The sequence below is a fragment of the Schistosoma haematobium genome, chromosome 3, assembly GCF_000699445.3.
Source record: "Schistosoma haematobium chromosome 3, whole genome shotgun sequence".
NCBI classification, from domain to species: domain Eukaryota; kingdom Metazoa; phylum Platyhelminthes; class Trematoda; order Strigeidida; family Schistosomatidae; genus Schistosoma; species Schistosoma haematobium.
In genome coordinates this window covers 20,026,856-20,171,034 of record NC_067198.1, presented here as the reverse complement: position 1 = coordinate 20,171,034, position 144,179 = coordinate 20,026,856, and the positions used below count along the sequence as shown (strand labels likewise).

At 32.7% G+C, this 144,179-nt stretch overlaps 2 protein-coding genes across 3 annotated transcripts; both read right to left on the bottom strand.

Annotated features, from left to right (window-relative positions):
• Positions 1–58,455: 58,455 nt before the first annotated feature.
• Positions 58,456–125,832, bottom strand: MS3_00010600 (uncharacterized protein; the record flags this gene model as incomplete). Of its 2 annotated transcripts, none has more annotated exons than XM_051218987.1 (16): positions 125,198–125,832; positions 124,965–125,121; positions 104,442–104,588; positions 97,055–97,145; positions 95,855–95,950; positions 93,883–94,142; positions 92,677–92,745; positions 90,563–90,677; positions 88,036–88,101; positions 86,997–87,035; positions 75,915–76,221; positions 73,961–74,042; positions 71,039–71,153; positions 69,061–69,228; positions 68,200–68,276; positions 58,456–59,409 (listed from the first exon to the last, which is right to left on the bottom strand). In XM_051218987.1, exons 1-16 carry the CDS (start codon positions 125,577–125,579, stop codon positions 59,286–59,288), a joined length of 2,295 nt encoding a protein of 764 aa, XP_051069203.1. In that variant the 5' UTR covers positions 125,580–125,832. The 2 variants fall into 2 exon arrangements, with proteins under 2 accessions (XP_051069203.1, XP_051069202.1); XM_051218986.1 differs by having other exon boundaries at positions 59,286–59,409; positions 125,270–125,832.
• A 4,120-nt stretch (positions 125,833–129,952) lies between these two features.
• On the bottom strand, positions 129,953–135,420 carry YIPF6 (Yip1 member 6). The gene is made up of 7 exons (XM_051213242.1): positions 135,324–135,420; positions 135,193–135,291; positions 135,079–135,157; positions 135,001–135,043; positions 133,034–133,162; positions 132,932–132,995; positions 129,953–131,678 (listed from the first exon to the last, which is right to left on the bottom strand). Exons 1-6 carry the CDS (start codon positions 135,348–135,350, stop codon positions 132,956–132,958), a joined length of 417 nt encoding a protein of 138 aa, XP_051069201.1. The 5' UTR covers positions 135,351–135,420; the 3' UTR covers positions 129,953–131,678; positions 132,932–132,955.
• Positions 135,421–144,179: the final 8,759 nt, after the last annotated feature.

Sequence of the window (144,179 nt, the reverse complement as noted above, 5' to 3'; positions counted from 1 at the left end):
CTTATTAAAACCCATTTCAAAGTTAGCAAATAATGTGAGGTATGTGTGACACCCGTAACACATATTTAAGTAAGTGTTTTAAGATGATACTAATAAAAACATCGTTACTGAGTAAAACAGATATTGCCGAACTCTATTAAAATGTTTTTTCACTGAATGATATTAATTATCCATAAACAACGATGATCAACACAGAAAGTCGCCGAATATCTTTGACTCTCAGCGACAGTTTTCACAAACATAGAGCAATACTGTCCTCATAGATGTATTTTAAACCCGATCTTTTATGACCGAAATAATATCACGATGGCACCATAAATTGTCCCTTATACTCAAGATCAAAGAATTTATCTGCACCTACTTTCATCATGATGTTACAAAAACGTAATCGATGGCAAAGTTAGAGAGGTATGGCAAATTTGAGTAACTACCTAACACTATATCTAGAACGGAACGATAGGAAAAGAGGTGACCCTGAGGTATTTGTGTAGGGAAGAGTTAAGATGTTAATAATCTTCCCAGTTTCATTTTTTGCTATCAAACAACCGCGGGGCACGGTCCTGTCCAACGAGTCAAGGGCACTTCTGGCATAAAAAAATAATCTTTGGTCTGCAACAAGTATGACGTAGTGTGAAAATAAGGACAATGTATTCATGACCTGGACCAAAACCAGCCTACAGGCCGTGAGTACAGGTTCTGGAAAATCTACGAATTATGACGGGAGCCCATAGTTTAGGTGCAACCAAAAAAAAGAAGACTAATCTTCCTACAGTTACTATTATTAATATTATAAATGGCTCTATTCAATATTATATTTTTGGTACAATATAGAATTCTAAACGCAAAGCATTGCAACAAGTTTCTGTTTCTTACTTCTTAATCGATCGTGACGATAAATATTGAGTAATCGCCAGTTGGATGTTAGCAGTGCAGGAATCGACATCTGAATAATGTACATTCTTTTCGCTGTATATTGCCGGCCACCATGGTTTCTCTGACTGCACTTTTTTGTAATTAGTACAGCGAAAGGTTGTAAACCTTTAATAAATGCACATGAATAGGTTGTGCGATTGATAGACATAATGATGTGTTAAACCAAACATAAGACAGATAACTTGTTGAAATATATAGATGGTAGGAACAGGTAATCCAGATATTCAAGCAACCCGCTGTTTGAAAAACGTAGTCTCCTTTCACAAATATGGGGATGATGACTGCTTCATTCCAGAATGTCAGGACATTCTATATAAACCAAAAATAATCATTTATTATCAATATTACATCACCATCTTTCATATAAATCGATCAGTAAAACACCAACGGTTATGTAGGATTAAAGTACACATCATGTATCATAACTGACATCTACTTGATCCATAAATCAACTTATACTTAAATAAAACATGGTTAAAAAATTCCACCTTTTTTATGGTAAAGTTGATTGACATCAGAAATAATATGAAGAGAATTTAACTTCCAACATTAGTTATCGTGTTCCACACAAAGAAATGGATATCTACTACTCATAACTTATTTATTCGAGACAATTAACAGTTATTGCATCAACCAATTTCTAATAGGGTACTGTAGGGAACGCGAACACAAATGGGGACAATCGAATATATTTGACACACAAAATTACAAAATTTCTTAGTAAAATCTGAGAACCATTTAGTAAATACTTCATTTGCAAAATGTTAATCAGTTGTCTCAGATTTCATTGTTCTTTCGTTTCCACACCAATCATCTTTTGTTCTCATTCTCTTTTCTTTGGTCTTCTTAACCTTCTACCTCCAGGCATTTTACTTTCGATTGATGATACATACTACTTATATCCATCGATATCAACAGCACACACCACAGTAAAATGTTTCATTTATTAACTGGATTGATTTTAACTATTCTTTCTAAACATCTTATTAGTTATCCCAATAGAAAAAATCATATTAACCTGAAAATTTTAACCCATTCAGTTGATAAGTGTTTCAGTTTCCCACCATAGTGAAATATTTTAATATTATACAAGTAAGTAATTAGGTGACTCATTTTTTGAATATGAATAAACACCTGTTCAGCATGAAAATAGGTCAGTATGTTACCTCTAATAAAATTTCATTCTGTAGAATGGAATTGAAATTTTTTTTCAAAAAAAATTACCCACTAAGAAATACATAATACAACAGGTAAATTAAATTACCTTCTTCGAATGATACTAAAATTATTGTCAGAATAAGGGGTTTGTGGAGATTGTAGTAATTTTAATAGTTGAATTCATGAGTCGACTCAAGCTGAACCACCGTTGAAAACCTGGGACCATCTGATGCGAGACCGAAGGTTTTGGGTTTGAGTCCTGCGTGCGGGATCATGGATGCGCACTGCTGAAAAGTCCTTTACTAGAACGAAACGGTCATCCAATGCTTTCAGGTTTTCAATGATGGTCTAGCTTTAATTGACTAATGAAGTCAGCCATTAAAATAAAATTATCATTTCTACTGTGGTTCTAACAAAGAAAGTAGAAACAGGGAATCAATAAAAATTAAATGATTGTCGTTATTTTGAAACTCTTTACCGATTCTTATTCTCTGTTTTTTTTTAATATTTGATCAAACTCATTCGCTTCGTCCTATTTCGGGCTCCCTATCTTAGTGGATAGTAATTTAAGTGTTCAAAGAGAAGAATAGTGAGTTCGAGCCACCGTGGTAATACAAACAATGAGGTGTATGTACATTAAAGCTGACAAGTTTGAAATAGAACACACGAGATCAGGACTTTACTGTTAGCCAAGATCCAATTATTTTAAATAATCAAACATGATTTTAAAAAACAACAACTTTTGAGAAAGACACAATATATACATAACAAATTAACGCTTTAATTGTTTCTGAACAAATGTTCTATATATGACATCGATACTTATTTATGAAAACGCATGTACAGTAAACAGTATCCCTAAACATACAAACAAACACACAAAATACATAGCGTTCAACTAACTTAGTGTATAGGTATACATAATCCAGAAAGTAGGAATGTGAAGGTTACATTTTTCATGTTTACACCTAGTCTCCTTCGTTTTCTATTGTCATGCAATTATTATACACAAACTGACATTTTCGCTCTCCCAAATCTGAACAGGCATTAACAAATCAACATTATCATTAAATATTATTCAAACTCAGGTCATTAGAGGACACGTTTTCATTGAAATCAAATACAAACTGTTGTCCTACAATAAAACGAAGTTTATGCTTTTTATTTAAAGAATATTTTTCTTTTCTAAATTTCCATCTGTAACTGGTGTCCTGATTCAATGAACTGATTTTCATTTCAACATAAATTATAAAAACACTTTTTGTGAGTATAACAATGAATGAATGAATGAAATTGAATAAGTCATTGTGTAAATTGAGTACACTAAATATCAGATAACATGAAAACTAATCCATGTTAGTTTCACTTGAGAAACTGAGTACAATATATATCCTCTTATTTTTTAAAATTAATCTTGATAGAGGATGGTATTGATTAAGTGTAGATGTTGGTAAGCAAAATGATAGAACTCACTAATTGTAGTATTTCCTTACTCCTGTTGATCATATTCCTTCCGATACTATAGAGAAATGAGAGTTTGTAAAATGAAATAAATTGAGTTGTTTGTGTTATGCTAAATGAAAATGTGAACATCTCCAACTGTTTGTAGCTGTATTCACTGATGAGCAAATTTTTTCTGTCAACATGCCAATATACTCCCAGAGCTGAATGGATTCAGTTTAAATTTGAAAGCGCCGAATTCGAGTTAGACAATATCTGTTGTGATTGGACTTTTATCGGAGCTTTCAGATACCCTGTCAGTCTTCTCCCATATGTCAATCTATATTTCACAAATGATGAAGAGTTCCGTACAATATTATGAGATGAGAATAGGGTTATTGTGGTTGATTTTAACTATCGCAATGCAAACTTTATTTTTCCTATAAATGAAGTAAGGAATTGAATGTAATTGTATTGTTAAAGTAGAGTTGTGATTATGTATTGCAGAGTAATTGTGTTGAAACAGGGTACTCTAGATGCAGTGGTTAGAGGCTATCAGAAGAGACCTATGAAAGAAGAGGACAGACCATTTATCAATTAGGAAGGAAATTAGGAAGAGTCACTGAAGGTGAAAAAGTAAGATTATTGCAGTAACAATTGAACTGCACCACATGGCAAGCCCTAACTCTGAATCCTCAAAGTTATAAGCGAATAAGCAAATAAAAGTCACATGCTTCTTGCTATTGAAGCCGAACAAGGAAAGTATGAATAGCTCTTGGCATCATCTGGAAGAAAGAGCCCGAAACTGTTTTGGTTGGAGACCCCTGATGGGTGACATCTACTCCAAGAGTGGTTGCAGTCTTAAGTGAGCAAGCAAATAATTTATGTTAATGGGATTAAATAAGGTTATGGTATGGAGTTAGTCTGAATGTACGTTTGGTCACAAGAAAATTCAATGACTGTTTTCAAACTTTAAATAAGTAGTTAGTATTAAATTAAAAAAATCTCTTTATTGTCGGTTCTTTGCATGTATTACTCATGAAATAGTGACTCGTGTCATGTTTGTTTAATTATACCTTCAAGAGATTAGTGTAGCACATATACTTCATTTAGAATATACCAAACATATTTCGCGGCAAATTTCTTTCTTAACAATACAAATCCTGTTCTGATAATCGAATATCTAGATTATGTATACTAAAGTGTAAAACTAATCCTCGGTGATTTGGTGATGTGCACTGCTGAGGAATCCTCTACTAGAACGAAACATCTGCTTAAAGCTTCCTAGTTTTCGCTAGTTATCATTCTGATCATTCCGATTATAACTTCGAATTGAGTTATAAAACCAAATATTTCTTTCTTTCTGCACTTCAAGATATAGAGCGATTTGAGAAATATCATTGACAGATTATCATAACTTCACACTGCTTAAAACCATACAGAATACGAAGAAAATATTACTTAGAATCGCAGTATCATTTATAATCAAATGTTTATCATCATATCTGAAGTAAATATGTATTTAAGCGTACTAAATATTACAAAAAGTGTATACATTTAAACTCATTAGCGTTACGACTATCCACTGATAGATATCAAAAAGTCCTATGAAATATACCATGAATATCTACTTTATGTTTAACAATGAATTTTGCAGACAAGTAGATGAAGTAGCAGTGGGATCACCCCAAGTCACGATCCTTGCTAACATTTTTCTGACCAATCTAGAAAATGGACCGTTAAAAGAGCTAGATTATTACTGTCGATACATATATGATACATTAGTCGTATGTGATGAAAATATCGACAAACAAGCGATATTGGACTGTTTCAATAACGGTCACCTAGCTATTAAATTCTCCAGTGAAGATGAGAAAGATAATAGTATAACTTTCCTTGATGCACTACTTTCTAAAAGGGTAGACAGTTCCATAAAAGGAAATATATTTAGGAAGAATACATGGACGGGTCATGATACCCATCTCCAAAGATTCATACCTCTTCAATACAAAATAAATTTGGCTAAATGTCTCAGCCACAGAACGTTCTGAAGATAGTGTAGACAGCGAAATATGTATACTAAAGAACACTTTACAAAATAACGGCTATCCAGATAATTTCTTTAGAAAATCCCTGGTAGAAGGTAATAAAGAAAAAAGAAATTCTGGCTCAGTAAAAAAACCCTACATGTGAAACTGGACTTAAAAGGGGACATAGTGGGTGACATTTTAACAAGTTCGACTCAAAAGATCTGTTGAAAGGACGTTTCACGCCGCCAACTAAACCAGTACTTACACAACAAATCAAGGATAGGCTATCGATGATGGCCTCCTTCATGCGTGTATACCAATTCAACTGCACCTGTGGAGCTAGTTACATAGGCCGTACTCAGAGGGCTTTATCCTTTCGTGTTCGTGAACATGTACCAACATGGTCTAGAAAAGGAGTTACTAAATTGATCAACAATACTATTCTTCCTCACTTGGTATATAGTGAACATCAAATCAAAATAGAGGAAGCCTTCTCTGTTTTATATCAAGTTCCAAATAGTTTACCTCAAGTAGCTAGATTACTGCTACTCTACATAGCCGATGCCATCTGGATCAACTCCAGGAAACCGAACTTATGTATCCAGAAAGAGTATATCCAGCCACTATGTTTACCTTGGCCTATGACTAGAACAGCGGATACCTAAACTGAATATTATAAACCTCTTACCTCATTCCGTTTTTTTATTACATCTGTCCTAATCTTCACATTCATCTTTCCTAATTCACATGAATTCTTTTTTATCGTAATCACCTCGATAACGACCCTCTTGTTATATAATATATTGACACAACGATATTATTATTACTATGATTGCTATTACCTCAATTAATAAGATTAGATTGTCCTACTACGCATTTTATTCACATAATTTTTTTGCATTTTCATTTGTCATAATACTGATTGTGACTTGATACTTTACTTCAAATCAATCTGACCTGTCGCAACTGATTGATCACTGGGTAGTAATCAATGTAATGTGTGTCAAGTCCTTCTTAGTGCAGATCGAATGCTATCGACCAAGCTGAAATATGGCTACTAGTCTAGGTGACTCGATACTGCGTGCACCATGTTGAGATAATGTAGTGGTTGGTAGAATTCGATCTGCACTAAGAAGGACTTGACACACATGACATTGATCACCACCCAGTGATCAATCAATTGTTATTACATCTCAGTCCTACAGGAGGTCGGTCGCGGCCGGGATAGCTCAGTAGTAACGTCTGTGAATGTGAAGCTGGGTGACACGGGATCGAATAAGTCAGGAAACACCAGTTCCCTCAAGATTACAGGTACACCCTGTTGACGAGTGCCAAGTAGCACGAAACCCGGGTCCAGGGTTTGCCGTTGACTACCTCCAACTACCATCTCATTCTGACCTTTATCAAATGACCTTCCTAACATACAAATAACACAATTTTAAAGTATATATGTCGTAACAGATGCAAACGTTCACCATTTTTAACACATAACCTTGTCAAATTCATTATTACATGCCTTATTTTTGGCCTTTGTAAAATATCATAATTATGGACTTATAACTGTAGAGCCTGATGATGAAGGTATTGAACGTAATTGATCACTCAAATATCCTTTGTTTTGAATATCCCCCTAAATGGAAAAAAATGTACTTATATCGTCTCGTGACTTAATGTAAGCCGAGTTGATAGTAAGAGTAACAAAATAACTCAGAAAGACTTTTCCAACTATAACGAGATGCGAGTTGCTGAAGCGTTCTACATTATGCTAAATCCCTTTGTCCCCAATAGGAAAGAAGACCTAAATATTCATCCAACTTGGACAATTTATCCAAACAACCACATATGACCTTATCTAATTTCCATATATATAATTTCATCCCCACTAACTAAACATTGACATTGACATTCACACATAACATGATATTGTTTGCATCAAAAATATTCTTCATTGTTTCCTTTGTACTATTTATACTTGTGTTTATTTAATTCGGCTATTTATTTACTCTGGAGATGTGGCTTACATTAAGTCATGAAACCTTGAAAATACAATTTATCTACTCATTGGGATATTACAAAAATATCTTTATTATTGACTTTCTAGTCAACGCTCAAGTTACTTGAAACTAACAAGTCAAACCTTGGCATATATACTTATATATGGACATTTATGCCACCAAAATATAATATTGAGAGAAACGATTGTTTCATTGTCATAACAGTTTTCATATTTATTGATGGCCTATATTCAGAGGTAATTACCCATACACACCGGAAATAATCGGAATGAATGAGTGACCTCATGGATAATTTTATGCACCAGTTAACCTATCTGGATCGGAAAATTTTTTTCTCTTCGGGAAAGGTTGATAGTATAGCAGCAATTACTAAGATGAGTATATCATTACTAAGGTTAAGAATCTGAATATGTATCATTAAAAAGAAAATCACATCTTAATAATATTTAACAAGGTACTGTTTAAGCTTATTAGCATATATTGTGAAGATATCATTTTTATATCACACAGTGGTATTCTTTAAGTACTATTGAGAAAACATAAAAATGTTTGATATTAAATTGGTTAGATGAAGTAAAGTTAACATGCATAAAACATCTTAATACCATAAATTTATATAATATTGAGATCATAAGAAAACTCATATAATTGAGACGTAATATTATCAAAAACTAGATGAAATAATCTCATTTCTATTAAGTAAAACATTGTAATTGTTATGGAAAAAATGTGTAAATCCGATAATCAGTATGAATATATCTTTTTGAAAGGAGGCTGTTTGTACTATGAATAATATCTCTAAGGATGTTAGTAGAACATATACATATATATGTATATATATTCGGATCTTCTAATATTCATCAGTTCCTTCAATACTACCGATATACCATATTGACCAGTATCATCTAGCACAAAATCCAGATCGAGGGATTTCTTTGATCGTTCTACCACTAATGTACAATAAGAGTTCATCAAAGTGTTCTACATTTTGATAAAATAAATAAAGTTCATGTGAGTTTCCTTCAAATATTATAATGATAACAGATCTATTGTTTATTTATTTATTATTTTGTAAAGAAAATTAGAATCTATATTATATGTTGACCTATAAAATCAGTGTACTTTATATAATAATCGATACTTCTACTTTATTCAGGTATATAATGAAATTCCTAATATAACATTCATAGATCAAGTTGTTAAGCGTTACATTTTTAAGTTAAAAGGATGGGAAGATAAATATACCAGTACAGTGTTTAAACAATTTGTAATTAGACTATAGTTGATTAAATTATTTAAAATACTATCCGATTAGTCATAATGTACCTAACTTGGATATTGAATAGGATTATTTAATCATTGTTATGATAAAACGTTATAGGATATTTTACTTTTATAATGATTTAAATTAATTTACATCCCACTTAAACTTAAATAACAAATAGGAAGAGATGGACAATGGTTAACAGTGGAATCCATAACTCGCGTTTCATTCTATTTCGAATTTGTCAGCTGAATGTACGTGCATCGCAGAATTGGGTGTTCACTCCACCATCCATCTTCCCTTATAATGCTCATGACTTAAGGCAATATATAGACAATCCGTACAGAATGTACAAATGTCAATAAGAGACTGATCGATTACAGACTTAAACATCAATGGAAAGATTCAAATTAAAAAATACAAAAAAAATGAAGTAAATGATCAATGATTATTTATTATGCTAAATTTCATTCGAATATGAAAGTTTCTGGCCCACCAAAAATTGAAGAAATCAGCATGGCCATTAGACAAATCAAGAGTGGCAAAGCAGAAGGACCAGACAACATTCTAGCAGAGGCACTGAAAGCAGACGTAGCGGCAAATGCAAGGATACTCCACATTCTCTTCAATCAGATTTGGGATGAAGAACAAGTACCAAGAGACTGGAAAGAAGGACTCCTGATCAAAATATCGAAGAAAGGCGATCTCAGTAAGTGTGATAACTACAGGGGCATCACTCTTCTCTCAATATCAGGAAAAGTCTTCAACAGGCTATCGTTAAACAGAATGAAGGACTGCGTAGACGCCCAATTTCGAGACCAACAGGCAGGATTCCGTAAGGATAGATCGTGTACAGAACAAACCGCAACTCTACGGATCATTGTGGAACGATCAATTGAATGGAATTCATCACTCTACATCAACTTCATTGACTACGAGAAAGCACTTGACAGCGTGGACAGAACAACACTATGGAAGCTTCTTTGACACTACGGCGTACCTGAGAAGATAGTCAATAACATACGGACTTCTTATGATGGATTAACATGCAAAATCGTGCATGGAGTACAGCTCACTGACTCGTTCGAATTAAAGACTGGTGTTAGGCAAAGTTGCTTACTCCCACTCTTTATCTTTCTATTGGTGATCGACTAGATTATGAAGACATCAACATCTGAAGGGAATCGCGGGATACAGTGGACATCTAGAATGCAACTGAACGATCTAAACGTCTCAGACGATCTAGCCTTTCTATCGCACACCCAACAACAAATACAGGAGAAGACGACCAGTGTAGCAGCACCCTCAGCAGCACCCTCAGCACCAGTACGTCTCAACATAAACAACGGGAAAAGTACGATTCTCCGACACAACACAGCATGCACCAATCCAACCACAATTGACGGAGAAGATTTGGAAGATGTAAAAACCTTTACATATCTGAGCAGCATCATTGATGAACATGGTGGATCTGATGCAGATGTGAGGGCGCGGATCGGTAAAGCAAGAGCAGCATATTTACAACTGAAGAACATCTGGAACTCAAAACAACAGCCAAACAACAATAAGGGCGGAATTTCCAATACAAATGACAAAATAGTTCTATTGTATGAGGGGCGGAAACTTGGAGAACTACGAAAGCCATCATACAGAAGATACAAGTGTTTATTAACAGTTCTCTATGCAAAATACTTTAGATCCGTTGGCCGGACGCTATTAGCGACAACCTACTATGGGAGAGAACAACTCAAATCTCAGTGGAGGAAGAAATCAGGAAGAATCGTTGGAAGTGAATAGGACACACATTGAGGAAAGCACCGAACTGAGTCACAAAGCAAGCCTTCACATGGAATCCTCAAGGCCGAAGGAGGAGGGGAAGAGTAAAGAACACATTGCGTCGAGTGATGGAGACAGACATGATAAGAATGAACAACAGTTGGATAGAACTGGAGAGGGAGGCCCAGAACAGAGCGAGCTGGATGTTTCTGGTCGGCGGCCTGTGCTCCATTGTGAGTAACAGGCGTAAGAAAGTAAGTAATGAAACTTTCTAATAGTTATTTATTGATTTTATTGGACTTATTCACTTTTTACATAAATCAAGATATGGACAACGTATGAACGTCTTCTGGATGTATGATGATTAGCTTTTGTACATTATTATCGAAGTATTTCATTAGAGGATCCATTCAATCATGTTTGAAACCTTCTTTTAAATGAAGCTTCAACTCTATGTTGTCCAACAGTGAAAATGAATTCATGTAACACAACAAAAAATTGATATAATAATGAAACTTCAAATAATAATAATGAAATTTCTGTAAAATATTCTCTAATATAAACAGATTACATAGATACTATAAATAATAATTCATCTGACTAGATGAAAAACAAATGATAAAGAATAGAGGATACAAAATAATAATTGAATACGTGATCAAGTTATTGAACGAAACAATGCATTGACGTCAGAATGCCCTATACTCTTTTCTCTCACCATTCATTTACTAAATTCCTTTTCGGTTATCTAAGCTAACGTATAATATCTACTAGGATTTGTGTAGAAAAATGTATTTGTCTATGTATATACATATATATGTAGTGAATGGACACGAATTAGAAAACAACAGGATGGAAAGTCTAAATATGTAAAAAATTAAACAATTTACTTGGGATAGAAGCCTGTTTGATGTCTGGTTTTAACGTCATGATTATATTACATCATAGAGATCATGAACTAATAAAAATAATAATCAATATTTTCTTAAAATGTGAAGTTGTTATAGTTCCCTGATGATAATCACTGATAAATTTTATAGCTTACTGAAAGTAGAAGCTGATGAAATCATACTTTAATAGAACAGTTTTGTAAATATCTATTGTATTTCCACTGATGTTTTACAGTGAAAAGTGTTTGAAAAGTTTTAGTAAGGAGTCGTAACCAGTGATTCCTAGCCATACAGATAGTAAGGCAGTCATCATTGATGAAATTTGATAGTTGTCACACAAAAGCCCAAACTGAATATGGTTGGAAAAGTGAAATATTCGATCCCATCTTAATGGTTCAGTAGCAACGAACTCACCTACAACCTTATATGCCTTGGTTTTAACCTCTAACGAGATTGTTGGTACATATTGTTGAAAGGTATTATATTAAAAGGAAAAGACTTTTCAATACTACTTTGTTTTTAGTGGTGATGTAGTTGAGATTAAATCGCGGCGAATAACACACATAAATGAAGTCAGTTGAACTGTCATACAAAGCAAACCATGAAATAATAAACTTTTTACACACAGTTTACTTTTTCTTTATCCTCGTTTTTGTCATTTAGCAAACAGCTTCTTGATATATTTGGATTGTGGCTAGCACCGGGGTCCAGAATAAGCACTTCGTCCTATTGATGGTTAATACGCTGGCATTAAAACCAATAACTCGTAGGTCACATATACAGCAATACGAATGATAGTATATCAAGATGATGAGTTTCAAATAAAATAAAATACATTTCCTAGATTTCACTGCTGAGCGAATTCCAAGTACACTTAAAATTTTTAACTGAAAGAGTATATCGGAATAGTTTGCTCAGGATGTTCATATCCTGATAGAGACTGATGAATCATGGATGTTAGTAACAATGAAGTCTATATTAAAGTACCTCAATAGTATGTGTTTTCCACTTAGACTTGGAGTTACATACTTAGTTTCAAACTATATCATAAGTGTACGCTTTATAAGTTTAACAACGGGATAGAATACAAGTTTCTACCAGTCCTTTAACTGAGGTCAACTCATGATCTAAACAATCTTTAAGTTAATTATTTCTGTTTATTTAATTTTATGTACAGATGTCATAATGAGGACAGAATGGTCTAGATGAATTTATGGTCATTAGTCAAAATTTGTTTAATAATTAAAATAATCTAAAATTGTACAAGAGAGTATAAAACAGGATAAAAATTACTTGGTTTGTAATCGAAAACATTACTTCAATGAAGCATAAATATCTGTTAAGATGCATTGTCACAAAACAACCACTCTAGTCCTTTAATGACATCAGTATAAAACCAAATTCACGTGACACTTGGAACGTATCCTTAAGCCATTATATTGATGACTTGATATATTTTTTTTACTGATAAAGAATGTGTTATCTACAAATGTGTTTTGCAAACGGACTTATCGTAACCTCAAGTATATAATTACAACGAATAAAACCGGGAAACGCATGAGAATGTGATATAAAAATATATCAAAGTTATTCAACCGTATAACATATCAAATTATACTTACTTACGCCTGTTACCCCTAATGAAGGAGCATAGGCCAATATTAGATTAGGAATGTTTAAAATACATTTCAGGAGTTAAACAATTCAGATTTTAATTTTTTGTTACCATAATTGTTTGATCAATATTATGTAGTCTCATATGGAACAACTTATAAACAAAATTTGACAGTTTGACGTTATTAAAACATAAATGTATGAAATTAATGGGTCATAATAGTATACAAAATATGTAAATAAATCAATCGTCATCAAACAAAAAACTACTTCCACTTATATAATAATATAAATCACATGAATATTAGTCCCTGAAAATCCATATAGAGCGAGTGAAAAATATATACTTTTCTACATTAAATTACAAATGGCATTATAAGTAAAGACAGATAGTGATTAACAGTGGAATTCAGGAGGTGCATTTCATCCTATTTGAGACTCATCAGCTGGATGTACCTGCATATCAGAGTTGATGTTCACTTCAAGACTCGAACCCAGTACCGTTCGCTTCAAACGTCATCCCTTTATCCACTTAGATACTGAGTCCTGATATCCACTTGCTTGTGCAATGGGGTGAAGTTTAAATTCATTTGGCATTGTTTATGTGAATCTTCCCATTGATGTTTAGGACTGCAATTGATCAGTCTCTCACTGACATATGTGTATACTATGCGCATTTGCTGTCTATAATAATTGTTCCATACCATGTCAAAAGTTGACTGCATCAGTCTATCAATCTATTCTACCGTATAAACATATTCACACGAAAAGTTATCTTTATACCAATACATGTGCCCACTCGTTAGGTCATGATTTTGACAGAATTTGCTTATTTTTTTAAGAATATAGCTCACTGTTCTGTATTTTGAGTAGATACTCATTCATTCTATGTCTTATACACAAGTTCAATATAATTTAAATAGTATAAACAGGAAATGATTACTGGGATCATCGTTTGTGTACTAACAAATAAATGAAATGAATTTGTTTACAGAAAGATGTCTTGCTAATTAGAATAAAAATTATAAATATTATACAAGAGTCACTAATATTCAATTGTAATATCTTCCATACCTTTTGAATGGAGGAAATATTGAGCGAGATTGTATATTAATAGACAGTTTTAATATGCAATCGATTAAGTAACCGATTTTGGAGGTATCTCTTTTTATTTAAAAAAAAGAAACTGTAGTATTTCAACAGTGATTGTTCATTATTCATTTCTGATCATTACGTTCGTGACTGACTTGAAACCAATACAAAATTATAACTTCTGTTGTGATTGTGAATTTTGTTGTTATTATACTAGGTTTGTAAAGATGATTGAGTTTCGAAGTTTACACCTCAGGTGGATACTAGTTAAACAACCATTAACAATCAGGAAGCATTATATAGATTTTTCGGTGAGACTATCATTTATGGACGACCTTTGAGCGACGCTGAAGTAACCTTAAGGATGTTCACTTACTAACTAGGACTAACTAATGGTTATATATTAATGTGAGAAAGTAGAATTATGATTTACAGTTGATGATCAGGGTTAAGAATCGAATTTATGGTTTTCATCACGAAGTGATATCAACTATAATGCCAAAACATTATTTAGCCAAATGAATGAATGAATTTCGAGCCACAATCCAAGACTCGTTATCTTGTACCTGATTAGTTTGTCAATAAATAGTGCTCTCGCTGCAAATTTATTTAAATTTACTTTAGTTTTCAAATTACAAAAGAAAACAGATGATATCTTGTTAGTTCAATACAGAATACAGTTTATCATGGTGCGAGATTAGAAGCTACAGTGACCCTTGATTTAAAAATCAATTATCCGACTTTTCAAAGAATCGTAGATGGTTAAACACATAAATAACATTCTCATTAATAATGATTATCTTGAAAACTATATTTGGGATCTTGCATTGAGTTCAGTGATTAAAGTATTTTATCAATGCTTGACTTTAGTTTAGTTTTTTTTTAAAATGAACATATCAATAATGTTGATAACATAAAATTATTAAACTTAGTGATCTAGAGGTTAAGCATTCACGAGCGAGACCGATAGGTCCTGGGTTTGAACCTCGCGAGGCGGGATCATGAATACACACTGCTAAGGCGTCCCGCAATAGGACAAAACGGCAGTTCAATGCTCCTGGGTTTTCAATGGTGGTTTAGCTTCAATTCGCTCATGGTCTCAACTGTTGGATTGTTTTTTTGTAAAACAAAAATCAATGTATTTTGTTTTGGTAATTTTATAAATAAATTCTATCAAAATTTAATTAAGAAAAAATTGATTAAAAGAAAAGGATTAGTTAATGAAGGGTTGTAGATAATTGTCAACTGTAAACATTACAGTTAATCTGTATAATTTGAAGGTTGTAATATGAATTACATTTTCTGTGTATACATGCATATATGTACGTGTGTATATTCTTTATCTATTTATACGTGTGATGTTGATAATATTTGGTACATATACATACCAATTGTTTCAGCTTAGTTTTTTAGGAAATTGGGATCCGTTTTTATTGAATTTAAACTAAAGTAGAATTTACCAATTCATAAATTCTAAACTTATTAACTCCAAATAAACTGGACCATTAAAGCATAAAACCACTTTGAAATAGCACAAATGGAGGGTTCTTGAATATACTTGAAGTTCTTCGATCAGATTGAATATAAGAATTTGGAGTGATACTTCGTAATCTTTCCTTTAAGAAATATCTTGAGAATAATTCAAAAATGGTTTTTATTTAAAACATTCATAGATGATAACTTCCAGACAAAGACAAAGAAACTAGTATTCAGCGATCCTCCAAATTATGTTGATAATAATAAATATATATTATGAAATGAATTGCAAAATACTTGCTAGTTTAAATACATGATCAGATTGCTGCATAAAGGAAAGGTGAAGTTTTTAAATTATTTTAATGGAAAATTTATCAATGTAAAGCAACAGTTGGGAAACAGTAATCTTATTAAAAGATTAACTAAAGTATTAGTTTTGAGGATGAATAATGTAGCAAAGAAGGTTATTCAAGTATAGTTGCAAAATACTTATGATCATCTACAACTAGAGAGAAGAAAATGAAAACACAAAAGATAAAAACAGCAACATAAATCACTTTGATTGGTATACCATCATAAATATGTTTGGTTGTCTTGTGATCTAATGATTTAGATAGACTTTCTTACCTAAACCGATCAACCGCTCTGTAAGCATCTTTATAATACTAAAGTAAATGATACAATAAGGATAAGGTTTGACGCTAACCAGTGATGAATTAAAGATCGAATATAAGTAGTATCAGCAGTATCAGATGACAGGTAATTCCCTAATGGACGTACAAACGATGTTAATAATTTCGTTTCATGAACAGATTATAGTAAATTATTCTAGATTATCGGAAATTTACTTGTAAAGTATCTTATTAAGAGAGTAGGTTTTTAATCAAATGTTTCAACATTTAATAAAATGTCACAAATACTACAATAGGGTAGCTCTGCATTCTAAATCAAATCATTGGATATAAAAGGTAACTTATTCAGTATCTTGAAGAAAAAAAAAACATTTAGTCTAATCAAACGCTTACATGAAGAACCAAGTATCATTTTGAACCAACTGAATTTTCAATCTCAATTAGAACTACTCTTATCAATAAAAATTTTAAAGCGTCAATCATCTTATGGTATACGATGGTTAAACACTTCAATATCAGTTCCTAGGTAAGTAGTTTCGCTTTAAAAAAAATACTATTTAAGGTTTCTTTAAACTTGGAAAAAGAGCAACTTAGTAAAAATTACATGTACAATATCTTTATTGTTATGAAACACAGCATGAATTATTTTCTAAATGACGATAATATAAAGATTTCTGAAAACTTAATATTGGTGAGAAATGAATGGTAAAATTTATATTGACAAAAAAAACATATTCAAACTGATCATTATGTTAGTTAAATAAAATAACTCATAGTGTCATTGAATAAGAAAAAGAGAATTCAGCGAAGAAAATTTCCTTTTCTAGGAAAACATTTACTTAAGCTGTACATTCGTATATATAGTTATATAGTTATATGGAAAATATATGTCTATAGAAGGATAGAAAGGCTGAATCATTACATGAATCTAATATTATTACCATTATTATTAATATGAGGACCACCCACGAGTGAACTCGAAGAAGTTCTAAGAAGCTCAGAAAGAGCCGAAGATGTTCCATCCAATCATCTTTCGGGAGAATATTCCAGAATCTCTTTACGTAGCTTCCCTATTGTACAAATGCTAATTATCCAAGGTATGAGGGTTGTAGGACTATAATGAAGATTTTGTCCTTGCTAAAAACCATAAATACATGACATTTCTGTGTCACAGTTGACACTAGTTGGAAAAGCATCCCTTTCACTTATCTTCTGTTTTCTCATTTGCGGTTTGAAGGGTTCTAGAGTTCGAGTGCTCAATTTATACGCGGTATATTAAAAATCTAAGCTCTAGATAAAACAATTATTATCATAATGTGTCGAATTTGACCTGTATTTACTGAAGAAAAGCTTTAGAAACCTCCCTTCAGCCTAATACAGATAAATATGTCCGAATAATTTCATTTATTGCTTAATCTATATCGACCGATTACTAACGTTTACCCTACAAGTTAATTTTGCTGTTGATTATATCATCTGATTATGTAATCACCGTTTTCTGTTATGACTGTTATCAACTATGGCATGACTGAACTATTAACATTCAAATATTCTCTAATCTCATCTTCTGTGTTTTTTTAACATATCTTTTAGTTTCTTCGTTCTTTTATGATTTTCTATCACATTTTAAATATCCAATAGGATATAATGAACTAGAATATGACAAACCTATATCTATCAACATTTCAGGTGGCCTGTTTGAATATCTGGACTACCTATTCTTGCCATCTGGATATTTCAAGAAGTTATCTGTTTTCTTGTTTGTTTTGACACATCATTATGCCCTATTTAGGAGCGTTTTTGAAAAGTTTACGACATTTCACTGTACATGTAACAAAAGAACTCAATCGGAGACATCGTGGTTGCTGGCAATATGCATCGAAAAGAATGTACATTATTCAAATGTTTATTTCTGAACTACTAACATCTAACAGGTGACCACTCAATATTTATCGCAAGGATCGATCAAGAAATAAGAAATAGAAACTTGTTGAAATACTTTGTGCCGGGAATTCTATATTGTACCAAAAATATAATATTGAATAAAGCCATTAATGATAATAATAATACTTTGTAGTTGTTCAACTAATAACATGATTTCATTTTATTTCTACCAATTATATTGCTTTTATTATATTTTAAAAAAATGCTTATCATTGAAATGATTCTTTTGTTTCATTTTACGAAATATGACAATTCAATCTTAATCATTATTGTTTTATGATTCACTTTCATACACATAGTTCCTTTTATCATTTTTAAAAAAAAAGCAAGAACAAAGGTTCTAGCAGAATAGCATTAATTCATTTTATTTCGTATTAAAAAGGACTTGACATACATGACATTGATCACCACCCAGTGATCAATCAATTGTTATTACATCTCAGTCCTACAGGAGGTCGGTCGCGGCCGGGATAGCTCAGTAGTAACGTCTGTGAATGTGAAGCTGGGTGACACGGGATCGAATAAGTCAGGAAACACCAGTTCCCTCAAGATTACAGGTACACCCTGTTGACGAGTGCCAAGTAGCACGAAACCCGGGTCCAGGGTTTGCCGTTGACTACCTCCAACTACCATCTCATTCTGACCTTTATCAAATGACCTTCCTAACATACAAATAACACAATTTTAAAGTATATATGTCGTAACAGATGCAAACGTTCACCATTTTTAACACATAACCTTGTCAAATTCATTATTACATGCCTTATTTTTGGCCTTTGTAAAATATCATAATTATGGACTTATAACTGTAGAGCCTGATGATGAAGGTATTGAACGTAATTGATCACTCAAATATCCTTTGTTTTGAATATCCCCCTAAATGGAAAAAAATGTACTTATATCGTCTCGTGACTTAATGTAAGCCGAGTTGATAGTAAGAGTAACAAAATAACTCAGAAAGACTTTTCCAACTATAACGAGATGCGAGTTGCTGAAGCGTTCTACATTATGCTAAATCCCTTTGTCCCCAATAGGAAAGAAGACCTAAATATTCATCCAACTTGGACAATTTATCCAAACAACCACATATGACCTTATCTAATTTCCATATATATAATTTCATCCCCACTAACTAAACATTGACATTGACATTCACACATAACATGATATTGTTTGCATCAAAAATAGTCTTCATTGTTTCCTTTCTTACAACCTGTAAAGAGCTGACGAGAACCTACGAAATAAAATGAATTCATGCTATTCTGCTAGAATCTTTGTTGTAGCTCTTTTCAATTCTCTTTCAGTTAACTTAACAACTAAAGAATAAATTTCGTTAATAACAAGGGGTTAATATATTGATGCCATGATAATAATAATAATAATAATAATAATAATGTTCATTATAAATTCAGTCACATGACTGTTTAATGAAGCATGTTTTCAATTTTAAAAACAGGTTCAAGGTTACTGTGATTTGATATGATCTGACAAACTGTTAGATCAAAACAACCAGGAGGTTATATTTTTAAAGTTCTAGTTTTATTTTGTTTAAATTAATAATAAGACTTTTAAAATAACAGAATTGATTTGATTAAAACAGTAAACACAGAAAATTGAATTTACCATCACTATTCATTAAATTGGGAAAAAACCTAAGTTAATAAATCTTTTTTGCTGTTGAATTGTAGTGATGGAGAACACGGGTGGGGACAATCGAATGTATTTAACACAAAATTACAGAGCATCTCAATAAAATCTGATAACCATATATCAAATCCTTAATTTGCAAAATGTCCACCAATTGTTTGAAAATGCTCTTGCTTTCTTGATCTTCCCCGATCTTCTGCTGCCAGACATTGAATTCCTGACTCGCGTCATATACTACTTATATCAATATAAGTAGCACGCACCACAGAATGGATTCATATGAAAGAAATTGAAGTTTTAAACAGTTAAAGAATTACACTTCATAAATATATATTTTTTCTATTATTGTTCAAATTCGATAGTGTTTAGATGACAGGATAGTTTAAATTATTAGAATTTTTTGTTTTAGTTTTAGGAAATTGAGTAGAAATAGTTTTTTATTTACGAGATGGTATGATCAAAACTAACTCCGACTGGAGCCCCTCTGGGGATACTCCCGGTCCCACGCCCGGATAAAGGAGGGGAGTTGAACATAGTGATAGCGATTCCATCCCGTAAAAAAATAACTCGCTAAAAATACGCTAACCAGAAAAAATTATTCAAACCATTTAAACTCTGCCCGGATAGTCAGAAGGACTTCATTTAGAAGAGTTATGACGCCTCATGATGAAAGCCGAGTTCCTTCGGAAGTCGCGAGGCCGATGGCCCTTCTGACAACCAGAGCAACCATTTATTTAGGTACATGGAATGCTCGTACAATGTAGGAGACTGGGAGAGTCTTCCAAATTCCTGCAGAAATGAGTAGATACAACCCGGATACAACCTGGGATACAGTGGACAGCTAAGATGCAGCCGAACGATCTAAACATCTCAGACGATCTAGCCTTTCTATCGCACACCCAACAACAAATACAGGAGAAGACGACCAGTGTAGCAGCACCCTCAGCAGCACCCTCAGCACCAGTACGTCTCAACATAAACAACGGGAAAAGTACGATTCTCCGACACAACACAGCATGCACCAATCCAACCACAATTGACGGAGAAGATTTGGAAGATGTAAAAACCTTTACATATCTGAGCAGCATCATTGATGAACATGGTGGATCTGATGCAGATGTGAGGGCGTGGATCGGTAAAGCAAGGGCAACATATTTACAACTGAAGAACATCTGGAACTCAAAACAACTGTCTGTCAACCAACACCAAGATCAAGATTTTCCATACAAATGTCAAGACAGTTCTACTGTATGGGGCAGAAACCTGGAGAACTACGAAAGCCACCATCCAGAAAATACAGGTGTTTATTAACAGTCGTCTACGCAAAATACTTCAGATTCGTTGGCCAGACACTATCAGCAACAACGTACTGTAGGAGAGAACAAACCAGATCCAAGCGGAGGAAGAAATCAGGAAGAATCGTTGGAAGTGAATAGGACACACATTGAGGAAAGCACCGAACTGAGTCACAAAGCAAGCCTTCACATGGAATCCTCAAGGCCGAAGGAGGAGGGGAAGAGTAAAGAACACATTGCGTCGAGTGATGGAGACAGACATGATAAGAATGAACAACAGTTGGATAGAACTGGAGAGCGAGGCCCAGAACAGAGTGAGTTGGATATTTCTGGTCGGCGGCCTGTGCTCCATTGTGAGTAACAGGTGTAAATAAGTAACTAATGATCAAAACTATGTAAATGTTTTCCAGAGCAAATGTTGTACTCATTTATCAAATGATTGATTCTTAGCATAATGATAGATATATGTAGCACATTGAACAGCTGATCTGACATGTAAATTTGTAGCACAATGTCATGAATTGATTAAGGTTCGACAGCAACACCATTGGAGGTCGGCTCGGTGGTCTAAAATTTAAGAGTTTTAGCATCGAACCAAAGGTCCTGGATTTGAGTTCAGCAAGTGAGGTCGTGAATGCCCACTTCTGGGGAGTTCGATGTAAGAACGAAGCGACAGTCCAGTACTCCCAGGTTTTAAATTATAGTCTAACTTGAATCAGCTCATGATTTCAATAATATTTTAACTTGTTGACAGTTATTGATCAAAAGTAGACAAAGTACTAAAAACCTGTGAATTTTATCAGTGTACTTCAGCGCTATATAAATTACCTGTTAAACATATTCTTTATATTCTGCTGTAAAATGCCTTCAATATAATTTTCATACATTATATGTTACTTGTCCTGACAACCGTTATTAGACAAGGTCCAGAGGTTTATAAATTTCAGAAAACAGTACGAAGCGATTATTATAGTTAACTATAGTACTGCACATATCACAAGACCATTAAGCACACGAAGTATATATAAATAAAATATGAAAGCAAATGTATGGGATTTTAAAAGTGAATATATATATATATATATATAAGCGAGAGAATGAGTTATCGAGAGATTTCAGTAATCTACATTAAATTTAGTAAGAGGAGCTCATGTGTAGTCTGCAAAAGAATCAACCACACAAGATCATACAAGCAAGGAAATAATACAGTAAAGATATAAGCAATCTGTAACCGACAAAAAATGGAACTATCTACTGAATAAGTTAATCGAAGAGCCTTATAAATTTATACGTATACAAACTCAAGTATATGTGACGCTGCTATGATTCAAGTCATTGTCGTTCATACGTTTACCCGCAGTATCATGAATTTTTATCTAAAAAGTAATTTACATCCAACAGTTTTAAATTCTTATCAAAATAGAAAAACATCGAAAAACTTAATCAACTAGCTGATCAGTTGTTTTGGTAGATTCTATGCAACTCTTTAGGAGACCACTTCATTTGTTCTCTCCCAATCCAATTACACTGACTATTTGACTTCATAGTTCATATCACAAACTGAATTTCGGTAAGATAAACAATGAAAACCAGGAACCACTGGAGATAAGGCATTTAACCACCAATGAAATTAAAAAGCGGTTGAGTAAAAACACAAATTGATTGAATTTAAATATGTAATTCATTAGATATCGAAACAGTGATTAGAAATATCAAGCGCTCACCTCAAGATCTGTTTGTTCTAGGTTCAATTTCTAGTGAAATCATTTTTGGGAAGCTTCATCCTAGGAAAAAAATAGCTGACTGATGCTTCTAAGTTTTAAGTGATCGTTCGATTAAGATCAGTCCACCTATGCAATCGACGCGATTTAACAGTTTCGACATATCCCCCCTATAGTAATGACTAGTCTTATAGTAATTTTAAGAAAATCCGAGAATCTAAAGGTCACTTCATTTCTTGAGAATCAGCCTTGATTTATGTACATGAAAGTTACTTTAATATTAACAATACAGTAACATTCTTACCTTTTTTGAAACTTATTCGGTAATTAGAAGTACTGATTAGCTTAAATGTCACAATAGGATTAAATGTTTCGTAATTAAGTATAAAAGCACCAAACATACATTTAGCCGATATCATTTTTGCAAACACAATGATCAATAAATATTTTCTTTATATCTTATAGATGATTAATAATTTACTAAGTAATCGGTAAAGCCTTTATGTGGATAACTTTTAATGCCAATATGATCTGATTTAATTAGGTGTTAATAAGATCCTATCTAATAATCATTGATTAAGCATAGATTACCATCTTCTACATGAACACTAGAATATTTCAGCCATTTAAAAAAAGGAAGTCTTTTTAATATGAAAATATCAAATTCCATGTTATAGATTGTTTTTTTTGTAATTTCATTAGATCAAACACATTATCTGACTAATCTCGTTAATAATGTTAGAAGAATATGCTAATGCTTTATGTGATTGCTATTTTTCATTAAAAAATTTGGTTAGTTTATACTGGCCCATTAGGTTGTTCCAAATGGTTGTTTTGATTATAAATATGTCTTCTTTCCAATTATAAACCGATAGAGAATGATAATTGAAATCCAAATGTTTACAACGACAACAAAAAGATACTCGTTTAATAATTCATAACCGCTATATTTTATAAGTTTAAAGACCAATATTTGGAAATTTAATGTACCAATAGATTTAAATGACCAAATTTCAGTTAAGACTAAGTTTTCATTCTGAATTTCAATATTATCCACGATCAGAAATCGATTCTAGATGATTTGCAATTAGTAAAATTGTTTAGACAAAACGTAAATCTTGACCAGCCTAACAGCTTTCTGACAGTTGATCAATTATTTCATATGTTAATCGATAAAGCATGATAAACTGAAAGATTGTGGTTTAGGTGAAGTTATTAGTTAAGGATGACCTTTGGACAATCCCAAAGTGACCTTGAGGACATCGACTTAGTTACTAGGGTACAAAAAGCACTGAAATTAGTGTAAAGAATTAGCATAAGAATTTAAAGTCAGACGTTAGGGTCAGGAATTTAAGCAAAAGTATTCAACACGAACTTTTCGAAGCATGATCCAAGACTTAGTGACCTTAATTTCATTGGTTCGTGCACAAATGATAGTCTCGCCGCGGTATTTATTCACACCACATCTATTTTAAATCTACCAGTTTTCAATATAGATTTGTATTCGGACAGTTTTATTATCCAACTGTCATTATGAAGTCGATATTTTCACGTTCTTCTTCTTCTTCTTCTTCTTATTATTATTATTACTAAATATTCAAATCTAAACGAACTCTTAAATTATTTAAACAAGAAAGTGTTCAGAATACGAGCACAGGTAGATACAATCATTCCCCAGTTTTTCATCAGATATTAATTCTGTCAGTTATCGAACCTCTGTAGAGCTGGGATATTAACGATAATTGATCATTGAACAGTTTATGCTGCTATGTCTATCTAGTCTTCAGTGATGATCAGATTTTATAGCTTACGTTTTAATGTGGTCATTAGTCTAAATTATTTGACACTACGTGAATTATGTTCCATTTTTAAGTGGTTGATAATAGTTTTAGGAGTCTCCTGGACCTTGATTTTTATGTGACACCGATTGAAATGTAAGTGCGACTATTCACTCTTATTTAATGTATGATTGCTTTAAATTAGTGTTCTATGTTGCCAGTCACGAAACATCTTTTTTCAGATCCAATATATATTTTTAAGTAAACATAGGTTGTAGGACGGATCTATCTTAAAATTGGTGTGCATACAAAACTACCGTTGCAATGTAATCTAGAAACTTAAGAATTACACGAACCATAAATATTGACATACAGCCAATCAGTAAACGGTAAAATATGTAAAATGTAAGTGACAGTCTGAATCATTCTCCTTGAATCGTGGCGAATGAAATATTATTAATGGTAGATGAACATTTGTAAATAAACAGTTTAAGTACTTCGACTTTGAATATGAGTTTGAATATTCTCATTGAATGTTTTATACATAGAGTTGGGTAAAGTACCGTTTTTTGAGATAACAGAGAAAGCGTTACTAAATTTACTGATTTACTTAAAAGTGGTAACATCATTATTAAATACTGACTATTAGTACAAGATAGTGAAATTGATCTACTATCTATTTTCTGTAATCCAAAGTATAAAAGGTCATATAAGAGAGGATTACACATGCTTAATCTGGTTTAACAAACAAAATAAAAAAGATATGTATACTATCTATCCTATGTGTACCTATAATATTTGCATATTAACACTATCATAAACTTTGAAAAAAAGTGGACGTAAACAACATTATAATATCGTGAAGAATGTGAATGATGAGATGGACTGAAGAAAAAACACCGATAAGAGATTAGAAATCGGTTGCCAGTGGTAACAGTCTGAAATTATAATACTATACTCTATCAAAGATTCCAGCTCCATCATTATCTAGGGCAGCAGTCAGGTCGTACCAATAAATGCTGAAGTATCTAAATAATCCTTCACCATACCATATTATATTCTAAAGAAACTGTCGTTGAAGATATCAACTTCTTCGTTTCCATATCTCTACAATTATATGCGAATGGTCAACGCTAATGGGATGTGTGTGATGAAATATATTGCACTCACTCATAAATGATTTCAAAATAGATAACAAGCCTTAATCAAAACAAACTATACTACAGTATTTGGGAGTATATTAATAGTATGCTTACAACTTTACATGGAATGGTACAGAGGTGAATTAAACTAATACTATAATATCCTGGTATCGATCATAGGTACAATGTTATCATGAAAATCAATAATATCTGAAAACAACTAGTTAAATCATTTGATAATTTTAACTTATTCAATCAATAATAAAAAACCTTAGTTCCAACCAACATTTCTGTTATGAACTATGACTGATATATAAAATTAATTTTAAACGTTTGAATCTTCAGTTCCTATTATCGAGTTTTATTGAGACCATTAGTGTGCGACAGAAAACTGTAACTGCATTCACACCATATTGTATAATCTCTAGGATCTTAACTGAGAAGTTATGATGGACAGTCAGATATCAATCCTAAACAACTTTATTTCATCCGATGACACTATTTTTATAAACTATCCTACTGTCGAAATGTCTCCACCAAAAATTAATACGGAAACAATCTGAATTTCATCAGTATTCATTTCGTTTTTTTTCTCACAATGTTTATACAATGGAAGGTTTATGTTCCTTTTTATTGTCTTCATAAGCTACATATAAAAACAAATAGAGACCTTGTGTACATGTATGAACAGAATTTGAATTGCAAATTCGAAATCCATAATAATAATGATGATAATAATAAAGCACACAACTAATCTATCACTATGCCTTTGTTTATTAGGCAATAAAAATTTGTTACGTCAATTAGAAAACCATGTGATCTACAAAATTAAAGAATGAAATTAAATAGTTAAATCATGTAAACATCAGATTACATAAGATTGCCTCAAGGTCACAAATAGTAAATGTATATAAATTGGTGAAATGGTTAGATTGAGAGAAAAGAAAAGTAACTTACCATCAAGTGTACATAGTTAGAAAGGCTAAATATTACATTGTATCATTCAAATAATATCCAGTATTATTATAAATGAAGAAGCTATTACAAATTATTTACGAAAGTAAACAACTATGTATATAAGTTAGTTACTTGAATAGTAGAAGCCTAAAGACAAAGAAATTGTTTGTTTATCACCAATAATCTTTGATAAATTTGTTGTATGATAAGTTAGTTTATAAGGCATGAACTGTTGAGAGAATTGCCGGCAGGACTATAATTTATGGATGATTAAATCAGACTTCAGATAGAACCTCATAGAATTGTGTTCGAAATTCATATATTCATATGGGTAATTAGCATTCTGGCATTCTTAGAGATGATGCTAGTTCATGATGTACACCTTAACTCCGATTCCTTAGCCTAATTTTGAATTCTAATAACTCATCCTTATTTCTTACACTAATGCATAACCTCATTTTAAAACTAATAAGCGTCTGGAGTTTCTCAGGGTTAATTTAGTGTCACTCGAAGGTCGTCCATAAATTATGGTTTTGGTGAATTGTATTATTTGCGGAATGCAGGGAAGACATGTTTTTCAAAAACGAATAAGCAGTTATTATTTGTTTTTCCTGAGTACAAACATTTATATGATGAAAAAAATTTTTTGTGGGATAGAAGTTCTATTCATCAGTATTTAAGTCATGCTGATGAATAGTTATCGCCAAGTTACTAGTTTCCATCCCACTAACCCAAACTTTCCATATCTGAGTTATTAATACATAGTTGAGAACATAATTTAATATCATCGATTAAAATCTGTAGTAAAACTATGCTATACTTAGGGACATGAGAGACAGTAAGAGTGATCTTGAGATAATCCAAGCAATTATCACCCAATCAGAATCAAGTTGACGTAAACTAAATCTGTATTACCAAGTATCAAAAAATTGCAATGGATATACAGTTTCAACATGACTGCGAAAAAGATTTAGGTTAACTATGGTTTTACTGATATGTAAATTACAGTACCTTTCGATGGTATCTATTTTATTGTACTGTCACTTCGGTTAGGCTGCTAAGGTCATATGATGTTAGAGTTAGAATGTTGGGTCTGGAGCATTTATGAGTTCAAGTATACATAAACGGATAATCACACAACTTAATCTTAGCATCCTTGCCTTAAAACCATAACCTCAAAATACTATCCCTAACATTTTATTTCCAAATCAATATATGAGGTTATGTAGATGCTCCTTAATGACATTATCGTTTAATTGGCTAAAATGACGAAATCTAATCAAGAACATACTTTCCAGTAACTGACTATCGGTAACTGAGTTTTAAATTCTCTCTACTACTTAAAATGAACTACCCCAAACTTGATTGGTTGGCTCAAGGCCGTAGGTATCGTATATTTTTACTGAGTCCGTTCGTCCTTCAAATCATATTTAAAAAATAGTTTGAAGTAGAAAGAAAAATAGGTCAGTTCTTCAAAGTTAGAAGAGATTTTAAACTAGCACTCTATTAAAATAACTTTTTCATTCCATTTTTTTCACGTCTCTCTTTTTTAGGAATTAACTCACGTATATGATGATTGATTCTTGGCAGTGACATATTTGAAAATGAAAATCCAGAAGCTTCGAATTCAACTCAAGGCAGTGATGATTAATAACAAAAATATACAGGTAGTGCTAATTTATTTTGTGTGTTTGTCCAAAAACATCGTCTGTAGCTATTCTAGGGTTGCTGCTGGTCCCAGACCGGGGTAAAGAAGGAGGGTTGGGCATCAGGTCAATATTCCCATCCGGTAGAAAACAACCATGCTAAAAGAAGCCAAACAGACTAAACAAATTAAACCGTCTAAACTCTGAACTACGAGTTGAAGGATCTTCATTCACAAAAATTATGACGCTTCATAGTGAAAGCCGATATTCTTCGGAAGTCACCATTCCCATGTTACATCTAACAACCACAGCAACAATTAATATTGGTACATGGGATGTTCGGACAATCTGGGAGACTGAGAGGATTGATTAATTAGCTACGGAAATGAGGAGATACAACTTGACGGTTCTTGAGATCAGCGAAACCCATTGTACCCAAGCACGACAGCACAGGTTAGGTACGGTAGAGATGCTGCTGTACTCTGGTCACTAGGAGGAAAATGCTTCACACAATCAAGCAGTTGCTCTGATGCTGTCCAAAGAAGCACGTAATGCACTTATACGATGGGGATCTCATGGACTCAGGATCACCAAAGCATCCTTCAAAACAAAAAAGGAGGAAATTACAATAAATGATATCCAGTGTTATGCACCTACCAATGATAGCAGTGACGACAACACCGGGTATGAGGATACCATGGGACGACATGAACTGACTTGAGGAAATGAACAAGAATTGTGAAATTTGCAAATGTATATGCATCTGACGAAATGATTATAGACGACACAATATTTCCACACAAACACATACGCAAAGCTACATTGGTCTCACCGAACCACACTACAGAGAATCAGATAGATCATATTTGCACCAAAAAAAATTTAGAAGGAAAATAGAAGACGTAAGATCCAGGAGAGGAGCTAACATAACTCCAGATCACCACCTGGTGTTTGCCAAGATAAAATTGAAAGTAAAGAAACAGTGGACAGCTGGGGAAACAGCAGTACGAGGGTTCAGTACAGCCTTCCTACGATACAGTAACACACTCAATGAATTAAATATTATTTTCAACTACCGGTAACAAGTCTTACAGGATATACTCAAAGAAGAAGCCACTCTGGTGTACAACTGGGAAGGGATCAAAGAAGAACTTAACTCAACATTTCAGGAAACAACTATATGAAAAAAACGAATAAACTAGCACGTAAATACAGTAAAACAGAGAAACCGGTCAAGGACAAAGAAGGCAAACCAATCACTGAGATTCAAGAACAGATGAACAGATTGGTGAAATACTTTGAGGAACTCTTAAATAGACTAACTCCATTGGATCCACTGAACATCGAAGCAGCATACATAGACCTTTCTATAGATATCACTCAACCAACCATTCAAGAAGTCATCATGACCGTCAGACAAATCAACAGTGGGAAAGCAGCAGGAGCTGACAATATACTGGCTGAAGCACTGAAGTCAGACACAGAAGCAACTCCAAATACGCTCTCAATCCTATTCAGGAAGGTTAAGTACCGATGGACTGGAAGGAAGGATATCTCATCAAGATACGCATTCCAATTGAGGACAGGTGTCAGCTGAGGGTGCTCTTTCTCACCCTTTCCCTTTCTTCTTGTGATTGAATGGACCTTGAGTTTTGAGAGGAAGCACAGAATACAATGGACAGCTTCGATGCAATTAGATGATTTGAACTTCACAGATGTCCTAGCCTTTCTATCCTATACACACCAACAAATGTAGGTCAAAACAACCACTGTAGTGGATGCCTCTGCATCAGTAGACCTCAACATACACAAGGAAAAAACCAACATCCTCAAATATAACACAGAGAACACCAACCCTACCATGAAAGTACAGCATTCCCACAGTTGAACAATATATACAACTGAAAACAAATTTCAACTAATATCGAAGTCACAATCTCCATCACCAACGTCAAGACACTTCTAATATACACTACTGAAACTTCGAGAACAACCACAACTATCATCAAAAATCCACAAGTATTTCTAAACAACTGTCTACACGAGATATTTGAAATGTCATGTGTTGACCGGAAACCATCCGCAACAAACTACTGTGGGAGAGAATATATTAGCTTCCAATTGAAGAGGAAATTATGAAAAGACGTTGGTGGTGGGTGGATGTGTGGATGGGATATACATTTCGGAAATCATCAAACTGCATCATGAGGCAAGTGCTTACATGGAATGTTGAAGGGAAATGGAAAAGTGGAAGGGCGAGGAACACACTGCGTCGAGAATTGAAAGCGGACATGGAAAGGAAGAATAGCGACTGGAGTGAAGTGGAAAGGATTGTCGAGGACAGAATAGGATGTAGAATGTTGATGGGACGGATTTTTCTCCTCCAGGAATTGTAACAGGAGTAAGTAAGTAGATATGTCTGTCCAAAATTCAGCCAACAGTCATAGTGAACTTTCCTACTTACTTACTTACTTACTTACACCTGTTACTCACAATGGAGCACAGGCCGCCGACCAGAAATATCCAACTCACTCTGTTCTGGGCCTCCCTCTCCAGTTCTATCCAACTGTTGTTCATTCTTATCATGTCTGTCTCCATCACTCGACGCAATGTGTTCTTTACTCTTCCCCTCCTCCTTCGGCCTTGAGGATTCCATGTGAAGGCTTGCTTTGTGACTCAGTTCGGTGCTTTCCTCAATGTGTGTCCTATTCACTTCCAACGATTCTTCCTGATTTCTTCCTCCGCTTGGATCTGGTTTGTTCTCTCCTACAGTACGTTGTTGCTGATAGTGTCTGGCCAACGAATCTGAAGTATTTTGCGTAGACGACTGTTAATAAACACCTGTATTTTCTGGATGGTGGCTTTCGTAGTTCTCCAGGTTTCTGCCCCATACAGTAGAACTGTCTTGACATTTGTATGGAAAATCTTGATCTTGGTGTTGGTTGACAGACAGTTGTTTTGAGTTCCAGATGTTCTTCAGTTGTAAATATGTTGCCCTTGCTTTACCGATCCACGCCCTCACATCTGCATCAGATCCACCATGTTCATCAATGATGCTGCTCAGATATGTAAAGGTTTTTACATCTTCCAAATCTTCTCCGTCAATTGTGGTTGGATTGGTGCATGCTGTGTTGTGTCGGAGAATCGTACTTTTCCCGTTGTTTATGTTGAGACGTACTGGTGCTGAGGGTGCTGCTGAGGGTGCTGCTACACTGGTCGTCTTCTCCTGTATTTGTTGTTGGGTGTGCGATAGAAAGGCTAGATCGTCTGAGACGTTTAGATCGTTCAGTTGCATTCTAGATGTCCACTGTATCCCGCGATTCCCTTCAGATTTTGATGTCTTCATAATCTAGTCGATCACCAATAGAAAGAGAAAGGGTGAGAGTAAGCAACCTTGCCTGACACCCGTCTTTATTTCGAACGACTTTGTCAACTGCCCTCCATGCACGATTTTGCAGGTTAATCCATCATGAGAATTCCGTATGTTATTGACTATCTTCTCAGGTACGCCGTAGTGTCAAAGAAGCTTCCATAGTGTTGTTCTGTCCACGCTGTCAAGTGCTTTCTCGTAGTCAATGAAGTTGATGTAGAGTGATGAATTCCATTCAATTGATCGTTCCACAATGATCCGTAGAGTTGCGGTTTGTTCTGTACACGATCTATCCTTACGGAATCCTGCCTGTTGGTCTCGAAATTGGGCGTCTACGCAGTCCTTCATTCTGTTTAACGATAGCCTGTTGAAGACTTTTCCTGATATTGAGAGAAGAGTGATGCCCCTGTAGTTATCACACTTACTGAGATCGCCTTTCTTCGATATTTTGATCAGGAGTCCTTCTTTCCAGTCTCTTGGTACTTGTTCTTCATCCCAAATCTGATTGAAGAGAATGTGGAGTATCCTTGCATTTGCCGCTACGTCTGCTTTCAGTGCCTCTGCTAGAATGTTGTCTGGTCCTGCTGCTTTGCCACTCTTGATTTGTCTAATGGCCATGCTGAATTCTTCAATTGTTGGTGGGCCAACGTTGATTGGGAGGTACGTGGGTGCTGCTTCGATGTTGGGTGGGTTCAGTGGGACTGGTCGATTCAAGAGTTCTTTGAAGTGTTCTACCCACCTGTTTCGTTGTTCTTCAATGTTGGTGATTACCTTGCCTTCCTTGCTTTTCACTGGTCGTTCTGGTTTGCGGCGATTTCCAGAGAGTTTCTTTGTTATGTCATGCAGTTGTCTCATGTTTCCTTCTCTTGTAGCCTTTTCCGCCGTCATTGCTAAATCTTCCACATATTTACGTTTGTCAGTTCTGATGCTCCTCTTCACTTGTTTGTTTACTTCTATGTATTCGGCTTGTGCATTGGCTTTTTCTGCTCTTGTTCGACTGGTATTGATTGCTGCCTTTATGTTCCTCCTTTCTTGAATCTTATCCAGTGTATCAACAGTGATCCATTCCTTGTGATGGTGCTTCTCGTGACCCAGGACCTCATGACATGTTGAAGTGATTGCCTGTTTGATCTCCTTCCAGTTGCTCTCCACAGTAGTTCCTTCTCCATTGAGTAGATCATGAAAGGCCTGGAACTTGTTGCTGAGGTCTATCTTGAATTTGTTGAATTTGTTAGTATCCTGAAGAAAGGCCGTATTGAACTTTTGTGATATTGTCCGCCTCATTGTCCAGTGTTTCTTGAGTTTCGATTTCATCTTGGCGACCAGCAAGTGATGATATGATGTTACATCAGCTCTTCTTTTAGTTCTCACGTCCTCCATTGTCATCCTGAACTTTCTATCTATCTATCTATCTATCTATCTATCTATCTATCTATCTATCTATCTATCTATCTATCTATCTATCTATCTATCTATCTATCTATCTATCTATCTATCTATCTATCTATCTATCTATCTATCTATTTGTTTATTTATTTATTTATTCATTTATTTATCTATATTCTGCTTAGAACTCTCAAGGTGTAACAAAACGGTTGTGTGTGTTCATTTCTTCTCATTGGCATGACAAACATTATTTCACGATACTTCATCGAAACTATTTTAGTAATTAGAAGTTATTCTGTTCTGAGCAACAAGGAAAAAATATACTTTTTTTAAGGTTACTTGTATTGTTGATTTAAATGAATCAATAATCATCACCATCTGATATTAGATAGTTTTAATTTCACGTTTTATAGTTACCCAAACCATTTTAGAATTATATCCAATATTTAACTGAATTCTATAAAACATGATGATTGTCTTCATTGTATTCAATATGACAGTTTCATTTAAACATAAATGAAATGGATAAAAAGTATGGTTTGATCAATGTAAAGTAATTGTGTATCCTTTTTAAGTTGGTCGTCAAAGAAAATAATAAAAGGTCATTTAAAGCGATTAGTCCCTTTGATAAATTTCGATAATGTAATAAGAAGTCGAAGACTATCAGAACTATATGATATATTAGTGCAATACGTCACATAGTTCTGATAATCTTCATCTTCCTATTACATTATCGAAATAAAAGGTCATTCCCACATATAAATTGTTAATATTAAGTATCGTCTGTTAAATTTCAGTCGAAGGATTAATTGAATGCATCATGGAAAATTGACTACCTATGATGTTCAATGGTTATTATTATTTTCAAATTTACATGATTCAATATAAAATTTATCTTGTTGTATTCTATTTTTTAGTTTCAATAAATAATATATTTATCAGTGTAGGGATTGTGGTGATTATTAAGCTTTTTTTTTGAGATCATGAACCGATTGATGTTAGATTGGTTTAGGTTAGACATTAACACCATTGGATGCCGGCTCAGTGGTCCAGTAGGTTAAACGTTCGCGCGCGAGACTGAAGGACCTGGGTTCGAATCCTGCGAACAGGATCGTGGATGCGTACTGCTGAGGAGTTCCACAATAGGACGAAACGGTCGTCCAGTGCTCTCAGGTTTCCAATGGTGATCCAACATCAATCGGTTCATGATCTCAATCAAAAATAATATATTTACTAGATTTATTATCATACTACTTATGAACCATTGTTTCGCATCATAACTAATAAACAAAAATGTCGTTCTATCACAAAGTAAAAGATATATTGCATAAATTGAATTCCGAAAGAAAACAACCGGAAAATAAATATGGAAAATAATTCCTATGAATGAATAAAAAATAAATGTACACATTAAACTAAATGATGTATATTATGACATTTATTGCTTGGAATAAAGGAAAGAAAATTAGAATAAAACTATTTATACAAAAAAGATTGATTAGATTGGAAAACATTTCTTTTATCATTAAAAAACAAACAAACACTATCACATGACTGTGTTGTTATTTATTTTAATGAATTGGTGTGGCAAATATCATCTGATATATATATATATATATATATATATATATATATATATATATTTGATCTGATGAATTATATAAGAAGTAATCAGAAAGGGGGTTTTTGAAGATTTTTGGTGATTTATTAGTTGAGTTTACAAGTCATTTAAAGCTAGGCTACTATGAAAACTTTAGAAGCACTGGACAGCCGTTTCGGCCTATTGTAGGACTTCTTAGTAGTGAGCATTCATGATCCCGCTCAAGGGATATGAATCTAGGACCTATCGGTCTCGCGTGAGGACGCTGAGTTGACATCCAATAGTGTTAATGTCTCACTCATGAATTAAATTATTAAAAATCTTCACAAAATCCCCTTCTGATCATAATCATCATGTGTTCACTAATGACTGACTTCAAGAGGTATTTCCTGGAGTTATAGTGAAAAACCATTAACAGTGGAGTTCAACCAGGTCTGTTGTGAGATAGTAACTCACTAAGGACAATGGTGGGCGGTGGCGCAATTTCGTGGATTGATTGAAGTTAGACATTAACACAACTGGATGTCAACTCAGTGGTATGCAGATTAAGCGTTCGCGCGAGGGACCAAAGGTCCTGGGTTCGAATCCCGCAAGCGGGATCATGGATGTGCACTGATGAGGAGTTCCACAATAGGACGAAACGGCCATTCAATCCTTACAGGTTTTCAATGGTGGTTTAGCTTAAATTGACTCATGAATTCAACTATTAAATATGTAAGAAATCTTTTCGATAGAAAATAATAGAGAAAAAACAACAATGAACGTGTATCCTAAGATTTAGGTCAGTAATAGATTTTAACGACTAAACCTTTATATTTATTCACTAGTGTATTAAACTAAAGTTATTTATCACGTTTTTTATTGTTCAAATTATGTGTCATATCCAACACTTTCAATGATTTTCATGTTCATTTATCAGGTGAGTACTTCATATTAAGATATAATTGTCATCGAAAATTTTGATTTTAACCCTAAATCCTAATATATATTAGCTGTTCTACACTGATTTATTCATGGGACATTTTCGTGAATAATTTCAGATGTTTGAATGAAAATTTCTTGTAAAAATTACACATTAATATACCTGTCAAATGAAAAAGAAAAGTGATTGAAATTACTGAATATGACGCATAAATTTTATACTGAAAACATGATGAATAACCTCATCTATTCTTCTCAATAAATAGTTGATCATTCATAAAAGCTATCCGAAAGAGACACAGTAAAGATAGTTTGTATGATATTAGAATTTTTAAAAACTTTGGAAGAATGAAATAAATGTAATATTTCATAATTTTGCCTAAATAAATCATATGTAGTCGAACGCAATCAGTAGTGAGCTATGAACACTGATCTTATTTATCAATTTGACAAATAAAAACACATACCTAGACTAACTCACTTGGTATTGTTTGGCTTGTGTCCTGCCATTGAGGTTTAAGACCACAATTGATCAGTCTGTTATTGGCATATGTGCATACTGTGCGTATACCTCGATATTGCCTGACGAGTCCCAAATAGGACGAAACGCGCGTCCTGGATTCCATTGCTAGCCACTATCCATCATTGCTTACACGTACCTAGACCAATGTTTTTATTGATCAGTGCTTAAATTAAATACCCAGTGTTTTGTAGGTAATATTACTAGTTGGATCTAATATTTTCTTCAGAAATTTCTGATAACCTTAGGATTTGAACTTTTGTCTGTAACAATAATTTTAAAATTAACAAAGCAAACCAGATGAGTGTACGAGTTATACTCACTTGAATTCCCTTAATATCTCATATGTTCAAAACTTACTATTGAATCAAGATTAAATTTTAGATCTTCTTTAGTTATTATAAAGCATACTAGTTCATTAATTTACACCACAACCTTTAGATGTATAGTGGTCAAAATACAGTAGTCTATGTTTTAAAGCCATCATTTTTGTAAAATAAATAATAGGAAGTCGTTTAGGTATTTTTATCTACGAATGGAATTTTGTCTGTCTTTATAAAGTTTAACACCAAACAAATATATTATTTGTAAACTTAATTTCATGGGTCAGACTAAGCGTAAAGTCATTCATCTTGCATATTAAACTGGTCCTTTCTCCATTTTACACTCATAAATAGTTTGTAAGAATCATACTTTAAACCCATTGATAAAGTATTCTTATTTATTACATTAATTTAAATATGTCTATGTCCATTATCTGTTGATGTACCGATTACTCCTTTCTCACTGATTACAGAAGTTTCTAAACTTTCAGGGTTCTTGATGTAACATTCAACCCTGGATAAACTATGCATCAGGCTAAACGTACCTTTATCTAGAAGGACGGATCAGTGAATGTAAGGCCGTACACTGGGCGTAATCAAAGGTTGAGGACAGCAAGCATGAATTGATCGATCCACAAGATGTCTCGAACTAAGCATTCATTTAACCATACTCTTGACTTCACCAACGCACTCTGTTTTACACATAACATTACTTTGATAAGACTTTATACGTTCTCTAATGGAAATGAGGAACCAAACTAACCTAGATATCAGATTTGAGAAAGACAAGTCAGGAATTCACTTCACTAGATTACTTAAGTTAATAAGTTACAAAACTGCTGTTCAACTCTAATAGATTAATATTCACGAACTCCATAATTTCCTGTTCCAAATAAATTTTCTTAGGACATTATCAGCAGGTTTAAAACTTCTTAACAGTGTTTGTTTTATTTTTGGTTATTTTATAGTTATAACCAACTTAAAAACTCGCCCTATTCTACTTGTTGAATTTAATCAATGGTCTGATAAGTTGAATGAAAATTCTGAATATTTTATTAATGATACTAAAAACACAGTTGTATAGTCTAGTTAGATTACTAGTAAAGATTTTGATGAACATGAAAGATAGATATTCAGAAATCAGAATAGCGAATCTGTTATTATTATTATTATCATTATTAATATACCATATTTATTATATAATTTTAAGTGTGTTCGTTTATGTCAAATCAAAATACTTCATATAATCAATCTGTAGGTATCATTACCAAGTTATGACATGATAATTTAGAATAAATTGAGCATTAGGTAGATTGCTATAAATAAATAATATATTTGTAATATCCCAATTAGTAGAAAAATTAGATTTTCTGGCGTTTCGTGACTTAGTGTAAGTCACTTTTTCAGAGAATAAGTAACAAAGTCAAAATTAATCCAAGTTTAAATAATACAACGGAACAATAAGAATATTCTTGTCACAAAACGTCAAAAAATCTATTTTTTGTACTCATTGGGATATTAAAAGTACATTATTTACTTATAACCAATCTGTTCACTTACATTCTATTGTGGTACTCCTCATCAGTGTGCATTCATGATCCTGCCTGGCGAGATCCGAACCCAGGACCTATCGATCTCGCACACGAACGCTTAACCTCTAAACCACTGAGCTGTCCAGCATCCAATTGTATTAATGTCTAACTTTCATCTATTCATGAATGGCTGTGCAACCATTCATCCATTATGTGAAGTAGATACCTGTCTCCATTCAACACGGGTTGGATTCCATCAACTTATAAATTCAACTATTAAAATTACTACTATCAGTACAAAACCCATTCTGATCATAATTTTTAAATTATCAAAAAATTGGACATAATAAATATCGATTATTTGAATTTTTGTTCAAATAGTAATAAATGGCATAGGATAAAATTCATTCGTTCAATAACATGATCCGATTACATCACATTAATATTACTAAATGTAAAAAAATATCATCAATTCAGTTCATTTCTCGTCCTATTGTGGGATTCCTCAGCAGTACGCATCCACGACCCAGTTCGTGGGATTCGAACCCAGGGCCTTCAGACTCGCGCGCGAACGCTTAACCTACTGACCACTGAGCCGGCATCCAGTGGTGATAGTGTCTAACATCAACCAATCCACGAAATTGAGCGACCATCTTCCATTGTACTGAGGTAGATACCTGTCTCTACCAGACATGGATTAACTCCACTGGTCACGGCTTCTCACTAGAACTCCGACAATTCCCTCACGAAATTAGTCACTAGTGAGCACATGTTAATTACTAGTATAGGAGTTGTGGAAATTAAGTTCTTGATTGAGACCATGAACCGACTGATGTTAGACTACCTTTGGAAACCTGGAAGCACTGGACAGCCGTTTCGTCCTATTGTGGGACTCCTCAGCAGTGCGCATCCACGATCCCGCCCGCGGAATTCAAACCCAGGGCCTTCAGTCTCGCGCGCGAACACTTAACCTACTGACCAATGAGCCGGCATCCAAAGGTGGTCTAACATAAATCGGTTCATGATCTCAATCAAGAACTTAATAATCTCCACAACCCCTTTATTAGTTCATTTTTCACGATTACCATTATTATTCATTCACTTCTAAATTAACTGACTTATAATAAGGTAACAGTTTCTATGAAACATTGTCAATGATGATAGTTGTTTTAATGGAAACTTGGAACAATATGGAATAAATTTATGTAAACTCATATTTATTAAGAATATGTAGATTATTTTATAGGATAAAATAAGATTCATTAAAAAAACTTAACTAAATATATCTATTTTTGTTATTGTTAGATAACACATTTTGATAAGCAATATGATAGCTTATTGTAATATCTCTATTAGTTGCCATCGGTTATTTCAGTCACATATTGTTTGAAGAGAGATAGTTTTATTCTCAAATTAAAAAAATGACAGAAAATGACTATTGGTGTTTTATTATATTCTAACAGAATACTCGCAAATCGTCAAACTGCATCACGAGACAAACCCTAACTTGGAATCCTGAAGGAAGGCGGAAAAGAGCAAGGCCAAAGAACACATTACGTCGGGAAATAAAAGCAGATATGGAAAAGATGAATAACAACTGGGAGGAGCTCGAAAGGATGGCCCAGGATAGGGTTGGATGGCGAATGCTGGCCTATGTTCCTTCACGAGGAGTAACGGGCGTAAGTAAGTAAGTAAGTAAGTAATAGAATACTAGCGTTCAAATCATTCATGTCTAAATTATCAGTGGAATCTTTGATGAATAATTATTCAGCCATATGTTTATTGGTATATTTGATTATTTTATACAAGTTGGTTTTGTGAAGACTTCTGATTGTTTAGTTAATAATTTTCCATCACGGAATATTTTAAACAAGAGAATAACTGGAAAGATGGATAAATGGTTTTAGATTCGTTTTTTTCTTAGTTTCAAACTTCAAAAAATGCCTAATTATAATAGCACAATGAGCCCAAGACAGTAATATTTAGGTCTCCGAGTGAGCGATGTATCATTCAGAGACACTTAGTTATGCCCGTTACAATTCCTGGAGGAGAAAAATCCGTCCCATCAACATTCTACATCCTATTCTGTCCTCGACAATCCTTTCCACTTCATTCCAGTCGCTATTCTTCCTTTCCATGTCTGCTTTCAATTCTCGACGCAGTGTGTTCCTCGCCCTTCCACTTTTCCATTTCCCTTCAACATTCCATGTAAGCACTTGCCTCATGATGCAGTTTGATGATTTCCGAAATGTATATCCCATCCACACATCCACCCACCACCAACGTCTTTTCATAATTTCTTCTTCAATTGGAAGCTAATATATTCTCTCCCACAGTAGTTTGTTGCGGATGGTTTCCGGTCAACACATGACATTTCAAATATCTCGTGTAGACAGTTGTTTAGAAATACTTGTGGATTTTTGATGATAGTTGTGGTTGTTCTCGAAGTTTCAGTAGTGTATATTAGAAGTGTCTTGACGTTGGTGATGGAGATTGTGACTTCGATATTAGTTGAAATTTGTTTTCAGTTGTATATATTGTTCAACTGTGGGAATGCTGTACTTTCATGGTAGGGTTGGTGTTCTCCGTGTTATATTTGAGGATGTCGGTTTTTTCCTTGTGTATGTTGAGGTCTACTGATGCAGAGACATCCACTACAGTGGTTGTTTTGACCTACATTTGTTGGTGTGTATAGGATAGAAAGGCTAGGACATCTGTGAAGTTCAAATCGTCTAGTTGCATCGAAGCTGTCCATTGTATTGCGTGCTTCTCCTCGGATGTCAAGGTCTTCATAAGCCTTGTCTGACGCTTGACCTCACCTGGAATGTGTCTGGCAGCTGTCCTCCATGCACGACGTTTTAGTGTGGTCCGTCGTATGAATTTCGGATGATATTGAAAATGTTCTCAGGTACACCATGGTGTCGAAGTAGTTTCCGGAGACTCATTCAGAATTACAACTTTGACCGATTTATGATGGATTACTGCTTAACGTCTCAAATGACTGACTCAACAGATAGCTCCTCCTTATTTAACTGAAAAATCATTTTAAAGCCGATCACTGACGAGTAATGAGTGGCTCGAATATTGTTTCATACAACTATTATGAGCCCTTTCTGAATTCAACCATGAAAATTGATGTTTTGCTATGTTTATGAAGATTAGAATTAAGTAAAATCAGTTTCTCTGATTCATTTTATCATTTTTTCACATTGCTACTACCGTTTGATGAATAATTGATTCTCTTACAGATTCAGAAGAGTATATTTTTCATATATTTTAAAAAATATTGCTATAATAAGCAAAAGATGGATGGTGGTTAGCAGTGGGATTCACGACATGCGTTTCGTCCTATTTTGGACTTTTCAGCTGAATGTACCTGCACCCCACAGTTGATGTTCATTCCATCATCTATCTTTGCTTATAATGCATGTGAATTAAGGTGACATCGAGGCGATACGCACAGTATGAACATATGCCAATAACAGACTGATCAATTGCAGTCCTAAATAACAAGAGGAAAACACGATTAAACAATACCAAGTGAATTTAAACTTCACCCCATTACACAAACAAGTGGATATCAGGACTCAGTAGCTAAGTGGATAACGCGTTGACGTTCGAAGCGAATGGTACTGGGTTTGAGTCCCAGAGCGAACTTCAAATCTGATATGTGGCTTCAGCTAGTTGACGAGTCCCAAATAGGACGAAACGCGCATTCTGTATTCCACTGGTAGCCACTATCCATAGTTGATTTCACTTATTAATATGATTTATGAAACTTCAACGAAAAATCATTCATCCTTGATATGGTTTTTTTAAAAAAAATACATTTATACAATAAATGTATTACTTTTATTTTTTCCAAAAAAATGTATTCACTGTTACTTTGACCCAAATATTCTCTTTGATATTTTACTAACTGACCTTATAAAGCTTTTATATATATACATTAAAATTTACATTCTTTTGTATATAATTTCTAGAAAATGTCATTTTAACCCACTTTAATTTCTGAAAAGAACGTCATTGTGACCTGATTATTTGTAAGATAAAATCATGGAAAATAATATTGGTTAACTTTGTTTTCCTAGTTATGTACTATCAATAAATGTCAGTGTGGGATATACTGGTTTTGTTTGAAACTAGTGTTCATATATGATCTGTAACTTCCATGTTAATATGCTCATGCACGTACATATATATGTTTGTATTTATCAAAGTAGATTAAAACCTGAAACTTCAACCGTTAGGTCACTTGATTGATTGGTAATACTTGATGATAGAAAATAATTTACCGTGATGAATTAATTTAACCATTCTGTCATAAATGACATATTCTAATAAGTAGCTAAATAAAATGTGTATCTAAGTTAGTTAATGTGTCCAAATTCAGAAGACATAATAAAATCATAGAACAGTTTGAACAGATGAGAGTTACTTATTACTTATTTCAAGACACTGTCATCATACCACTCTAATTAATATAGTCTAATCTTGCTTATAGAATATAAATATTACTGCGGTACTGCCAGTTGTAGTGAACGAAAAATTAAATATGATAAACCAGTTTATTGTTTTATGCTAAATCACATAATATCTTTGTAAAATATGGGAATCATACATTTAATACATCGTTTGCATATATTCCTTCAGTTGTCCTATGCATACTTAATCTTTCCTTCAATTCTGTTGTTATTCTGATTGCTCTTCGTTTTCGTTCCTCTTCTCTTTATTTCATTCTTTTGCTGGTAAGCATTCTACTTCCAATTTCTGTCATATGCTACTTATGTATATCCGCGTAAGTAGCTCACACTCCAAAAGTTACATCATTAATACCTTCATAAATAATGATATTTACCAAGTCAATAAAATATGATGACTTTTATCTTATTAGAGCATGATAAAATAAGAGATTAACTGAAGTACATAAAGTATTATTTGAGTGATATTTCGTCGATTCGCCTGACAAAGTGCGACAATTTGTATTCAGTTATAACTCCTATATCGTGAAAGTATATAATTTCAAGGTAACAATATTTATACTTCAGATAAAGTATAAAACTAACAGCCTACAATATAATGATGAATCTTTTATTTTATAACTGATAATTCTTGCTGAACTAACGCTCGATCCGATTCATTAGCCGTTTACAATAAACCTAGACTGAATCTACACGGCGACTTAAACACAAGAGAAAAGGCGAGAGTGAGAAAAGGACGGTTTATTACAAAGTTCGCCAACATACAGATAAACGAGGATATTTATAGTATTGCTGATTACCTTTGGCTTCTGGAAGCTTGCGGAACTATAAATTTAATAGCAGCGTGAGTAAATGCCTAATCATAAACGAGACTCTTCACTTCCCAGATGTTTCTGAGAAGCTTCTTTTCAACATCGATCAAATAAAATGTTTCTTAGCGTTTAATTGAACCATATGAACCTTTTTAAGGAACACTTTGGAACACCCCAACAACAATATATTAAAATCATTACCAAGTGCAACAAAGTTTAACACTGATATGAAAATGTTAACGGTTGTTTATCTAACTACCTAACACATACTTTATATTTAAACTTACTGTTAAGACATAAATGTCGGTAAGATTTGTGGAAGAAAACATCAGACTTGATCATCTTATTTTTTTGACTGATAGATACTATGAGAAGCACAACAGGTGTAAGCAATAACTTAATGATTGTTTTTTTCACATAAATCCCTTCTTGTAGAATTACGGAGATTAAGTTAAGTGTTACATCAGGCATATTACGTCTAAGTTATATAGTGGAACCACAGGTATGTGATGGGGAATTTTTCCGCTATTATATATTAGAAGTAACTGAAACGAAGTTATTATCGTTTACGGTTAGAGAAAAGATAATTAGTTTACAATAGTTATACGTAGAACGGAAAAGATAGACCTTATGTCAGGTTGAACATTGAAGTTCGATAAACAAAACGACTTTCCAGTTACAAATTCTCATACAAAAGGTATACTGAGACAACAGGTAAGAAGAATAACATTTATGATGAATCATACAAAGATGACATCTCTCCCATACATATTTTATTTAATCATCGAAAAACAGTAGAAATTTACAAATCAATATTGATAAGATTTCCCAAACTAATGTCATACCTACATGACAGATTCTTCAGATTTTTCCCAGTATAGCATTTATTTGTATCAATAGTTCTACCATTATTTCTAATCTTGTCTCATAATCCAGTATATCTCCTATATACATAGTGACTGATCAGTGAATAATAACCAATTTTATTTTTGCATAATGTGTAGCGCTGATTGGATTCTACCATTCAAGTGGTAATTCGACATCGATCTAAGTGAATCAACAACACATACACTATTTCTTTATGTTCGGTAGATAAAGGAATTCGGCAGAAGGCTTTGAGGCTATATTTTTATTCATTTGGTTTTCATAAGCAAGGTATATATGTGGTAAGGTTTAATGGATGTTTCATTCTATCTATTATCAACAACTTGTTAAAAACCATTTTCCCTAGTAAAAATGTCTGCTAACTGTTGGTCATATAGGCTAAGTAATACAATGTTTAACAACCTTATTTGCTTATGATATTTATTATGTGTATTGTAGTGTTAATAATTTGCCCAACGAGTTCTACTTTATTAGAGAAAAACAATTTTCTGCCCTGGTCTTGTTCATCAAGGTGCATGATTCAAGCATATGACACGTAAGCAAAAATCCATCAGTCACACTTAATCACTGTATTCAACTGTCCGTCGTCATTTTGTTAACCCAGTCAACAATCCCTAAATGTCCATTACAGATAATTGAACTTCTCCTACATGACAAATAGTCAAAATTTCTATTTAACCGGATTTTCTTGCGAGAAATCTAGATTCCAAACAAGCTTTGATGTAAGCACATGCGATTTATTTCATTTTAAGCCATAACTATTACATGAGAATAGACAGAAGTAAACATAATTTCTAACCACAATAAAAAAATCTGATGAAACGAATTTTATTTTCATGGAAAACGTGACGAGACCATAATTTATGGACAAACCAACAAGATCTAAGATAACAGGTCTTAGATTTTGACGCGAAATTCATTCAGCCATATGGTTAAATATCATTTTAACATTGTAACTGATGTCACTTCTTGATGGAAACCTTTATTCTAATTCATAATCCTAATTTCTAATTCTAAATCCTAATTTCAATTCCTCATATATAACTCTCTCTCGACCTTAATTTTTCCCAAGATCACTTAAGCATCACTCAAATATCGTCCGTAAATTATAATCTCATTGAAAACATTTTTCCATTAGTTATTACCCATCAAAGTAGATAATCATCTTTACATTAAATTAGTGTCTTTATATGTTGTTATGTATTAAATCAATATTTAGAAAACTTTATTCATTTTCATTGGTAACAAGTTAAGTATTTGAAAACAGAAAAAGGATGGAATTTACATAATGTTTTCTAACTGACAAATAAAAATAGAAAACACAATTTCTAATAAAGTAAACGGGTTTTATGATACTCTATAAATAAATATAAACAGTATTATTAATAAATGATTATCTTCTTGATAGTTGTTTCTATTCTGTTTCCTACAGTATAATTTTCAACTGATGACTAAAGCTATTTGAGGATAGATCTACTGAAAATAAATTTAGAGAAGTTAGCTGGAGAAATCATTTTATAAAGTAGTCACCAGTATTTTTACTGGGATTTGATCTATTCTTCGAGATTTCATAGTTACTTAACGTAAGTAAAATTAGTTATAATCAAAACGCATAGACAATATGTTTGATACACAAGTGTTTGCGTTATGTTTAATCGATTAATCATTAAGTAGTAACCAATGACATGTTTATCCAGTCTGTAATTTTGATTACATTCTATTCACTAAGTTGCAGTATAATTACTAGTCTAGGTAACTCGACATAGTGTGCACTATTTGTTAATGTCAGTCGGTAAGTTCAATTATCAGAAAACCATAGACCTACGTTTTGTGCTATTTAGTACTTAGTGCCATGATGACACTGGAGTATTGGTTTAATTTACGCAGTTAACTATGCTCTGTATCAGCTCACGAGCAAGTGACTCATCGCTCAATAATTTCAAATATTTGTTCCCCAATATGTAGGACTAATGATTGACACTACAACCTATGATATAAACAAAACTAGTGTAGATGTGGTCCAGTATGAAAGCAGGAGCAATCCAGGCTCAGTAAGTCAAACATGGTGGCCTAAACAATTTAAAGTCGTATGGAATTTAGTTTAGATTTGGAGACGTACTGAGAGATCAAGATCACCTATTTCTAATCCCAAAACAAAATAAATCTAGCTATACCAAAATATATCATTTAAAATGATATGATAAAAAATAAAACGTGAAGAAGAATGACATACACAATAGTTACTAAGATTTGATTTCATACAAATGTTTTTTGTAAAAAAGCAAGTGGTTATTAGCAGTGTGTAGAAACCTTCATGTTCATCCTTCTGTATTTTTCATATACATCAGTTAGCTAATATCTACAACCTTCAGAAAACTGACATTCACTAATGAAGTCATCTTTGAACTTCAGTGCAAAGGACGATTGTATCTTGGACACTGTTGTTAAGTGAGATTTTTTGTCTTTGTTTGGTTTATATACTAAATTATATACATAGCTTCATGTTCATTCTTACTAACTAGGTGACGGACAAAACCTTAGTTAAAAGAAAAAAAGTAGTTCACTTTAGCTAACATTATTTATCACAAATACTTCTCTAAATAATTAAATTCACTTGGTGTGATTCACTCGTATCTTCCCATTGTTATTTAAGACTGTAATTGATCAGTCACTTGCTGACATATGTGCATACTATGCGGATTGTTTCGATATTGCCCTAAGTCATAAGCTTTCTAGGTAAAGATGGACACACGTTTCGTCCTATTTGGGACTCGTCAACTAGCTGAAGCCACATATCAGATTTGATGTTCGCTCTGGGACTCAAACCCAGTACCATTCGCTTCGAACGTCAACGCGTTATCCACTTAGCTACTGAGTCCTGATATCCACTTGTTTGTGTAATGGGGTGAAGTTTAAATTCACTTGGTATTGTTTCCGTGTGTTTTCCCATTGTTATTTAGGACTGCAATTGATCATTCTTCAGCTGACAAGTTCGAAATAGGACGAAATGCGCGTCCTGGATTCCACTTTTAACTACTATGCATCTTCTCTAAATGACATATATTTATACTTTCATTCAACCAATAATATGTCTAACAGTCTATTTATCTTCAAAAACTGGTAAACACTTAATTCCTCTTAATGAAAAATGATGTAAATAATAATTGAGTTAAATAAGAAAAAAGAAAGAGGGAAATGAAGAAAATTGTAAAATCAATGTATTCGCTGATAATATGTATTGATTTGTTTATTAATAATAATGATTATTATTATTATAGAATTTCATATTAAATGTATTTCATATTAATGTATTATATATAAATAATTTATAAAGAATAGACTAGAAATGAACAAAAAGTTGAACTTATTATAAGTTTACTATCTAGATAATTTTTGTAAAAAGAAAAAATAATACAGAAAACCATTGGCTAGCAGTAGAATCCAAGACACGAGTCTCATCCTATTTGGGACTCGTCAGCTGGATGTACCTGCATCACAGAGTTGATGTTCACTCCGGTACTCAAACGCAGTACCGTTAGCGTTTGAAGCAATATAACACCAAGTGAATTTATTACAGAAAACAATTGTTTCATCATTTAAAAATAATTTTCAATAAGAATAAACATTAGTTAGTAAACTATTAAGAAACTCTAGATGTTTTAAATGAACATCAGGTATGTCCCCAAGATTCTAAACATGTAGAACAAGGCACTTGTTTTTGCTTTTGATAGTAAAAATCAGAAACTCCATAATTACTGAGATAAGTAATGTTAATAGTGATAATAATGAGTCCCAGAGTGAACATCGAATCTGAGATGCAGCTACATCCAGCTGACGAGTCCCAAATAGGACGAAATGCGTATTCTGGATTCCACTGCTAACCACTATCCATCTTTGTTAATAATGATAGTTTACACAAGTAATCATTTTATTAGTGAATGACTAAAGAAAATATACTTGCAACTTGTCGGGATAGGTTTTATTTGGACATGTCCAACTAATATAGATGTGTAGTTGTTTTAAGTAATCAAAGAAATTAACAATTGATGAAATTAATACACTGTTTGTTTAAATAGGACTTTATTAGAGAGATTTGTAGATAACAATATAGTATAGGGATGAGTCTATACTCTCCCACGACGGAGAACAGGCGTAAGTAAGTACGTAATAGGGATGAGCCAGTCACGAACAAATTTTAGGTTTTCCTGCCAAATTCAAAAGTCAGTGATGTTCACCTTACATCACATAAAACGAGCGGTAGAAGTGCATTTGTATAAAACACTGAATTCGGTAAATAATCACCAAAAATTATTTATTGTCATTATAAAGTGAAAAAGAATAGTAATAAACGTATCTTTCTGCATACAGTGTTTATGACATGTAAAACAATACCATTCTTAAATGCAAACACATCCCTAGATCCTAATCCAAAGCCTGACCACTTAACCCTGATGCTTAACCCTAACTCTAATCAGTAACAGTGTGGAAACTACTGCAAATCTATTTATGTCCTTATACATTTTCGAGAAGACAGATAAACTATGTTCATATTGACAAATCTATGCATCTTCGTTTTCTCACTTTACAGAAAGGACATCCTATAGAACATTTAAGTAGATTCAGTAGTTACGTAACATTTCCTTATCGTTTCCAATATTATTATTTATGATCTACAGAATTTTCATTTATAAAAACTGTTTCTGACTAGTTAACAATTGGTTAAATGTTGTCGTAATTGTTTCAAACTAGCCCTTATAATATACGCTTATCACTGTCTATGGTATTGTTCGAAACTGTAGACTAAAAGCATTAGGGTTCCCTAGCACTTCTAGTAACTACGGGACAAATCTACACAGCAACATAAGTACAAGAAAAAATTAGCGAATTACAAAGAAGACATTACTTCATGGTAAGGTTTGCACAAAAAGCATGCACATTTACATCAATCCACACGATCTTTGCCGCCCAGAAAGTCCTAAAAGCATAATTAATCTAGCAGTAAGAAGGTAATTATTCAATCAAAGAAGTGGCGTGTGATCTGTTGTCCTTCTTGACGTTTCGAAGGAACTTCTATTCAATATTGACTGGATAAAATGTTTTCAAGCGTTTATTAGTGCTCCTACTGACTATGTTTGAGGAGCACTACGGAACTTTCCAACACAAGATCCAAAGCTCTTCTTCTGCCTCTTGTAAAACCTTGAGTGTACTCAATTTAAGAGACTAAAACTCGGAAGAAACAGCTGTTTAGTACTACTTGGTTTTCAATAATTCTCTATGTAACATCAGTTCAAGACATTTACAAGGATTTGCGCATACATTCTTTTAAAGTAAATCGTAAAAATATGATCTTATGGAAGATATATTAAAGGCGTTTTGCAATTTTCAGGAGTAATTCTATAAAATACCATAGGTAACGATAGGACGCACTTGTCACTCGAGTCATTTCAATAAACGAGAACTATCATTAATTCAAATGACTGAAATCTGTCATTTAAATTTTCTTAAATAAATACTTTCTGGTGACTAATTTTCACTATCAAAAGACAAAAAATTGTATTCCCATATTGAATCACTTGACTTGATTAACCATATCATGTAATTTAATCGTAGGAGCTGTTTCAGTATTGAACAATGATTAACTAGTTTGGTTTGACAGCTCATTTAAAACTTTAATATCATAGGAATATAGCTTCATTTAATCCACCCTTTCATAGGCTTATACTGATTTTACCACAGTTTCATCATGGTTTGATGGTGAGAACACTGATAGGTTTAAATATTGAATGAAACCATATGAAACATAATTTGTTAGTAACCGACCAAAAAATTTGACGTTCTATTAATTATCAGTATAAGGTTAATGAGATTTTTGAGTTTTGATCAAGTTCATGAATCGATCAATGTTCGACCACAATTGAAATCCTAGAAGCATTGAACTGCCGTTTTATTCCAATATGAGACTCCCCTTTAGTGCCCATTTGCTGATTATCTCGAGTGGCAATCAAACACTGAGGAGTTTTCATGTGAACCTTCAATTTATGCTGTCCATATATTATATAAGAGTTATATTCTAGTTTACATAATCCAACAAGAAGTCGAAGCCTCTTAGAACTTCGTATTGCACTAGATCAGTACACATTCAACAATCTAATCACACATCAACTTGTTAAAAATATGTAATAAATAAATTAATAAGAAACGCATCTTCTTAATGCATCACATGATTCCGGTAGGTTTAGTCCTATCGTAGTGAACGAGAACAAATGTGAGGACAGTCGAATGTATCTGAACACAAAATTACAAAATTTCTCAGCAAAATCTGAGAACCATACAGTATATACTTCATTTGCAAAATGCCAATCGATTGTCTCAGATTTCATTGCCCTTTCGTTTCTATACCAATCATCCTTTGTTCTCGTTCTCTTTTCTTTGATCTTCTTGACCTTCTACCTCCAGGCATTTCACTTTCAAATGATGGTATATACTACTTATATCTATCGACATCAATAGCACACACCACACTATCAATTTTATGGTTGAAATTTATCAAACGAACTAACACTTTAATGAATTCATGCTTATATGATTAATTTTAAAATAAAATTTTCTGTCATTTTGTAAATCTATAAAAATAATGAATTAGTTAACGTTTATGAATGAATGATATACATTTTACTCTTATTTACATATTCACAGAACTTTGGATTTCTTCTATGCCAACTCTTATAAATTATTCCAATCCAAACAAGCCATTCATATATTATTAGATTTAATCAGTAAATGATGATGTTTTATCATTTCAATACATAAATATACTTCTTAATTTCTTTTTTTTTATTTAAGAAAATAAAATATTGTTTGTATCATCTACTTAAATTAGTATATAAACTACTTAATTAAAGTAATATCAACTTACATTAATGTGACAATAATATTGAAGTAATTTAAGTAATATCGTATTTAGAATAGGAATATTGCTATCAATTAGAAAGAAAAAGAAAAGATTATACATTAAATGAGATTACTCAATAGTTAATCATATTACGTTGTTTATTCTTTTGTAACTGATTGAATTGTATGGATTAAATTACATTGTGATTATTAGTAGAATTAATTCTATATTGTGATATATTTTGGTTTAATGTCAAACAAAGAGAAGTAATAAGTAGTCCATTTTGATTCATAGGAAATGTATTTATCATTGAAACAACTACATATCCATAGTTCCATGAAAGTTTCCAAATATTCATACTTATATAATGAACATAATTTTTTTGTAAATTTTTATGAATGTTTTCACGGTATTAATTTCAATACAAACAAAAGATAAACTATATATTTATTAAATGTGAAAATAGAATACATTTACAGTATGTTAGTATATATATAGTTTAATTATTTTCGATAAGATGTTATAAATAGAGATGGTTAAGTGAAAAAGAAACATTATTTACATTCATTTGTAAGAGTTCATTAAATCCTAATATTCATATCAAAGAATTCAGTTGATTAACATCTTTTGGAATATGTATACCTCATAAGGATTGTCTCGATATGCCGCTAAGCCTCATGTATTTTCAAAGAAACTCACACTAGTGTATAATAGTGGTATGCATGACATGTATGTCATCCTATTCGAAAATAGCCAGCTAGATATACATTCATCCCAGTGTTGATGCTCATACAGAGACATCAACCCTATACCATTCTTATCAAACGCTCAATATGTTGTTCAATTATTCATTTAATTCAGATAATCACTGGCAAATACCACAGGTTTGAGTTTTAATTCACTTATAAAGATTGTTTGAATTTCCCTATTATCCAAATATATTTTTTTTATTTGATCAATATAATTGAAATTAGTCAAGTTGTTTTCTACTAGAAAAATAATCTTGATTGTTTCTTATCAAACTTTTTTATTCACGAAATAAACATTTAAGTAGAGAATTACTGTGGATACTGAATAAACATTATTTTCAAGTGTTTCATTTATTTTTAGAAATGTTTAAAAAATAAAAATCTTAACAACAAGATAAAAGTTTTAATCAAAATCTCAAATAGAATTTTCAACATTTTTTTGATTGATAATTTAAAACATATTTTATTTGGCGGAATATTTTGAAAAATTGAGATCATGAGTCAATTGAAGCTAGACCACCATGAGACTCCCCAACAGTGCTCATCCATGATCCTGGCTTGCGAGATTCGAACACAGGATCTATCGGTTTCGCTTCTCATTAGAATTCCAGGAAATACCTCTTGAAGCCAGTCACTAGTTAGCATATGTTGTTTAGTATCAGAAGGGGTTTTGTGGATATTATAGTAATTTTTATAGTTGAGCTCATGAGTCCGTTGTGATCTAGCTTCAAATGACTCATAATCTCAACTATTAAAATTATTTTATTTATTTGAAGTTTATAATTTTTGATAAAGACTGTGAAATATTTAGTAATTTGTCTTATAACAGGTTAAGTTGAAATGCTTAAGTAATAGTTGACTACTAATTTGGCTGACAGGTTTGCTTAAACATTATTCATTTGTTTTTAATTCATATAACAGAATGAATAGCTAAACAAAAATAGGAAACCAGGAAGTATTTAATCACTTGTTTGTCAGCAATAAAAACTTACAGTCATGCTAGGGATAGAAGGAAGAACTTTAAGGTTTTACAGAGACTATCAAATTTAATACTGATGACTTGAAATCAACAAATTAAGTCGAGTGTGTGGATCATATTATTTCCATGGATCGAAGGTCCCTTGGTTATACCTATGCTTGAATTATTGGTTTGAACTCTTAAGGATTCCCAAATTAAGATGAAATAACCATCTAGTGCAGCTTGATTTCTAATACCAACCTACCTTACAAGAACACATCATTTCACATAATTCATCTACTCATATACATGCACTTTGTTGTCACAATTTTACAACTGGCTATTTCTCAGTATAAGAGCAGACCCATATTACTGAATGAAGCATGTAATTAGTTATCATTTAAGATCAATCTATTTGTATGCCTCTAACTTGATAACCATAACTTTGTCTTGTAAAAGAAACTTGTTGAAATACTTTATGCTTAGAATTCTATGTTGTACCAAATATATAACATTGAATAAAGCCATTAATAATAATAAATGATCCAATCACCTGGAAGGCATTAATGATGCACTTGACTTCAAACACGGAAACGAAATATCTGATATTATACTAATTTGATGATGATGAGTTGGAAGATGACACAAAAGTAGATCAATTAAAGACAATAGATGTTAAAAAAATGTTTACAATCTTTCATAAGAGCAACTATTTATCAGTTTGTGAAGGTTTAAGAATTAGAGGTCAATGAAAACGCGGCAACAAGACATTTAAAGAAAGAAAACAAATAATAACATCAGCTATCCAACCTTAACTATAGAAGAAAGATTCACAAATAAAACAAACAAAGCTCAGATAAGCAGCAAAAAAGCGGTTTATCGATTGAGATCATAAAATAAGAAGTTAAGTAACAAAATATGAGATTGGGGTTACAAGGTCAAATGAAGAAAAAATTGATAAATTTCTTTTCGTTTACATAGTTAAATCACTTTATTCACGTTTCAATATGTTTACCTGGTAAATTAAATATCAAGACAAAATAGAACACTAAAAACCCTATCATAATATCAGTTCATTATATGAGTTAATATTAGTCATGTGACAATCGCGATTTCGCATCGCCGGCATATAATATACATTGGAAATGATAAGTTTGAATCGTTGAATACGCTATGCTCATCAGATTTTAAAGAGCCTGGATAGTGCTGAATTCTCCTGAAAATAAGTATAATGAAAAATCAGTTTTTTTCAAGTTATATATATATATACTTAAACAAGTTTCCCTCTGTAGAATCGATTATATTACAGTTATTATCATCATTAACATCACTTTTATCAATACAAGCATCAATATGCTTTTGAAAAAAAAAGACAGATTCATAATAATATGTAAATGTATGCCTGTTTTTATCTCGAAAGAATTCTAATTTACTATTTCTGCTACACTACTAATATTGAGAACTCAGTTGTTGAACGCATGGAACTCAAAAAACTGTCAACCAATGTCAAAGTTACAATCTCCAATACGAACGTCAGGACATTTCTACTATATGGAGATGAAATTTCAAGAACTACCACAAACATCATAAAAATGTACAAGTATTTATAAACAACTGTCTACTCAAGATACTTGATGCCCTGTGTTGACTGGAAACTATCAGCAACAAACTAATGTTGGAGAGAATAAACCAGCCTCCAAATGAAGAGGAAGTTAGGAAAAGACGTCGGAAGTGGATAGAACATACATTACGGAAATCACCAAAATGCATCACGAGGCGAGCGCTAAAGTGGAATCTTGAAGGGAAACAGAAAAGAGAAAGCCCAAAGAACACACTGCGTTGGGAATTGAAAGCAGACATGAAATGTATGAATAACAACTGGAAAGTAATAGAAAGCGCTGAGAAGACATTCATGTATATCCGTACCTTCTCATAAAAGTGTAAATGAGATAGTTTTTAACTTTAAATCGATAATTATGATTAAGCGACAAAGTGCCATTCGATACAAGGCTACTACAAGTACACATATATTGCTCAAACTGCAGAATGTGGCCACATCACTAATTAAATAGATCGTGTTCTGTATCATCCATAGATTTTTACCAGATATTTGCAGTCTTAAAAAATCTGTTTGTTTACGTATCATACTCTCCTGTACTCACCTCAAAGATAATTTTTTAAAACAGTGCTGTACAATCCAATATTTTAGTAAAAAGCTAATATCATAGTTAAATGTACGGCTTGATACTGATGATGGATTTATGCACGATCTTTGTTTAGGGTTTCTAATAGATCACATCTAACTAGATATAACTCTTCCAGTTCTGAGACAAAGCTAGTAATTTTATTTTTCTTTAAAAAAGCCTTATCCCAGAATATGTTACTTTAGATTGAAACTTTAGAGCACTCATATAAGTTACTAATGTATTTTACAGTAAACGAAATTTACCAAACTTAGTTACAAAATTCAGAAGATTACATGGAGTTAAAACAGCTCGAATGTATTTTTTGTTTAGAGCTTACTGAATTAAAAAAAATGGTTTTTATCATACAACAAACCGCCATTAAAAATTGATTACAGATCAGTTTGTAAGAAATCATTTGATTGAAAGATTAAAGAAAACTCTTGAAAAATACTGCTTTGAAAAATGTTCAACTAAAAAGGACTCAGTGAAGACAATAGTGGACAGTCGAGCAATATCATGGATTGGTTGAAGTTAGACATTGACACCGTTGAACGCCGGCTCAGTAGTCTAGGCGTTCGCGCGCTAGACCGAAGGTTCTGGGCTTGAGTCCCGCTTGCAGGATCGTAGATGCACGCTGCTGACGAGTCCCACACTAGGACAAAATCACCGTCGATTGCATTCAGGTTTCGAAGGTGGTCTAACATTGATCCAACCATGATATCAATCTAAACTGAAAAGTACTATCTTAAGACAGAATGAAGAGAACTTCACCTAAGTATTGTGTTCGAAAATTATTTAAACGTAGATCTTATTTTTATACAAGGTTACAAAGAACATACTTTTCATTCTTGTTAACTTCAAATACTCTTGAGAAGGTAAACGTATTCACTTAATAAATAAACATACTTCTAACTTCTAACTAACTTTACGCGTTGAACTTCATACAGAATGACAATAACTCACTATTCTACCGGTATATGATATCGTATTTTTGTGTCAAGTGGATTCAAAATAATTAATAGATAAGAAACTTCAGTTTCCTTAGAGTATACATTCTCAAAAAAAGATTTCTGTTATGAACATTCGTAATTTCTAGTCTCCGGATTATATGATAACATGTGTTGAAACGTTTTCTTAATCCTTCCTTTCTGTGTTTAATAACAATAATAATATTATAATTACTATTATTATTAATGGCACCTATTTACTGTTTTACTTCACATGATTACATAGTTGTTTTAAGTATGTTTTCTTCCCTTGTATCTTTATAATTACCTTAACTATTTCAAGATATCATTTCCCTTAATCTGCAGATACAAATTAATTCTACATTAACCAATTAACATTAAATATAATATACTGTGAAGTTAGATCAGATATTAATGCCATGGTTAGATTACAACATAAATCCTTGTATAGTCAATACATATGAATGTATACATTGAATATTCCAATGTTCTTATACTTCATTCTGATACTGTAATTCGACTTGACTATATAAAGAGTATACATGAGATAAACCATATTTAGTTATTAAATTAAACAGACTTAATCATTTTCCCTACAAAATATTTTGTTCAGTCATCAAGAGTTTCTGGAATCATCAAAGTCTTTGAAAAATTCAAAATAATCTTTATCTAATTAAGAAAAACTACTGTTAGATTATCACAGTAATTGTTCATCTCAGTTTCTTTTTTTTAATTTCCCGAGATCATCTCTAATATCTCAAACCAATTATCACGAATTGTTCACATCAAACAGGAAAAAATGGAAACACTGTATAACTAAATGTTTCACATTCAATTGCTTGTTCGATTCATACTTTCACCATGGTTACAAAACAGACATATTCATCTAATTGGCAGTTCCATATAACATAAATACTGATTTCATATTATCACCATCATTATATTTATGTGGATAGTTGAACTTTAAAAAAACCACATTAAGTCAACTCTTTTATGATTTGTGCTTCGTTTGTCTCACTTATTTTCACTAGCAGAGTAAATGATATTTTACATTCTGTTACTCACTGTCTAGGCATTACAGACTGGAAATCCTTTTGAGTTCATTTGAAGACTCTTCTTTTTCCAGTTTTTATCATATTCCAAATCATTAATTATTGTCCATTGATTTTTTTCATTACAACTAAACCTATTTATTGTAGTCAGCATATTATAAGTTTGCTGTAATCTTTTAATCTTTTGCATTACAGTGGAGATAGATTGACAAGTGTACTCATATACTTTTCTCTACACTATGAACAGGTGAATCACAGCTTACACTTCAAATTGTATTTTGTTTATCATACCACTTTAATAATAATGACTTAGTGTTCATAAACTTTGAACCGCTCAGTTAGTCCATCAATTATTTTTTAGTATAGCTAACTATTCTTCAGTTTCAAGAATTTCGTTCTTACCGAATTGACTAATATACAATGTACGCATTAGTAACTAATTTCATGAGGTAACTCCAAATGTCTTATTGAGAACTCGTGAACAATGGAGCTCAAACGTGTTAGATATGAGGTAGCTACTCACTAAAGACAATGAAAACTAGTTGCGCAATATTGTGGGTTGGTTAAAGTTAGGGATGTAAACCACTATTTCCCGACTCGGTGATTTAAGGCTTAGACAGTACTGTAAAAAACCCTGAAGCTCCTGGACTCGATAATAAGCAGGGTTAGGAATGCATGATTTTATGATTATTTCCACCATAATTTTAGCACAATCTCACCGATGATAATTCATCACTCTATTGAACTTATTCAAATATATCCTTCCCAAAAGTTGTAGGCAAACATGTTTCTACAGTGTGAGGCTGGATCAGTAACAGATCATTTTAAAACTCATGACTACTTGACTGAATGTTATGATTAGTGTTATGCTTTAATTCATCACATCCTTTCTGATATAAAACTGAAACTGCGACAGGTAATTTTCACTGTTATGAACCATTATAATTGTGTTCTCATTGCTTATTAACCAGAGAATGGACTAAACTGATGATAGTTATATTCCAAATGCTTCATGTTAGTGGTGCTTATCTTTTACATAGATGTTAACATTATCTGAGCACTGTGTAGATTCAAGAAATTAGAATTGTCGTGATACCACATTTCTTCCAATTCATGAGGCTCATCCTGTAATATAATCAAATCTCTAACAAATATCCTGGTATTGTAATAGTTACCGTGTAACAAGAATGTAAATATCGCTACACTTATTTCAGCTACTGTTTTCACCGTATGATAATCCAAATAATATTTAGTTGTCACTGTATTGTACTAATTGCTTACAACTTAAACTCAGAAAGTGTATTTAATATGAAATATTTAGAGCAAACATTTTCTACTTCTCCCATGAATTCATAAATACATCAGAGTTATTAAGCAACTGTCGTGAATTTATCTCATTTACATTAGACTTGTAATTCCAACAATAACCATAACAATAAATAAAATAATAGATGTGTCGTTTAAATGAAAAATGAAGATAAATTCCAGATTTAATGTTGTCGGGTCACGGAAACATTAAAAAGATCAATATAATTTGTCATAATCATAACAAAATAAATATAGGAAGAAACAATGAAATTCAATTGATTGTTCTCATTTAGGATAAAAATCAATTATGTGGATATTGATATTATTACTGCCTATGTATTGTCTTTTATAAACTCAATCTATGATAACACATTTTGTGTACGTGTGTGTATTAAAAAAATACAGTTTCCAAATAGGAAATAGCAGATAATCCAAACTTGAGACCAATGTAATATCATATTGTTTATTGATGACGGGACAGAGAACACAATGATGCATGAAATAAGCATAAGAAAATGATTCACATTAGGCACATTAGTTTTAATGAGTATCCTTGTTGTTTCATTTATTTGTATAAGGGCGTATACGCGATAGATATAAGGAGAATGAGAAATTAATTTGTTAATTTACTTACATAGTTCAGCCAATCATATGAGAAGTAGACAAATAACTTTGTATCTAATAAATTCTGGTTACTCTTAGGTAATTCTAGTTATTATTATTATTATTATTATTATTATTAATTGTTATAATCATCAACACCAACCCCATTTTCTCTTTCTCATCAATGTCATTGGAATTCTGTGGGGTTTGTTCTTTTGTTATTCATTGAAATATACAACTGAATAAATATTACAATATGTGAATATTTGTGTATGTAAACGCTCATAGATTATGTACAACACATTTTTCTGTTTGTATTAGACATTTTGCCAATATTTCTTTTCAATGATGCTGACGATGATGTAGTTAATGTGACAACTGCAACTTGTTCATCTTCATTCAACTTCATCCCTCTATAACAATAACAGTAAACATTAATGATAACATATTTTGTTATTTACATTTATTGTATATGTAAACAATTGAGTTATTTTAGATAAAAACAAATAAGTTTAACAAAATAATTGTTATCATGAATAAGCAGTAAAATTCATCCTCACAATGTAAATTAGTAACTATCCAGACTGAATGACCTAGTGGATAACACGTTGAACTTTTAAAATAAAAGATACTGAATTCGAGTCCCGAAGTAAACAGTCCAGATACGACTAGCTGATGAATTCTAAATCCAATAAAAACATACATTATAGATTTCACTGTTAACCTTAATCCATTTCTCATTGAAATACTTGTGACCTAATGACAAAATCAAAACAATCTGCGCTGGTGTGTAGAAATGTTAACCAAATATATATATATATATATATATATATATATATATATATATATATATATATATACTGATCAAAATTCCCTTTTTAACATTAACAATGAATAGATTCAAACATTTATAAATAAACAATCATTATCAAATTATTAAATGATCAATTTAACATAAACTTAATTGACAAGAAACAAAGATGAAATTGGAGAAAAAAAGACAACAAAGAAACAACTGTCCATTAATATTTAGTTTACATAGAAATAGTTCGACATGATCCAGGGGTTTAAATTGATGAGGTTTTTAAAAGAAAATAATAACTTTTTTTCTTTACATCTATAAATGAAATAACAATGCAAGAATTGCTAAACTAATGAAGGTTTTGTTGGCTGAAACATTATTATACACTAGATTTAATATTATTTATTAAAAGGCTATCAAATGGATATTATCAATATGGGATACTATTCACTTTGATAATCATTAATAAGATTAGATTGACTTATTTTAAAATTTTAAAACTCAAGATTCTTTCTTGTTTTCAATTTTCTAACAACAATTCTTTTGATTGATGAAAAGAACTTATTTTTCTTATATGGCATAATGTCATTCCACATGGTTAGAAGAATATTCATAATGTAAGGTTTAAAAAAACTGTTTAAGTGATTTTGCTTTAGATAGGGATTGGTTGTAAATCGACAGTTTTTACATGCTATAATTAAATTCAATACCTCTAAAATGAAAAAGCAATAAAACTTGACGCTATATCTAAACTATATCATTAAATTTAACCTAACTCCATCTGTCGCTCTTTTAAGGCTACTGCCGATCCCAAAAGCGAGTAAAGGAGGAGGGTTGGGCATCAGGTCAGTAACCCCATCCCGTAGAAGGCAACCTTGCTAAACGACGCCAAACAGAATAAACAAATTAAACTGTCTAAACTTTGAACTACGAGTTGAAGGATCTTCATTTACAAAAATTATGACGCCTCATGGTGAAACACTGAGATTCTTCAGAAGTTAAGGGGAAGATGACCTTCTAACAACCACAGCAATAGTTAATATTGGTACATGAAACATCCTGACAATGTGAGAGACCGGGAGGACTAGTCAAATAGCAACGGAAATGTGGAGATGCAACGTAGCGGTTCTTGGAACTAAGTGAAACCCATTGGACCCAAGCAGGACAGCAAAGGTTAGGTACGATAGAGATGCTGCTGTATTCTGGTCACAAGGAGGAAACTGCTCCACACACTCAGGCAGTTGCTCTGATGCTATCCAAAGAAGTAATTAATGCATTTATACAATGGGGATCTCATAGACTCAGGATCATCAAAGCATCTTTCAAAACAAATAAGGAGGGAATCATAATGAATGTTACCCAGTGTTATGCACGTAACAATGATAGCAAGGACGACGATAAAAATCAGTTTCATGAGAGACTGCATTCCATCATGACGGGGTGCTGAGGAAACGATATGACCATCCTGATGAGAGATCTAAACGCCAAAGTTGGAATGGAAAACACCGGGTATCAAGATATCATGGGACGACACGGACTGGTTGGGAGAAAGGAACGATAACCGTAACAAATTTGCAAATTTATGTGCACCCAACAAATCGCTTATAAACACCGCAATATTTTCACACAAACACATAAACAAAGCTACACGGGCCTCACCAGGTCACACTGAACACAATCAGATCGAAGATATTTGCATCAGTAAAAATTAAGAAGGGAAACGGAAGACGTGAGGACCAGGGGAGAAGCTGACATAGCTTCAGATCAACACCTGGTTGTAGTTGCCAAAATGAAACTGAAGCTAAAGAAGCAATGGACAACTGGGGAAACAGCATTACAAAGGTTCAACACAGTCTTCCCACGAGGTCCTAACAAACTCAGCGAATTCAAGATTATTCTCAACATCAGGTTCCAAGTCTTACAGGATCCACTCAAAGACGAATGAACCATTATTGAGGACAGTTACAAAGGGATCAACAAAGCACTAACGTTAACACGTCAGGAGGTTCTGGGCCGAAAGAATCATTATCATAAGGAATGGAGCTCTACGAAACCCTGGGTAAGGTTTAAGAATAGAAGAGCAAAAAGACAGCGATTAACCACAGTCGAACATGAACAGAGAAAGTCAAGGCACAACCTGAATTCACAGAAGCAAATGAGAGAGCGAAAATGAGCATTAGAGCTGACAAGCAGAAATATGTGGAAGACCTAGCAACGACATTGGAAACAGCTGCAATCGAAGGAAATATCAAACAACTATATGACACAATGAATAAACTAGCACACAAATATAGTAAACCAGAGAGATCGGTCAAGGACAAAGAAGGCAAGACAATCACTGAGATTCGAGAACAGAGGAACAGATTGCTAGAACGCTTCGAGGAACTCTTGAATAGACCAGCTTCATTAAATCCACCGAACATCGAAGCAGCACATACAGGCCTTCCCATAAATGTCCATCAGATCATCAAACAAATCAAGAGTGGGAAAGCAGCAGGACCTGGAAATATATCAGCTGAAGCTCTGAAGTCAGACATATAAGTAACCACAAATATGATTCACACTCTATTCAGGAAGATTTTGGAGGAAGAGCAAATGCCACTGACAGATTGAAAAGAAAGATACCTCATCAAAATACCAAAGAAAGGAGATCTGAGCGAATGTGAGAACTCAGCTACAGAGGTATCGCACTACTATCGATGCCAAGGAAAGTTTTCCACAGAGTGTTGCTGAAACTGATGAAAGATTCAGTAGACACCCAACTTCTAGATCAATAACCAGATTCTGTAAGGGCCGGTCGTGCACAGACCGAATCGCGACACTACAGATCATCGTTAGACAATCAATTGAATGGGACTCGCCACCATACATCAACTTCCTTGACTGTGAGAAGGTGTTTGACAGTATGGATAAGAGAACCTTACGGAAACTTCTTCGAAACTATGATGTACCTGAGAAGATCGTCGACATCACACGAAATTCATACGACGTACCACACTACAAAGTCGTATATGGAAGACAGCTGATAAACGCATTCCAAGTAAGGACCAAATTCAGACAAGACTGTTCACTCTCGCCCTTTTCCTTTCTACTAGTGGCTGATTGGATTATGACGACCTCGACATCTGAACGGAAGTACAGAATACAATGGACAGCTCGGAATCAATAAGAAGATTTGAACTTCACAGATGACCTGTATCTTCTATCCCATACACGTCAACAAATACAGATGAAGACAACTAGTGTAGCAGCAGTCTTTGTATCAGTAGGACTCAACATACACAAGGGAAAAAGCAACATTCTCAAATACAACACGGAGAACACCGACCGAATAACACTTGGTGGGGAAGATAGGGAAGAGGTGGAAATTTTCACGTACCATCGATAAACAAGGAGGATCCGATGCAGATGCAAAGGCAGGGATTGGCAAAGTAAGGACAGCATTCATACAGTTGAACATCATATGGAACTCGAAATAACTATCAACCATTATCAAAGTCACAACCTTTAATTTCTTTGACTTTTAAATTTGATTTTTACCATAATGTACACTTTATTTCAAACTTTATTCGTTTGCTCCATGTGTCTTTATCTGGATATTACTATTCAATGTTCATTTATTAATAGTGGCTTTATTCAGAATTATATGCTTAGTACAATATAAAATTCTCAGCACAAAGTATTTCAACAAGTTTCTTTTATAATACAAGAAAAAAGAAAAAAACACCTATAACTGAATACATATGTACATACATTAAATAAATAAACTACCTGGAATGTAATGAAATGTTTTTTTACCCAGAAGATTTGACTCTGTACAACATTGCTATTAGAAACATCTCTAAGAGTATAAGTCAATGACTATTAGGTCAGCTCTAACAATCTTTTCGTCAAATGGTATATTTGTTAAATAAACTGTTATACAGCTTACATATCTTTGCTTGCATGTATGGATTCTAATATATGGGCGCCTCGTCTTACCAGAAGATATACATTTATTTATTTAAAAAGTAAGTAAGATAATAAACAGGTGTATAATCGCATTTTGAAAGAGAACCTTTTATTTTTCATTTAAGATATTTAATCTGATTATCATTAAATTGAATAATTCACTAATCTGAATTCAGTGTTTATTGATAATATTATGGAAAAATTGAAATCATAAAAACAAAATCCAGTGTTGCTATTCAGAATGAAACTAACATTGATCCAGTTATGATAATGTTTTTGTACTGGTCTCCCAATAAATAAAATAAATGATGAATAAAATCATTCTACAATATAACTATTCATTATTATCCTCATCAATATAAGTGTATTCTTATACTAAATATGATATATTAATAGTATGAAAATTGTATACGGAATTAGTATCTTGAAGTAATTCATAATAGAGATGTAACTTCTTCCTATCTTCCCCATCCTCTAAGATGAAAATATTTGGAAGTCTAATAGATTGGATATCAAGGGAGACCAATGATGAGGTGTTTCAGATGCCATAAAAACGACTATCTGATAAAATGACGAGTTTGGTCAACTCGGATAAAATACTTAGTAATCGTATTCTAGAAGAGAATAGTTAATGACTTAAAGTAGTTTCCAACCAAACATTTTATTTGAAAGTGAAACTGAAATAGAATTTCAATAATAGATTTTACCTAGTTTTATTATTCCCATTGTCAAATATGAATCTTTTAAACGATGTGTTTTTATTCTATGCACTAATCTTGATTCGATCAGAATATATAATTTCCCTAAAACTTACTTACTTACGCCTGTTACTCCCAATGGAGCATAGGCCGCCGACAAGCATTCTCCAATCCACCCTGTCCTGGGCCTTCTTTTCTAGTTCCATCCAATTCTTGTTCATTTCTCTCATGTCTATTTCCATTTCCCGGCGTAATGTGTTCTTTGGTCTTCCTCTTTTCCTTTGGAGTTGAGGATTCCATGTGAGGGCTTGCCTTGTGACTCAGTTGGGTGCTTTCCTCAATGTGTGTCCTATCCACTTCCAGCACTTCTTCCTGATTTCTTACTCCACTGGGATCTGGTTTGTTCTCTCCTACAGTACGTTGTTGCTAATAGTGTCCGGCCAACGGATCTGAAGTATTTTTCATGGAGAACTGTTAATAAACACTTGTATTTTCTGTATGATGGCTTTCGTAGTTCTCCAGGTTTCTGCCCCATACAGCAGAACTGTCTTGACATTTGTATTGAAAATCCTGACCTTGGTGTTGGTTGACAGACAGTTGTTTTGGGTTCCAGATGTTCCTCAGTTGTAAATATGCTGCTCTTGCTTTACCGATCCGCGTCCTCACATCTGCATCAGATCCACCATGTTCATCAATGATGCTGCCCAAATATGTAAAGGTTTTTACATCTTCCAAATCTTCTCCGTCAATTGTGATTGGATTGGTGCATGCTGTGTTGTATCGGAGAATCCTACTTTTCCCTTTGTGTATATTGAGACCTACCGCTACTGAGGCTGCTGCCACACTGTTCGTCTTCTCCTGTATTTGTTGTTGCGTGTTCGACAGAAGAGCCAGATCATCTGCGAAGTCTAGATCATCCAACTTCATCCTAGATGTCCATTGTATCTCGTGTTTTCCTTCAGATGTTGACGTATTCATGATCCAGTCGATCGCCAGGAGAAAGAGAAAGGGTGAGAGTAAGCAACCTTGCCTGACACCCGTCTTTATTTCGAACGACTTTGTCAACTGCCCTCCATGCACGATTTTGCAGTGTAATCCATCATAGGAATTCTGTATGTTATTGACTATCTTCTCAGGTACGCCGCAGTGTCAAAGAAGCTTCCATAGTGTTGTTCTGTCCACGCTGTCAAGTGCTTTCTCGTAGTCAATGAAGTTGATGTAGAGTGATGAATTCCATTCAATTGATTGTTCCACAATGATCCGTAGAGTTGCGGTTTGTTCTGTACACGATCTATCCTTACGGAATCCTGCCTGTTGGTCTCGAAATTGGGCGTCTACGCAGTCCTTCATTCTGTTTAACGATAGCCTGTTGAAGACTTTTCCTGATATTGAGAGAAGAGTGATGCCCCTGTAGTTATCACACTTGCTGAGATCGCCTTTCTTCGATATTTTGATCAGGAGTCCTTCTTTCCAGTCTCTTGGTACTTGTTCTTCATCCCAAATCTGATTGAAGAGAATGTGGAGTATCCTTGCATTTGCCGCTACGTCTGCTTTCAGTGCCTCTGCTGAAATGTTGTCTGGTCCTTCTGCTTTGCCACTCTTGATTTGTCTGATGACCATGCTGATCTCTTCAATTGTTGGTGGGCCAACGTTGATTGGGAGGTACGTGGGTGCTGCTTCGATGTTGGGTGGGTTCAGTGGGACTGGTCGATTCAAGAGTTCTTTGAAGTGTTCTACCCACCTGTTTCATTGTTCTTCAATGTTGGTGATTACCTTGCCTTCCTTGCTTTTCACTGGTCGTTCTGGTTTGCGGCGATTTCCAGAGAGTTTCTTTGTTATGTCATACAGTTGTCTCATGTTTCCTTCTCTTTCAGCCTTTTCCGCCGTCGTTGCTAAATCTTCCACATATTTATGTTTGTCGGTTGTGATGCTCCTCTTCACATGTTTGTTTACTTCTGTGTATTCAGCTTGCCTCTTTGATCCCTTTCCAGTTGCTCTCTAAAGTAGCCACCTCTCCATTGAGTAGGTCATGAAAGGCCTGGAACTTGTTGCTGAGGTCTGTCTCGAATTCGTTGAGTTTGTCAGTATCTCGAAGGAAAGCCGTATTGAACTTTTGTGATGTTGTCCGCCTCATTGTTCAGTGCTTCTTGAGTTTCGATTTCATCTTGGCGACCAGCAAGTGATGATATAATGTTACATCAGCTCCTCTTTTAGTTCTCACGTCCTCCATTGTCATCCTGAACTTTTTGTTGATGCAGATATGGTTGATTTGGTTTTGCGTAGTGTGATCCGGTGAAGTCCATGTGATTTAGTGAATGCGCTTATGTGGGAATATAGTGCCACCTATGACCAGTTTATTGAAGGCACATAGGTTTGCAAATCTCTCACCATTTTCGTTCCTTTCTCCCAGTCCGTGTCGTCCCATGATGTCTTCATATCCAGTGTTATCCGTTCCAACCTTGGCGTTGAAATCTCCCATCAGAATGGTCAGGTCCTTTGTTGGGCACTTCTCGACGATTGACTGCAGCCTATTGTAGAATTGATCTTTAGCGTCTTCATTTTAATCGTTGGTAGGCGCATAGCATTGGATGATGTTCATTGAAATGTCCTCTTTCTTTGTTTTGAAGGAGGCTTTGATGATCCTTGGTCCATGAGATTCCCATCCTATAAGTGCTTTTTGTGCTTGTTTGGACAGCATCAATGCAACTCCTTGTGTATGTGGAGCATTTACTTCTTCATGGCCGGAGTATAACAGAAGCTCTCCTGAAGCTAGTCGTTGTTGTCCAACTTTCGTCCAATGTGTTTCACTGATCCCAAGCACATCCAGGTTGTATCTCCTCATTTCTGCAGCAATTTGGAAGACTCTCCCAGTCTCCCACATTGTACGAGCATCCCATGTACCTAGATAAATGGTCGCTCTGGTTGTCAGAAGGGGCATCGGGCTCGTAACTTCCGAAGGAATTCGGCTTTCATCAAGAGGCGTCATAGTTCTTCTAAATGATGACCTACTGACTCCCGGGGCAGAGTTTAAAAGGTTTGAATAATTTTTTCTGGTTAGCGTTTTTTTAGCGAGTTGGTTTTCTACAGGATGGGGTCGCTAACCCCATGTTCAACCCTCCTCCCTTATCCGGGCTTGGGACCGGCAGTAGTCCCCGGAGGGACTCCAGGCCGAGTTTCTCCTTAAAACTAGTTGCGTTATATATTAGTGTTTTCGTATTTTATAGAACACGGACACTGTGAAATCGTTTAACACTCGATTTATTACTTCAATCAATATCCGAATAAAAAAGTAGTCTAACTGTTCAAATTCTCAAGAAACATTCTTGTTAGGTTATTTTTATTTTCATATGTTATTTGTAATTTACAAATACTACTAATTAAAAACCATTTGACTGATATTGGCTTTATTATCAGTTGTTATACTTCAGAAAAAAGACATTAGATATTACTGAGAAGAAAACATTTTTTGGTTCATTTACATTTATTTCTGAAGAATAAAAACAACAGTTATTTAATCTCTTGCTTTCCTCAAGAGAACAGTTAAATTATTCACTGAATTCAATATGTCATTCACACGGTTGAAAGGATGATATTTTATGTTATTTGACAACGTTAGAATTGTTTAAAGTTGAATTCCTAAACTATCGGCATTCAAGTGTCGCAACTCAAATGTCATTTATCAGTCACAATTCTTAATTAAGAGCTCGTTTTTACAATAAATTACATATATATATTTCTTAAATTTAACTTACTCCGTAAGTAGTTCAACAGCTTCTGTGATATTATGCTTGCTTAATACACTTGTTTCAATGAATGAAACGTGATGTAACTGAAGAAGAATGGGGCAAAAATGTTTAACACAATCAATATTTTTCTGTATGCGGTTATCAGAAAAAATGATAAATATTTAATACAAATTCACATTCTACAATATATATTAAAATTATTTAATTAATCAGTATAGTTTGATCATTTAATTAAAAGATAAAACACTTTCGGTATCTAGTTCTTATGAATAGATTGGAAGAAACTTTACGGCAGTCTTTTCGGCAATGTTGATATGGATGTATGATAAAAATGTATCACACTAATCTCTTATTATAACCGATAGGCGTTTTTTAATCAAATATTTTAGGGGCATTTAAGAAGGGAGTAGTAACAGTTTTACACCTTAGGTTTCAAAAGAATTTTAGTAAAAATTCAAAAATAAAATAAATTGAATATAAACAAGTAGTACTGACAAATATATGTCAACAACTTTGATAATCGAATGTTTCTCTGCTAGAAACCACATATATAAATCATTTTAAGTCAATACATAATCTGTCTTAATGGAGATATATACCATTACATGAAGGGCGATACATCAATACGGTTTATCGACTATTATTACATATTAAGAGGTAGCTCTTCTAGGGTTACTGCCGGTCGCAAACCTGGGTAAAGCAGGAGAGTTGGGCATGGAGTCTGCAATCTCATCGCGTAGAAAACAAGCTCTCTATAAGACGCTAACCAGAATAAACATTTTAAGGGAGTAACAGGTAGACGATTAATTTACAATGATTTTTGAATAAACTGATTATGTTATGCAGAATGAAACACTTCTTACTTACTTTAGCTACATTGGCACCCATTTCATATGTGATGTACTTTTGCGATTCAGCTTTTTTCATATCATCATTATTATTATAACTTTCTTTAGTATTGTTACTACTGGTACTGCGTAAATCAACTTTATTACCAACTAGAAGAATTGGAACATTTTCTTCACTTGTCGATTCCTTTTTATCAAACAAAAAGAGGTTTTTGAAAAAAAGTTGTCAGTAATAAATTTAATGGAGATTGTTTATCGAATTTTTGTAAAGTTACACGTACATATGACTTTAATCATATGATTCCATTTTCTTCTCAATGATTATTAATATGGTATTCAACCACAACTAATATCACTACGTGTGGAATAGTTAATTTACCATATCATATGCTTCAGTAGACACAATCAGAAAGTTTATATAACAAAATAGTTTGGATTACACGAACTTTATATATATGATACTTAATTTTACTGTGCAATATAATCTGTTGAAGATTATTTGCGTTTCCTAGACTGAAATGTAATCTTCACTTATCCTTGATCATTGAGAATATCCAGGTTCGTGATTCACTCCAAAAAGATGAAGTATTTAACCAGCTAGTGTTTAAATTGGATTTACTTAGATGGTTATTACAATCATAAATGGTTACTGATTTTGAAATCCTTGATTCAAGTTGGTGAATAATAGTTCATGTTTAGATTCAAATCTTGATTTCTTTCCAACATGATTATTCCTAGATCCAGTATACACTGATAAGAATATTTAGGTAGTATTGTATCTAATATAAACATCCATAAAATTTTCTACAAGAACTTATTAGCATAAAAATTGATTGTCGAGTAGTAAGTTTCAAATCCACATAAAAGTCTATAAGATGAAATATACGGTGTTTATAAAAAGTTTGGTGATTCCGAATGATATCACTTGTTAAATAACTAGTTAACCTATCAGCAAAGATATATTTTCATCCTCTAATTCAATTTGAAATGACTTTGATTATCGCAGTGTTGATATTTCGGCTAAATTTGACCAGCCTGGGTTCTAGTCCCGGAGTGAAGACCAACTATGTCATTCAGGTATGTCAAGCTGACAAGTACCAAATAGGACGAAATGAGCATCCTGGATTCCACTGCTAATCACATTCCATCTTAGTATTCTTCATTTGTGATTTTTAAAAAATCGCTATAGACTTCGTGAGAAAGAAGTAATAACGGCATATGCTATTTAAAATGTAAAGCTTGAAATAGTGTCAGTGGTTAAACAGTTCATGTATGAAATAACGTGTCATTTATTGGTTTACTAACCTCTAGCTAGTGGTAGAACAGTGTAATATCATATATGATATATTAAAAATATAAAACAAATGAGAACTCATAAGCACATGAATTGCGCAATAAAAGAACAAACTTCCTATCATCTAGGATGGATAAACCTTCATCTGTTAATTAAATCATCAATAATAAACAATGAGAAATAATTGTCTTTCTAACATGACATCTACTTTGGGAACAAAACTTTCCTTCATTAAACTATCTAATTTACAAGACTAGAAGTACTAGTATTTTAACACACGTCTAGTTATAATTACAGTCGATATTGAAAACCTTTGAATGTTGACTAAGTTGCCCTTGTTTTGAGATCTGAAGGACTTGGGTTCGATCTCCGGTAAGGTTTTGAATAAGCACTATTGAGGAGTCATATGCCAGGACAAAGCAGTTATCTAGCTCACTCTGGTTTTCAGTGGTGACCTGGATAATAATGAACAATATTCACAAATCCTGTATGCTGATGTCAAAAAGTTAGCTATCTAGTAATCCAGTTACACATACTGACATTTTTCAAACAATCCATGTGACGGTTACTAACCGACTGGTAAATATTTGTAGAAAAATAGATCTCTATGCTGAAAAATCCGATCTTCACAAAAATCAGCAGTATTTACCTAATTCTCTGACAGCACTAATTTTTAATCAGAAATGTGATAAAATCCACCTACTTTTATCATTTCCATCCAATATTTGATATTTGCAAATGTATCAGGTTGATCAACTGCATACATTAAAATTACACCGTCAATTTTGCGGAAATATGAACGGACAATACAACGATACCTAATAAAAAGAAACGTATCAAGAATAAAATTTATTTATGCACTCACCATTGACTAAATGATAAAGTAGACGCTTTTTTTCATATTTTCTTAGACATTATCAAACTGGTCAGCAAATAATTAATGAATTGTTAAACACAAGTGTATTCTGATAGAGAAACTGCTCATTAAGTCAAAGAGATATAAGTTTCAGTTATAAACAGTATAGAGCCTGACATAAATATGAATTAGCCTAGATTTTTATCCGACAATACAAAGATAAAATGAGACTAACAAGATAAATACCAAAGGAATCGAAATGATGCAGTACCGATTAATAATGGCTTTATTCAATATTATATGCCGAATATACGATGAAACTCTCAACATAAAATATTTTCGCAAGTTTCTCTTACACTTCTCATATAAAAAATATTTTCACGTATAGACGTGAAATAAGTAGAGAAGTTATGTAAAAATGAAATATTAAAAAAAAAAATGAAATTCTATACAAATGTGAATACAAGTCTCTGATCAGACTAATTCACACAATCTGCTAGTCTTACAGTGGATGCGCTAGATACGGTACTGTAGAGCTTCCATACTTTTCTTTTTAATTATAGATTCTAAGGTATCCACATCTCGTTTTACTAAAAGACATACAAGGAAAAAGATTTGTATGTAGCAGATGATTAATATCTTATAAAATAATACTTTTCAGTAGTTTTCAGGATCTCGAATATCTGTCAGCAACCAAATTCATCATTATATCAAAAGATTTACCCCCTACCTTACAAACTCCCCTTAGCATTCTCCGCAACACAACAAAACCTTTTCTCAAAAGCCCAGAAGGGAATAATAGCTAATATACAGGAATTTATGGATCGTGGGAGTAAATGTTTGGTAATTCCAGGAGCATATAGTAAGTTAGGCGAAAAAATTTCAATGGTATTAACTAGGCATGATAAGACCAAGATAGACCAAAAAATACTTATACCAAAACAAATAATGTTTAACAGTTTTTTTAGAGATCCCCTAATAACACAAATTTTATGTGATTCTAACATGGTGTTTAAGTGTTTTCTATGCATTAGGCTAAAGTTAGTGGTTCAGAATTTGGATGTATTAGATCCAAGATCAATAAACACAGACCTTCGTTCAATGAGTGTAAAAAACTGATGCATTACGAGTACATTTGAAAAGGAAGAAACTGACGTACATACAGTAATGTCATCCGCATACTTAAACAAAGCGTTTCTGATGGTAGACCATTCAGAAAAAAAGAGGATGGAAATGGAAAAAACAGCTCCTTTTTGCGCATCAGCTTGAGTTAATAAAGCAGTAGGACACATTCTACCAAGCACAGCATAATACTCTCTTTCAGCAAGTTGGTTATCCACATTTTGATATTAACATTGTCAAAAAAACATAATAATTCTAATCTTTGAACACAGTCAAAGGTAGGTGTATGACTGGAAAATGCACGTCGAATATATTTCCTACCCGTTTTCAAACAGAAAGACGGAACATCAGAAACATGGTTTGAACGCACCTGCACAATTGTTAATGATTCTGAGACATGTCATTCTAACACCTGCAACCACTGATCACAATTATTGCGCAAACCCCAACCTGATAGTTTATATCTACCAACATACTTCAGGCCTACACTCAGTGATTTCATGGATTGACGTCACATTTTGGTTTAAGAGCCACTGGCCTTCTTCCAAACCATTTCGACATCAATAAATAACACTCGTCAAGTTAGATGATAGTTCAGTATACATAACACATGTCCTACCCGCCTCAGTCAGTGAGGATTTACCTCATCAACTGATTTGCAAACCTTGCCAAGTACCATATGCCCAACCACAACATTGTTCACTCGATCGCTATACGATATCATAAGCGAATAATTTATGTTTGGATAATTAACATTGAAAATAATTATGTAAAAAAATAATTGATATAATTTTATTATTGTTCTCAATTAAGAACTAGTAGCATTGTAATCAAAGAGTAGTTAACAAACCGGCACTAAATAATGAGCTAATAATACCATCTTTTTTAGATTGACCATCGTTAAATTATTCTTTTGATGAGCTGTCATTTGTTTAAACAACAGATTAACAAGTCTTTCAAAAAAGACATTTTGATATATGAAGAAAAATGACGTGAAATTTTATTTTATTTTGACAATAAATCACCGAAAGTAGATAAACCATGAAAGTCTGTCATAGTGAATAAGTATCAGTGACACTAAGAAAATAGTTGTAACCGTTTGTACCTAAAAAAATAAATCTTTTTGTAAATATATATATATTGAAGATGAAAAATAAAACTAATAAGCTATCGGAATAGTCATCTCCAATAATCTCAGATCAGTTAGTATATCTATCAGAACATTGAGAATGTAGTGAAAAACCTTTTGCTTGAATAAAATTTTAATACCTAAATAATGAGAATTTTCTAGTATTTTCCGTTAATTCAGTGGAACTTTTCACTATAACTGTCTAGTTAATCTTCATCCCAACAAAAGTAATCTTGAATGCAAATGAAGATTTATTTATCTACCAACCATGAATTTCATCATTAATCTCTAACTGATTAAAAAGACATTGAAAATGATGTTATATATGTCGTTTACCTAACAGGTTAATAGTCACGTTTGAATACATTAAAATAGGTAGGACTTGAAATCGATTAAACAACAACCTGATATGCGTATTTAATTTACAACATCAATAGATCAACTGTTTCAACTAATAAATATAACTACATAAATGAATTACTTTTTTTTTTACTTCTTCTTAATAGTTTACAACTTACGTCTCTTGTCCAGCAGTATCCCATAATTGAATAGTGTACACTGAATTATTCATTTTAATATTTTTTGTTCGAAAATCAACTCCTTTAATAGAAAAAGAACGATAAACAACTGATTGAAACAAAATAACTTCTAAACATAAATTTTGATATTATCACTAGATTATAGCTTTCTGCTACACAATCTAAACTAGTAATTTGAAAAAAAGATGATACAATTAGATTTACAGAAACGTTATTTGATAAATTAGTTGATCCATGTGTAGATAATTGAAGGTAGTCGATAGGAAACAATGGATCTAGGTTTCGTGCCATTTAACACCCATCAGAAACACCTAACATTTCAATATAATGGATATGATATCGAGTCACTTAGACTTGTATCTACATTACGACTTGATCGACAGATATTCGATCGGGATCAAAAAACTAAACAAATATGACAGTAATCATTACCAAGTGATTGACTAGTCGTAATTTGTCTACGGCTGACGAAAATACTGAAAATACTAATCTAAGATGTAAAGCACATAAAATCTATCGAGAACAGATCAGTTGTTTTGTGTTATTTTATATGTCTTTGAAAATATGCATTACTAATAAATATTTAAGATTAAGAAATAATACCTTTCTCAAGTGTCGAGTGCACTCACCAAATCCACTGATAAGGTAATAAATCATCGTCAGTTGAGGTGGTGAGACATTTCTTACGTACGCCCAACCACCGCCTATCTTGACGAGTGATGTTGTCTGATGTAAGAGTAGGCTACAAGAAAGCTAGGAGCCGCCAGACCAAATCATGGCATCAGTCCATGAAGTTGTTAACAATTGAATTGAGCTATGTCAATAGGTGCAGACTATCTGGTCGGGGTTCATGTAAATATCTAATGGATAAACAACCACTTATTTGTTCTTATCGAAAGAAAACGAGCGTCGTGAATAAGGTCAACAAAAGTTTGATGAATGGATAGAAAATGATAGTTTTCCAAAAAACGCTCCCTTAATATAAGCTTTTATCGACTACACTTAAATTATAATTTGATTTATTCTCTGTAAAAAGCTTTGATGAATTAGTTCTGATAGTGAGAAAAATTAACAATTATATTTTTTCCACAGATGATTCTGCTATGTTTGAAGAGATTACGAGTTCACCTAGTATGCAAACGGAACAAAGACTCTGTGATCAAAGACCAATAACCTAGCTATTCTGATGCGTCCCAACCCCGCTAACTAGAGAGAGAAGTCCAAGTTCGCAACGGGGAAATATATACAACAAGCAGCCAGAAGCACGAACAAACACGACAAGTCTAGTCAGAAATACATTCATTTATATATTGTTTTGTACACTCATTTTTTGATTAATGATCAGAATAAATTACATATAATATGAAACATACTTCATACAAGAATATACAGAATAAAATGTCATAAGAGAAAACGACACAAATATTATCCTGAGTCATCAACAAATTGAATTAAATGGGATTAATGTTGAATAGAAATCATAATGAGTAAATCAATCTAATTTTGACTTTTTATCCCGTCATAACAAATTTACATGGTTCATTTGTAAATAACTTCTAGATTAGATTAACTGCTTTCTACAATTTATTCTTCAAATTTCATCTTGGAAGTACGTTTCACTAACTGAATCATAATCTAGAAGTACTGGACCACCGTTTCATCCTAGTATGGGACTCCTCAGCAGTGCGCATTCACGATCCCGCACCCCGCGAGATTCAAACCCAGGACCTATCAGTCTCGCGCCAGGCGCTTCATTTGACTCATGATTTCAATCAGTGAAAATTTCTAAAATCTCCACGAAACCCCTTCCGAATCATAATCATTGAAAAACTCAGAATAGTTATTTTTAATGAAATACAGGAACGGTAAATGTTGATAACGAAAAAGTTACTTATTTCTCCTTGAAATTGTTAAAACTATTTACTCAACTTACCTAAAGTAGCTCTAAGTTGTGGATAAAATATTCCATCACAAAATCGATATGAGAAACTAGATTTGCCAACACCTGAATCCCCGACTAAAATCACTTTAAATATGCGTGTTGGTGTTAAAGTTTCTGTAGGGTGTTGTTCTTCAGCATTATTTTCATGAGCTATAAATTCATTCTTATCATAATTGGAACCACTGACACTGCTAATATTCTCACTAGAGTAATCTGAGCGTCGACATGTGGAATCAAGATGATGATTTTGTTGGCGTTGAAGTGGTAGAATATTTTCCAAACTGTCAAATTCATACGGCTAAAATGTGTGAAATACATGAAAATTAAGACGCTTTTTTAAGTTCGTTCTCTACTAGCAATCAAAATAAATTAGCTAGAGACGGTACAGTTAGTGTAAAATGTCACTCAATTTGGTCAATGTGAAAATCATGGGAAACTGAGTGTTTGGTAATTACTAAAGACATGTTTTTCTATAAAAATAATAGCCGATTTCAGAAACTAAGATCTACTTTGATGATGGGATAATAATGTCTCATTGAAGATCATATAACTATATTAATTGGTTCAAGTTATTTACAACATGGTGACTATGATAAACAGGACCTAATCAATTATTAAACTCAAAAGTACCGAAGGCAAACTTATAAGCAGAGTGAAGAAAACATGATTTAAAACCAGCAGTAAACAGTTCCTAGATAAGCAACGAACAAATAACATATATAGTTAATCTGACCACCAACAGAATACGGTATTCGACTATTTTTGTTATCTATGTTGAGAATATGATTTGAAAGGTGAGGAGAGTGGTCCATTATATAAACCATATGCTTGAAAACTTCCATAATAATCGTGATATGAAATCGTCAAAATAAAATTCCAACATCTCAGATATCAGCTGTATTAATTTTATGATACAGATCGATAATCCAATGACAGATAAGACTAATGTTTGACGGTTAAATTACCAAAATTTATTAATAACCCAATGAGTAGCATTTTTTAATCTTTGCTCAAAACTAGTATTTCTGAGATGATTGTTTGATTGAAAACAGATTATTTACTCACTGGATCCATCTGTAAATCAACACGATAGATGTACCAGTTGGAAACTCAACACACCAACCGTTCACTTCTAATCTAAGATCATCGCTCAGTAGGATAATAATTCAATGCATTGATATCTTGAATTGTAGGTTGTAAAGCTTACAACACTTAGTAGAAAAATTTATATGTTATAAAACTTCTGAAGTATTTCAGTCAGTCAGCTACAACGTAGGACCAGGCACATATGTGCATCGGTCCAAGTTGCCATACCTCATTAACACAGCAAGATGAACACCAAATACATAGAAGTAGTTAATTCAATGGTAGTAATATCTAAAAGAAAGATAGCACATAAGGATATAGTACACGAAGAAAGAATTAGTTCGTAGAAAGAATGATATGAAGCGAATTTAATCTCTTAGTTTAAGGGAAGACAGAGAGTGTATACACCTACTCCACTGTGATCGATTCTGAGCAATGTCACCCAGAATCTTCAACCACTAGTTACGATAGTCACCCAGACCCCAACCAAGTAGTCTTCATCTACCAACATGACTCAGACTAGAAGTCAGTGACTTCAAGCACTGATGCCACGTTTTGGTTTGGCCGCCCCTAACTTTCTACCAACCAACTCCAACACCGGTTGGCATTGCACGTCGTGGTGATCGGTGTTCAGGCATACGTAACACATGGCCCAACCATCTCAGTCGATGAAGATTCACAACCTCATCAACTGATTTACCATCGTTCCCTAATACCCTGCGTCTAACTTGAAGTATTTACTATTAGTCAAATTATGATTCCATCAATAAAGTACATTGAATAGATCTATATTAAACTGCACAAAAACATTAGATACTTATGAAACATTCCCAATAACCATGCATTATTAAAAATAATATTCTAACATTTGCTAAACATAATAACAATAAATACAAAAATGTGTAAAACTTGTTCAAAATCCAATTAAACAATTCACTCTAAATTATTATTATTATTATTATTATCATTACACAATATACGTGCTCGTATATGGTTAAATCAATGTTTGTAAATACTATATTTATTATAAATTAGAAACTGATCTCATATGAGATTTAAAATATTTTTACATAATAATATGATCCAGGTATGTACTTATTATTGGACATTAATAATTGTCCTTTATTCAGTGTTATTATCAGGATTTACAAATAACGAATAGATCATTAATATACACTTTAAATGCATTAGTCATATGCAAACTCTTAAATAAATAAAAAATTGTTTCATACAATGTCCATCAAATTAATTTTCTTTATATATATATATACCTTTTGGTTTAGAAATGATGATATCAATCATGAGATATTTAAATAAATCAGCCGTTTGTGATTGGTTTCTCAAAGTAAAGTTTACTTTTAGGTCTTTTTATGGAGAACATATTTTGAAATGATATTTTCTTGTTTGATAAACAAAAGTTATTGCTACAAGACGCCTTTCTATTAAATAATATTTCCTCTGTAGTGCAAAATTACAAAAAGCCGGATACTGTGAACAGTAAGTTTATTTATTTAAACACACAAAAACATTGATACAAGAGGACAACAAATACATATGCGCCACACAATAACAATGAGGTCAGTAGCAGTTTGTGTGTGGGCTGTGATACTGACAAGAAGGCAGTGAATAGGGCTTCCCTGACAGTGGCTGTATACGTGTGGCCATATAAGAATATTTCAAGAGGGACTCTCCCCACCCTCAGCCGTACTACGGCATTTGTGGGCGTGAACCGTCAGACTATGACTTCGTATGCCAATGATACAATCTAGATTCTTGAGTCAATACTCCCCCCATGTGGTTGTTCAATCCTTAATTACTAGGATAAAACAATTATTAAGATTCAGTCTCTGATATTCAATAAATCACCATCTGATGATAATCTTCAATTTTTAAGTTGAATGAATATCCATCTTCTCCCTCTAGCCTAATTTATACATTTTCCACAGTTTTAAATGTATCAACTGAATCAGAAACCACCTTATTTTTGTTTGACTTCACAAGCTAACAGTCATACTTGAAGTAACAGTCTTTTAAGGGTTAATAGGTCATGTAAACACTTTTTAAAAACAATGAAATCTAAGCAATATTTACGTTTTCAGTATGTTCTAAAATCAATACCGAAAAATACGGAAAACAATCAGTTACCATTATGATTAGAAACTGGTTACAGGTAGACAAGTTAATGCTTTGCAATACATAATTTTCTTTGTGGCATATATACTTACTGAAACTTACGATATTATTATGACGTGGCAACGAATGAGTTGATATATGAAACGTCCAATCCCTTAACTATACAATAGGAAACGTCTTTGATTCAATTTTTAGCTTACCGGTCTATGGATTGTCTAATTATCCCACTTCAGAAAGAGACATTTTCTATGCATATATTTACAGTAAATTAAACAATGTAGTTATTTATGATAATGAAAATATACCACTTATGGACGATTTGTCCGTTTACAGTAGTATTATTCTTCATGTTAAACTTGAGTCAGAAATCTATTCTTTGTTTTGTAAATCACTATCTTAAAAGTGAAAAAAATTTAACACTTAGAAACTTTAGAATTTATGGTAGAAACTGAACGTGATACTGTCCGGTAAACTGTACCAATTACTACTACTTCCAAACATATTGAACAAAGAATGTTAGTTCTAATATAATCCGATAGAATTCTATATTATAAATTAGACACGTTTTATCGTCCTGAATTTAGGAGGGAAATAGGTAAACAACTAGATCTTTACAAACACAACATAAAAACATATACATATTCATACAACTATACACACAAACAAAAATGAATGCGTACATGTACACATAAAACTGAAAATAAGAGAAATAATCCGTTGCAAAAAAGATAAACAACAATTTAGGATGTAAACAACAACCATTAGTTAATACCAAAGAGGAAAACAACTAGTGAGAAAATTCTCATATTAATTTTTGGTTATCACACTAAGTTTATATGAAATTTGAAGATCAGATAAATTGGAAACTGAATTGAATGTATATATATATATAAGCCTAGTTAACTTAGTAGTATGTACCTACTAGTTCAGATATAAACAAATATGAGCTAGAGTGAATGGATAACAGAGCTCATTAATATCAGTAAATAATTCATGCTCGTAATAACGATACTAAAATAAATAATCAAGATGTTTGTGTTGAACAGTTGTTAAAAGTGATCAACAGGTAAAATATTTTTAAAAGTGAGAGTTCTACTACTATCAGTAGTCGGTAGTACATTTTTTAAACGATATATATATATAGTATTATGTTACAAGCAAGTTTAAACCTGTCCAAATAAAACAAAGAAACTCTTCAATCATATTGAATACGCCAGATAATATGTAAATGATTTAATAGATGGCCTGTTTTTTCCTGTCTTCAAGCTACAACATATTCCTATTCTATAAATTATGAATTAAATTAACGTGATTATAAAAGATAAACAAATAATGAATGATTGTTTATAGATTAATTTTTGGGTTATATTGTATTATTAAGTGTTTCATTAAATTATTAATTCATTTTTCAAGTGTATTAAATGACTTCATTTAAGAGTTTTACTCTTCTATCCATTCTTTTTTTCTCTTTGCTTCGGTCTCTTACTTTCTTTCAATCTACTTCCTGTAAAAAAAATAGTCATTTAGTTAACGAAATATATTTGGCTTTAATCTTTATACTATCATTAAGATTTATAGATTAAATAACTTCCCATTTACATAGTGACCTTTTTAACTTATTTTTCCAGTATATGTTTTTAAAGTGAGGTTAATATAAATAATTATGGTTAGCAAACTTTATCGACTTTTGTAATCTAATAGTATGTTAATCCTATAAGGGTTTGAATGATGTAAAAATGTTGTGCATTCGAGCAAACAACTATTTACTAAAGTGGTTATATACTCAACTGAAAAATTGAAGAAATATTTTCATTTTAGAAATTTTTGTCTTATAAGAAAAATGTACAATGTTGATTTTATCATATTAAAGCTGGACGACCAAATAGTACTGAAAAGTATGTGACAATCATATTTTTTTAAAATTCTACTTCATTCAAGATGAAACATAGAACTTTAATTTCTACAACGATAAAAAATAAAAATTATGCATATTACTAGGATGCTACTGCATTTATTGTCGAACACAATACACTGTTTAGAAATCTCAAAATGGAATAGAAAAGTAATTGCTTTAGTAACCAATCATTCCTAGTTAATGCTTAGTAGACATTTCTTTTGTGTTAAATAAAGTAGAATATTTAACAAATCTAGCCCATAATTACTAGTTTCTCAAGTTTTTACTCTAATTAGTACTGGATAATAATAACATAGGCTATTATTAGTTATTTCATCTTTGTTTTCAGTCCTAAGGTCGTCTGAAACAAAGTTATCTCTTTACTGTAAATTTAATCGTTAATTATCTACACGTTTTATTCACTAATCTAGTTAACAAAAACGTATACTAAGTTAGATCCAATTGAGTTACCGTTATAGAAATTGTCCCAGATTTTTGAAACAGGAAATTGAATATAAATTATGATATTCTAAATGACAGAGACATGATTAAAGATAAGGTTGTGTAGTATTAATTTAACACTAGAAAAGTGATTAAACACCATGTATCCAAAGACAGAAACTATGTAAGAGTGTTTGTGTTTTTTTTTTCAAAATACATCCTTTTAAATAAAGATATTTAAATGATCAGTATAAAACAAGATAATAAGTCAGGATAATCTACTTAGGAACTTGAAACTTTGATTTCATTCTAAGATTACATTGTAAAATATGATAACAACCAATGGTATAAAATACTGTACGTGAATATTTTATAACCTAACCTTTGTAACATAATAAATACAGTAATTGATATTGAAGATCAATGAATTGAGAGGAAAAAAAGTTACACAAAGCTGACGGTATCTTTATTTACAGTCTAGAATTATTTTTACATACGAATTGAAACTACATTATTTTTTAGGAAAACGAAACTATTGATGAATTGACTGACAGTCAATCATAGAAAGTGAATTTTTGTACGTGTACTCAAAAATCGGTTATCAAAGAAACCGAGAAAAAATTTATCTTCCTGTGACCAGCTGGGTGAATGTTATAAACTTTAGGCTGTAGGAAAAATCCCCGAGACATCTGATAGTTACAGGAAAAAGGAACAAATCTCGAGAAGTAAAATTTTCAAGCGAGATATTTCTGTTTCAACTAATTAGATTAGAACTAGAAGAATAAAAATGTACTATTTAAGTTATTGAAATTTAATTTATACCTAAAATGTTTGATTCAAAATGTACCCCTAAATATAGCTTAACAAGAACTGTTTACCGAGGGGAATATATAAGTTTTCATACTTTATGAGTAATTTTTTTGATAGAGTTTTGTTCTCTAAGATGGATGGTTTGGTCGTGGAGCTTTCATATTTATTCTGAACGACACCATCAGAACAAACTTCGGGTAGACGTGAGGTGTTTTTGCTGATGATGTCGTTCAGAATAACGATGAAATCTTTACGGCCAAACCATCTAGCTCAGAGAACAAAGCTCCATCAAAATCATCCACCTGAGCTACAAATCTTCCCCACCATCTCATTTAATGAGTAAGCTAAAACGCCGAGTTACAGTATAGATGCCTAACTGTGAAAGAGAATATAACCTGTTAAACTTGACAAAGTTTAAATACACAAAAGAAGTAAATGAGAATGACATCAACAAATGACTCAGCCGGAGGGAAATTTTAGCTAAGAATTTATTGTAATGAATATGCTGGAATTCCATTAAAATGTTTTGATCTAAAAGTTAAACCGATGCACTAGACAGGACACTGAATAATGGCTGTACTGAGCTGTAAAATGAATAAAGGTGAGAATTGTGAACTGTTAAATTTTAATTTAGTTGCTGAAAGATATCGTGCTCCCCATATGACCTGAAAGTCTTAAGGTTACACTCCATAGATATGAGCCGGTTGATCAGCTCTAAATGAACGTCCATTTACGCAAATGGTAATAAAAAAAAGAGATAACAGAGCTAGCCGATAAAACGGAAAATGATTTCCAACGAAAAAGTCTCATATTACTTAGTCAAGACAGTGACTAGAAACATTAATCATGACTGTAGAAAGTGGAAAGATTTATTCAGTAATTGATATATCAGTGACAACAACAGGAGACATCTCCCAGTAAATTAATTTAACTTAGGAATTAATGAACAGAGATGGTGGCTGTACAAAATAAAATACTAGAAGATTAATTCATTAAGAATTTATGTGCAGTTTCTGCAAAACTCAGAAAAGCATTACGTTATATTTATTCCAGTAAAGCCAATTTGCCTTGTCAAAAAAGGAGTGAGTAAGCCCAAAACAAAATGGAGGGGATAAAATATCCGGAAAAATTTTTATACTTTATGGCTAATGATGAATTGTTCAGTATATGATATAGTAAGGAAATGTGAGCCTAATTGTAAGGCCTTAAATCTACTGGTCAGTAAATGATCCACAAAATTTGAACCTAATAATCATTCACGTTTCAAATGAATTTATTTTGCGTAAAATAGTTTGACATAAGTATGCGATCTTGTTATCTAAGGCAACTCATATTTTAAAAAATATCACGATCTGATCTAAGTTAGTCGCTTGTTGAAAACTAACAAGAACCAGGTAGTTGTTTCGTCCTAGTATAAAACCTAAAGGTCTTAAGCCCCATCCCCGGTGAAGTTGTGTATGGGCACTGCTGAGAAGTTCCATGCAATGACCTGCACAAAGTTTTATACTAATAACTCATATTATTCTGACCACCTATTTTTGCTTCTGATATTCGTTCACTTTTGGTAGAGCATTAATAATTTCTATGTAGGTCCTTGTAATTATCAGTCAATCAATATTTTAAATCCATTTACTAAATAGTAGTTTAATCATATTCTTAATATCATCATTCATATACGATTTTCATTGGGTAGAAGTTTTTAATTTATCTGTCTAAAATTCAAACTCAATGTTTAGACGAAAGGGATATATTTCATCTTAAAAGGATTGATTGAAGATAAGATTTACAACCCTCTAGAATAAAATGAAATACATCATATGAGAATATTATTAGGAATTCCACATTTCAAAAACATTTATAAACCCACACATGTGTGACATATTGTTATCTAAGATTTATACTGACAAAGCTATTTCCTCTTCAACTAGTAGGGTTGATAGATTAAACATATTGACAAAAACACCTACATTCAACTATGCTATTATTTACATGTGTTACTTACTTTCATTGGGTTGAATAAATAATTAGGATGAAACAAGCTTCAAGTAAATATAATCTGACATTTTATTATAATGATATTTATTTCAATTTGTTTATAGCGGATCATTTTCGAGCTTTTTAGTAGTTACAAGATTTGGTGCAATATTCAAAGATCTTGTGAGAATTTCGATATTAGGACTTGACACTATAGATTTAACAATGCCATTACAGTTCGAAAATGAGGATGGAGGAAGTGACAGAATTAAATAAGTTAACGTGAAGATGAAGATATTGAATGACTTTAAACAAAAAATTATAGAATGATTTGAAAATATTAGAAAAACATTCAAATCACTCACAATCTTTAAGTCATACTGTGGTGTGTGCTATTGATGTCGACAGATATAAGTAGTATGTATCATCAATCGGAAGTGAAATGCCTGGCGACAGAAGGTTAAGAAGATCGGATAAAAGAGAACGAGAACAGAGAATGATTGATGTGAAAAAAGAAAAGAAACAATCAAGTCTGAGACAATTGATTGTAAACGAAGTATATACTGTATGGTTCTCAGATTTTACTGAGAAATTTTGTAATTTTGTGTTCAGATACATTCGACTGTCCTCACTTGTGTTCTCGTTCACTACAGTACAACTTTATTTTAACACAGATTTTCTTGCAAAATGATTTACATAAGCTGTAGTCAGCTTTGTATTTGTTTAAAACTTATTTCAAAATGTTGCTAGCCATAAATGAAATGGAACTAGTTAAATTATAGATCATTTTTGATTATCGTTATTTACCTAACATTTTCTTAATTATCATATCAATAGGAAAACATTAATCTGTCCCCATTTTTATACACAAATAAATTATTGACTGTTTACAAATTGTTTTTAATCTTTGTGTAAATAAACACGGTACAGTTTTAGCTATAAGGCAGCTAAATTCTCTTCTAGTTTTCTCTACTTCTGACTTCTTCAAGTTATCGGTACATTGATTATGTCACAATTTTTCAACCTTGAATAGTTCATTTTTGAAATAATTTTATCAATATTTCCTTACTTAACCATAGCTATGTTGAACAATATGATTCATCAGTCAGTCAACCAGCTACAATGTAAGACCAGGTACATATATGCATCAGTCCAAGTTGCCACACCTTTATAGTTTAACGAGATGAACACCAAATTTACAGAAGCAGTTACTTCAATGGTAATAATATATAAACAAAAGACTGCGTATAAATATATCATTCATAGAAAATTTTCAATTATCATCATTAAGTTTCATTAATGTAAACATGAACTAAAACCAGAAGAGCTCTAGTTTGCAGTTTAATAATCACCCTAAATCTTTGACTCTTCTAAGAATAAATATATATCTCGGAATAATCACTATATACACATGAATGTTGTTCTGCTTAATAAAAAAAAAGACTTTTTCAATTTTGACCACTTAACGTTATTTTATGACTATTTCACAATATGATTAACGAATGTCAAACATCATTTCATCTAATTAAATTGTTGCATTACACTAAAACCTTCATAGAAATCATCAATAGTCAGAAATATTGAAAAATGTAAATACTGAATTAATTTGAACAAAATTTAATATCACTAACTGATATTGGTTAAATATTTTTGAGCTTTTCAGGAATTGACCATGTATTTTAATTAAACTTTAATCAAACCCAATGTCTTCTTAGTTTGTTTTATTCAAATTATTATTGAGATATAATTTAAATTGACTTATGAACAGATAACAACTAGATAAAAGACGCGAAATAAATGAAAAGTGCACAAAGTCAATGAATAATTGAACATTATCTAAGGATAAAACACCCCTCAATTATTCATAGATAATATGATGTTTACTTGTTTATTCATTTATTTATTTAATTTGATTTATATTTTTAACTGTCGCTCAATTAGTTTGTTAGTTGGTTATATATGCGTCAAACACATTTAGATTGAACTTATTAAAATGAAACAAAGTCAAATAGAATAACGAAAAGAGATTAGTGTTGACATTTGCTTTGGAAATTATTCATTATTTCTTCTTTTTTTTCTATCAGTTCATTTTTCTAGTCCATTTGGTGTGTTCCATTCTGTATCTAAGCTCGTGTTGTCTTTGTGTATTTTTATAAACAGTTACAAAGAATAAACAAAATATCAATAAATGAGGATGTTCAGAATGAATAGACTATGCCACATTTTTATATTTAGAGAAGAAAATGTTCCGGAAAAATGTCAATAGTTTCAAATACACAAATAATGTTTACATTAGACAACATAAAAGTTACATATCATGCCATAAAGGTGGTCCATTTAATATTAATTCACTAAATATCATCCAACTTTAATGTGCATATACGTTATTATACCAGTGGGTTATCAAAACAAATATACACTGGATGGTTTTGAATAAATAACTAATTGATTAACGAACAAGATTTCAAGATACTGATATAAATATCTCAGAAATATCATCTTTAATGAAATCGCAAGTTTAGATTGAACTTTATGGCACATAACTCCATTAAAGTAATCAATATGAGTTCAAAGTGATTTTTCACTACTGATATTTTAAAAAATACACATTTGGGTATCTAAAAACCAATCCAATCACCTATAATGAATTCAATAAAGAGTTATGCATCTTATAAAATGAAATTAGATAATAATATGAGAATAAAATTATAGAGTATGCAAACTGTCTAACTTACTTCTAATGGAAAATTGATTCCTGTTGAAAATCTACATGGCTGTAGATTGGTTTCGTTGTTATCTTATCATATAAAAATAAAAATTTACAATTAAATAAATAGCTAAGATTATATTACTTACAAACGCAGTCTACGGTAGTATACTTGGCTAAGTGCATGACAGATATAACTACTTTTAAGTATTTTTGATAGAATTAAGTGATTTTTCTTAGTTTAGATCTCAGAAATCAACCAGATGGGATGTTTATGACTATTTTGCTTGGCTTTCAACGTTTATACCCAACCCAGTCCGAATTTAACATATGTAATAGTTGGATTGTAGCAATAAAGATGTATTAATCAGCTTAAAATAATAGTAAGTCTTCGGTAGCATGAAATAAGCGCAATCGACCAAAATTATCAAACTTTGATTGTTTACTTACCTGCATATAAATGAAAAATCACTCATTACATTTAGGTACCTGGAGCATCTTTTCATACTGTAGTGGATTCTACCCGATACTTAGAGTAAATACGTTACAAAAAGTTAAAATTAGATTGAAACTAATTCCTGTAGCAAAAGATTGATCATACTTTGGTTACTACTGCTAATTTTATCAATTATTACGTTTCAACTAGACTACCGATCACCCATAACTCATTTCCAATGTCTTATTTAGATTCATTTATTATGCTTGGTATAAAACGGCACTAAGAAATCAAAGTAAAATGTGAATTCTGTGAATATATACCAAGAAGGAAATCCTAACCAATAAATAATAGTGAAAAACAAGAATAACGCACATGAAACAACGAAATTCGAATAGAGGGACAACTATGATGGATTTCATTTTTGAGTTCACTGCTAGCTCCCAGAGAGGGTAAATAATGCAGGGTGCGGGGGCAACTAGGAAGATGTGAATGAAAAAATTATCAAGCCACTGGAACTATCGTTTTGAATATGTTTGAATACTTGATACCGGGTCTTGGTAAGGTGTTGATGATGCAGATATGGGTTGTATAATATGTTTTTAAACGTATAAAGTGTGCATAAACTTACGCCCTGGAATAATTCTGACCGGAAACAGATGAATTGTTTATTAAAAACACTTCGTTCAAACACATACTAGGTAGAATATAGAGGTAAGATTTTAATGCTATTAAGTCGTTTGAACTGGCTGAAAAGCATCCACCTGAGTTGCAAGTTTTCTCTTTACTGGCAAAGGGTAAGACTAAAACAACTCTGGGGTTCACAATATAAGAGGAACTATTCACGAATACTTAGAAATAAAGATGCTGGTAAAGTAATAAATCATAGAAAGAAGTCTAATGTATGAAAACATTTGCTATACATTATTTTATGCAAATGGACAATTTGACTTTCGATCAAGAGATAGTAGTAATAATAATAATAATAGTGGTAGTTAACAGTTTCAAATAAAGTTAAATGTTGGTACTGGTCGCAGTACCTAACCAGAATTGATCATGTGTTCGAGAAATGATCTATTAATTGACTATCATTCACTTTTAGATAGTCAAACAGATTAGTGTCTAGATAAAAGTTTGGAATGTGAACTGTTTGTGCAGTCCGTATAAACCCGAAAGTGAATAAATCAATCATTTTCACATAAAATTAATAATATGCGTTTAAAACCAATTTATACAAATAACAGAAACATTAATTATATTTTGATAAAATCATTCGATTTACTCACCACTTTGTTCCTAGTGGGAGAAAAAAGATACAAATAATACTAAAACTGATCAAAAATACAAATAAATTGAATTCAGTTACTTTAATGTAGATACGTTTCAATATGAACTGACGTCAGCAAGAGAGAAATTAAACATTGTGGAGCACTGGAAATTTGTTTCGTTACAGTTTAGAACTTCGTAACTTCGCAACACAGTGTGAGATTAACTTGCAGAAATTATAGTGTAAAGCCTTTCATTTTTGGAGTCAATAAATTAGTAAGTAACTCATCGAATCACCGGACATTATGAATGGATCGCTTTATATCGTAAGTCGACCAGAGTGGAAAAAATACTGAATCCTCAAGCTTCGAGTGACTTAGAGAAAAGCTTGAAGATCTTTGGTTCAGTCCCTACTCACGGTTGCAGATATATCTTGATAAATAGTCTGAAGCAAGGATGGCGAGACTATAATTTATGGACTAACCAATCACATTTGGGATAGTAGGTCTTGGATTTGGGCGCGAAATTCATCCACCCATTTGTCTAAATAGTGTTTTGTCATTTAGCTCTTGCCGATTCGTGATGAAAACCCTAAATATAATTTCCAACCTTATGCACCAACAGTAAATTATAACCATAATTCCTAATATCGGTTTATAACCTCATTTAGCCCTAGTAAGTAGGTCAATTTAGGGTCACTTTAGCGTCGCTCAAAGGTCGTCCGTAAATTATAGCCTCACAACAAGGGCATAACTCTCAGTAGTCTTTAGTTACCATTGGTTCTCGATTAGTCCTGTAACATTATTTTCAAAGTAGGTAAAATAATACATACGCACGAACCAACTAAATCAGATATATTAAACTAGAATTATTCAACGAAACAATCTGTAACAAATCAATTGAACTATTCTGTAATATTTAATTCATATATTGGGTAGTTATTCTCATTGACTATCTCATCATCACGGTCATCATAATTGTGATATGAAGTAAAAGATTAAATCTGTAATATGTGTTCGCTTCCTTTATTCTATCCACATTGAAGCATTTGCAAATGAATGTAACGAATGAAATATTAACAAATAAACTAAAATATTTAGGAAGTGTAATATAATTCATACATCTGCCTATAAAATTAGTCAGAATATACACTTTGTATCATGTTTAGATATAAAAATGACCTTTAGGAAACAATAATAAGTGACAACAAATTACAAAATAAGAGGTGATCTTGTTATTGTCACAATTTTATCTGTAAAACGATTATCACAGAAAGAAAACAAAAATTTCCTCTGCAATTATTTTATAGAAAAACAACTAACACTTTTCTCAATAGAGCATAGAAAATTGTGAATAATGAATAAAATTAGCTACTTGACCTTTAAAACCTTATTTCAACGTTTTAGTGGTTTCTAACTTATTTTTAGATAAGTTATAGACCGAGATGCAGTTTTCTGATTATGCTATAATTAACCTTAGAAAACTAAGATAAGTTCATAATTTATAACACGGACTGATACAACTTAGACAACTACTGAAAACCAAGAATCACTGGACGGCTTTTTCGTCCTAGTATGAGACTACTTAGGAGTACAAACTCACGACCCTATTGGGGAATGGAACCTAGGAACTTCAAAATTGTTGACAACCCCTTGACCTATAGAGCACTAAGCCAACATCCAACATTCTACATGTCTACTATCACAGATTCTTCTAGTAAAGCTTTAAACTGAGACCCTTTTGCGATTTATACCATTTTTAATACAAGTATATGTAGTCCTAACTGTCTCAAGACTCGAAAAGTCCATTTAAATATCCTGTAAACTAGAATGAGTAATGGTGCAAAACTATCTGGAATATATACGTTGTAACTTAGATTAAACTTTACTTACCATAAATTCTGAGAAAGCACTCGATGGTGACGTTCTACTTGGCCTACGAATTGATTCACGATGCAACGCTGAACATAAGTAGTCGTTTGTTTTATTTAAACGTTCCATTGTTGTTCTGGATTGACAATAAAATAACACATTAGTCAATGAAAAAGTTCCTACTTTTTGGTTGAGTGTAGAACCAGTTATTAAACAGTCAACAAGAAACCATGGAGTCTTTAAAACCTAGTTTTGCCCATTCTGGAATTCATCAGTAGTTCATATTTAATAATTATAACTCGTAGGTTCCATTCGGATAATACTGACTTTCCGTTTACTGTGATAAACACCTTTCAACAAAGTATATAGTGTTTCCAACTGATAAGCCAAAAATAGGTCTTAAAAAATTGAAGATTTAAACAGGACTTCTTGGTCAACTTAATAGCTGACGACTTTTAGTTTATCTGACATGTAATACGTTTCAATGATAGCAAATATAACACAAAACAACTAAGTGCCATATTCAATGTTTAGATTTTCCTATTAACCAGGCAACTGAAATAAATATTTCAAAGTGAATGGAGGACTATTCAGTCAAAGTTTGATGCAAGTATATTGATTTTTAAACAAGTATCAGGATTTAGATTGGTAAGACTACTTATATCTTTTTCCTACAGTCACAGGAATAGAAAAACACACAATCAACAAGGATTTTTCAATATCTAACATTTTCTATTATTACTGATACCGTTACTACTCCTACTAATCTGGGATTTGTCTTAAAAAAATGTTATGTCTGTGTGCTAACGTGGTGTGCCAACCTGAAGAAATGCACATGTGAGTCAGGTTCTATGTTGCGTATAACTGACTGAACAATATGATAGGTAGGACAAGAGAAATGATAATATCAACTTGCATAGAAAATTAAATATACATGAAACATGTTTCAAAAGAAACAAATGAAACTGAGAAATGAATGTTATGAAATCATACTAAACTGAAGACTTAGAGGAAGAAAAAGAATATAATTGAGACTACTTTTCAGTCATGATGCTTAAAGCTTCCAAATAAAAATTATGACTTTAACAGATTTCAACTAGAACGTTTAAGTCTACCCAAACACTTTGGATCACAAATAAGTACTTCATGGACTGAAGCCATATATTTGTATAACTTTTAGTCTTTTATAACTTCCTAACGTTTTGACCAGAGTAGAACGTTAGAGTAGGAAAATGACAAAGTGTTTGTAAAATAAACCACTATAACTTAAGTGTATGAAGGTATACAGCCTACACGACAGATTTTCCATTTATACCATAAAACTCCACCTTAACCTCTGCATTACTGAACTAGTATTTCTAACACATCCAAGTAATCTTTTAGGTATACCTATTGCTGAATACTAGCTATCTAAGAACGTTTTCAACCCTCAAAGGCCATTTTACACAATCATTTAGTAGTTCATCATCATCTTAACGAAACAGATTTACATTGTCTACTAAGCAGAAGTTGGTTATTGAGTCTCTAGGCGGGAGATCAGTAATTGGAAACCCAAACAATGAGAACACTAATTAATAAGTCCAGTTTCTGGAATCTGGCTAGACCTCTGACACTAAACCAGAACACCGGACCATCAATCTCAAGCACCTCATCCAGTATCTCGTTATTTTTATAGTAATGGTTATGCATAAGAGAGACGATGAATTTAATTAAGAAGAGTTAACAACACAAACAGAGGGAAATTCAGGTAATCAATGACTAGATACTATTTATATGGACATTTTAGAACATTAAAAACGGACACGGATTATTCATCTTATAAATAATTTATTGACTGTTCCATAAGCTCTTGATTTATGAGATCAATTTAGTTATTCATTGGGACTTATAATTCAATGCTATACACTTATCTTCTTGAATTTACTTAAGATAAACCATAAACACTTAAGCCATATATATTAAGATATTTTTGGCACTGTTTGCTTATTCATTTTATCAATTACTATACTTTAGAATACGTTTTTTATTTGACTAACAAGACTATAAATCTCCATTAGCTTAACATCCATTGAAAACAAAAAGTTACATACATAGAATTACATTTATTTGATCATCGACAAAAAAATGATACTTACCGCATAACATTTAATTGAGAATATAGATTTTGTTTCTCTTCTTCTTGACTAATTAATTCATGTTTATCCCTTGAAATAATAAAAAAAACGAATAAAATTTTCAGATTAATCTTTATTATGAAATAATATCGAATCATTATACATTTATTTATTCTAATTTTAGATTTCTTTGCACTACCTTCATTTCACATCTAAATGAAAGTTAGATGTTTAATTATCATAATTCGTTGTGTAGTCTACAGAATTAAAGTACCAAAACTTCGGTATCTAGATGTTGATTGACTTTAATCAAATACCCAATTAATTATCAACTTCATACATATCATTATGTAAGACTTAATTTTTTTTCTGGGTATTTAACAATCGAAGGTACACATATATCTGTATATAAGTATGAAACATTACAATCCATTTAAATAAACCTATGGAATAATAAATAAATTAATATATATTTCTAATATCCTAATGAGTAGAAAAATTAAATTTTCTCTGAAGAAGTGACTTACATTGAGTCATGAAATGTCAGAATCTAATCTAATTTTTTCTACTCATTGAGTTATTATAAAAATATTAAATAATTTATAATAATCTAGCCAATGCTTAATTTATTTGAAATTATCAAGTTAAACTTTGGTAATGATATCTACTATATAATAATAAATTACAATGGTTAAGATCATGAGTCAGTTGAAGCTAGACCATTGAAATTACTATAATATTCACAAAACCCATCTGATATTAATCAACATATGCTTACTAGTGACTGGCTTCAAGTGGTATTTCCTAGAGTTCTAGTGAGAAGCCGTGACCAGTGGAGTTCAACCGGGTCTATTGTGAGATAGTAACCCACTGATGACAATGGTGGATGTGTCGCTCAATTTCGTGGATTAGTTGAAGTTAGTCATTAACACCGTTGGATGCCGGTTCAGTGGTCTAGTGGTTAAGTGCTCGCGCGCGAAACCAGTAGATCCTGGGTTCAAATCTCTCAGAGGGCGAGGTCGTGGATGCGCACTGCTGAGGAGTCCCATGATAGGGCGAAACGGCCGTCTAGTGCTTCCAGGATTTCCATGGTGGTCTAGCTTCAACTCACTCATGATCTTAACCATTGAAATTACTATAATATCTACAAAACCCATCTGATAATAATAAGTTCATTGAAATACGTATTTGAAAAGAAAACAGATACAAAATATAAATGATGATTACATTGTTAATTGTGTTTCTTGTTGAATTAATTGATCTTTTAATGTTTTCAATTCAAATTCTCTTTGAGCTAGAATTGATAAAACATTTTGTAATTCAATTTTATATGAATTTTGTTCTATCATTTCATTTTGATTAAGATGTTCATAATGTAAAGAAGAAATTAAAGAAGAATTTGATTTATCAAATGAATCAGTAAATTTTTTCAATATAATAGGACTATTCATTGAATCACAACAATTAGAGGAGTGATTTTTAATTTTCTATATAAATAAATATAAAATAAAACAAAAATATCAAGCGGGAATAAGTTTATTTTTTAAAAAAAATCTCGTAAATTATTAAACATATTCAATGAACTTGTAACTAGATTCATTCTAGATATTATATCCATTCAATGAATACTGAATCAAAGGGGAATCACTTGAATATATTTATATTCAGAATAAACTAAACTGAGAGAGATTGAGAAGGATATATTTAAATTTTTAAAAAAAACATTCCCTTTGTAGACTAAATTAAAATTTCATATTATATTAAAATACATTAAATTTGTTCTGATTCCTACCTAAAAACTGAATCATAGGATATTCGTTAAGATTATCCTAATAAGTCAGTCCTTAAATCAGAATTTATGTCATCAATCAACTTAATGTTGATTTATTTATTAAAAAGGCAAAAATTATTCAGTATATACAAAATAATTAACAATATTCTGAAATATTAAATGATATTAGAAGTTTGAAACTATTAACCTATCTCTAGAAAAAAATATATCATTAGTATGGGATTGTGGAGACTATTAAGTTTTGATTGAGATAATTACCATATGCTCACTAATGACTAGCTACGTGAGGGAAATCTTGGAGTTCTAAGGAGAAACCATGACCAGTGGAGCTAATCCGTGTTGGGTAGAGACAGGTATCTACCTCAGTACAATGAAGGATGGTCGCGCAATTTCGTGGACTGGTTGGGGTTAGACATTAACACCGCTGGATGCCAGCTCAGTGGTCTAGAGGTTAAGCGTTCGCGCGCGAGACTGAAGACCCTGGGTTCGAATCCTGTGAGCGGAACCGTAGATGCGCACTGCTTAGAAGTCCCGCACTAGGACGAAATAGCTGTCCAGTGCTTCTAGATTTCCAATGGTGGTCTAAAATCAATCGGTTCATGATCTCAATCAAAAAAATCATTTGGTATCCACAACTGTTAGATTCATTACCGATCAAACGATAATCCATGAGGATGAAACAAAACGTGATTTTAAACTGTATTCAAAATAGCAGATTATAGATAACCGATATAAAGTTATGTAAAGTGAATTAAAAGAGGTTTACTAACACTGAAACTAGAATAACTATAAAGTAAAAAAAGGTCTGCTAAGTTTAACAATTGTACTACATACCCCATATATTAAGAAAAACTTTTATAGATACAAATAATTGAGTGCACAATAATTAAAGCTCAGATAAGTTAATAATAGTCAATTATGAATATTCAAACATCACTGAATGTTAGTATGTGATGTATGCCACTTATGTTGACAGATATAAGTAGCATGTAGCACCATTCGAAAGTGGAATGTCTGTGAGCAGAAGGTTGAGAAGACTGAAATGTAGAGATGAGAGAAGGAAACTGAAAGCAATTTAAATAACAACAGGAATTAAGGAACAATGAAGCTTGCAGGAGACAATTCAAAGGTGTGCAAATGATGTATTTGACGCATGATTTTCACATTTTACCAAACCACTGTATGATTGTGCATTAAACAATAAATTGTTTTTCCCTACCAAGTCTTCCTTCACTACAAATAAACCACTTGAGGCAAAAATCGATAAGAAAGCTCTTCTATGAATCAACCATAAGAAATAAACTCCAGTAATTTAAGATTTTAATTCTATCAAATTCAAGCTGAAACGAATTCAAATGTAATATTACAATAATTATTAATTATTACTAATACGGATAATACTCGTACACGTTGTAAACTTTCAACTTGTTCCCGTATTTCTGTGATTTCTTGTTCTTTGTTAGAGACCAGTGTTCTATACTCACTTTGTAACTTTTCATGTACCTAAAAAACACCGTACAGTAAAACGATGTAAAACAAATCTATTTAAAACAATGATATATATATAGAATAAATTGTTTGGAAATTATCTTTCCACTACCAAGCAATATTTATCATGGAATAAATATAAGTAGAAAGCCAATAGAAGACTGATCCACTTTCAGAAAGATAATGAAATAAATTGGAGTATCCTATGCTCACTTGAAAATTGAACTGACAAACTGTAATAGAAACATCAGATAACTTTCAAGAATTTTGCAACAGCTATTACATTGATTATCAACGTATCGTTGAAAAATGTCATAGATTTCAATAAACATCACATTGGTATTTATTCGAATTGTTTTTTTATTGTTGTTATATCTATATATTGATTGTAGGAAATCCGCCATAATGTCTATAAGTTGTCATTTCACGTATATTAAATCACGGAGATTCAACGTGATTTACTTTTGTACTTCTATCTTGACTACTTACTAGTAGTTAACACAATATCTGGTGTTATTATTGTCCACTGATTTAAACTTTTGTAAAAAGATTTCTACTGAATATTGTGGTTGATATCAGGAATCTGTTCATCTACATGAAGAGATTACTAAGCTATCACAGAATAGCAAATTTCTAACTTAAATCTAATCACATCTCACTATCCAAGAATAAATTGTTTTTGATTGAGATCATGAACCGATTGATGTTAGACCACCACAATTGAAAACCTGGAAGCACTGGAGGGCCGTTTCGTCCTATTGTTGGACTCCTCAGCAGTGCGCATCCCGCTCGCGAGTCCCACAATAGGACGAAACGGCCGTCCAGTGCTTCCAGGTTTTCAATTGTGGTGGTCTAACATCAATCGGTTCATGATCTCAATCAAAACTTAATAATCTCCACAACCCCTGTACTAGTAATAAATTGTTTTTCTAATATAATTGTTTTTCGAATCGTAGTATGAGCAATAATAATGATAATTCAAATAGGATTTTTTTATAAAGTTTTTTTCATTCATTTTCTATGTATTTCTTACAATAAATAATTGAAAATATTAGTTTGAAGCGTACAAACATGAAAACTAACGAGCACTAGTAAGTGATTGTATAATAAGAAGCTTACTTCCGATTTGGCGCGTTCCTCTATTGATTTAATCTGTAATTCAAGTTCACCTTCTAATCTAGATAAATCACTTTTACGTTTTTCCTTCTCTCTGTCATGATCACATAGAAAAATAAACAATAATAATAATAAAAAAGTATGTAAACATTTTGTTTTTGGTTGAGAATAAAATAATAAATTTAATAAATGAAAGACTAATATGGTGTTTCAAATTTTTTAGAGAATTAAGATATTAATCTAAAGAAATATTAACAATGTTTCAAAATCAAGAGAACTAAACAATCGGTTCTTCGTTATGATTTACACTAGCACTCGAAATCAATCTAATACACAATCACACTTTATAAATCTATGAAGGTCACATCTTGAAACGATGGAGATCTTACTAAGCCATAATATTTGAATTCAGTAAATAACGAATTCCAGTTACAATTGATTTTAAAGATGAAGGAACTGTCAACGCGAGCACATTTCCTCACGCTTTAATTCAAGATCTTCATAGATTATTATATTGTATCAGAAATTCTAGACATTTAAATCAAATTGAGTCACTAGTAAACATTAAATTCACTCTAATAAGAAATCAATCACAATCCTCGACAATACGTGATTTAGCGCTTTATGATATCAGTAGTACTCAATAAGTAGGATTAAAGAACAATCCCTTTTTCCCGTTTTTCACTGATGTCTATGTCCGTGGTCTAAGCTTATTTAAACTATTCACTTTGATAAGCACTTTCATTATGTCTTGCCATCAGAGCATATAAGAGTTTGGTCGTCATTGTGCTATGTGGCCTAAGACCATATAGTTTTACTTTTAATATGAAACAAATTAAGTAAGTTCATAAAATATTATAGACCTTGATGGTATTCATTGATGAAGAACATTTTAAATATCTTCAGTTATAGTAAATAATAACTATGATTTAGATTTAAGATGAACTGTACACTTTCCCATCATCGCAGTAATATATTACTGACAAATACTTTCCAAAACGATTTTTAGGTCTTCTTATCTGGGTTAACATTCAAGAAGAACAAATTCATACGCATATATACACACATGGCAGATAAATTGAAATATTATGTATAAACCAGTTATTTAAGAGAATGAAGCTTAAGAATCATGTTTTTTCATCAAATTAAACCGTTACCGATCTATACTAGAAATTTAACAGAAGTATTAAACATATTACTTAAAAACAATAGTTACTTTTTCCCAAATGACAATGCTAACTAGATGAACAACCGTGAGGTGCCAGAATAATTAACGTTAATATGGAGGATATTACTTCTATTTTTTTTAAAGTGATTTATTACAAGAATAAACAATATGCTCATATTCAAAACAGAACATAAGTGTAAACTCCTGAAATATTTTTTATGATCAGAAAAGGTATAGAAAACGTGACAGGAATTACAATAAAGAGTAATAAATGTAACATATTAAAAATTAATAATATAATTCGGAAATGTTTGACAGTTTAATAGAATAAATTTATCAAATTTTTCCTATTGAAGATTAGATATACAAGATACAAATAGTCAGTTGGATAGGAAACAAAAAGACAATTAACTATTTGTCATTGTCATTTATTAAACTAAAAATGAGTAATAAATATAAAGGTTACTCCTGTTATAAACTAATGTCAGTAGAATAACAAACTGTTATTTTAAAATTAGTGAGCAGTTATTATACTGTCACGATTACATAATGTTTTAAATTCTATAATATTCAGTTATCAGTGACAAGTAAACTTTTTGAAATTCGGTTAAAAGTTCATATGAAGCAATATGTTTTTAATAAAGCGTATCAATTTGGTCTATACTACTTATAGTACAGCCTGTATCATTTAATTTATTAGAACATTAAACCATACTTAGAAAGTTGTATTCGTGTCAAGTGATCAACTTATTGATAAGCATATAAGTATCGTTATCATTAATAGACGTACACTTATCCAGAAATATATCTTACTGTTTAAAATTCATTTTTTCTGATATATGATAACGTTATGTGGTATCTTGAAGTAGCTATGAGAAATATATAATTATGTTTGTCTATATTTATAATCTACAAATTACACTCCTTGCTATTCTTACAAATTTAAGGATTCTAATCTTGAATGGTCTTCTTAAAAGATATACTAACGAAAAACCGAAATAAATATTTTGTAAGAAATTAGTTAGATAAAATATTCAATAAAATGACAAACCACTATATCAATTTTACATATAAGTAATATATGCACTATGGTTCAATTACAATATTACTAGAGCACAATTGCACAGTATAGTTAAGACTGAAAACTTAAAAAAACAGATCAACTAAGATTTAACATTGATCAGGGTATTCAAATTAGAAATATGTACAAATTTTACAACCTGTTTCAACAAATCCTCTCAAAAAATACACACCATATATACTAACAACATTTATGATTGACATTGACTTTAAAAATCAAACATCAATAGTTTTTTCTGTTCCTTGTTTCTTTTTTTTCTCCAAAAAGATAAACTAATTCATGTTAAAGAAAAGAATAATTCACAACTAAATTGATTTTCACTTTTATTAATAAGACAACAAAACTAAAATCAAATTTTAAACGGTTACTTAGAATAACTCCACCATCAGTTTAAGTAAGTAATATAAATTGGGAAGAAAAGAAAAAAAACAGAACAGATGTTTTAATTCTATTCACAAGGCATTCGGGACAAATTAATCACTGAGAACATGAAAATAAATAAAGTGAACTAATAAAGATATAGATACTTTTTAAGTATCTAATCTTCACTAAAACATTGAAGCTTTTCAAGTTTATATTGAATAATGTCTTAGCGACAAAATGATTATTGTATTACATATATATGCACAATAGTTTCGTGATTTTATCCAATAAGCGGATAAAGATTTTTCAAAACGTAAAATGTAGTTGCTTATGCTTAGGTTATTTTTACATTTTCTTTAAAACCTCTAAAAAATAAAGTCTGATTTATAGGTGGATAAATGAAACTTCGCTTAGTTTCACCTTGTCATCCATCATCAGTATAAATGCTTACAGATTTATTTCAGTAAATGAATAAATTTATTCAATACTTTACTTTATTTACTGATCTGTATAAAGTTGTGGAGATTATTGAATTTTAATTGAGATCATGAACCGATCAATGTTAGACCATAATTGAAAAGCTGAAATATTTCTATTCATTTTTATTATAACATTAAATACATTATTATAATTATAAACTAAACAAATCTAAGTAGGTTATCTATTCTCTTTATTAAATTATTCATTAATTTCATCAAATCAGTTCAATATACTAGATTCACTGAGAAAGATGAAAATCCAGTTGAAACTATCTATCAGTATAGAGTTTTTCAAACTAAATATGCATTGTACATTAAAGGAAGCAAAACTTAACGTTCATTCACCAAAATAATCAGTAGGATTATAAATGACACATTTAATATTCGAACGACAGCAAGCCTGTTTCAATGTTAAGCTTCTAAAGACTTTCATCATCCATGTTGCACTTATTTACTGATCAGTTTGGTTTTAAGTTCATCAGCACGACTGCTGTAGACTAGTTAAAATTTTGTTATTGTGACCGAGTGTTTAAAGTTTACTGTTTACTTTGTTTAAACATTTGACAAATTACAATTTGGTGCTTAATACTGTAAGGCTTATGTTATCCGTCATGTTTTAAATGTTCAATAATTGTTAATAATAAATATATTTTCGTTATATCCAAATAAGTAGAAAAATTGTATTTCTTGAGTTTCGTGACTTAATGTAAGCCACTTCGTCAGAGTACATATATATAACCCTTAAAATGTAATAAAAACATCAAGAATTATTTTATTCATTAAATAATTTGTAAAAATAATGAGAACAAAGGGAATACATAGATGTATAAGCTGTTTATATCTTAAGAAATGCTTAATTTCAACCTAATTTTAATTATTCCTCTGATAATGAAAAATGTATGGACAAAGTTTTCATCATAAGACCTCCAAAGAAAGTTTACCACAGTCATACAAATAGGATATATATTCATATAAACCAGTAATTATTTCATTTATTTCATTTTCTGAAATATGGGGTGTATTACTTGCTAAATATGGGTCGTTTGATGTATTTAAAAGATTTACTTGATATTTTGTTCCAAGCAATGAAGTAACTGGTTAATAAAACAACTAGTGATGATAAAACTAGTGTTAGGGCAAGTCTGTAATTTATGGACGAACCACTCAAAATCGAGACGAAGATACTCGAATTTCGGCCCGAAATTCACTCATCCATATAAGTAAATAGTATTTTGTCATTACGGATTATGTCAATTCATGATGAAAACTCTAACTCCTGATCACGATTGCTCACAATAATTAATGATCTTATTATGACACTGGTAAATGGGTAAAGTTTTCTAAGATCACTACAGGATCGCTCGAATGTCGTCCATAAATTATAGTCTCAGCAATGTTAGTCTCAGAGTATAGGCTTGTTTCTATGGTAAATGTATAGGGTCAGTGAACTCCAGTCCAATTATTCCTCAAGGTGAACACAATCATGCCTTAGAAAACTGATTGCTAAACAATGAACGGTTTTCCGAAGTTCGTAAAATGGATGGACGAATGATGCGAATGCATCATCCAATGAGACATTTCCAGTATATGCGGTAGAGTAGTCCCAGTTTATATACATTAGTACCTGTTAATCTATTCCATTAATAAACGTTTAACTGGTTCTATGAGTTCTCTAAAAGCCTTAAACAAACATAATATCTCTATCACAAGGTAAGAGTTGGTTGGGCTAGTAAATCGTTACATAGTAGTGCTTCAACGTGAGATTACTTACGTCAAGCAGTCACATCATCACAATCAATTATCGAAGATCGTTAACTGAGCAATATAACTAAGATTCATAATATCGATTTAGCCTTCACGCCTACAAATGCAGCTACATGAAAATATTTCGAATTGCTAGAGAAAAATGTAAGTTGTGATAATGAATGCCACTGAAAAAGTGATTTTGAGAGTACTTGTAGATTTGCTTAACATTTGAGATAACTTTGGAAAAATTGTTTTACTAATTCCAACTACTAAGTAGCACATGTCGCGAGCGAAATTCTAATCTCTAGACCACCAAGTCAAACTCAATGCATACAAGTTTAACTTCAATCACTCGAATATGCTGGGCGACTATGATTGTCTAACTTAGATTGGTTTGTGATCTTAATAAAACTTAAAAATCTCCACAAATTCATAATGAGATGTTGTTTTGATAGTGTAGTGATAAGATGGAGTTAATCCGAAAAGTGTGACTTGTTTTCGCTAAATATTTCGAAGAATTTGGTTACACATATACTTGTTAACTTATTTATATACGAAGAAATACTGAGGATAAAGTAAATATATAAAGTGAAAAATGAAAATATATGAGAGAAGAAAGAAATATAACATGTAAACAATAAGAAGTTGAGATAGTTTAAAAGATTTGTAGCTTAGGTGGATGATTTTGGTGGAGATTTCCGGTGAATAGTTTTTATACAACATTTTGAAAGTTGTACTATGGACAATTCTATGCCATGTTTCAATCGTGCATTCTGTTAATTTCCTTGTGTGAGGAAGTAGTAAGTTACCCTGAATCCTAAGAAAGTAACACAGTGCCTGGATGACATCTATGATTATAACAATAACTTTTAATTGTAACTATAACATTGGTAAATTAAAAATCATATCTTAGCCAACAGGGGATATGATCATTTCTATCAGAGCTATCTAATAAACTAACTTTCATTTAAATCATTAATCCCTCAAGAAATAAAAAGCGTTAGTGAAACAACCTTATGATAGCTGTCATCACCATGTCACACACAATGTCACATATACAAATCTTATCGTGAATGTTTTAGGCATTAACCATACAATCAAATAAAAAATCAGAAACTTTACTATTAATAAAGTGTTAATCATAAAAATGTCTGGTGATATGTCATTGAAAACTGACATTATACACAAGTTAATTCAATATTATTGATGATAAAACAATTCTTGAAACAAAAAAGAAATTTTAATGCAATTCTGTAGAAACAAATTTTTCAAAAAGCTCCTTCAAAACGTATTTGTGAATAAGTAGGCTTTATTATCCAGTCCATTACTATTATCAATATTATTGTTATTATTATCACTATGGTTGAGTTTTTGAAAACAGTAACAATAAATATGCTTTGTAATTTGACAAAAATAGTAATCGTGATTTATATGTATCCATGCCAAAATATGAAAATGTCATACAAACGTTTGCATAACACACAACAAAAAATATACTCATACGACTCATTGAATATTTTGACAATTATGAAAGAAAACCAAAACACATGGAAAAGATTTTCTAGATTGTTTTAAAATGTAGATAAATAATTATATGCTCATTAAGCGTATAAACAAATTGATTCAATTTGAAGTTAGGCTCATTCATAAAACAATACTAACTTATGAAATATTGTAAGCTAAAAGATACTAGTTTTCGGTGATACTTTAACTGATATCAGATTACCAAAGCGGTTTGTAGAGATTTTTAAATTTTCTTGTTTAGAGTGCAGACTGATAACTGAAAACTAGGGTGTATTGGTCCACTGCTCCTAGTCAATCATAATTCATATGATCACTGAATTGATTTTATGATATCCTACATCATTATTTACGGAAATAATTTTTAAGCCATTGAATTATAAAACAATATTCAATCAGTATTTCGTTTTCTTCCGTTATGCATGTTTGTTTTCGAAACCTTAGATAGAGATTGATGTGAATATATATGTAAGTTGATATACACATCTAAACTGTTTGATAAGGTTACCAGATTGTTCAGAACAATGAATACATTCTAATAAATATTACAGAACAATTAATATTGAATAACGTTTGTTGTCATTCGTTATTTTTCGAGAAATTGAAAAGTATGTCATCGATATAATACACAGGCAAGATGGATATCCAGTTGAATACAAACTCATTATACCCTCTCATTTTCTAAATAACCTCAAATGACACTATACCATGTTACGAAGTAGTCAAAATAATAAAAAAACTTCAGAAGAGAAATAATGAAAGCGGAAACTGATGTGTGTAGGAAGTAGGATAGATTTCTTATACATCTTATAATGCAGTAATCTGGACATCAGTAAAATTGTAAGATATTTTCGGTTACCAGATTATTCTGTCCGAGCTTTTGTTTGTTAATGATGAAGAATAAAATCTATCTCATGATAGAATTCTAATCTTCATTCAAGAGGTCAACGATGAAACACTATTTATTACATAAAAGTATTACTAATAATTATTCATTTTTATTTAAGAATCAAATTAATATGAATTACTTACTTTATGTATGTTTCTTCCAAATCGATTTTTTCTTTTTTAGTTCGTAAAAGTTCATTTCGAAAATCATTTAGAACGATTTTAAACGGACTTAATAATTCTGGATAATTCTGTGATATTACACTTTCTAATTCACAAACACTATTGTATCTAGAAAAAAACAATCAGAAAACGAAATAAAGTAAGATAAAAAAACAAAAAGTGACTATTTAATAACTACATTAATAGAGTTTGTGTCATTAGCAAAATATACTACTAAATTTACACTATAAGTAGAAAGACACTACTGACACTACTAGACAACTCTCAAATGCATTCACTGATCAGACTGTTCAGCCTAATTTTCGCCACACAAAATAGTATTGAAATCCACTCTGAACAATTGAAGTTGAGATACTAGATTTCGATTGGCCTAACTTAGTCAAACATACTAAACCCATAAGTTGTAGCCAAACTCCTCATGTTGTTCAGCAGTCAATTAAGATATTTGTAGAGAAAGGATAACTGACTGATCAATAATCTGTGTCGTTATCGAATGTAAATGTATAAATTCCAAACCATCGAACCTGTAACCTGCATTTGACCTACAATATTCCATTGAAATTATTGGTGAAACATTACGATTTAGGAAATATATAGACTAAAATTTGAATTGTCCTCTTTCATTGCATTCAACACTTAATTTATTCTCTTGATTTCCAACCTCGATTATTCATTTGTTTTGTGTGCTACATTGATAATTACCTCCGCTTTAAAAATACTTACATCAATGACTGTATCTCACTTCACTAACGAAAAGACAAGGATATTCAGTGTTTGATGACTGTTATGCTTGAGTGCACTCACTAGACTTCTCTTCACGCTTCTATTTTTCCTGGCTAACTTTAAATATATCCTCATCGTATCACTGATTGTTTATTGTAGGGATACTTATAGAGCAGTTAATCAATTTAAATAAAAATCTATCTAAATCAGCAAGCGCATATATGACGACAGATCTGTCACAGTAATTTTTCTTATTGTTCTATGTTCTCTATTTTTGTTCCGTTTCGTTTTACTCCCTAATTACAGATGATTATAAGTAACTTATAACAATACTGGAATCGCTTTGCCAAAACTTACGTCTCAGATGCCCAACTAAGAAAACACTGTTTCCCAACTACTTGCTTCACATAATTATTATAGTCATTCCTACAAATGTTCCATCAAAACAATCTCTAAATCACATCTTTTCAAACAATATACTAAGTTCTTTTTATGTTACGATTCTTTATGCAGCAACCTGACCATGCCTGTGAGCAGGCATGCATTCTGTAGTTATTTTCACAATATAATTTATGGGCGGTATCAATACCAAATTTGGAATTGATGGTTTCAAATAAATTGAGCATTAGGTATAAAGTTGATAAAAATATAATAATGATACTTTTGTGATATAAATATTATTAAAAACATATTAAAACAAAATTATTTATCTATGAATGAAAACTTAAGTGAAAGATCTTGGATTGGTACTGTAGTAATACCTTACCTCCAAGGTACAGCAGAATTACAACAGTTTTTGAAATCTTACAGGATTAAAGCCTTCGATAAAACATTCAACACTGTAAAACGGTCTAGTTAGAAATAAAGATACGATCCCATTTGCATTCACATAATATGGTATCAACAGCTCAAGTTGCGCCGATTGGAGGGTCGACTCGTGCCGAGGAACACTTCACTTACACAAAAAGACCTAAAAATCTTATAGAGCTGGACAATTTCCAAATTAAATCGGCAATAGCAGTATATGCTATTTTCAATAATCGGCAAATTGATATTAAAAATGTTGAAACGACTTCAGAAAGGTTTTTTCAGCTATATAGAGAGGTGACTAACCGAAGTATTTCATACAATGCTAAATCCCTCTGCTCTCAATAAAAAGGAAGGTCTGACTATCCATCTAACTTGAACGTTTTATTCAAACAATTACAGTTGACTCCATTCATTTTCAACACAGTCGACACACAAGCACACTGAAACTCTAACTACATTCCAGCATTTTGGAAATCATACATTTTTCATACCCACCAACATAAATACAAATAAACACAGTGATATCTCATACAGAATCATCATGACCAAAAGTAATATGACATTGACACACTCAGACCTATTGTGATTTTGATTGTCTTAAAATGTATTCCACTTTGTTTCTTTTGTACCATTTAAACTCATGTCAATTTATTTCGTTTGTTTATTTACTTATTTACTTCGAAGAAGTGGCTAATATTCGGTCATAAAGTCAGAAATACAAATTTCTACTGGTGAGTATATCCTAAAATACGATTATTTTATTATTATTTTAAACAACATAACTGAATCATAATATTTTGACTGAATATTGTAATACATCTCAGGCCTACAGGAGGTCAGTTACGGCCCCGATAGCTCAGTGGTAACGTCTCTGACTGTGACGCTCGGTGGCACGGGGTCGAATACATCAGTGAGCACCAGTTCCCTCAAGGTTACAGGTACACTTTGCTGACGAGTGCCAAGTTGCATGAGACCTAGGTCCAGTGTTTCCTGTTGACTACCTCCAACCATCATCTTATCTCAACATAGTGCATGCAATGTCGAGTCACCTAAACTAGTGGCCACATTACAACTTGGTCGACAGGATTCGATCTGCACTAAGAAGGACCTGACGTATATGAAAGTGATCACCACCCAGTGATCAATCAATTGAATATTCTACACACAAACAACAGTATTAATTCTTCAATACTCGTGCACATAGTTATTTAGCAATAATATTATCATTTTAAAATTATTTAGCTAGGATTTGAGAATATATACCGTAAGGAAATTATCAACTCAGCCACCCAACTCACTCCAATAATTTTACCAATTAACATAACTGTTGTACAAATGATTTATCCGAGTACATAATAAATAATTGACTTGGAGATTGGTTAGAATAAGTAGAATAATGTAATAACTAAAAAGGTAATCTATTCGTGTTCACATCTTAGAAAGAAAATCATATCTCTAATATAAAGTGCGAAAAATCATTTAACTTTTTGTTACCATGATACATCATAGAAGAGTCAGTTGAAAAATTCACGTATCAAATTTTTGAATGAACAACTAATCAAATCATGGTATAACTTATATAATAATCTGATCTTAGCCAGTCATTATAAACCAGGAAACACTGGACAGCTGTCTTGTCGTAGGGTGTTACTACTCGGTTAAGATTAGTCCATTATGTGAACTATGAAATCGAACAGCTTCCACAAACCCTTCCCACAATAATGGTTAAAATAATAAAATTTGATTAGATAAACATAACTGAAAGAAAAAGACACGCATATTTTACAATAATTCACTTTTTAAGTAGATCTGCTTCAACCTTTACATTAATAAAACAGGAATATTTCTATGGATAAATGAAAATATTAAACCAATCAAAGCAATTTATGAGCCAACTGTCACAATGTAATAGGTAGCATAACTACAAATAATAGTTAGAAAGTACGACTGCATATTAAGAGGACAAGTGTACTCGTAGGGGTAAGAATACTACAAATAATAAAAGTTCTAACCCATAGTCCAACATAGGAAGTACGTCAAAACTTGGATAAACAGATCTTTAAAAAACTCACCACTAAAAACATCCAAAATTCCGTAATAAGATAGTGAAGAATATAAAAGCAGGGAGTTGACAAACAAGAACAGAATGTGAAAAAATTAACAAAACTATTTATTTAGTAATATGTGTCAAACGAAGGGATAAAGGCATCACGGATTTTTTTTTGAACACATAAGTCAAGGTTACAGGTATGGATCTCCATTCAGTCCCTCTTAGTTTTCAGTGGTTGTTTAGCTAAGATCGGTTGTTGGTGTATATCAAAGGGTTACTCATCTCATCAACCCGTTTGTAAAAATAGTATTTTCATACACATAGTTCCCTTTATTATTTTAAAAAGAACAAGAACAAAGGTTGGTGCAGAATAATATGAATTCATGTTATTTCGTTTATATTATTCTGCACCAACCTTTGTTCTTGCTCTTTTTAAAAAAAATAGTATTCACCAAGCTATACTACTCAATAGTTCTAGAGATTAAAGTGCCACCTGAGTTATTGAGGCACTTTTCCTGCTAATAAATAAATCTGCTGTTCAGATCTCCTCTCCTCAAATAGTGTTTTTATCATCACTTCTTATGGTGCTAAGAAAAATACATAGTAATCCATAAGTGATAGACGATGAAAACGTAGTTCAAACCTTTCTCTATACAAATTAATATCGGTTACATTTCGGTGGATTGGTATATTTTGCAAATGTTCACTTAACGTTGCACTTTAAATCATATGAAAAGGTTACCCAAACTGATTGTTTTGAGTATTATTTTTTGTGTGCTACAATAATTTCAGTTTTGAACTATTTTGATCAATAAGATTTATGTCAGACAAATAAATGAAATTCAGTAGAACACCCTGGCAATCCTTTTATATCATAGAATATTTAAAACACAATCAGTAGATAACATTCAGTTGACGTTTTTTGTATGAAATAACACTCACTAATCAAGTAATTCATCGGCATTGTTTTCATTGGTTTTCCCTACAAAAATTATCAACTACATAGTACTAGTGTGTACAAGCCCATATCGCATCTAGAAAATGGGCGATTTACACATGAGTGGCTAAATTACCAACACATATATAAACAGAATGGGTTTTGTGGAGATTTTTAGAAATTTCACAAGTTGAAATCATGAGCCAATTGAAGCTAGACCACCATGGAAAACCTGGAAGCACTGGACGGCCGTTTCGTCCTTGGTTGAAGTTAGACATTAACACCGTTGGATGCCGACCGGCTCAGTGGTCTAATGGTTAAGCGCTCGCGCGCGAAGCCAGTAGGTCCTGGGTTCGAATTCCGCTGGGGGAGGGTTCGTGGATGCGCACTGCTGAGGAGTCCCATACTAGGACGAAACGGCCGTCCAGTGCTTCCAGGTTTTCCATGGTGGTCTAGCTTCAATGGGCTCATGATTTCAACTTGTGACATACATAAACGTCGGTGTGTATGAACAAAATAAATTTTATTTATGAAAAAAGATAATTTTGTTCTAACGGACCCAAAATCAGAATGTCTACTAGTTAGGTCCAAGTTTTAATTGCTTTGCAAAGTTATTAAACGCTTATCATGTAAGACTGACGTAACGTGTCATATATTATGCATTGCTCATTCTGGACTATTATTTTATATTCATTCATTTTGAATATTTTGAAAACAGGTCAGAGAAAAACAACATAGCCTCCATCTCAGTTGTAATGACAATAATAATAATCTGTGAGAAGTTTCGTTACAACAAACTAGATATATTAAAACGGATTCCGTACAGAACAAGTAAGAATTACATATTCAATTCGGTGGGTAGATTGTGTCCTGCTTACCACAAGGCTTGAGAGTCCTTAGTTCACGATTCGATGCACTGTTGCGTATTTCAGGAGTCCAAACTACAGTAATGTGCTATTCTAGCTGACATCACTTCATAAGGAAATTTTTCTGACTCTTATACATGCATAACACTTTCGAGGTTAAGTATTTGTAGATTTTGTTGCTCGGTTACATTCAGAAATTATTCTTGCTTCTAAGGTTTCAAAGCTTGTTGTACTTTTGGAAGCACTTTACAAAAGGACTTAATATCATGTTTCCCACTTGCTTTTAAAGTTTAGCTAAGAACTATAGGAAACCCATTACTTTTTCAAGAATTCGAGTTCATGTATAACTCAACGCCAGGGATTAAAATGTGCTACCAATACAGTGTTTAGATCATAATCAGCCTCTGTTATTACTGTGTTATCTAGGTAAAGTGAACACCGAATGTAACAGCAACTAACCGATACACTAACCAATGAAAGAAAACATGAAAAATGAATATGAACCTTGAAAATTCATGATCGGAAATCAGGAGTCTATGAGTTGGTGCTTGACAAATGTCTGTATTTGATCACTGTTTTTTTTCTGAAGAATCGCTGACATCTTCATACACCAGCTTCAGAGGCTTAGATATGTTTCACGAATGTCGTTTCAGAGACTTCCATATTATGCATTGTATGCCTACAATGAGACTGGGTAGATAAGGTAGACAAGCGATCAGTTTATTACATTGGAACCGTAATATAAAAGAACTTTTTATAGGACTGGCGTCTGTTGGTTCATCATGACTTCCTGGTTGGTGCCCTAGAAATAGTGCAACTCAGTGGCTTGAGATCTTATAAGTTGTGGCTCAAAATAAAAGCCAAAAAACGAACCTAATAGTTTTCCTTTACATGAGATCAACTCGCTTAATTAAATTCTTTCTAGTTGTACTTTTAAATAAACTGTACCTTCAATTATTATACTATTCCTATATTGTTTTTGTTCATTTTCAATGTACTCCATTCACCTCCACTCTCTCTCTCTCTCTCTTCATAATTTCATTTCTTTATTTTTATGACTCATTACAATCGATATTAGTTTGAGCTGTTTAATTAAACTAAGAATATCAACCAGAAAATCTCAAAATATTCATTAGATATACACTAATAACTCTACTGTAGGTATATTAACATTAATTTTTATTCCTTAATTGAATACCTTCAGTTCAAATTAATATATTGTGCGAAATTTGAATTGTCAAATGACACATGGGTTTGAGTTTGTAAAACCTAATTAATGTTGATTAATTAAATGTAATATTGAAATCTGAAGATATTTAAATTGTACATTGTATTAATGTTATCACTTGCATTGGTTAAATACACTTATTTATTAGAAACTTCAAAGTAATTGAAGAAAACTTATTGACATAGGTTAACCTCTAAAAGTAACCAGATAATTCAATATTATCGTAATGTAACATTACGTATTTTTCATAACATAACACTGTATGAAGTCAAAATGAAATATGTGTTAGTTGCTTGTTAATATTACTCATTTAGAAGAAAAAAATCAGTCAATGTTACAGAAAAGTAATTCTATAAACGACTATTCTGAATATATAACTAAAGATATTTACTTAATTAAAGTTGATTAGGCTAATATGATCACGGCTTGTTTACTAATCCTTTTATCTAATCAGTTCATTGTATATAAATTCATAGAGAATATTGTGGTTTTGAAATGATTTATTAGCAGCGCATTGTGATTACATCTATGTATTTTCAAGAATTCACATCAGTGTTTTATTCAATTTGAATTTCTTACATTTATAACAAATTTTTGTTACAGATTTTTATTACATACAGTACTTCAACCATGTTTAAGAAATTATTCAACTGTGTTGATTAATTTTTACATTGACTAGTTAATCTTATTAGTTGAGGGTTTTTGATTAGATCCAAATGATTGATTCTTATTTGTAGTATTCCTTCAAGTTGATAATGTGAGCACTCTCCCATCTAACAAATGTTCCTTCAAAACAATCTTTTTATTAAATCTTATATTAATGATTAAATGAATAAGAATTGTTGAATCAATTACTTAACAAAATCCTAGATCTAGCACGGTTGGATAGTGGCTGGTAGTAGAATCTAGGATGCACTCTTCCCTCTATTTGGGGCTCATTGGCTAAGTGTACGTGCAACCTAGTAATGCTCATACCAAAACTACAATCCAGTACATTTTGCTTCTAACACATAACGCTTTAATCACCGAGTTCAAAGATAATCACTAACTTGCTCAACGAGTATGAAAATCAATAAAGATTTAAACTCTTTTACATAAAACTTTATAAAGAATTCATTACATGAAATAACAGTGAGATCAAATTAGGTATTTGGATTTTATAGTTTGGCTTGTAGAGCACCAGGTTAATAACAAAATAGTTGGAATATCGATTCGATCATCCTTTTAATCAGAAAGTGATACTCAACCTGTCATTTCACATACTACAGTTAATAGTTATGACTGGTCTTGGAAAAGGCTAGAAAAAGGATAATGTTAAAATTCAGTGGCTATGGTTCAATGGATTTATTCAAATATTTTTTAAACGTGTATCTCTCTATTTGTTTCTGCATTATTTACCATCCATAAACTATGGTCAGTTAAGCATAGATCTGCCAAAGATGTCTTAATTAGTTACTGAAATTTATTATGCTTAAAATATATCTAAATACCACTGAACTATTCATACTTGTAGTGCCTCATTGCTTTTGAATGCAAAAATAACGTTGGGATACATTATTTAGAAACCTTTTTCATAAACTAATAACAACTGATGAACCAGCGAAAATCACCCAAGTTAAAAAAAATAGTTTGTTATTGTTACTTGGGTATAATAACTTTGTTTTGCTATCCATTTAAGTAATAATGGCCAAATTAATAATTAAACGTTACTATTGGTTTGTAAGTTGTGTTCTCCACGAATTGATCTCAGTTGAAATACCAGTGAAAACCAGGAAGCACTGGACAGTTTAAGTGCCTTAATGTGGACATTCTCAGTAGTAAACACTAACGATCCTATAAGCGATCGAACTGAAGATCTCTATGCTTCATGCCCACTGCCTAAACATTAGAACCGTTGGTGTACAAATTCAATCAATTTGTCGTATAGAAAGTTAATTATCTAACGCCATTAGTGACAACTATCTCACTCCTGACATGTCTGAACTCCATCAACCACGAATTCTCAGCCGAACCTCAAGAGCACCTTAAAGTAAGTCAATAGTAAGAATTCATATATGGAGATTTCTTTAGTTTGTACACTGCATTGGCCAAAGATTGTTTTTAGCTGTAGTACTATTGATTCCTGGGTTTATTGATTTTTTTCATTTTTGCATGGAGTTAAAAGAGTGCAATTTTGTTGATTACAGATATATTTGCGACCGTTGTTGTTACCTTGACGTGGTGGTCGCGCTTGCCTATCGTGATGAGTCAGTCGAGCTATACTGGCCGGGACAGTCGTTCCTTAAGGTCCTACCATGCCAGACAGGTCGGTTGAAGAGCGGTAAGACTAAAAGCAGCAAACCCATGGTCTGAGGGCTGACTGAACAGAGGTGTGACGGCAGTAAGGTGTTAACTTCAGACAACCAGCATAACAACGATGCTGCCTTCCCACAAGGAGGGTTGAGTTTAGAAACAGTTGATACTAAAAATGCACACCTCGCCTTATCCCACGGATATCCGTCTCCGGCAGTAAGGTCTCAACAAGTACGGAGCTAACACGAAAATTATCCACAAAAAGGTCGTGTGTGACCGACCTCAAACAGTTGTCCCTTGGGCACTGCAGTCACGCTCTCAGGTCACTAAAACCACTTATAATCTAATTTTCTTTCCAGGTACCTCCAGAAGAACCCATCTATGGTGTGGGCAACCGGGAAGTGATAGCCGCCTTCATACTTCCAACAGTACTCAAAACCAATGGACTGATATTCTCACAGATCCATACTTATTATTTTACATTTTAAATTAAAATTCACTGAAATAAACATTTCATATCTAGTTTACTTAAAGATATCTATCTATAAAATATTTGGAAGAGAAAAGATAATAGACATTATTTTTTTTAAAAAGTGGTCCTTATAAAATACAAATTTTCTAACAGAATTATCAAAATAAAACATTTCAGTAATATAACTTTTAATAGTTAAATTTATCCATAACTTCTTAAACATACCTATCATTAAAAAAAGTATAATCAGATATTATTAACGGGTGATAGTTTGTAGTAAAATCTATCTCCTCCAAGAAATATTGACAATTTATTGATTATTTAGTTAAAAATATATAATTAACAATGTTAGATAAACCTGAAAAACAGACATTATTAATTAAAAGTAGTATTAATTGTTACGAGAACTTCACAAATAAGTAAATAGGTTAATTTAGTGTATATATATATATAAGCACATACACTATTATTCACATATTTGTTTACCATATTAAACAATTCCTCCATCTTCTATAGATTTATAAAAAGTCAGTAAAATCATTAATTTTTTTTGTTTCATCAAATCACTTAACTACTCATGCTTTACTCATGCTCAACTGTTGTATACGTTTTTGTATCATCATCATCATCATTATTCACAGTGAGTTCATATTTTAACATACTGCCTACACAAGGTATGAATATATAAATATTTACATGGTGACACATGAGTTAACCTATTTTTGATTAGAAACTAAGAAATAAAAATCAGTTATAAATTGTTTTGTTTCAGGCAAATGTTTAACTTAAAATAACAGATCATTAATAGGCGTTATATTCGATGTTTACATTTTATTAACAGTCTGTTAATAGAATCCAATTAAACGATTGTATATTAAATGTTGTAGGAATGCGGATTCTCATCAACCTTTACTCAATAATTGATTACTTTGTCAATAATTTTGTAATCGATACATGCCAGAATAACATAATGCGACACACAATAAATTTATGGAAACTCGACAATCGGCAAAATAATATCAGTGGCGAATGAAATTAAATAGAGCAAGAACAAAGGTTAGTGCAGAATAATATGAATTCATTTTATTTCGTTAGGTTCTCATCAGCTGCTTACAACCTAAAATATTTGAAATTCAAAGTTATTATAGATATTGACATATTTATACAACAGAGGGCGATGAAGGATGAATATATGTAACATAATGTAGCAAAGATTTCGTTAGAGTTAGTGAGGTCATAAAATTTTGTTTCGAATATATAGAGTTTGGGAGGGAAAGTTCCAGAAAATTAAGATAGTGATTAGAAATCATGGAATTAAAACATATTAGACGATTATGTAATGAAGTAACTGAAAATAGATTAATGTTAATAAAGAGAGATATGAATTGAAATTGGTCAGTTATGAATGATGTAATTATAAAATTCAGAAAGAGTTGGAATGACGTAATAAAAATTAAAAAAATAAAAGGGGGTGGGGTAACATTCAGCCCATCCGGATTAATCTCAAAAGTAATTATGTAGAGGCTGGAAACTGCATTCTTACGAATGATCAATCCGAAAATTCAGATTCATTATCATTAAAAAACACCCACTCGAAAGTATTGATACTTTGATCAATATAATCTTCAATGACATAAAATTCATATAAGAAACACAAATAGACGACAAACCACAATTTCTGGATATATTGATCACCAAAACTTAATCAAATACTTAATTACAACAGCAACAATCCAATCAATTCCATGGTAGTTTTTATACAAGCACTATCCAAAAAAGCGAAAACGCATTGCAGAATCACCATGACATGATGGAATGAAAAAAACATTCGATAAATGCATACTGAAAAGGGTGAAAACGTGCGAAATCTTATCAAGAAATGTTAATCATATCTACCATCAATTATAAACTCAATAGCAAAAATCACCAAACAGATAATTTTATCCCACATGGAGAGTATCTCAGAGACCACAAACAGATTGTTAAAGCTTTTAGGAATAGCTGTAGCTTATAAGCAGACAAATCGTTGCAACCAGTATTAAACAAGCCAAAAGATACAATGACAAACGAAGGCAAGCTAAACATCATCTACAAAACAAATTGTAGTAACTGTAAGAAACAATACATAAGAAAGAGTAGCCACCTTTTACATCTACTTTTATGAGAACAAGAGTAAGCTATTGAACATCACAACATAGCTTCGCTTATATCAATGCATGAGGATAACTATGGACATAAGTTCGACTAAGATACTGAAATATTGAATAGCGGAAATACAGAGAAAACCAGTGAATTTTTAGAAGCCTGATACTCAGTTTAAAAATAACCCAATAAGCATAATGAAAGCGACCAAATCTACTAGTCAGTAAAAGGAATTAAGAGCTGTGGGATCAGAGTTCAAACTATGAGAGAAAGCAATTAAAACGAACACGCAAACAACAAACTAAATTTCAGGTTAACAAGCAATTAATCCATGGACGAGAAATTTTAACAGCTCACTTTTCATTAAAGTAAATGATCATGTTGTCCAGAAAGGCAATAAAAGCTTCACAATGAAACTATCTGGCCTATATAACGCAATGCCTCCAAAATCCACATCCCCAGAAACAAATATTTTCCACCATTTCATAAAATGAAATAGCGTCCCACTTTTCATTTGATAGATAACAAAGATCATCTTTGGAGTAAAGGATACTACCCCTAACTCAGGGTCTGAAAAGTCGGAAAAATGAAGATTTCGCAAACGCGATAAAAATGATCTTGGTGGTCTAGTTATAGTATTCCGACACCAGACAGTGGGTTTTAAGCGTTATTTAAGCCCGAACGCTATTTTGCTTACTACCCTACATATATGTTGTATGCAGTATAAGCTATATGGCTATGTAGAGCTGAAGGTCTCATATGTGGCTGGAGGTTCGCCATTGGTATTGTCGATGGTTTGGCATTGCTTTGGAAAGTTTTGCTGACTGTTCATGCAAAAAGTTGGTTTGCTGGTTAACCGACTTCATTCATACTGGTGGTTGTTTTCAGTGTTCTCGAGGGCCGTTGTCATTGCGACATTGTAAGGCATGTCGCCATTGCTAACATTAATGAGTTTGTCGTGTAAGCGGACTAGGTCAACTTTGGCCTGTTCGTGTTGTGCATAATTGATTCACGCGATCATTGATCTGAATGACTATAGATGTGATGTGAATGTGTATATGAATGGTGCGAATGGTCCACCAGGGTGCTTGGTACCTGTGTGGTTGCGCCATAGGATTGAGCTGTATTATTCAGATTGTAGCTTTAAAGCCTGTTAAAAGGAGTTGAGCTGTACTGTTTGGGTCGTCACGTGAAAGTCCGGATGGTGTCTGGTTCTCCTGAAAACCAATGTAAAACTATCCTGGCCCACAAGGGTATATTATATAACTGTGAACTGTGTGAATGATCTTTGGAGTAACCAGAGTTTCTTTCTACTACATCCAATAAGTATTTAAGAAACGCCTAAGAAACTGAGGAGGACTAGATACACAGTTACAAAAATAATGCTGAGCAGATTGGTCACACACTAAATGTCAAATAATAGTTTTCAAATAACGGCATTTTCAACATATTGGTTGTACTGATCAACGAAATAGATGTATTTGTGGGTCAAACGTAACTAAACTAGGTATTATACTAAGTGTCAGATGGTTATGACATATAATATTCTGTCTACATTTGACCATCCAAACAACATTTCTAGCATTAGGTGTCGAATGGATAGCGTCATACTAATTTTATGTGAATGTTTACTGATAAACTGTCGACCGTTAGTGTTATTAATGACTTACCTGACTTCTAATACAGGTGCCCTACAAAAATGTATCATTAGATTGATGCAAATAAAAAGTATCCCCTAATGGAATTCAGTTCTGTTGCCTTAATTTCAGTGAATCTGGTGTACAGCATAGAAACTTTTCTACTGGGATATAGGAAATCTTTACACTATCTAGTAATCCCTAAATAAAACTTTCCTGGTATTCATATTTGCTGAAATCAAAATATCTTTTGACGGAACCATACAACAATAGTTAAAACATCACTGAAGTAATAAGAAATTCGATTCGGTCTATGCTCATGAACTATAACAATCCGTCCAAACAATTGAAGTGAATAATTATTCAGAGCTCATTAGTGAACAGTTTAAGAAATGACTATTCCAATATTATTACGTGAAACTGTGACACACTGTAGTCATTGAGTAATGGTTGTGTTTTGTTAAAACTGAGTGAAGTTGAAGAATATGAACTCTTTTGGATTCGGACACAGTGAAGACCTTCTAACCCCCAGGGCAGAGTTTAAATGGTTTGAAGTGTTTTTTTCTGGTTAGCGGTTTATTAGCGAGCTAGTTTTTTACGAGATGGGGTCGCTAACCCCATGCCCAACCCCTCTTTGCCCGGGCTTGGGACCGGCAGTGGATAAATAAAAGACAGTTTCTGATGAAAATTGAAGGTGTAGAATTCAAGTCTAGTTTGAATCACATGTGCCAAACTGTCGAAACAGTTTTATACTGCTTTCAGCTTCTCAGTGATCCCTGAGCTGCTATCAATTGGGGAGAAGCTATCTTTGATATAGGTACAAATAATAAGGTCATTTCTTAGTAGAAAAACTTCTAATTATAAAGACAATGTTTAAGATGAAATAACATAGATTAAAAAACCATTTAAAACTGGGAAAGATCAAACAGCTCGTTCTTTCTCATTCGCTACCAGTTTGTCAGCTTTCAGCTACGTTTCGATTACCTGTCTTTCCTTATCTCATATCAGTTTGTGATTAAAAAAATCCACTTAAATTACTAATGCATGACAATTTAATTGAATGATAGAGATGTGACTGTAAAAATACAGAAACGTCCCTGATAATTCAGTCCACTGTCGAGTTATTTAACATAACTTAATAACCAGATTACAGCAGTATAGAAAATCAGACGATCATCACTGTTTGACATATAATAACTTATTTTTAGACGAATTAGTATAGAAAACCGTAAGGAAAATAAAGAATTTAATGTAGTCGCGTTTTCACGGTTAACACTGAATATTTATTAATTCATTTGAGCTATCTAATTTCATCTCTATCCTATACATAAACCCTAGAATTAACCACTTAAATGTACATACATAATATAAGTGAGACACTTGACTAATGATCCTCTTACTAAGAAATGTCATCACTATAGACAACCACTCAAAACCAGGAAGCACTAGACAACTGTTTCATGCTAGTGCTTATCCATAACTCCAACAGAGATCGAACACAAGAGCATTTAATCTCTAGACCACTGAGCCGACATCTAATGGTCTATATAATCTAGCCTTAATCAATCTGCTATATTGTCCAACCACCTTCTACTGTCTTTGATGAGTGAAAATCGCGTAAAGTAAAATTCCAACTGTTAAATTTAATGCTTTAATTTAATACATAAAGTACTAATAGAAACAAACAGGACTAAGTTTAAGAAAATCTCTCTACGTTAAGAATAATTAGTACATTATTTTCACACTATCATCTTCAAGTAATTATAAATCCATATTATTGTAAATGTAAAATTATCTCTCGTGATTAGAACTAATTCAAGAGATTCTGTGTTATACATTGTGATACAATATACGATCGATATACATAAAGATAATGAATAAACATACAAACAAAAAAACATTCTGATGTAGAAATATTCTCTTCACATTATTTATTCATAATCACTAACTATATTATAATAACATTGTATAGAAAATCAAGACAAAGCTATGATTAAAGTAGACATTAGAAAATAGTTCAGTCATTAATCTATTCTTTTGGTAAATAAATATCATAAAAATAGTTTATACATTATTTTGATCAACTTAATTGTGTTTTTTTCATCTTTGTATTTTAAATATTCATTTCTATATAGAAATGTATGCAAAGTCACCAAAACATTACAGTCCAACTATTTTATGCGAAGATGAATAATGGCTAGCAGTGGAATCCAATACGCGCGTCTCATCCTATTTGGGACTCGTCAGATGGATGTAGCGGAATACCAGGGTTGATGTTCACTCCTGGACTCGAACAAAGTACCGCTTGCTTCAAATGCCACCACGTTATCCACTTAGCTACTGAGTCCTGATAGCCACTTGCTTGTGCAATGGAGTGAAGTTTTGAATTCACCTAATTTTGTTTTACTTATATCTTCTCACTGTTATTTAGGACTGTAATTGATCAGTCCCTCGTTGGCAAATGTGCATCCTGCGCGTAAATAACACCTAGTGAATTTAAAACTTCACTCCATTTCACAAGCAGGTAACCATCAGGTCTCAGTTGCTAAGTGGATAACGCGATGGCATTTGGGGCAGACGGTGCTGAGTTCGAATCCCCAGGTAGACATCAACTTTAGTATTCAGCCACATCCAGCTGACAAGTCCAAAATAAAACTAAACGCGCGCCCTGGATCCCACCGCTAGCCATTATCTATTTTTGCTTAAAAAGCTTGTGACATGAGGCTATATCGAGGCAACCCGCACAATATGCAAATATGCCAACAAGAGACTAATCAATTGCAGTCCTAAATAACAACGGGAAAATACAAGTAAAACAACACCCAGTAAATTATAGTCCAACTGTTTTAAACAAAAAAAATGAAAACACTACTATTAAAAAAGGATGCCTTTATAGGACATGATAATATTTAAGACAAACTGTATTTAGTTGAAATGAAGATTATTGATGCCTGAGTGAATCAAGAATATATTCAATTGTTAATATCTATATAAGATACAATATGCCTAATTTTATATCATTTCACCGAAAAATTAAATTCAAACTAAAAATACAAACATCACCGAATGATAGAGAAAGGTAGAAATTATCAACAACAAAAATCTTACACTATAATGTAAGTAGAAATACATTTTTCTTTCTTAAACGAGTGTGTAAAATAAACACTATATATCGTAATCCTACATAAATTAATGTAACACAACATTGAAAAAATGAAATCAAATGAAAGATTGAAGTAGAGATACAGTATTTAGTTATTGATTCTTATGATCAGTCAATAAAGTAAAAAATACTTTCTTGGAATAGATGAATTATAACCAGAAATAGGATATGAAATGCACATTCCATCAGATACACACTATAATACACTAAGTATGTTTGCTAATTAAAAAATAGCATAAATGTAATCATCTTTGTATATTGAATAGTTTAAGTTGAATGTGTTTAGAATAACTTCAACCCCTTAAAAGAAAATCACATTAAATAAATGAGTATTCATAATTGAGATCTGTATTTTAACTTTACTACACCTTTCTCTCATTTATTATAAATGATCAAATCATATGTTATCTTTTTGTTACATAAATTACTTCATCATATACACTGTCATGTGTTCAAGAAAATTAGGGGTATTTGTAATGATTTAATAAGTTACATAAACAATTTACAAAAACATACCGAAAATCTGAAATATTAATATGTACCATAATTAAAGACATTTTCACCACGATTAATACCAATTTCTTTCTGTGTTTTTTTTGCTTTATAAAATAAAATTTGATGATTTTTGAAACTTAAGATTCTAAAAATAAATAGTGTTGTTGTAACGGGTGGACTGCAGGTTTTGATAAGCAGCGTTTATATCGATCGATTCTGTGACACGTAAAACACGTAAGGACGACCCAGAGTCCCGATTGGTCCCGCTTCCCTGTCTAGCCCAGCCAGTTGAGTCTAGAACACAAGTCACAGCCTCTGAGTTATGAATCATTTTATTTCAGACATACTCTATTTATATACTAACCAAACAAACCACATCGTACCATAAAATAGAAAACAACATTTACAATATATTTAACAAGTGAAACAAACATCGATCAATGGGAAATGTCCATTTAACGTTCAAGGACACCATTCGACTTAACACGATAATTATTGGCATATTCCTCTGCATACCTAACAAGTGTCACATCGCTTCAGTTTGTAAAACCATGAATAATAGTAATGCCAATAATATCAACAGTTCATATAGGAAATTTGATTAGTAAACTGAAAGTTCGGAGGATGTAGTAGTGGTTTCATGTTTTAAATACTCGGATTTTAACCATAAAATCATAGATTCATAATTCATTCCGTCTACTTCATCAAACCTTATATAAAAAATTGTGCCTAAAAGCCTTGTCTATAAGCATGGAGATGGTAAGTGAGAAATATTGGTTTGGTCAATAATTTATCTTCATCTTTCAATAAGATCGTATTTAAAATTCTCAGCTAAATTACTGTCGTCAAAAGTAAGGTGGATAAATATGATTAGTCATGTTAGAATTCCGACCAAGAAAAGTTTAATACTTCCTCTGTGTGATATATCTCTATATTTCAATGCTATATATATATATATATATATATATATATATATATATATATATATATATATATATATATATATATATATATCCTGGATCACTGAATTCTTTCGGTTATCCAATCTGGAAATGTACATATATGAATCGTTGACAAATATTGTACTTAATCAACTCAGTGGTTTTAATGAAGCGTACTACTCTAGGGAAGATTTTAATCATAAAATAACATCGTTTAAATAGCTATTTTAAACCAAAAAAATAGTTTAACGTTTATCAAGATTCTATTCTAAGGAAATATATTGCCATTAACGCGGTAAAGATCCAACAGTTTTCCACTCACCGTGTTCCCGAAAATGATCTTATATATCAGAAATCTACTATACATATATTTCTATACTAGTGAGTTTGTTTAAATAGTCATATTAATGAAGTCGGTGTTTAGATAAATCAACATATCAAGTACAACATGATTGAATCCACGACTGTATGTGCAGAAATTGATTTTCTTTTCATCATAAGTCAACAGAACAAACTTAGATTGATCTGTACACTTAGTAAAACGTGTTCAAGATTATCTTCAACGCTAATGCTTCATAGTAAGTAGTAATAAAAGTAACTGCACTTCTAGGTTGTTTTTTTCACTGAAGTTGAATTATTTTTGGACTAATTAGTATTTGTCGGATATCTACGATTCATTTATTCATTTAAACCGAAATATAGAGAATGAATAAGTTTAATTAATTAAAAGTAACTTAGGTTGAGATGGTGAACTAATTACATGTATTTACATGCATACATACACCAAAAATTGTTATTGCACTCTTAATGAGATTTAATCGAAATTCAACTGGATGATTGATTAATTGATTGATCGAATGATTGATTATTTGAATGTCCCTTTATATATATATATATATATATATATATATATATATATATATATATATACTACAGTTATGAAGATGAAGATCAATTAAGTAATATTGAAACACTAAACCACATCTATTTTATTTTGACAAGAATTTAAAATAAAATTCAAGACCGATTGAAGTTAGACATGTAAATTATTGAATGCCAACTTAACTATCTAAAGGTTAAGAGTTTACTGCAGGTTTACCAGGTTTTTTCGCCAACTAGATTAGGAATGTACATTACTGAAGTATCATGCTGCGACGAAACAGTTGTCCAATGGTTTCTAGTTTTTAGTGGTTGTCAAATTAAGATCAATCTGTGATGTAAACTGTGAAAAATAATTACAACTGCAATTTTTTTCTAATAAAAACGACTGGATTATATTGTTATTTATGATTTAATATCTATAGACTTACAATTCGGTAATATGAGCTTGACAATTAAGAAAATGACTTTAAAATGCGAATTCTTATATAAATAGTGAAGATAATGATGGTATATTTTTTAAAAATCATTTTAACTGCGATATGGTATATACGGGTTGTAACAATATACATCATATTGTCAATTGTATTTTGAAAATTATAGACTAGAATTTTACTTAAAGTTTCATCAAACTCAATAATACTATGTGATAAAAAGATTTATACGTATAGATCACTATATTATCAATAAACTAAGGCACATATTTACAAGTGTTTTATTAATAACTCAAGTTATACTTAACACTCATTGATATATCTCCCACCAAGGAATCTAATCTGATTTCGAATGTGTTGTACATTGGATTGAAAAAGAACTGTAAGGAAAGATAGATAGTGGCTAGCAGTGGAATCTATAACACGAGCTTCATCTTATTTGAGACCCATCGGTTGGATGCATCTCCAAGAATCGAATCCATTACCTTATGCCTCAAACGCCAATGCGTTATCCACTGAACAACTGACTCCAGATAGCCACCAACTGACGCAACAGGAGATGAGACGCGTGTCCTGGATTCCACTGCTAGCCACTATTCATCGACTTAAAATACTTGTGACTTAAAGGCAGTATCAAGTCGATTCGCTCAGGGTACACACATGTCAAGAAAGACTGATCAAAATTTAGTCCTTAATATCAAGAAAGGGGAGATTCAAGAAATTACAAACCAAATAAGAAAAGAATTTGCTAAAATATAATAGACTGTTAACAGAGCGATTATTATACGTAATTAACCATTAATCTATCTTTTGATCTCTCCTTATTACCTGTCTTCGAAAGAGCTGTATTCCATTTCTTTACAAAATGTTTAGAAGCAGTCACACAGAAATCAGTGAACCAATATATTAAATATCTTTTTGTACAATTACAGGAAACCAATATTTAAAATGTTAAACTTAAAGTTAACGCCCAAATCATCGCTTTAGCGTAAAAAAAAGAATGTTTGTACGGAAAAAAAATTATTTGACAGTAAAGATTATTGTTTATCTCTGAGAAGTAATCACTGTCTCATTCATGCAACTTATCTGATTTTGTAGATAGAGTAAGCAGTTATAGCTGAAAGAGATCTATGTCAATGTTGTAGTGCTTCTTTTGAATAATACACCATGCAGAAGTTTCTTAATCTATCGAACTTAAGGTTCTCAAGTATTTACACTTTATGTTGATATACTATTGTAACATCAAGTTCAAACATAAAAAAGCATACTTAAGACAGTAAAATCAAGTGAAATTTAATCTATATGTTAACCGTCAAGCACTAAATATAAAGTGTCTATCAGTGAATAATCTAGAAATACTTACATTTTACAAAGTCAATATGTATATTCAGATTAAATTATATTGGATTACATACCTTGGAGTTTTGACTATAGGTGTTGTTGTAAAAACTTCTGATCCATCTGGATTAATTTCCTTTTTAGGCATCCATTGATCGCTTCCTTCATTTGGTATGATTATTTCCGATGGAATTATTGGATATCTTTTTTTACGTCTTTCTAAGATAACTGGATCTTGAAGAGGAAGAAGAAAAAAGGAAAAGAAGTTAAAAAACCATTAAAATTTAATTCACTAAAAAAATGTTCCTACTTGTTTTTATATTCGATCTGGATATTATTCTTGATAATTGATCTGTTTGATGTTTACCAAAAACACCATTACCTTGTTCTAATATTAATTCCTCATTTTTACATTCATTCCCATATTGATTATTATCAATTTTATCAAAATGATTCAAATTACAATTTGATTGATTCGATGCTTTCCATATTTCTAATTCTTGTAATATATCTGATATTTTAATTAATCCATCATTATCTGTATCAAGTTCATTGAATAATGTTAATGATAATTCACTAGATATATTAATTGTTGAATTAGAGCATAATTTTATCCATTCTATTTTGTTTAAATCACCGGAATTTTCAAAATCATAACTTTGTAAAAATTTCTTTAAATTATCAATTGACATATTATTGATTGATTTATTCTTTTTGATAGGTAATATTATATTCTTTCTTTAATCATAATATTATTATATATCAAAGGCATAGTTTACTTTATAGAAATAATAATAATAATCCAAATATCTCATTTAGAAATTATAAGAAATTCTTCAATTGAACTGAATTAATAAAATTGTATAACAACTCAATTCTTTACAAAATAAATTCACTTATCTATTTTATTTTTTACCAGTCTCATTGTCTTTTTTACATACTTTTATTAGTCACATTATTATGTGTGCATTTTATGTAATAAAAACAATCATAATTCTGCACAAATTGAAGGTCATCTATACTCAATTCACCATACATACAACTTCTAACTCTAATTTGATTGGTTACTTACTTATATAAGTATTATATTATATTAGTAGACTAAATTTGATAGTATATTAACTTTGACAAACAACAAAATAGCAAAAGCCAGAAATCACTTCTGTTAGATTCAAACTGAAGTTAAGTGATTAATGACATTTATGCAATTAATGAAACAACTTATTTTAAGAAATATTAATCTCAATGGTTAAGATCATGAATCATTTGAAGCTAGACCACCATGGAAAACCTGGAAGCACTGGACGGCTGTTTCGTCCTATTGTGGGACTCCTCAACAGTGCGCATCCACAATATCAATCCCTGCGGGATTCGAACCCAGAACCTACTGGTTTCGCGTGTGAGCACTTAATATTGATCTGTTATAAATTGTGAATTTTATATAACAAACACCAGTGATAATGATTACTAAAGTACTGAAAAAAAAGAAAATTTCAATCATAATATAAATCAGTAATAAACATTTTGAAACTAGAAATAAGAGTAAAAGATAATACACGTTATATAATATCAAAAGAAAAGACATTTCACCAATAAAATCAACCGAAGATATTAAAATGTTATAACAAACATGTCGTTAAATTTAAGTTTCCATTTTTAACTAAAATTCAAACTAGTATGTTTTCTTAAAAAGATTCAAATGAAGCAGTGATATTATTATCGTCATCATCATCCCCAAAAATTAAATATTTTTGTTCCTAAACAAGATCATTTGTTTATGAATGAATAATAGAAACTCCTAAGAAATTACTTAACACAATAAGTAGGTTATATGTTGAAGAGAAGATATATTGGAAAAAAATGTTCGCCTACTGTAATCATCCACTGACAAGACTAGGAACTAAAAAATAAAATTAGTAATCACCTTAAGAATCGTTTTCATATACCTGACAGTTAGTACTTTCTCCTTATCTTCATTGTCCATTTGATTGACATAGAGAACAGTTTAACTACGGTAATTGACAGCTGTTCAACCTTACAACCAGAGAGATCAACAATTCTCCATCGATATTTTAGGAGATTACAGTATCCGGTCATTGGCCATAATTAAAAGAGTATCTAATCTCATTATAATGAATCCTTTGGTACTACGAAGAATAGATAACATGTCTCATTGTGCTACTAATTTACTTATCATCTGTTAGAAAACGTCTTCTTTATGCGTATACTACTATATTACAAACAAAAACATCCTAGTTATAGATAACAATAACTGTTATGAAAAGGCGAGATTTATATCTTATCTTCATCAAAGTTAGCCAGATGAAAAGTGTATCTCAAAATTAATTGATCACTCCATAGAAAAGTAAACTTTGAATCCAAAAAGGTTAGCTCTAAATTTCCATGATGATCACTGTGGAGTGTAACTGCAGTGGTGATGTCTAATCATTCGTATATGAAGTCTATTTACTCGTAGATATTCATCAATTCAGCCGGTTAGAATAAGTTTAGGCATCAAAAGGCATGCCCCAACTTGGAATCCTCAAAGCAAAAAGAAGAAAGGTAAACCGAAGAACATATGGCGCCGGGAACTGGAGGTAATCATCTAGAGAATGGATAGTACCTAGGAACAACTCGAAGGGAAAACCCAGTATAGAGTCAGTTGAGGATTCCTGGTCGATGTCCTATGCCCCATGACGGGTAACAGGCTAACTTAAGTAAGGTTCAGTTCTAATGGTAACTAAGATAGCCACTTCGCAAAAAGTGGCCCATTCATTTTTAAGTCAAGCTGATCCAAACCATCGTCAGTAGAGAAGTTAAACGTTGGAGAGTATGTTATTTAGTGAAATTATTGGTCATTCGGTGTACTCCTCACCCATCTCTCTTAACAATTTTTCTTAATGGTTGAATATAACACTGGGTTTATATTTGAAAATAAATAGGTCCGTATTTGCACATCGATCTTAAATACCACATTTTCATATATTTGGTTTATTGAATTATACTTTTTGTATTTTCCGGAAACTATAGTGAGTACTAGTAAGTAATCTATCAACATTCTTGTTTCGGTAAAAATTTACACTTAGTGAATGCATTGCAAAACTCGAATATCTGTCTTAATTACCATGATATATGTTGGAGTATGTATTCATCACATGATGTAGTTAAGCTCTAAGTGGGATGGTTAGTGGCCTTCAACAGTAAACACTCAGTTACCACAACGTAAAATACACGAGGTTCTAAGTGATTTCTCAGAACATCTTATTTATCAGTTCAACCAACCACCAAACAACATTCACAATATTAACGTAGTTTCGTGTGTATAAATAGTATACAACTAACTTGACCATAACTGACCACTTTAAAAAACCTACTTTAATTTTAATGTTTTAAGAAATAGGAATTAGCATGAAATCATGTGGCCGACGTTTTATAAGGTAAATGAGGAAAACCAGTGGATGTTGACTGCATTTCCTATAATTTTCTTTAAACATTTATGAAGCGATGAGGTTATCAAACATATCTTATTTATTAATGACAAGACATCAATGTTGTTTTTGACCTCTAGTGAGACTCTCCAAGTGACATCAACATCTTAGATAATTATTCCCTTTATTCTGCTTACACAAATTCTAGCGTTTCACTTGATATTAGTTAAATTCACCGTGGTACGATGTAGCTTTCTTATTATACTCACTGATTGTGTTAGAAATATTCCTAAATTTAAGCTGTTTTTTTCTAATCGATGGCAATCTAATATGACGCCTATTCTAGAACCAAAATAATTAAGATTACTGACAAGATTATTAATATACCTTAATGGCTAATGACGATAGATGCAAAATCAAAACCCTGAAAGTAAGTACCCAAACAATTAAACAAGTTAGTGGCCATCTGGAGTTAGCAACGAAGTAAATAATGCATTGGGGTTGAAAGCGAAATGTGTTAGATTCAAGTTCCAGTATGAACATTAACAAGAGGATGTACGTACTTTCGATTTACGAGTACTAAGTAGAACGAAGTGAGCGTCATAGACTCCACTGCTAGTAACAATCCATCTATCCAGTGAAACATTATGTTTATTTGAGTACTTGTATCATCAAATAAACGTGTAGTTCTTATTGTTTACAGAACGTTGTTTAAGTAACCTCCGGGGAAAAATCCTATGAGATATTTAGCACTTCCGCCCACATTGTTACCAAGAGCTTGTTTTATTGAATAGGCCAATACATAAATTCAAGGAGAACTAACATAGTTGGTCTCTTCACAAGTAGACAACTAACCGGTAGCTAATGTTCTATATAACACTGACTTTTAGTGGAGCGAAAACGTCACTTCCTACCTTGACTAAGGTACTTTCGAATCATCATAACTCATAGCATTTCCAATTTCTAACACAAAAACTCTAAATAAACATTCCACTGGATGAATTTATGATTGATTCTTGATTTCATACATCATAACTCTTAAAAAGCTCCTACGTCATTGATTAATTACCACGAAGTTTCTTTCTTACTTGTATCTAACACCCGTTACTTGATCTTTCTTAATCTGACAAGGTATACATAGACTATCCGTCGATTAGGCATTTTCAATGATAGACTTTAATACCGTATTTTTAACCAAAATTATGTGTCAAGTGTTTAACAACATACATCATGAATATGTATTAAGTTACCATCAGAAAGGTAGAACATTTGAGCATCATACATTTTCAAACACAATCCGTTCCAAGATACGAAAAGAATAGGAATTGAGTCCGGTTTACCACTTCGTAACAGTTATCTTTTGAGATATCTTACTGACTGGTCGTCGTCATAAAACACTAACTGTTCATTTGGTTTTTCCATCGATAATTATCAAAACAATTATATAAATATTATATTATATATATATATACTTTTTTCTCTTCCCAAATTTATTTCACTGGATTATACTCTTTAAATAACATCTCCAAACCCTAATCTTTCCGATTACTGCTTATACTTTTACTACCTCTACCACTACGGGATTTGAATCGACAACTGCATCTCTGTGCTAATGTGGTATGGCAACTCGAACTGATGTACATACGTACGAAGTTCTACTTTGTTACTGACTGACTGACTGACTTTTTTTTAAAAAGTGATCATTTACTCAAGAGCAAGTTATAAAGTGATTAACTGAGTCCCGTTATTTCTAATTAAGAGAGAATCACAACTACTTTTTAATTAAGTGGAATGAATGAGTTGAAAATATTATCAAAATCTAACAGTGACGAAGTAAACAGTAGTCACTTATCTGAATAACCAAAGATGCCCCACCGAACTAACGTGGAGATAAAGGGAACAAGCAGCCATTACCAAAAGATGCTCATTACATAGAGTTCAAAAAGATGGGTAACTACATAACAGAATAATACAATAACCAGTAGTTTGATGGAGATTAATGTCATATTCTGATTATCAGTCATGATGGAGACCTAAGTGTTGACATTAAAATAAAATGGACCGTTAGTTTCAATGCTTTCAATGAAATACTCATTATTTTTTCAGAGAAACTTCAGGGTGACAAATACACACAATTTTGGTCATCACTTTTAACCGTGGCATGATATTATTACCCATGTAAGATCTGGGTGTACGTCAACTCAGCTGCAACCTGAACGAACAGACTTTGATGGCTAATGACAGAGGTTTCGATTACATAAGTAAAACTGTCCCACAAGTTACATACTTGCAGAGGAAATATAGAATCTTGGTGTCCAAAGACCCATATTGATTTACAAACTGTTATGGATGCAGAATAATATACCAATAATTATCGTGTTAAGTCTAACGGTGACCCTGGACTTTAAATGGACATTTCCCATTGGTCGATGTTTATTTCACTTGTTAAATATTTTGTAAATGTTGTTTTCTATTTTATGGTACGTGGTTTGTTTGTTTGGTATATAAATAGAGTATGTCTGAAATAAAATGATTCATAACTCAGAGGCTGTGACTTGTGTTCTGGACTCAACTGGCTGGGTTAGACAGGGAAGCAGGGTCAATCAGGGCACAAGGTCGTCCATACGTGTTTTCCGTGTTACTGTGATCGATCGACATAAACGCTGCTTATCATAACCTGCAGTCACACGTTACAACACAAACATTTAGTCTTAATGAAATAATAATAAGTACTCAATAAACCAACCACAACTAATGCGATTTGGGGTTTAAATGAAACACTGAAAACAATAACTCCAAATTTTAGGAATGCTATTTGTTGCAGATAGAAAATACTAACAAATATTTGTATTCAGACAAATGTAACAGAGATTACCCGATGAGTGGGTTTAACAAGCGATTGGTCTATAAGTTGACAAAACACTATAAAAGACAGGTTATATAAGAATAAGAGTTTTAAAAGATCAGTAACAGATAGTAATGTACAGAGTAATATTTTCTCATCAGTAGTATCACAATAGATGTTGCTGAACAGAAGTATACAATACTAGAAAATTACAAAATCAGATGAAGATCATAATCTCGAAAAATTACGCAACTGATATTACAAGCCATGAAAGAAATACATAAAATAAAACTATTGGATATACAGATAGAGCAACACGATTTTTTGGCAATGCGGGATGGACAAAAATAAAGGATGCATAAGATGAATAAACCAACCCAGAAATAACAATGAATAATCGTATGATAAAAACAAACACAGAAGTAGAACTTGCAAGCAACAGTAATCGACATATAACCAAACCAATAACAAGAGGCAAAATACAATACCCCAAAACGCATACGGTTTGTAGGAATGACCTTTTAAAAGAAAACAATAGGATAATCTTAATGAATATATTTGTTTTTAAATACGAAGTTCATGTACTAGTCAGAAAATGAATTACATCAGACTTTGAGTACATTTTTTACTCATCCTACATCGGCAGTAGTAAAGTTGAAGCTACGTTTTTAATACAAAAGTTTAGGTTATCTAGAATCCGTATTATCCCTAGAAAATATCTTTTAACAAGGTTTTTGCATTTACTTGGAAAAAAATGATATTTTTGATAAGTTACAACCTTCTAAGGGAGGGACAGTAATGAAACACTTAAAAAACGTTCTGATTATTGGTAATCAGCACCGAGATAATTACTGATGGTTCAATTAAACAACAGATTAGTTTGTTTAACAGGTAATCATGTTTGTTTATTGGTCAGTCACCATCCACATAACTTCCAAAATTAAACAATATAAAAAGAAGTACTGATTAATCCAGTCTACCACTTAAGTGAGTAGTTTTCGATTAAAGGAGAAAAGAAAGAACTTCTTTACTCAATGAAAAAACCGAAGGAAAAGTCAACAGTGACATAGTAGTTACGGAGCTTGACATCCTGCTGTTAGACTATGGGTTTTTACTTTCACCATCTGTTTCATTTTGAGAAATCTGATAGTATCACTGATTACCAAAAATACGACTCAAAGTGAAATCATACTCGGTTACTGAGATGCACTAGTTAAAAGTATGCACGACTTTGTATTGATTCAATCCCCCTAATAACCTGGTACGACCGAGGGTGGGGGAAGGCAACTCTCCTTCTCGAAATGCTCTCACATGGTCACGCGTAGACAGCCACTGGCAGGGAAGTCCTACTCACTACCTTCTGGAGAAGAGAGTGTTGTTTACGAAATTGAGAGGACACGAAGTGAATATCCGACGCTTCTACTGGGTTGATGGATACGGAGGGTTCAACTAGGGGAGTTGGAAAACCCTGACTCCAAACCAATGGTGCACATGGGCTCCAGTATCCGAAGGGGACAAAAGGTAGATGAACCTATTGTTGGTCACCATCTACTATGGGACTGAATCTCCTGATGTTGCTCCACTGCCTTTTGGATTAGACCTGTAGGTCAAAGGCTCAAGATGTGACCCCCTAAGAAAACCACTTGCCTCGGTTCGAGCACCCGGGTATGGCGCATATGTATTTGGTGCCTTGTCGTACTAATGTTTGTGTTTAAATAAATAAACAAATAAAATAAGATAATTCGTATAGAACTATTCTATTATAATTTACTATTGAAGTTTCCAAACTGAACTCCTATGTTTCTTGGTAAACAATACAAAAACAACTAAAAAATCTAAAAGTCAATCAACCTAATGAAGAATGACAACTTACACTGCACCACCGAGTAATTTAGAATTCAAAGTCACAACTGCTGAACCCAGCCAGAAAATAATGAAGACCTGGGCAAACTCTGGTCCGCCATGTCCGGAACTTTCTGAGTTTGAGCTACTATGCAAGAGCCTAAAAACAATCAAAAGAAATAAGTGGCGTTCCAACGAAAGTATTGTGATTGGTTTTGCACTCAAGATTTTAACAAAATATGATCCATTAGATATTATGACTTCAATATGTATCAGTTAGAGGAAAAAACATGGCGTTGAATGAATTAGTAGATCTTTGACAAATGAATGGAAAAGCTTAGCTTCGAAAACTAATATAAAAGGATAAGTAGGGAGGGGTAAAGTTGTGTTTGCCAAATAGTGATATGATGGAAAATTGAGAATACCATAAAAACCTACTTTTTCTGTCATACTATTGAATACTGTTGAATAATGGTTACAACCACACCTACATTTATTGACCAACAGGTCAAGCCCTATGACTATCGTCTAGTCTCTTTAATAATCTTTCAGTTAAGTGAGATTCATCACCAAGGAACAGACCACTTTACTCAAGTAAAAACCCACGTATAGTTTCAGCAGCGATGATCTAGTGATGCTAGAAGAAATCAATGTTACAGACAACTGTAACAAACTACAAGCGTTTGATACGACCGACTGACATAAAACCAACTGTTAACATTACCTGTGAAAGTGTTAGTCGACAAACCTCTTGGATCTCACAAGTACTTAGCAGGCCACAACTGACAGCTCGCTTTTCTCAAAAACATATATTTATATAAAGAATGGAATAGAGATAAAGCTCAACGGACGTCAATACTTATGTGAAACCCAGATCCACAGGTTTCGATGCCGGGGTTGGATCACTGGGAAATAAAGAGCAACAAGCCTAAAGGATATCCTATTTAATTAATCCGAAAAATCATACCTTACAGAACTGGCAGACGTATGAATCGTACATATACAAAAAGACAGGTGTCCCACCTTTTTGCTTCCTCCCATTTTGTTTACCACTACACATAAATTTTCCGCCAGTGTAATATACATACAGAGACCAGCCACGGTCTCTGACAGCTAAGCGTCAGATTGCAGGCAGAAAAACTTCGGGTTTAAATACTGTGTAAACCGATGATACATTTTGACAACACAAACTTAGATTCTAACAAATGGTCCATCATGTAAAAAATGACAATCATTGAATGATGAAGTTATGATTCAACAAAGACTTTTTGTAGTTAAAATCAGGAACAGATCATGGTTAGACCAGCAATGAAAAACTCGAAGCACTGGATAGCTGTTTTGTTCCAGCATAGGGACCATCAGCAGTGCGTGTCTACCACCCAGCCACAGGGCAGGAAGACTTTGAATGTAGACTCAGAATTTCTAACCCAATACACGTTGAATCATGCAGAGCTAACAACAGATGGTCAAACCCATGACATGTTAAGTTTGTGTGGCAGTTATGAATCGCTCTTAACAGGATATGGCGTTATTTTACAAGGTCATCCCAGTCCTAATGGCATGTTGACTGAGGAAAATGACTACAATATTAGAGTTCCCTATGCTTAATCATTTAATACCAAGACAAGTGAACTCGCAGAGCTTACAGCATGTAATTTATATCAGCCTTGTGAAATAATTATTTTAACACCTTATGACACGTTGAGGAAGTCGACTTCAACATAAGCAGTGTGTAAATATATGGTGTTCACAGATTTCAGTTAAAATCATAGATATTAACTTTATGTAAAACATAATTCAGTCTTTGAAATTAAGTCGATAAAACAAACTGCTACTGATGTGTTTATACAACCAGCTTGTATTTATAGATGGGTTTCAAGTGCGACCTTTGGTTCAGTTCGATTACATTGAGTTCAATAAACTACGTCTTCGGGGATATTCAAATCATATTACTTCAAACGTTAGCAAAGTCGCAAATGGGTCTATATGTAAACTTACGCTGACATGATAAGACATAACACTAACGGACCCCACAAATCCCCTGAAATAAAGAATTAATATCAGAAAATCATCTACATTCTTTCAACAACCCCTGTCCTTGGCGTGGAACTAGGACGTAAGCAAACTTTTGACCAACAGCGCGGGCTGATCTAAACTGCTCAGAACATTATAAATGCAATTATTTTTTACAATTGTATCACGAATTGGTTCGTCAAGTAACGTCAAATTGTCTCCAGTATATTGTCCATTATCAGAGATATGACCTTCTAAGAGGACAGAACCCATATGCTAAACATTAAAGCAACTCAAATAAGACCTACGTGTCCTGAAGACTGAAACTCTAGCATAGGGCCAAAAATCCCAATACTACGTTTACTTGACCTTCAAGTCGACTTGACCTTGAAGCCTAACAACGTTCAATAACTGCAAAGGAGCATGAATTCAATTGCTTATAAGGCACCTATGATCTGATGTATGGACATGGTTCCGAGAGTTTGATGGTGTCTTTTGGTGCCTGCTTGAATTTAATTAAGCCACTTAGTCACCGTAATCTTGGTATATTTGGGGTCATTAGTACATGTATAATCTCACCTATATGTGTGCGAAAATACATACAAGTATGTATTCCAGATGAACGTAACTCCTCATTTGCCGTAAATCCAAAAGTACTCTCATAAATCCCTTTTTTGTGCTTTTCATGTTTATGTTGGCTTTACATAGGAACATAACTACTCTTTTTTGTCTACGATTTCGATTTTCAAATATGTAGGGTCAGTTGTAATGGTAATCCCATGTAGCTTATTCTTTCTTATGGACAAGCCAGTTTATCCATTCTTCTCAAGTTACACTTTGACTTTATTAATTATTCGCTTATCAACTTTGACTGTTTCTATGTAAATGTATGTGTGTTCATCTCCTAACTTTCTCATCAAATGTCTGTAAATTACTTTTGTTCGACTGCATTTTAGTGTACCAGAGCACGTCAGGTTCACCAATGAAGACGCCACAGGTAGTTGCAGTTTGACAACGCTTCAACCAGTAACACATACTATGAATCGTACTCACCAGGTGAAGTCAAAAGACAGAAGCAAGGAAGTTTGAAGATATATTTGATAGGCTATCAATATATCGAGGATAGTCTGATCTAATCTGGTGAGCGATTACAGTGGTAGTTGGGCACGGCGTTCCCACTCGTGGTCTTGTGCGAATGCATGATCGAGCGCCTTCAGCTGGGTGAGTCCATTAAACCTAATGTGGTCAGCATCCAATGTCGAAGACTTACAGAGTTATTTATTTTGAGGATATATTTGTAGCGTGGACTCGAGTCGAGATTGACTGTGAACACCACTAAAAAGGAACGCGTGCCAGGATATCCATAAAATCCCTCGGAAGCCAAATATCAGAAAGCAGTTAATGGACCAAGTCCAGATATATTTGCTGGCGATCTCGTGGTATTGAAAGAATACCGAGATCGTGCCAGGATACAGGCTTGGTTGCTGAGCGTAACCGGATTCTGGCGCGGTCACAATCGAAGTAACTATAATGGATGTTTTTAGCACAGTTAAACAAGGAGCACATTAAAACAGTCACTTGTACAAATGGTTATAATAATGGTTGTTTTCATTAAATCAATCGTGTTCTCGCCATAAAAGTAAGTCACTACCTATTTACGGCTGCACTATCTTACTCATCACATGTCTGTAAATTATTTTTATCCGACCGTAAATATCGATCAATTTTCGATTAAATTGAATTGGCTAACGTGCCTTTTCCATTGAGCGTCAATTCGTTTTCCTTCGCTCTCTTCTCTACGTCCCTCCGAATGTTTGATCCGACCAACGCTTGTGCAAAATATACTTACTCAAAATCCACACTCATATTTGTTTTATTTAGCTCCGTCATTCACTGACGTGGTTTTAGTCGATGATTATATACGAGCATGGACGATGTGTATACTTCAATAACAATCATCGATACGATCGATTCGTGGTCAGATACAGGGCCACTGACATTAATTATTTGCAGCTCAACAACAATCGGCTGTCCATCTTAGTTTTTTGCTAACCTATACACACTTTGGCGGCTGTACTATTGATTCATTATGAAAAACCATTGCGTTAGGTTGGCTGGATTGTTTGGTCACTCGCGTACAGAATGATGTTCTTTGCTCGGTAGGAACATGCTTGTTGTTAAAAAAGTAACTAGTACGGTGTGCTTAAATAACCTCTTTAAATGAAGTTTTTAATGTGCATGTTGGACTGTTTAACTTGGAAGAGAAACGGTCCAGTTGTCGGCAGTAGGTCTTAAAGCTGACAAGCGTCAGGTGAATCTAACTGTGTAATTAGTGTGTCACTCGTGGCACTCCTTGTCGCAGCAGCGTTGGGTATGCTGTTGGATACAGTAGTACAGCAAGTTGTGAAAAACATGAGGTTACAGGAATTCACTTCAGTAGGGGGATGACTTTTCCCTATGAGGAACATGACTCAAGAAGTGATGTCACATTTCATAGTCAGTTACAAGGTATTCGTTGTCCTGGGAAGAGTTCATTTGGAAACCTGCCTATAGTTATCATAAACGTGCTGTCATCAGAGACGACGCACTTCATATATTTAGGTGTAACCAAAAAAGTTATTTCTTAATGTAATACTCTAGTCAGCCTGCGACCAAACTGAGTGGATCCATGTTTTTTCTCACCAACAAATGTATCCTTAAAATGTTGTAGACAACATTTGCCTCGTGGCTTCCGAAGGAAATGTCGTTCACTCTATGAAGTTTCTGTTAAGAAGACGAAGAAACGTAGGTCGTTCTGTTTATTCTTAAGTCCTGTAGTTTGCGCGATAGTTTAACATTTAAACTCCAAGGAAATTTTTCCCATCTAGCCTTACCGATCTGCTTAATTTCTCATTCTAAGTTCTGCATAGTGTTCTCGAACAAGGTGCGCATTATTCTTAGTAAATTTTCATTAAGATACGTAATTTATTTAAAGCAGATAGTCGATATATCACTCAACAGGGATGTTAAGATTCATCCTTTGATTTTCCTTTTGAGTCATATATGAGAAAAATAAAACGTTCATGACAATGCGGATCAGCGTCGACTGTACAGCGAAATGTGGAAGTTTACTTTCAAAGTCTACTGAATCAGAAAATACAACTAAATGTGACTGAGTAGACAATGAGTTATGTTTTTCCAAAAAACCGTTACTTACAACAATTCGATAATCGTTAATGGAAAGCCTGGGTTCACCACAAAGATTGTAGATAATGGTAGAATTCAATTTCAGCCTTGTACTGTCCTTTCATATCTATTTACTGACACGATTTCTAGCAGTACTATAGGTATACGTAAGTGCTCCTTAGTTAGTGACCAGTGTACGTGGATTACTATGACATATACTTTGTGAGTTCATCCCAAACCCGACACAAAATTGTGAGTTTGTTTCTTCCATTTTACACACATCACTTCTCAAGACCCATACCATGCATAATAATTTGGTTCGGTTAGCCAGATGACACATAGATTGGAAATGAAAAGGACAGATAGACGACTGAAAAACATGAAAGAAAAAATTCCGGATCGTATAATCGGGGAGTAAGGAAATAAGAAGGTGTGAATGCTAAACATGAAAATGCTACTTAATTCGAGATATCTTACTTTTTGAAGTGGCCGAAGATAAACAAGAAGAGACTTATAGTAGCTCGGAATTATGTAAGTTCCTCATAATCGTCCATATTTGTTCAGCATCCACAGGTTTAGAGAGCCATCTGTTCACTTAAATTCTGAAGTAAAAAGGAATATGAAATGTCACAAAAAAAATATGTAACACTATAGTAAGGACACTCTGAATCTGAATGTGTGATTTGTGAACATGGTTAGTTAGGGGGTGATCATGTGATTTGTCATTTTATAATGCAAACGTGATCGAATAGTGGTTTCTTATCTTAAGTCTAGATGGTTGGTTGTCCATAGAAAATGTATTGGAGTTGTGTGGGAGTTTTGCTTATAGTTCATAAGGCCATCTCCGTACAATGGAAATGTCTCGACGTTCGTATTGAAGATTCTGAATTTTATATTGGTTGACAATTGTTTTGAGTTTCACATGTTGAAAAAGGGTGCGACCATATATTGTTTAGTAAAAAGTATTTATTTGTTCCCTGGCTGATAGCGCCATTGAATTTCCAGGGAGAAATGTTTACATCTACATAATCCCAAATCCTCAATGATGTTGAAGGACCCAGCTTCAGTTGAGTTTTCACCTCCAGTATACCTATGTTCCGCGAAATTGACTCTATGGATATCGACGTTCCCTAGAATCAGGATATGAGTGAAACCGAGGCGCGAAGAGCGGGATATTCCTTCAAGCATACGACTGTCATACTCAACATTGGCAGTGAGCTTCCTATAGATGACCCCGACTAGGCACTTCGAAGTAGTAGACGGTCTTACAGTGCACCACACAGATTCATCAAGATTGTTAAACCCATGGTTGTGACCTTAGTGTACCTCCAAGCAGGATCGTATATATATGGCTTGTCCGCTCCCAATTCGTGTTTTTCTGTTGTTGCGAAACGAAGACATCCCAGGTATTACTAGCTCCTGGTCCGTAAACAGAGAAGATATCCAAGTTTCAGATTTTCCTATTAGATGAGCCTTGTTAGCATTGCTAATTTCACGTAACTCATCCACTTTGTTTGGTAGACTCGCGACGTTCATGTATAAGCAGTTTATGCCTTCAATTTGAAACGTGTGAGCTTCTTCCTGTTTGTCTGTATGAGCCTTACGTGAATGGACAGGTAGCATACCTATATAAGTTTTGCCGAGATGGAAGGCCCTGTCCTTTACACTTTTTTTATGATCAAGACAGTCCACAAGTGGAATGGTCAGCTCCAACATGCCTTTGTGCTTGGTCCTGTCGTCATGTGGCCTATCCGGGTGCATATGGATTCCAGTTGGCAACCGACGTTAAATTATATTATATAACACTTGTTCCGCGGAAAAACTCGCGAGATTCTCTAGGGATGTTCCGGATGGGATTGCACCCAGAATACCTTATGTCAGGCAATATTCTTACGTCCCCATCGGCTTTCAGTAGATGACTAGCTAGCAGGACATTCTCTACGTCGATGGCATTCTCATGTGTTACACGAAGTAGCCTCAGGTGATTTTAATGCTAAGATTCCATTCCCCGCGTGAGCCGTGTGATCGTCAAGGGCTCTATCCTAGGATGTTCAGGACTCTTATTCAATTCACCCCAGAGCATCCTGTCATTTTTGTCCTGCAAACTGAGAGGAAGGTCAGGGTTGTCTTTGAGGTTCATGATTATGAGAGCGTCATCACGAACCGTCATTGTTTTCACAGGTTTTCTGGTGCGTTCATGTTCAGCACCTTGTTGTTTGGAGGTCGAAGCACGTTTATGAATCCTGGGCTCTTTGATGACCGGATGGACATTCTTGGGGGTAGACTGAGCGACCAAATCACCAGTTGATTTCCGTATAACACCTGGGATGTTCAACGTAGACGGTGACGCCTGGGCCTTTTTAACTCTTTTAAAGTGTGTCCGATCACCTACATAGTTTTTGGGAAACATTGTTGCATTCAAGGACCCTGAGCTGGGAAACCCGAGTTTGATGAGGGAGTATATTACCGTCAAAGTAATGATGGTGCTGAGTTCCAGCATGTCATCACTAGTGCTATTGCGTGCTCCATCGATAGTAGACCTGTCGACATCCCTATTCTTGTTTTTTTTGCTCGCTCTTCTTTGTCTACCCGTTTTGTGACTGTCTTTTTCCAAGTTTCTTAACAACTTACTCTGCAGACCTGTCAGTAGGACAATGATGTTACTCAGCAAGACTACAGGATCCTTGTTGCACGTAACACGTACCCACTTATGATCCGACTTGCTGAGTCTGTTGTAAGCAGTTGCTGTGAGATCTGCATACGCTTCATGAAATCAACTTTTGTAGTTGTCGCATTGCATGCCAGATATAACGGCAAAACGGCATCCAGGTCGTTTGCATGAATTATTCATAACTATATTGACGTAAACTGTATTATAGGTGCTAGCAAAAGCTCAAGACCGTTAAAAAATACACTAAAAAGCACACTGAAAATGGGCAAAAACGGATAAAAACTGATGAGAAAAACTGAAATAGCCTTTACGTGAAAAACTGAAAGAAAAATCGAATAGTAAGCTGAGGCAAAACCACAGTTAACTATTTAATTGGGTGAAACTCGAAAAAAAGTTATCTATAAAACGTATAATTCAGAATAGATTCATTAGATCAGAAATGGTACTTTTGTTGCGTAAGAACACAGCAAAAGTTTGAAGAATGTAAATCACGTAAGGACTAAACTTCTCGTTCGGAAAGCGCGCAGTTAGATGGGTTGTCGGGGTTACCTTGAATCTGGGATATACTCTCATTTAAATCTTCATGCCTAAATCTGTATATCGTTTTAAGATCATCAGTATTTAGATGTGGTCTCTCAAATTTTATGGTTTTGAACTGACTATGTACATGAAACATAAGAGTGGATCAAATACATTCCCATAGAAAAGTCCACAAGGCTCCCGAATGTCCTGGTACAGCCCAGAGTGGGAACAGTCCGCTCTCCTTCTCGAAATGCTGTCACATGGACACGCGTATGTAGTCTCTGCCAGGGAAGTCCTACTCACTGCCTTCTCGTGGCGGGGGTGTTGTTTACGAAAATGAGAGGAAGAAAAGCGAATGTTCGGCGCTTTAACCGGATTCCAAATCAATGGTATACATGGGCTCCAGTATCCTGAAGGAACAAATGGCGTATGAACCAATTCTTGGTCTCCAGCTTCCATGGGACTGCATCTCCTTACGATGCTCCACTGCCTTGTGGATCAGACCTTCAGGTCTAAGGCTCGGGGAGTGTCCCTCTAAGAAAACCGCCTTCTTCGGTTTGGGCACCCGGGCAGTATCACGGCCCTCACACATACCGAACGAGATTTGTGTGACGCATATGTATTTGGTGCCTCCTTGTACTAACATCTATGTGTTAAAATAAAATAAATAAATAATGAGGTAAAGTTGTTGTTATCTACCATTTGTTTAAGTTCGGCTACAAACAAAGGAGCCACGTTTGAAAAACCGAAGTTTGGTTCATCTTCTCTAAATACACTATAAATAGGGTTGCGATCACCAGCGTGGATTAGCTGTACGTATTTCAGTGTATATCAAGACTTTTACAGTTTCGGGATATAAGTCTAATAAGATTAGCTCGCAAATCACCTGGAAATTAGATAAACGCAAAATCAAGTTGATGTATAATCCAGACTTCTACAAAGTTCAATGAGCCAGCGCTATTACCCGGATTTGAGTGGTGGTCCTACAACAATAATGTCAGACAATCAAAACACAAACCCACACAAGACGTAACCACATACATCCCTACATGGAACGGTCATAGTTTACACAATTACACTTACCATTCCTCTACTTTCTCAACCTTTTAGGACACATCTCTATACCCTCGATTTGTAGCATAACTTCCTATGATACAATTCTATTTTTTACAATGACCAGGTTACATTACAGAGTGTCTATCTGATGCTTACTATCTTTGATATATCCAGAGGTATCTGTGATATTTAATCTACGTTACCATGTCGGGCCATATTAACCTGTGCACCCAATACTCGCATTCACTGTCCTCGAGCTCGACTGTAGTTCACCCTCATGCGTTGTACCTGCCGTCGATATTCCATCTGTATCCTTCCACGTACCACCCAAGAGTTAAGAAACGCTATGCTAACATTCATTGTTCATCCCTCCTCTAAACCTCTCTGTCCTTATATACTTGAAGATGACACAGGTATTCAGTGTTTGACAACGCTTTTACCAGTAACGCCTAATATATTTCGTTCCCACCCAGAGAAATCAAAAGAGAGTCGAGGAGATCGGAAGAGTGTATTTGGCGATTACCAATATATCGGAATTCTCTGATCTAATCTGGTGCGGATGCCTGACCGAGCGCCTTCAGCTAGATGAGTCCACTAAAACATATGGCCAGCATCCAATGTCGAAAACTTACAGGGCTATTTATTTTGGGGATTTATTTACCGCTACATACTGGACAGATGCTAACATAAATTGTACACACCAGACCTTTGTCTGTAGACGAAATTGGTTGTAGGTTACTTCCAACCCAAAATTATGTTTAATCCCAATAATCCTTCTACAGTTCCGTACCGTATTATCAGTCATAGCATAATACCTACACCAACTCCTTGACAAGATATCTCCTCACTGATCGCAGTATTTACACTATCAGGATAATTAGAAAAACTATCATGTGCTTTAAAAAGTATGACATGATGTGGTTTTTGTACGAAATAATTATTCCTTTGTACTTGACTGCACACTATGAATATAAAATACAATACGTTCGTCTGGGCTCATCTGGTTCTATCTGGCGTGAATTACACTGTTTTGGTAATTCCCAGTTAGTACATTAATTTGGATACTTTTAACTATTATTCATGATCCTTCTTATATTCGAGTTAAATCCTAGGAGAATCAATTAATTCAAGGCAAAATATTTATTTCAAACGTCTGTAAATCAACCAATAGATTAATAACACATAAACGTTCCGCGAACAAATCCTGCCTCCCAAGTAATTGCTACCCATGTTTTCGTAGGAGCTCCAAACAGTGAATCCATCAAGACTCAAATTCACCAACATCACCAATGCTCTTCATTATCATACTTACTTCACTATAATTCGGTAATATATACCACCATGGGATTCTAATGAAAGTTTCAGATAATTAGTTGTGTCGCTGATAATGGACACCGATACCGCAAATACAGTATAAATAATGTCTATTATATTCAAACACTAAAGATATTTGTATGATTGATTTGGGAGAAAAATGCACCCTTACTGGCTCTGATAATGGCAACTGGTGCGTCCAAAGAATCTCTGTTTTTTAATAAGGGATATGATATTGACTTGAGAAATGACCAAACTTAACAAAACAGTGTCCATGTGTTCATCTAGACAACTGAATAATCACACCACTTGTACTACTACTGCTGCGGTGTGTGCTACTTATATTGACATAAGTAGTATATGATGTTAGTCGTGAACAGAAGGCCTGGCAGCAGAGAGACTAGAGGATCGAACAGTAAAGAATCGAAACAGAGTG

Bases quoted from the DNA above. Each gene is read 5' to 3' on its own strand.
- YIPF6 (XM_051213242.1), bottom strand. From the start codon at position 135,350: ATGCTAGAGTTTCAGTCTTCAGGACAC. The intron at 135,292-135,323 runs GTAGGTCTTATT...TTTAATGTTTAG, and splicing joins AGTTTCAGTCTTCAGGACAC to CATATGGGTTCTGTCCTCTT. The intron at 132,996-133,033 runs GTAAGTTGTCAT...ATTGACTTTTAG, and splicing joins AAATTACTCGGTGGTGCAGT to ATTTTTTAGTTGTTTTTGTA.